The sequence below is a fragment of the Notechis scutatus genome, chromosome Z (genome assembly GCF_049901735.1).
Source record: "Notechis scutatus isolate UNSWTSFEM ecotype Mainland chromosome Z, rNotScu1.2, whole genome shotgun sequence".
NCBI lineage: Eukaryota > Metazoa > Chordata > Lepidosauria > Squamata > Elapidae > Notechis > Notechis scutatus.
In genome coordinates this window covers 92,141,036-92,285,214 of record NC_142025.1, presented here as the reverse complement: position 1 = coordinate 92,285,214, position 144,179 = coordinate 92,141,036, and the positions used below count along the sequence as shown (strand labels likewise).

Genomic DNA, 144,179 nt, shown 5'->3' with positions numbered 1-144,179 from the left:
GCTCTTCATCAGAGAGTCAGGAGCATGTGTATGAATACACACACACACACACACACACAGAGATCCTCTAAAATAATTAGACTAAATGGAATAGCAAGAATAAAGTACTGAAATGCTACACCATTTTTAAAAAATGAAACATAACATGCTTTTCTTCCCTTCAAACTTGAGTCTCATCTTAGCATAGCTTTCTCTAATGTCTCTTCCCTTCCCAGATGTACGGAGCCACATCTCCCATCATCCACATTCTGCAAACCATAATGCTGGAAGTAGAGGTGATAGTCCCACGTGTGATGCAAGGTTGAAGAGAAATGATGCATTTGTAAATCACATGATGCAAACCTGATTCAAATTTTTACCATGCATGAGTGCCAGACTTTCCCCATACACATACATTACAGCATTAGCTTGCTGTCCCAGAAGACGGGCCATTCTAATACTCATCCATCCATCCTGCTTAAGAGCAATATTGCTCTAGATCTTTTTTTAAGAAAAAGACCTCCTTATTTTATTGCAGAAGACTTCCTTTCTGCAGATTAAATCTACCAAGAAAAATGACATCAGAATAGCAGCATCAAAAAAATAGAAGAAAGGGGTGTGTAAGAGATGGTTTTGTTCTGCTATACCAAAATCTGCAGTTCAATGTCTTCTGAAGTTAGCCTTAAAAAAAAAAACAAATCAGCAAAGGTGTGCATGCTGCAGTCTTTAGAAGTATGGAAATGTCAAACACTCCAGGAGATATGGATACTTTCCATATTGGCTCCTCTGGAGCTGTGAACACAATGGCTACTTTGTGTAAAAAGAACATCCTTGTACTGGGTCAGCTTCTTGACAATACTTGCACAAATAATGTTTTGCATATTGTGTACATTAAGCAAAGTTCATGTTGTTGCTCGGGGGCTTATTAAACAGCTGGTTCAGACAGTAAGAATTTAGGGAAATTCTAAATGTTCAGTGCAGTCTATCTAAAACATTTTAATTGCCTCCCATTTGTTCAAAAAGCTCCCAAGGCAATTTTCAACACTCATAAAGATACCAGGGCTGGCACTGGGAGATACAAATGAAGTACTTAGGTTTCAATGCTTCTCCTCTTCCTTGGCATCCTTTAGATCTGTTGGGACTACAGTTCCCACAATCCCAACTAGCATAGCCATGTTGATTAGGGAATTCTAGGATTGTAGTCATACAACATCTAGAAGGTACTTGATTGGGAAACAGTGGGATTTATTTCTGAATGGAGTTGCTTTTGCTGTTATCACTTTGTTAAACCATCAATTCAGATGTATCTTAGATGGAATCCCAGAAAAGGCTTGGAAGAGACAAGGGCTGACAGTGAAAGGACGTTAATGTAACAGACAAAGCTTTCTTGCAAAAGAATTCCACATAAATTCCAGCTCTAAAGGACCTTGCCTATCAGACCTCCTATACTTTTGGAAAAAGAATGCCCTCATATTATTTGAGCAGCATCACATGAGAAAAACTGGCCCTGTAAACATCAGGATCCTGGTCATCTCATGTGATTTAGGCTCATGAGCAGTTGAAATTACTTGGCACTCTACCTTGTGCCCATAATTTTCAGGCTTCTGATTTGGTTTCCTTAAAATGTTATGGTCCACTTATCATTCCTAGAGGCCCAGGCTGAGAGGGACAGTCTGAGTGTATAATCCAGACAGAGGATATTCCAGAGGGGTGAGTCCCAATATGTGTCAGTATACAGACATTGATCTCCCTCATTCCTTATCCCTCTTCCTCTCAGTAGAGGGAAATTTAAGCAGAATTCCGAGAGAAAGGAACAAAGCAATAAAATTGCTTCTTCTGTAAACCCAGCTTGCACATTGAAGTTTCCCATGATGAAAAGTCAAGAACTACTGTAGATCTACTAGGAAGTGCCCACTGCCTTTAGTAGGAATAAGGTATTAACTTCTTCCTCTGTGTTCCTAAGAAGAGAGTGGAGTGAGGCATGGTATCATTGACATTATCACCTATTAATAGATAACAGAGGTGTTACTGAGGAAACTCCACATGATGACATCAAGTAGGACACCAGTAGCTACTTGGACAGTTCTGCCCTGCTTTTTAACCTACCGTTCTTCCCTTTTCATACGTAGTGCTCTGCCTTATTAGTTTTGTATTGCTCAATTAGGATGCTTGCCAGATTTGTATATGTTCTGACTCTACTGCTGCTGTCTTCAGGGATTCTGGGCTCCCGCCTTCTCAGTGATGACCTTCCTCCTTTGGGACAGCTTACTCCTGCATATCTGGACCAACCCCTCCTACCTGTAAAAACATGGCTCTTCAGGAAGGCAGTTGGAGATGAGTAAGATCATGCTACACCCCCCCCCATATGATGGCACATTGGATTATAATTGTACTAATTGCATTTTGCTCTTAATCTTATTCTTTTGATATGGAAAGCCACTCAGGAAATGCAGTGACATACCATTTGTTACAATAAGCATTATAAATTAATCTAGTTAAATGTTTAGAACTAAATTAGTAGAGGGTGTATAATATTAATAGTGGCTTCAAAGAGATAATATCAGCTGCCGAGAGGCTTAATACCCGAGTCACTGATATTTGTCCTGAATCCCAGAAAAAAAAACCTGTTTTGCTTGAATGTCTGTTCACCTGACACTACAAAATGTAAATTAAAACCTAAAAATCCGGCAGCTTCAATGTTACTTAAATGTTTGAATAAGTACATACAAGCAATTTGCTGATTTTCTGCCTTCCCAAAGTTTGTGGCACACTAAGGGTCTGAAAAGCTTTAAAAAAATGAGCCAAATCCAGACCTGGCCTGTCTCATTTAATTAATATTACCTGAGTGCTTGAAAGCCATTTTGTCTCATCACTACTAATCAGAAAAGGGATACCAAATACAAGCTGCAAAAATTCAGATGATCCCAAAAGGGCAGCCAAGGTAACTATGTGGTAACCCTCTTGATCAGCAGGAGTTTAGTAGCTCAGATTTGGTAGGCTTAGTTACTAGAAATTTTTCTACTTTTCCTATTTATGCAAGCCAAAACTAAAGGGCCAGGCTAATGCGCTCTCTTTCTATTATAGCTGAAATGTTGTTTTCAAAAACAGAAGAAAAATGATTTTAATGAAGATTTTTCATTTGGCTAATAGTCTTCCATCAAAATGAGTAGAATCGACAGAAGTGTTTCTTAACCTGAGCAATTCTGAAATGTTTCATAACCTGAGCAATTTTCAAATGTGTGGACTTCAGTTCCCAGAATTCTCCAGGCAGCATGCTGATTTGGGAATTCTGGCAGCTAAAATCCACACATCTGAAGATTGCTGAAGTTAAGAAACACTGATCCACTGAATGCTCACAGTTTCTCCTTCGACACTGGCAGCCACTTTAGCTCCCACCTCAATTCTAGCTCCTGTGCTCTTTTCTTGATACAAGGCTGTGATCCAACTTCCTTATTCTGTTAGTAGTTTTAGTTCCTTTAGTTCCTGAATTATATCAGAGCTCTGCTGCAAATGGTTGCCCTAACTGGCTAAGGTCTCTTTAGCTACTGTCTTGAAAACAAGTATAATATGCTTTATGTGTGAAAGCTGTAATTTCTTAGACCTAAAGCCCCTTAATGTATATTAATTTCAAAGGGGCTTGCTCCAAGCATTCTTGGTAATCAGAGTGGTTAATTGGCCAGTCTATCTTAGGCAGGGATTTCCTCATCATTCTGGGTGCTTTTAAGCACAACAATCCATCATTTATAAGGACTAAAACTGAATCTTTTTCATCATTTAATGGGATTGCCTTTTTGGCAAAAATTCCATTTTCATGAAAGGGAGGAAAGACCCAAACAACTTTGCTTGGCTCCTTTGATGGAATTCTACACTCTTAACCTTTTATAGTTCTGCTGTAAGATATATGTATATATATATATATATACTGGGCAAAGATCCATTGAGTATATCTGGGAAAGCCACCAGGCCAGTGGTGGGATTCAAATTTTTTACTACCGGTTTTGTGGGTGTGGCTTGGAGGGCGTGGCAGGGGAAGGTTACTGCAAAATCCCCATTCCCTCCCCACCCCACTAACTTGCTTTCAGCTCCGTTCTCCTGTGCAGGGCAACCAAAGAAGACTCAGCTGATCAGCTGGGACTCGGGAAGCAGAGAATAGATGGGGGGGGGGCAGTCAGAGGTGGTATTTGCCTGTTCTCTGAACTACTCAAAACTTCCGCTACCGGTTCAGAACCTGCTGAATACCACCTCTGCACTAGGCTGTCCCACTGATTGCATAGTGTTCATTAAAAAAGTACAGTATGTACATTTTGCTTCCTGACTATGATGTACACACTTTCTTTCCTTCCTTTTTTAGAAGAAAAGTTACAAATATTCTCGGCATCCTTAGAGGTAAAGATATAAAGATATATAAGCAGAAGCTAGTATTCAATGAGGTGCATTGAGAGTGACCTTTAGCCACTGATTCCTAATTACAAAGAAAATTTGCAGCATTAACCCTTGAGTTTAATTTATTTGGTTTGTGTGTCATGTATTATATGGAAACAAATACAGGTAGTCCTCAACTTATAATAGTTTGTTTAGTGACCATTTGAATTTACAAAGCCTCCGGAAAAAAATATATAACCATTTTTCCCACTTAGGACCACTGCAACATCCCCATAGTAATGTGATCAACATTCAGACACTTGACAACTGATTCATATTTATGATGGTTACAGTGTCCCAGGGCCATGTGGTCACCTTTTGTGACAAGCAAAGTCAAGGAAGATTCCCTTAACAACTATGTTATTAATTTAACAACTGATGTGATTCACTTAACAAATGTGGCAGGAAAATTTATCATATGGGGCAAAACTTACTTAACAAATTAGCAAAAAAATATTTGGGCTCAATTGTCATAAATCAATGCCTGCCTCTATTTGTAGTTGATGAATCATACTTTCATACTTTATATGATATAAAAATATAAACCAAAATATGTGGCATATTCAACTAACTATATAATAAATCATGGTTTAGCATGTGATTTGCAACAAGTACAGTGGTACTTTGGTACTCAACTACTTTGAAATCCATCAGAGTTGATATTCAATGCATTTTGATGCAAATTTTTTGTCCTGGTACTCATTGTTTGTTTGGTACTCAATGCACTAGCTAGAACTTGCCGATGTTGGCTGCCTTGTGACTTACTACATTAATCCTTATGGGGAAAAATGGTTTGGTACTCATTGTTTTTGCACCACCCAGAACCAATTAACAATGATCACGGAGGTACCACTGTATTAGATAATTCAATCAGATACACAAGATTCCCCCTTTTAAATCTTCCCTTTCCAAGGCTAAAACTTGTGCATTTTGGGATGAAGTTGGATCAGTAGATATTACTTTCCACATTTAAAAAAAAAATAGGGGAAGGAAACAACTTCTGAGATGGGTATGGTGATTTTTCTGTTTATTATACTTATTATTTTATTTATTTTCTAATTGTAAAAAAAAATTCTGAATGATGCTCACGTGGCAGATGTTTCAATCTATTTACAGTTGTGGGTAGGAGATTGTTTTGGACATATTAGTGAATTATTCATATTCAGAACTGGATAGCAAACACATGTCTCTGTTGGTTCTGTTGTTCTATTTTATCTCCAGGAAATTTAACATATAGGTGAAACCACTTGGAGAGTTTGCAAGCTATATGGTAAATGACACACCCAATTATTTTTTCTCTTTCCCACTGAAATCCAATGAAGTTATTTCAACTGATACCTGAACTGAACTGAACTGATATCTGGTGTTTAAAATAGCTGAAAAGAGAGTAAACACATTAAAGCTTAATCCAGACACTAGAGATTCTCTTGGTTACTTGATAGGCAGTGACATTTCTGTGCAGGACAAAGGTTGAAACTGCTACATGGGTATATTTCACAAACAGCTGATTTGATGCCAATGGAACTGGGTCTACCTCTGAGCAGGTTTCCTTTCTTTCTTTCTCTCTCTCTTTTTTTTTTTGCTAATGGTTAGCTTCCCCAACTCCACCGCAAACTCATCTGATTGATTTTTTCCCCCCTCTTTTAGAATTTATTTGGGAATTTACAAAATATAGTATGGAGCATCTAAACTTTTCAAGTCTATATGTGTCTCTCTTAACGAACTTTTTTCAAACTACAGTCTTTCTTGTTCAGACATAGTTGGATTGTGTTACTTGGAATGAGGGAGCCTTATCCCATATTTCTTTGTTTAAAATACATTGGACTGAGACAAGGAAGTAATTCAGAAGCAATGGTCCAATCATTATTTTCTTATATAACATATCATCTGTAAGCTCCCCAAATAAGGGACATGTCTTTTCAGCAGATCTGTCTGTTTTAAATACAAAGCCTACTCCAGAAGTGATGCTTATAAACATATTCCTCACCAGGCTCTCATGCAACTAATTTTTTTAAAAAAATATTATTTTACACCAATAGAAGTTAAATGGGAATCTGACTTGTTGCAAAGCAAAGTGACAGGTTCAAACCTCATTTTATTTGCAAGAATGGAATTTTTTTTAAAAAAAATAAAAGTGATAAGTGACTGTCACCTACTCAGAAAAAAAAGATGGTGCTAAATTGTAGTGATAAACATTGTGCAGGACCAGAGATGATGGTGTGAAAAACATAACCTTCTGTTTCGTGACTGATGTGATCCATCATGGCAACCAGCTTGTGAAGTGTACCCATGACAGATCTTTGAAAAAAAAACCGCTCACAAACTGCTTTCAGAATCCCAGGTTAATTTCCCTCCAAACTCTTAAAAAGTCTTTTGTTTCCTCTCAGAATGATACTTATGAGTATGCCCAGTGGGGTGCTGATAACAGCCCCTTGTACCCCCAGTTGGAGAGTGGAATGGATAATTGAAGCTTCTCAACAAAATATGTTCTGGATATCATAGGGAAAATCTTAGTACCATAGTAAATGTGCAATGCTTTACATCCTGGTCATTACTATAATGGATTTGTGTTGCAGTTACATTGTGCTAATCTTTGGCTGTTCTAACAGGCTACCGACACTATACTTTCTTCAGATCAACTAATTCTGTCAAAAAAGAATTGAGATCTCTATAGTCTGAAAAAACAGTTAATGGTTGATTTGCATCATGTTCTCAATTCCTGGTCTAGCCACCTGAGCTGATGTATGTTTCATCTGCAACCAGGACTAGGTGGTTGAATTCAATACTCCGGTGTGGAATTTAGGAGTCGGTGACCTTGCCAGAAGCTTGCTTTTTATAATGTGGCATTGTTAAAAGAATTATAGTCTCATCTCTACCTATCTGTTTATCATCTACCTAATTTCCCTCCTCCCTCCCTCCCTCTATCATCTCCCATCTTTTGAACAGGAATTGGCATGCATCGTATTCTTTCCTTTGTTATTCCCCACAACAGCAACCCTGTGAGGTAGGTTGGAATGGGAGAAAGTGATTGGGTCCAAAGTCATCCAGTGAACCTCCATGGGCTAATATGGATAAGAAAAAGGAGGCTATCTTAATATGTATATGGGAACTTCACAGGTTCTCAAGTTAAGTTGCAACATTTTCATTAGATATATTAAAAAAATAAGTAGCTAATATCTACATCTATAGTCGCTTTGGGTGTGTTTTGCTGGAAAAGTGTAACAGACAGATAAATTGTCTGCAAATTAACATGAGTACGTGGAGGTGCCTCTCATCCACCTGCAGATATATTTTATTTATTTTACCTACTGAGTGCATATTACACTAAATCACCGAAGTGGACAGTGCTATCCCTCAATACCTTAGTCCTTCCTCATCAAAGTCCTAAGCTTGCCTAAAACTTCATGTGTCTGTCAAATTGGGAACAGCCACTCCCCCTGGTTAGCAGAATTTAGAATGTGAACCCATATTTGAAATTGTAGTTAAAACTTCTGTTAATAGAAAATGGCAGTCTGGGTTCACATAACAAGTTCAGTCTTGGGTAAACCATGATTAAAGGGCCATATGGAATGGGATGAGTATGCATGATCACAGCTCAAACTACCCAATTAATTATGGAAGGTGACCTTAGCCTTTGTGTGAATGTAATGAGATACATTCCAGTTGATGAGATACACTCTTGCACTTCAGTTTTGCCCAATGTGAATAAATTCTGCATTAATATAGAATATATACCCAGACCAGGTACCTTTTGTTTGGATAGTGGAAATTCTAAAGTGTTGGTTCATACCTAGCTTTCCCCCGCCTGTTCTGTCTTCCACAGATAGCACTCCCTAAGTCATATTCTCCAAGACTTCCTAAGAAACACAGAAAGTACTGGAAGGAACAGATGACAGAGTGGATACACAGTTACCTGATGCCCCAATATGCCTTTTCTGGACTGGTTCCTCTACCACTCAGTTGCCATGTGGCTGCTCCTCCAGAGTTTTGTTCTGATGGCCTTTTGTTTCCACTCAGCCACCACTTTTCCCAAGGGGTGTTACCCCTCCACTGAAGATGGCTTCAAAACTTTCCGCTGCAGTAAAGCTCAACTTACGGTTATCCCAAAAGATATACCCAATGATACCAACAAGTTATATTTGGATTATAACCAGATTTCTTTCCTGCCCAATGACGCCTTCCAACATTTGCCACTTCTAGTAGAACTAGACTTGTCCCACAATGTCATAAATCGCATGGAAGTTGGAGTCTTTAGGGGCTTGTCAGAGAACCTGCATTCACTGGACTTGTCTTCTAACAAGCTAGTGTCAGTCAATAAAGATGTCTTCAGTGCACTAAAAGCCAAAGCCAACTTATCCAACAATCCTTGGCTCTGTGACTGCACACTCCAGCAGCTCGTTGAGAGAGTAGAGCTGGTTGCTGGTACTTCTGATGGGATTGTCTGTGATGCCTCTGCACGGAAAGAGCACATTGGGAAGCCTTTTCTGCAGTTGATTGGAGACATAGATTTCTGCAACATCTATAAAAAGACCACAGACATCGCCATGTTGGTTACCATGTTCGGCTGGTTCGCCATGGTGATCTCATATTTAATCTACTATGTCCGGCAGAATCAAGAGGATGCCCGACGACACCTAGAGTATCTCAAATCCTTGCCCAGCAAGCAGAAGAAATCAGAAGAGTCATCTACAATTAGCACTGTAGTGTGACCAAAATTAATAATCCTTTCACCCTCACAAATCCCTAGGAAACTATTGTCCATTTGAGTAGATAGGTTTTACATCTACTTCAGGTGGATCATGTCTGCTAGATGCTTAAATGCACAATGGCTGAAGAGACTGTTATTAAACAAAGAATGAAATTTTTAAAAGACTTAAGGAGGTAAGGCCTTGCTTATATAAAAGGCTTCTCTTACTTTCATTCCTAAGCAATGAAAATACACAAGTAATCATAAATCATAGCCATGGTTGAATTCACCGGCACAATTCAATGTATGGAATTGTGCCATGTTATATATCAGTTATTTCTCAGTCCTGCAATGGAGGCACCATCACACTCAGACTTTGCAAAACCTCCCAGCTCTCAACTTGTACTATTCCATGGAAGAAGTTCCCATCATATAATGTTCTAGAGATGCAAAGAATTGGGAGTGAGATGATTTCTGTTGTTTTCTCTTGTTGTCACAAGGATTTTGCTGCAGCCCTAACTTACTGGCGTTAAGAGCAAAAGTCCCCAACCTGGCTCCCACTAATTGTGTTGGGCTTTTAGGACTTGTCCTACACAACGGTAGTATTCTAGGTTTTGGGAAGACATAATAATAATAATAATAGTAATAATTAAGTACTAGAAGACATGCAAGCCTGTTATTCATGTGCAAATAACCCCAAATTCAAATGCTGATCCTTTTCTTTGAACACACACGTTGATAACCACTGCTGAGTTCCCTCTCCAATGCTTCATATAAAAATGTTTTTTTTAAAAAAATAAATATTTTTCTTATTTGAGGAATCTATTAGTATATTAAGTATAGAGGGAGGGACAGAAAGAAGGGTCAAAAGAATATTTTAAGCCATTGTCATTTTTTTCTGCTCTTGTAAGATTCTATTTAAAAATTTTATCCTATTTAGGGGCCTATTTAGAAATGGAAAATCCCAACTGAAGTGATGCAGCAAAAATTCAGAAAAGGACACAAAGAAAACATTCATAATCACCTTGATTCAGAGAACAACAGGAACAGCAGAAGCTGCAGACAAGGTATCTGTTTTTGCAGCCAGGTCAGTTAGCTTTGAAGGTATGTACACAGTTACTTTGTGCGTAGGGGAAGAGGCAGCACGTGATTTCACTTGCTTCAAAACTTCTCTGTCCAGCACATGGCTTGGTGAAGTGTGGTCCTAGGTAAGCAGCCTTGCCTGCAGCTCTTCTGTTCTAAAAAAAATTGGAATCTGCTGTGCCATGACTTCACTTGATCAATGTGTGATTATGCTTTTCATTCATTTTCTTCTCGTTACAAATGGTTGCATCATGACACTAGTGATACAGGACTTCTAAAAGTTGAGAGCGTTGTTCATTCTGATGAAATAGCTTAGAAAAATAATTATTATTACACAGAATTCATCCACCAATAGCCAACATTATTTAGCTGGGCACCTATAAGCAACATGTGTCACATGGCCAAGAAATGTATAGCAGTTGTCATTTTTTCTTCTTCTCTTAAGGGGAGCACTGCACACTTTCTTTGGCTAAATTTTCTGGACTTAAAAAAAGTGAAAATTCAAACATGTCAGTAGTTTTTAAAATGGGTCAATTTTTAAATATAATCTGTAGCAATAGCTGGATATCCATTTTGCTGGAATGCTTCACTTCTACTCATGAATATGGACTTATGGATCACTTATATAAATATTTGGATAAGTACTCAAACATGTACTGGAATACATCTACAGCATATGTAAGGTATAGAATAGAATAATGAGGGTTATGTTCTTCAATACCTTTTTTAAAAACAAAAACAGTTCTAGAATCAAATATGAAAATAACTTAACTGGATTCTAAAAGACATTGCTTTCTTCCCATTTGTCAGAACCAGAAATATGAACCTGTGAAACAGAGGAAAGAAGGGGGTGGGGGAGCCATGCGCACCTTGCATTCCTGGAAATTGTGTGAATAAGAATTGTGTGAATAAGAATCCAACACTTGAGCAATGATAAAAAAAAAGTTTTTGTAACAGCTTCCCTCAAGCCAGCATTTTCCAGATATGTCAGATACAACCCCCAGCAGTCTCAATATGTAGCAGGATGGGGGATATTAAGAAATGCAGTCTTACATACTTGGTGCCTGTCAGGACTGTAGCTCATACTGGAACGCTGATAAAATTCATCCTCTCTGGTCAGCATGGTTAAAATTGGGCCACTAGCAGTATGGCTGGCCCTTGAATGCCTATCTATTCTTCCTACCTATCTTCATGAATGTAAGCCAGATATTCTCACACCTTAGCTGTGATATCCTCCATATCTCCAGTTATCTGAAATGTGACAGGAATTGACATGGTTGTGATCCCCACATTGTGCTACTCACATAAGTAGATTCTTTTAAGGGAAACAACATTATCCAGATGTAACACTTGCAGTGGCTCCAACTAAGACACAATGTCGGTAGAAAATGTAATCAATTTCTGATGTCTTCTGCTACCCAACCTTGCACCACCTTTATATATACCAACGTGCCATTTTCAAGGGTTGCTTTGTCAAGATTTCCCTAAATACTGGAAAAAGCAAATGTGGAGAACTTTAGGGAAGTATGCTAGGCTTGGAGACTGTTTTTACTTAATCTGGATATTGAGGTTCTTAATATTGGAGATGGAGTTGTAGGCAATGAAACCATCTGTGTGGCATATCATTCAAAACTACCATTATGACCTGGAGGTCCACCTTATTCCTCATGTGCCTACCTGGTTTGTACTTGAGGGAATTCTGCCCTGCCAGGTTACTAGACCATCTTACACTCTGCTCTGGCCCATGAGGGTAAGAGGTAGAGATTGCATCGACCTGCCATACTCTCAAGTGCCCTTTATTGAGAGGTTGCCTCCTCAAGAGCTTTATGGTCTAGTTTTTCAGGGCAGAGCTTTTTGTGGGTGGACAATTTTTTTTTTGCAAGTCCTACCTACTTTGTAACAAAATTCTTCCCTTGATTTTCAAGAGGTTCCGTCTTCTGTATCCTTACCAATAAAAGCCAAAACGCCTTCATTGGAAGAAAGAGATTATGCTGCTGTTGTGTACCATCAAACAGAAAGGGCACTGGTCACCAAATGTTGGTGTGTGAGGACCCAGATGAGACCTGACCTGCTACTGTGACCAAGTATTGAGGAAACACAGGATGAGAAGAACGTACATGCTCTCTTTCTCCGTTGATAAGCAGCCTTACGTCTTGAGCTTTTCAAACTTAGTACCTCTTCTCTACATTCCCAGTATGCAGTTGGACTCCTCTAATGGGATGCTGGTAGTTTACAAAGAGCTGCGCACAAAGAAAATCTTGAGAATCAGAATGCTCACTGAAAACCTTTACACATGCACAAAAGGGAGAAACAAAGAAGTTATGTAATAATCAAAATATTTCCTGTTTTCCCTTCCCCAACAATGTTATTTATTTAATTTTCTTTTCCCATGAAAAAAAGATAAATAAACAATAATTAAGCAGGATGTATTGGATGGTGGCATGATGTTCTTGTGTTTCTGGAAAGAGGTCCTTGTTTTCACAGCTGAACTGATGGGAAGGACCAAGATATGTGGGTTCCTGCAGTGGGCAAAATAGATGGATGGATGGATGGATGGATAGATATAGATTTTGTAGTGCACTTAGATATAACCACATACCAAATAAAAATACTACTAAATATTAATGTAAATGTCTCCTGTTATTGCTACAAAATTAACTCAGTTTGAATTTGAGAATGAAACATGCTGTTGGAAAGGTATGGATCTTCGGATTGCTTCCAAAAATTCTGCAATGAGAAGTGCATTTTAATTTGATAAATATGAAAATCAACTATTTTGTGTTGGCATTATGAAACTGATTAAGTTAATATGAATTGGTCAAATTAATAGTTCCCCAAAAATCATCTTAGAAAATTGGCTAATGTACATGATGGATGAGGTAGGTGAGTGGAAAAATATCCTGATCTTTGTTCCCGCTAAAGAACAGATAGACAGGAAAGGATTCATTTAAAATAAAATTGCTGAGAAATAAAAGAAAAAGGGTGTAAAGTTGCACACTTTCCAGAACAAAAATGAAAGAACACTCTATAACACAGATGACAGCAACATCTGAAACTTAAAATGCACAGTCTTCTTGGCACTTCCTATCTCTCCTATGATTACAAGTGATATGCCTTGTACTGTACTCAATTACTATACATATATATAATCATATTTTCATGTGTATACAAAATACCAGTTGCATTTTGGAAAACTACTGCCATTACTAACATCCCACACATAATAGTGTAGAGCTTGACAGAGGCTCAGATTCTACTTGATGTAGTAGTATCGGACAAGAAAATTACTTTGCTACAAAAAATAAAGGTCTCCAAGTCTCTTTCTGGAGTTGCTGCCTTAGGATTGGGATAGAATATGCCTGCTGCTTCAACTTCTTTCTGGAGATGTTCAGGAATCATTCATGGAGCTTGTTTCATTGTTCTCTTTCTGAGTAGTGCAGGAGATGGGTGGTTTCAGATAACTAGTTGTAACTGAATATGACCCCTCATAATCACAACTCCTGGGGCTTTATAACTGACTTGTGCAGAAATGAGAACCCAGTCAGGGCAACAGAATCCCTAAGACATACCTTATATTTAGCTGGGCCTTAGCAAAAATGTATGACTGATTTGGTCCTCAATTTTAGAAATAGTCAGGCAAGAGTAACTACTTTACTGAGCTCTTTTTGGATTAAAATATACTATAGCTAAATTCCAACTCTTGGTGGGTCTGCAAAGATATTCTTCTGAGTTACTAAATGCCTTCCCAATTTCCTTTTTATACTGCTCAAGGTTTAGAAACAAGATATTACTACCCTACTTTCAGTCAAGAATGTGTAATGCTATCTTATACTTGAATGAATAAAACAAGCCCCTGGGGATTTGTGAATTGGAGAACAAGGTCATTATCAGAGCCTTTGTGATAAAGTTACCATCTTCTTCCTCATTTCTTGGGCATGAACCAGCAGAATTCCCAATCAACACAGTGCAAGTGATGCTGCCTTGAAAATCTGGGAACTGTAATTTCAACATATTTGGAGAGCAGCAGCCAAGGAAATCAATATTATGTCTTGGCTATCAGATTAATCGTTTGCTATCAATGCAATAAATGGGACAAATGTATAAGGATCTAGAAAAAAAGCTTTATTTTATTTATTATTTGGCAGGAACTGTTTGCACAATCCAACTTTGTTTCTTAAGGGTTTGAAAAATAATTATTTTCCAGAACAAACTGATGTGGAAAGGAATGGAATTTGTATTCTATATATTTGAAATAACCAAGGTGTGTCTTTCAGGATTAGCTTGTCTTTAAAAACCCACTGTAGTTATAGTTGTTGGAGATCTTTGCACTTTCTTTCTCTACCTCTTGGCATGTTCAAGTATCTTCTGGGTCATGTGTATCCTCTGGACCAAGAGGCTGGAAGCAAACTGATATTCTGAAAGCTGAAAGAGACCTGCTTGACTGTTTTATTAATTGATTGTGTACTTTGTTTTCTCCATGATGATCTGTCACTAAGCTTCATGTCTTACAAGGTTATATCCATCTGTCTTCTGCTGGCCATCCTGTTCTCTTTCTCCATTTTCCCCAACATTAAAGCCTTTTCCAGACAGCTAGATTTTCACATATTGTGTCTGAAGTAGGATAATTTGGTTATTTTATATACATGCACACACATACATTCATACATACATACAAACATCCAACCTCAGCCCTTTTTTGAAGAATGAGTGACTAATACAGGAAGTTGATACTCTATAAGAATTGGGCTGTTACAATAGGAGAAATTTGTGCACCAAATTGTTACAGAACAATATTTCATTTCAACTGTGCAAACTCAGAGCAAGTTCAACTGAATTTTAACTCACTATTTTAAGGATTATTTAAGGTCAACCGAAACCACAGGTATCTATTAGATATAATTTAAAATATTATGTTTAAATCCTTGGGCATTGAGATTTTGGGGAACATTCTTATCACTGGAAATAGTCTTGGTGGTGCAGTGATTAAAGTGCAGTACTGCAAGCTACTCCTACTGCAATTTGGCAGATTGAATCCCACCAAGCTCAAGGTTGACTCAGCCTTCATCCTTCTAAGGTGGGTAAAATGAGGATCCAAATTTTGGGGGCAATATGCTGACTCTGTAAACCGCTTAGAGAGGGCTGTAAAGCACTGTGAAGCAGTATATAAGCCTAAGTGCTATTGCTATTACCACAATTTCCTCATAAATGAAGGATAATTGGGTAACTGAATGGAAGTCAAGAAACAATTACTTCAACTTTTTTCCTCAAGAACTTTTATTTTTATTTTTAGGAAAGATACCATTTCTGAACTGCTACGAGTGTAAATGTATTTTACATACAGACATTTGATGAATTAATTGTCAGTACTTTTTTAAGGCTATAATTCTTAAGATAGACACTATGATCACTGCTTCTATAAGGAGTAACTATAGAAACTATAGAAATAAAATTGTATTCTCTATACATACAATCTAAGGAAAGAACAATAGTCCCCAAATTACACTGCCTGGGATTCTCTTCTATTGGACGGGCTTATATTGAGTGTTTTGGCATTAAATAGCCTTCTCCAGCTTCATCCCTTCAAAATACTGGCTGCGGGTAAAAGGATTTTAGGCCAAATATTTGGAAGCACCTAGGATGGGTTGTCTCAAGCTAGATTCTAGACAACTATTGATCATGTAATTAATGTGTCTGTACTGCTAAGGAATCCCGAAACAGTAAGTGTAAAAGAATATAAAACCAAGAAAATAGGGGAAAGAACAAAATAGCCTTTAAAAATACAGCTATTAGGAAGAGCTAATAGCTAATGGAAAGCCAGCATAAGAGATTGGGTTGTACGGATACTGTACATAAAATGAATCAGCACTGGAGTCTGCCTTATCACCATGGGTGATATGCTGAACTAAATGTATAACATACTAAGTGGTTTTCACAATACACAAAACTAATAATTATGGTTTAAGGTTATGTTTAAGAAGACCACTAAATTATTGTATAGATCTTGGTTTCAGCATATCTTAGCTTTGCATTATAAGTGCATACATACATTTATATCCTATTTTATAATTATTCTATCTGACTGTTAAGGATTTTCTAATACATTGATTGTAGTATATTCCAGATACTGGCTGTAACTGTATCTGATTTAGGAGATCTGTTTCACAATATGTCGAGATCAGATACCTTCAGAAAAATGTTCCCCCCACAGAAACAGGCAGCCATTTTCTGAAGAGAAGTTCTGTTTAATACAATAAAAGTTCAATGAAGAGTGTTTTTTTTTAAATTAGAAAATCACAACACTGCATTTGACAAATGGCTCCCCAGTAGAGGACCAATCATAACAATTCCTGCCTTGGATCATTCTGTGTCTCAACATTGCCCAACTTTCAGGTATTAGCATTTCAACTCCCCAATCACTATGGCCACTTCTAAGAATTCTGCGTGTTAGTCCACACACCTGGAGAGCATTCAGACAGAAGAAGGCACCTCTTCATGGCATTCTCTTGACAATATCAGCCATTTCATCAAGGTCCTCTGTTTCTCTAAGGATAGATTACTGACTCTGATGACTGTCACTATAAAACAAGTATGCAACTTTTATTAATACACGAGTTCGCTGATTTCCTTCGTTCCATCTCTTCCCTTTTATCTTTTTGTGTCATTGTTTAGACTTCAAGCCTGGGGACAGGAATTGCCTTACTTTTCTTATCTGTAGTTTAGCTGGTTATAGGAGCCTTTTGTGCTGAAGAATAAAGTGTCAACTTTATTATGATATAAAATATTTATAGCCCATCCACAACCCAGTGGATTTTGTAAGAGTTGAAAGTGCCTAAAGAAATAACACACATTAATCAATTATAAACATGCACTCCACATTAATTAGATGCACTAAAATTCTCAAAAATAATGAATCCTGGGGTTTGACAAGTATGACTAGTAACCCAGGAAGCCAATTGTGAGAGTTGCAAAACAGGCAGTGTTGCATCACGGAAAGGAAAGCCCGCTTTTAATTACATGACTCCTTCCTGTAGGAGAGGTGACCCAGTCAAATCATCACTGCAGACTTTGCACGATTTCTTTGACAATTTGGAAAAGGCTTTTCCAAAGTAGGCTGGGGTTATTGAGGGTACATTGAATAAAAATAGAAAACAATAGGACAACAAAAGGGAAGCAAAACAAACAGAGCACCAAAGGGGTTATTTTCATACTGAGGTAGAGGGGTTCCCCACTCCACATTTTCAGGACTTCAGAAAGGAGAGAGAGCGAAGGGCTGGATTCTTGTCTGGGATTGTACTCATTCATTTGTTTAGCACTCTAGAGCTACACCTGGTTGTAGTTATCATTTATTTTATTTCATTTTTATTTACTTCTTCATAGTTATATGACTGCCTACCTCACAAAATGTGACTCTGGGTGATATACAATTAAAACTATAATATAATAATATGAAAAAGGAGCACAATATTAAGGCTACCCAGAAATGGAAAACATTGTACTGTATGACATCAAAACCTGAGCTCTAAGTTGCTGCACTAAAAAAAGGCAGGATATCTAAGAAGAGAATTCTTTTTCATTTCCACCTTGCAAATCTGGATAATTTATATCAGGAGTGTCAAACTCACACCATCACGGCGGCATCACATGATGTATTGGGACTTTTTTCCTCTTCGCTAAACTGGGCATGGGCGTGGCCAGCACATGACACATCCAACCTACAGGCTGGGAGTTTGACCCCCCTAATTTAGATAATCAACCCCCAATTCAGCATCATTTGGGACTTTGGGAGAAAGGACTAGAAAATCCAGAAACTGGGAATGGAATGGAATATCCTGGAGATGGGGATACTTGACAACTTATAATAATCTACAACCTCCTTGGCACTTTCCTTGGTCCCTGTATCCTTTTAAAAATCTGCCACCAAACTTAGGCAGCAAATCATCAATTTACACAAGGAGGCAATTGTCATCCCTTCCCTCTAATATGCCAGAAAATGAAAGATTAGTAAATGTTTCTTTGTTTTAATATGACCATTTTACTTAATCCCCCAAACTGATATACCCCCAAAGGGCCAAGAATACTGGGCTTGCTACTTCCACTCATTGATGTCACCACATCAATCATTCCTCAGGCAGAAGCTAAACAAATCAGTTTTTGATCATATAAAGTTGTGGACCAGCTGATGGAAACATGACAGAAATTTCAGTTTTTTGAGCCTGTGCAGTTTTTAATGTCACCACAGCAGGCTTCATCCTCTGCCCATTTGGTTAGCATGATTGTCGGGGAAAATCAGGTTTAGGTCAAGAAGAATGATTTCGAGGTCAGCTTGGACCTTGGCACTTTTGAACTCCCTCACCCTAAGATGAACAAATCATATTCATCCCCTCTTGTAATCTCTTACACAGATGAATACTAGCATTTTCTGTGAGTCATAAGGGAAGGGGAAGAAACTGACTATGGGTGTCAGAAGTTTAACTTCCTCCTCTTACTATAAAATAAGAGGCCAGCATTTCATTTCATAATTCATTTCAACCTGCATTGCACCTGAAAGATTGACCCTGCACAGATTCTGCTAAATTCAACATCAGATTTATTCCTGTTAAACAAAGAGCACTGTTAAATCTAAGAAGAAACCTAAAGGCATTAGAGTTTGGGTAAGTCAACAATTATTCTTTAAGGGCAATCAAAGAAGGCTGCTTCTGTGCTCTCCATGATCTAAGACTGAAAAGAGTGACTGAGAATATACATTGCTCTAAGTCCTGATTAGGTTAATCACATCTTCTTCCATAAACTATAATTGGTTCAATTTGCACAAACTGCCAAAGTAAACTGTGATGCATATGCCTCCAACATATTTCGAGCAAAGGCAGACCAAGGAGCATTTGGGGGGACATGTTGGACAACAGTACAAACATGATCCTTGTTGGTGAAAACATCCAATAAGGAAAATGTTTGAATGTATTAATAAGAGGGAACCTGCACAGGGCATAGTGCCTATTTCTGGAATTATCTTCAGTGTATTTCTTAATTGCCTTTGATGATCTTGTAGCTGAATCAGAGTGGTAATACAATAGCATGATGTTACTCAATGGTGGGATTCAAATAATTTAACAACTGGTTCTCCGCCCTAATAATTTCTTCCAACGATCAGTTCACCAAACTGCTCAGAAGGTTAAAAACTGGTTCTCCTGAACTGGTGTGAACTGGCTGAATCCCACCACTGAAGTTACTGCATTGACTGTGTGTTCTTTAGGGACAATTCTATGAACCTGTTCAAAAGAGCATCAAAGTACTAGTAAAAAAGGAAACAAGAGACCAGTTTCAACGATGAGATCTCCAACAACCACTTTTTTTGCACCAAACAAATTAAGTGGTGATCATTAGTGAAGTTGTTCATGTGCTATTTTCATCAGCATAAACTTTTGTTTTCACCACCATACCATACATGTAAGTACCCATGAAAACTTAAGAATATATATATTTATTTATTTATTTATTTATTTATTTATAATTATTTATTAGCCAAAATTTTTCTCTCCCAATTAATTGGTAGCTAATATCCAACATTGTCATGACGACAATGTTTATATTCCTTCAGGTATTGCTGGATGATGCTATGAAAATGCTTATAAGTAACAAATGGAGAGATAGCAAGTCCCATTAGACATTATTTGAATACTGGAGACAAAAGGAATCCTCACTATATTCAAAGCAGTTAGTCTTCATATTACTTGTGTACAGGACTGTACACATTATCCTAGTCAATTTCCTAGTCAATTTCAAAACAAGTTTTCTATTCATTCCATCATTTGTAAGTTCTTCACAAATGATGTTTGCGACAATATTTCTGTTTTAATTTTTCGTACCAATAAAATGAATGGAAAACTTGTTTTGAAATTGACTAGGAAATTGACTAGGATAATGTGTACAGTCCTGTACACAAGTAGTATGAAGGCTAAATGCTTTGAATATAGTGAGGATTCCTTTTGTCTCCAGTATTCAAATAATGTCTAATGGGACTTGCTATCTCTCTATTTGTTACTTATAAGCATTTTCATAGCAACATCCAGCAATAGCTGAAGGAATATAAACATTGTCTTTATGACAATGTTGGATATTAGCTACCAATTAATTGGGAGAGAAAATTTTTGGCTAATAAATAATATATATATATATATATATATATATATATATATATATATATATATATATATATATAGTTTTTGTGGGTACTTACATGTATGGTATTCAGCTTTGTTCGGGTATTTTCCCACGTCATTATAATTGTGCTTTTAAAGTTGTAGCAACGTTTCAGCAGAATCTCATCTGCCATCATCAGGCTTCTGCCATGTGTTCGTCTGTGAGTCAGACTTTCACAGCCGTTTATGTTTTAAATTTGTTGCTAGCCTACTGCTGTGCCAGAATGGTTTTTTCTTCACCCTGATTGGTTGGGAGTCTTGGTCTGTGTTTATTGGCCTTGGAGTTTGCTGTGTTCTGCTTGATTGGTGTTTCTAATATCTTCTGTCTGTTTTGTAGCTTTTTTTTGGTCTTGATTGGCTGGCAACATTGTGTTTCCTGTATTGGGGGCTTTTAGTGCGGCTTGGCTTAGGGTAAATGGATGGTCATCATTTATTAGGAAGCTAGGTTTCATCTGGGTGCCTGGTTGGGGTGTGTTTGAGCTGGAGGTATCGGGGGGCTGTTTGTGCCCAGGTGTTTGCCTGGCTTGTGGTGTGGAGATTTTTTTGTTTGTGAGTACAGGCTTCCAAATAATTGACAATCTAGTGGAGTCATCTCTTCTATTCATGCTTTCAGGTCTTTTTTCAATCTCTATGGCTTCTCTGATAATTCTGTAGCTGGGGTTTTCTATAGTGGCTAGGGTTTTGGTGCCATTGAAGTCGATGCTATGACCTGTGGCTTTCATGTGTTGGACTAGTGAGGAAGTGTGTTCCAGTTTTTTTACTGCATTTTTGTGTTCATCCAGGCGGGTACTTATTCTTCTATTGGTCTGTCCAATGTATGTGGCAGGGCATGATGCACAGGGGACTTCATATATATGCCTTGGTTTTCCAGGTCAATTTTATCTTTGGGGTTTCTTAGGATGGCTGCTATTTTTCTGTCTGTTTTGAAGGCAGTCTTGATGTGATGTCTGTGTAATATCTTACCGATTTTGTCTGTAGTACCTCTTGTCTGTAGCTGTTCCATAGGTCTATTCATCTTCTAGGTCTCCATTATGTCTCAGTGTGTTTTTGTGGGTCAGGCCAGTGATTTTGCTTTTGTGGAAGCTGTTGGCTGTCAGTACTTTAGTCAGGGTGCATAGTTCAGTCTTTATGTGTGTCTTGTCTGCCAGGCGTTTGGTTCTGGCAATTAGTGTTTTGGCCACAGAGTTTATCTGTGCTGGGTGGTGGTGGGATTGGGCATTGAGGTAGCAGTTGGTGTGTGTTTTCTTCTGGTATATGGTGTGTCCTAGTGTGCCATCTGTTTTTTTGTAGATTAGTACATCTAGGAATGGTAGTTGTTTGTTTGTTTCCATTTCCATGGTGAACTTGATTTTGGGGTGTGTGCTGTTTAGGTGTGTTAGGGAATTATTTAATCAAGCATGTGGGATCCAGATTTAGTCATATTTAGATTCATCTGTTGATATCATGACCATCTTCAGTCGAACTAATTTCAAGAATCTCCTTCTACATATGGTTAATTCCAGATCCAACCCATATGAGTTGTAATTATTGCTATTAACTGGAGCTGACATTTGATTAATTACATTTGAATAATTATTAATTATTAATGATGCTCCTTTGCTTTTCATCTTACTTTTAAGACAATGATAAGAAATGCACTTGACTAAGAAATATTTTTAAATAACTTCCTCAAATATTCTGTCTATCTCTCAAAGATAGGGAATATAACCATTTTGAGAGGATTAATGGGATGAACTTAGCTTGGGGGAACTTTCAAAAGCCTGGAAACTCTTCGGCCCAATACCAGTCCAATAGCAACCAATATCAGATTACTAGAAACCTAGCAAGGAAACTGAACAAATCAATTTCATTTATGGCCCAAAGGCAAGTCATACATATATCTGAATTTGGTATTAAATAAAACAACCTGAATAAAATATTTAATAACTATTGCATACAAAATTGAATCTAAGGCTAACACATATTTATCTTTGACAGATAGCCTTGTTCTTTCCCAGCCAACAGGAAAATATTTTTTCTAAAGTCTAGTAAGACTGAATATTACAGGAACAATCTCAAACAATGATCTAAGAGTACTTCAAGTTCATTTTCTCCACATTTCAAGAGCTTGGCAAAATCACATCCATGGTGGGATACAAATTTGATAGATGATAGGTAGGTAGCTAGACAGACAGATAGACAGTAGATAGATAGAGCACTATATGGAGATTTTAAAACCTAGATTCCAGAATATATGCATAGCCAACATATCTTATTTTCATTGTATACATTTTGCTATAATACTGTATCTTGCACCAAATAATCCAAGGGAGTGTATTTGGTGACAACTTTCAAAACTGAGAATTTCCTATAGAGACATAACTACAACAACCTTTCAACTGTGTTGCAACAATAATTCTGAGCCATTGTGAATAATGGTTTATTAGTTTAATTCGATGGTGTAAATTCTTCATTCTCAAACGTGACATTCAGAACAGCTTTATATTTGAAACAAGCTCCTATCTGATGAGCCCCCAGATTAGTTAGTGCAAATCAGCAAATTTTACTACTGGCAGCAGACTTCTGGGAAGTGACAGAAGAGTCATCTGCTGTAAAATGCTTGTCATTTAAAAATTCCCAGAATGCCCTGAAATAGCTTCAATCATATGCTTATGGAGATTCTCTAAATTCTAGATCCTTTAGATCTCGGACATGGTTGTCTCAAAAGTACTTTTTTTCTTCTTCAAAAGACAGCTGGGTTTTTTTTCCCCCTTCAGCTGAAGAAGCTTCTTGGATGAGAAGCAAAACATCTTCAAAGAAAAGACAAAGTCCAGTTGCCTTCTGAAAAAAGCATTTTTGGGATACCTTCAGTCAGGCATCATGGAAAAGAGAAGTTTAAAATTTTTAAGTTCACTTAATTTAAAGATAAAAGTATCGCAATTTTGTGATACCTTTAAATCATGGATTGTACAACAATGCATAAGACGTATTTGTTTATTTTATTTTAATAAATGGAATTTATGGATTAACAATGATTAATGCCATTAGCAGTAGATTCTTGTTGATTTCAGCTAGAAAAGTCTGAAACTAGAAAAAATAGATTACAGGAAATGGGATGGTTAGGGCAAGCCATGGCCAGAAGGATCATGTCGGAATAGTTTTTTGAAGATGAGTGTGCTTGCAGGTATGTGGGAGATGACTGTCCTGACAAAACTAGAGTTTTCACTATCTGTCCACAGCCAAGAAGAGAGGTGTGGTTTCCCTCCCTCAGGGGTGGGATTCTACAGGTTCGCACCTATTCACTAGAACCGGTTGTTAACATTCTAAGCAGTTTGGAGAACTGGTTGTTAGAAGAAATTACTGGCCTAACCCTGTAAGGAAGGCAGGAAGGAAACATTCTGGTGTTGCTTACAGAAACTGCCTCTCCTTTAACCCTTATTACATTCTTGGCAGGACTAGACTTCCTGTCTCTGGAACTTCTCTGGAGTTTTTTTTCCTTCCTTTGCTGACTTTGCTTGTGTGGAGTGACCATTCAAAGTTACAATGGCACTGAAAAAAGTGACTTATGGCCATTTTTCACACTTACGACTCTTGCAGCATCCCCACTGTCATAAGAGGCCAGGCGAGGAGATGCATGCCTCAATGTGAATGATGTTGACTTGGCCATGCCCAGATAGTCACATGACCACCAAGCCATGCCCACCAACTAAGCCACACCCACAGAACTGGTTGTTAAAAAAATTGAGTCCCACCCCTGTCCTCCCTCCTTTAGAATTGACTTGTTCACAGCTATATTGGAGTTTTCCCGTGCATTCTTTTAATTGTGAAGCAATCACCTCCTCCTGAACTCTACTAATATGGTTTGAAAACTTGTGTGGGTGTATCAGAAGTTAGTTGGGTGACTTTGGGCTAACTCTTCTGATTCAGCCTTACAATGGGAAATAAATCTATCAATTTGTACTAGACGAGGGTGGTAGATTATGATCTACTCAATGAAGGTGACTTCATCCTGCTATGCATTGATTCGGGTTGTTGTTGGTGGTGGTGATAATTTCTTTTGTCCCTTCTTTCAGGTTGTTTGAGAGCTCCTTGCCAATACCATTTCTGCCCCATTTGTCCATTGGTGGGGGGAAATGTTTAAAAAACTGGCCAAGCAACTTACCCAAGAAATGGATTCTGATGGGAAACTGATTCCTGTGAGCAGCCTGGCACAAAATGATGGCTTTCAACTTCTCTCTTTGGTGACTAAAAAGCCATCTAGATGGCCTTGGAACAGTAGGAAATATTCCCCAGTCTCTTTCAAACTGACAGACATACTCCAAGAAGAAGCAATAACGGAAATAGGTATTTCTTGTTCAAGTTAATTCATAGAGATCATTCTGGATAAACTCTGCCTGGACAGTTTTCTGGGAGCCCTAGGGCCAAAGGAGAAACATAAAGGTCTCTCACACCCAAATTGTGCATCAGGCTCACAGATTTTGTATAGTCTGTGTAGATTCCTCTTTTGATGTGAAGACAAATCCTTTGCAGTAATTTCCCTGATTCAGATTTAATCCTACATGAAAATATTGTGCTAAAACATAAATCTGGATTTACAAATCACAGTGGCAAGATTCAGTGCAATTTGCATGAACTAAAATCAGTTTATATATATGAATTCAGTGAATTGGGGTTATTTCTTATTTGGAAGGAATCCGAGCATACAAAAAAGAGGAAAAATGTATTAGCTTTGCTCCAGTGGGTTTCACCATGTTAAAACAATTAGACTGCATTTTGAGCATTGTATTTTGCTTGCTTTCATTTTTTTTAGAGCTGAAACATTCTGAGCCACTTTTGTTTTCTGCTAATACATGCCACAAATCTGGAGGACAGCTGAACTTTAAGATGCGGTCTACAGAAGTAGATGTTGGTGGATTGGCCTTAGCTTGCTTGAATGCCTCTCCAGTACATCTCCAAAAAACCTATGTGGACTCAGGAGAGTTGTGGTGAATATGGCTTTGCTTATTATTACCCAAGGATGTGACAAGAATGGAATAATAGGAGCTAATTACTGACTAGGTAGCTTTCCTGAGAATTGTACATGAAAAAAAATGTCTCAAAAACATTCATAATCCAACCATGAAGCACAAAGGGGCAACTGAATTTAGGTATTATTAAAAGCTGAAGAAAGGGATAAATAAATGGCTTTGACCCGTCTGCTGCAATGCATTTGAAGACTGTATGGATTGCAGTGAAATGAGTGGTGCTCTGGCAGAACTCTCTTAAATCTCTTGAGGCTCATTCAGGTGAAAGTACTGGTGTATAACGTTCATGCTAACTTGTGGGAGGGCTTCATCATCTGGATTTTCATTTGAATAGCCTGTCTAAAAAACACATCAAAGCCCCCATTGTATATAGAAGAAACTCAGTGAAGATCAGTCAAGGCTATTTCCCACAGTATCTCTGTGGACGCAGGTGATGGGAAGATTCAGAAAAGAAAATGGGAAGTTTTGACAATTCTCTCAGATTTAAGGTCCTAGCTTCCAGGACTTAATAATGCAGCTTGTTGAAAATAGGGTGCAGGGGGTGGGTGCAGGGGTGGGATTCTACCAGTTCGCACCTATCCTCTAGAACTGGTTGTTAACATTCTAAGCAGTTCAGAGAACTGGTTGTTAGAAAAAATTACTGGCTAATCCTGTAAGGAAGGCAGGAAGGAAACATTCTGGTGTTGCTTACAGAAACTGCTTCTCCTTTAACCCTTATTACATTCTTGGCAGGACTAGACTTTCTGTCTCTGGAATGTCTCCGGAGTTTTCCCCCCTCCTTTGCTGGTACTTTGCTTGTGTGGAGTGACCATTCAAAGTTACAATGGCACTGAAAAAAGTGACTTATGACCATTTTTCACACTTAGGACTGTTGCAGCATCCCCACAGTCATGAGAGGCCAGGTGAGGAGATGCGTGACTCGATGTGAGTGATATTGAGTTGGCCACACCCAGCCAATAACATGACCACCAAGCCATGTCCATCCAGTCACATGACCACCAAGCCATGCCCACCACCTAAGCCACGCCCACGAACTTATTGTTAAAAATTGGAATCCCACCCCTGGTGGGGGAGAAAGGATTCTGTTATGTAGAGCAATAAGTCTTTAAAAGTCTTTCTACTTAGGGAAGGGAATGGCAGAGAAATTGTGCTTTGATCTTAATTTAGAGCCCTGCTGTGTCCCTTTTTAAATTTTCTCTCTGCTTAAGGCAGAGGGTTCTCACCTCTCACCCTTCCGAGTCACCTTCTTTCTGGCAGTTCAAGCATTTCTGTACTGATCTCAATCTGCTGAAAACTGTTTCTGCTGTCCAGTAATGCCATTCCTCTTAGATAAAGGAATTGGGAAATGGAAGGAATAGAGGACAGGGTTAAACATGGAGCTGGCCTTCAACTCCAGCTTGTTTCTTTTAGGGAATCATCTAAAATGGGGTGGTTCATTGTAGAAAGAATTGGGCAAAACCAGGCTTAATAGCAGTAACTGTGAGAGGGATCTTGGAGTCTTAGTGGACAACTAAATATGAACCGGCAGTGTGCAGTGGCAGCCAAAAAACCCAATGCAGTCCTAAATTGCATTAACAGAGGGATACAATCAAGATCAAGTGAGGTACTAATACCACTCTACAAAGCCTTAGTAAGACCACACCTAGAGTACTGCATCCAGTTTTGGTCACCAGACTATAAAAAAGATGTTGAGGCTCTAGAAAAACTGCAGAGAAGAGCAACCAGGATGATTAGGGGATTAGAGACTAAAACATATGAAGAACGGTTACAGGAACTGGGCTTGGCTAGTCTAGTGAAGAGAAGGACCAGGAGAGACATCATAGTAGTCTTCCAATATTTGAGGGGCTGCCACAGAGAGGAAGGGGTCAAGCTATTTTCTAAAGCACCTGTAGGCCAGGCAAGAAATAATGGATGGAAACTGAACAAGGAGAGATTTAACTTGGAAATAAGGAGAAATTTTCTGACAGTGAGAACAATCAACCTATGGAACAGCTTGCCCTCGGAAGTTGTGGGAGTGTCATCACTTGAGACTTTCAAGAAGAGATTGGACTGCCATTTGTCAGAAATGGTGTAGGATGTCCTGCTTGGGCAGGGGGTTGAACTAGATGACCTACAAGGTCCCTTCCAACTCTGTTAATCTAATCTAATCTAATCTAATCTAATCTACTACACCCATTACTGCAAATAGTAAAATGCTTGAGGCCAGTTCTAGCCTAGGTGGAAGGATTTCTTTTGAAGCCTTGGGTTTTCCCCAGTATAGAATAGTTTTCAGGAATATCATGAGAAGTTCCAGAAATCTAACTTCATTGTAAGAACTGCAGCTGTAACCTTCTTGCATTTTGTTTCTAGGAAGAGAGATTTCTCTCCCAGCGTTGTTCAGCAAATCTACCCTAAACTCCATTTGTACATTGTGACAGAGGTTTTGGAAATAACGGAGCCCTTTCTCATTGAAGAGTCTGTCCAGGCAGGTGGCAAGGGGAAAGTTTCTGCAGTGAACATACTTAAAATCCAGGTATGGTTATCATTTTTGGCTTCATCTCTTTGCTGTTTCTTGCTCTTTAAACAAATGGGTTAATGGCTAAAAGCATCACAGAATCGTTCCTTAAGGAGGAGTTGATTGCCGACCAACAGTAGTGGGTTTGCTGATTAAGTATTTTATCTTTTTCATAGGAATAAGCACAAACTAAACCTCTCTGATCAAAACATGAGCTCAGCCTGTAGGGCCTCTATGACTGCCACCAAACTTAATTTTAAATGTGAGATTAGGAGGAAAATGGTTTATTTAAGATGTAACAGTTTAACAGGTTGATCTTGAAAATCTAAGGAAGGTTAATAGATTAGATTAGTAGTTGGACAGGAGATCAGCAGGAATTTCAAGGACTGTAAAAAAAGTTTTTAAAAAAAATCAAGTGAAAGGCTTTAGCAAGCCACTTCCACCCAGTGGCCAAAGCAAAGCAATATATAACCTATTCCTATATAGATGAATATTAAGCTTCATTTGAGCAAAACTTTTAGAATAGCATATGACTTGTTTTTAAAAAACTTGGCTTTTCTGTTTTTAGGAGCATGGTCTTGACATGCTATTGAAAATCAAAAGTGGCTTCTGGTACTACATGTGTGTGTGTGTGTGTGTGTGTGTGTGTGTGTGTGTGTGTGTGTGTAGATAGATAGATAGATAGATAGATAGATAGATAGATAGATAGATAGATAGATCTTTGGTTATTTGGGTTTTCTCCCGCATAAGATTGGAAGTATCTAGGCAATGTTTGATGAAGTCTCATTCATCATCTTCAGGCTTGTGTCTTCGGCTCTGTGCTCTCAGAGTAAGCTCTGAGAAGCACAGAGCCAAAACACAAGCCTGAAGATGATGAATGAGACTTCACCAGAAACGTTGCTCAGATACTCTCCAATCTTACGCTGAGAAAACCCAAATAACCAAAGATCGATCTATCTATCTATCTATCTATCTATCTATCTATCTATCTATCTATCTATCTATCTATCATCTATCTATCTATCTATCTATCTATCTATCTATTATCTATCTATCTATCTATCTATCTATCTATCTATCTATCTATCTATCTATCTATCTATCTATCATCTATCTATCTATCTATCTATCTATACACACACACACACACACATGTAGTACCAGAAGCCATTTTTGGATTTTCAATAGCATGTCAAGACCATGCTCCTAAAAACAGAAAAGCCAAGTTTTTTTAAAAAAACAAGTCATATGCTATTCTAAAAGTTTTGCTCAAATGAAGCTTAATATTCATCTATATAGGAATAGGTTATATATTGCTTTGCTTTGGCCACTGGGTGGAAGTGGCTTGCTAAAGCCTTTCACTTGATTTTTTTTAAAAACTTTTTTTACAGTCCTTGAAATTCCTGCTGATCTCCTGTCCAACTACTAATCTAGGCTTAACCTTCCTTAGATTTTCAAGATCAACCTGTTAAACTGTTACATCTTAAATAAACCATTTTCCTCCTAATCTCACATTTAAAATTAAATTTGGTGGCAGTCATAGAGGCCCTACAGGCTGAGCTCATGTTTTGATCAGAGATGTTTAGTTTGTGCTTATTCCTATGAAAAAGATAAAATACTTAATCACTCAGAAGCACAGAGCTGAAGACAGAAGCCTGAAGATGATGAATGAGACTTCATTGAAACGTTGCCTAGATACTTCCAATCTTACGCGGGAGAATCTTACGCGGGATCTTACGTGGGAGAAAACCCGAATAACCAAAGATCCACATACAAATACCCGCGAGAACCTCAGAAAACATATATATATATATGTGTGTGTGTGTGTGTGTGTGTTTTCTGAGGTTCTCGCGGGTATTTGTATGTGGATCTTTGGTTATTCGGGTTTTCTCTCCAGCGTAAGAATGGAAGTATTTAGGCAACGTTTCGATGAAGTCTCATTCATCATCTTCAGGCTTCTGTCTTCAGCTCTGTGCTTCTCAGAGTGATGTGAGCTTGCAGCTGCTTCTTCCTTTTAACTGCTAGTGGGGGTGTGACTTGATTGGGTGGGGGCTTGGCTGTGTTCTGATTGGGTGGGGGGTGTTCTCATTGGTTGGGGGTTTGGTTGTGTTCTGATTGGTTGGGGGTTGGCCATGTTCTGATTGGCTGGAGGTGTGTTCTGTTCAGGTGGGGGCTTGGTTGTGCTCAGGTTGGTCTTAGTTACTGGGGGATTTGAGCTGGTGAGCTGTGATCTTGCTGTTTGGCTTTCGAGTTCGTGGTCGTGCTGCATCTTCATGGTGGGGGTCAGTTCACTTCATGTATGGCTCAGATGGGTTTGAAGTGGGTAGTGATGCAGCTGCAGTGCGGCTTCTGGTCTGTGGTCATGTCTCATCTTCTGTGTGGGTGTGAGTCTGCTTTTTACGTGGAAGTGTGGTGGTGGCATCTTGTGTGGCCCTCGTGGGTGTGGGTCTGGTGTCATTCATCATGTTAGGTACTCGTCTGTTCATGAGGGCGGGTTTCCAAATGGCTGGTAAGTGGGAGGTGTCATCTCTTTTATTCATGCTGTGTGGGCGTTTTTCTATCTCTATGGCTTCTCTGATTATTCTGTTGTTGAAGTGTTCGGTTTTGGCGATAGTTCTGGTATTTTTAAAGTCAATCTCATGTCCTGTGGCTTTGAGGTGTTGGACCAGGGAAGAGGTCGGTTCTTCTTTTTGATTGAGTTCTTATGTTCTTCAACGCGTGCACTTATTCTTTTGTTAGTTTGTCCAATGTATGTGGTGGGGCAGGCGGTGCAAGGGATTTCGTATACTCCTTGGTTTTCTAACTCGATTTTGTCTTTAGGGTTTCTTAGGATGGTGGATATTTTTCTGTTTGTGCAGAATGCTGTTTTAATGTTGTGTTTTTGGAGGATCTTACTGATTTTGTCTGTAGTGCCTTTTATATATGGGAGGAGGGCTTTGCCATTCTCTTGTTCTCTGTCTTGGATTTTGGTTGGGGTTTCTTTTTGGATTAGGTGGGTAATCTTCTTTCTTTGGAATCCATTGGCTGTTAGTACGTTGGTGAGAGTATTTAGTTCGGTTTTTAGGTGTTGTTCATCAGCTAAGCATTTTGTTCTGGAGATGAGTGTCTCAGCTACGGAATTGATCTGTGCTGGGTGGTGGTGTGAGAGTGCATGTAGATAGCGGTTTGTATGCGTTTTCTTCTGGTAGATGGTGTGTCCTAGGGAGCCATTGGGTTTTTTGTATACCAAGACATCTAGGAAGGGAAGTTGATTGTTAGCTTCTGTTTCCATGGTGAATTGTATTTTGGGGTGTAGGCTGTTGAGGTGTGTGAGGAAGTTGTTCAGTTTTTTTTTCCCGTGTGGCCAGATTATGAAGGTGTCATCTACGTATCTGAGCCAGAGTTTGGGTTTGTGATCATATTTTTCTAGAGCTTGTGTTTCAAAGTGTTCCATGTAGAGGTTTGCGATGACAGGTGAGAGGGGTGATCCCATGGGTGCTCCTTCTATTTGTTTGTATTTTTGTCCGTTGTAGGTGAAGTGTGTATTGGATAGACAGTGGTTGGTCAGATCTAGGATGTGCTGGGGGGTGGGTTGTATTTGTTTTGGATGGCTGTCAAGGCTTCTTTTATTTGCACTTGGGTGAAGAGGGATATGACATCGAAGCTCACTAGTAAGTCGCTGGGTTGTAAGTTTTGTTTCCTTATGATCTCGATGAACTGGAATGAGTTTCTTACATGTGAGTTGATGGATTCTGCATAGGGCTGTAGTTGTTTGGCGAGAAATTTGGCTAGGTTTTGTAGAGGTGAGCCTGTGGAGCTGACTATTGGTCTAAGTGGAGTTCCTTCTTTGTGTATCTTGGGGAGATCATAGAGCTTAGGGCATCTGGATGATATCTCTCTGGGTATGATTCTTTGCTGGATTTCTTCACTGATGGGGGAGGCTTTTATTTTGGATCTGGTGGTTTTTTCTAGGTAGGTGGTGGGGTCTGTCTTTAGGGGTTTGTATGTGGGGTCTAGGAGTAGGTTGGTTAACTTGGTTTGGTAGTCAGATGTGTTCATAACCACTGTCGCGTTGCCCTTGTCTGCTGGTAGGATTATTATGCTGGTGTCTTCTTTCAGGTTACGTAGTGCAGTTTGTTCTTCTTTGGATAAGTTGCTTTTGGGTGGTTTGCTAGTGCAGAGGATGTTGGTGATTTCGAGTCTGATTCTATTAGCATCATCAGGGTTGGTTTTGGTCAGGCTGGTTTCAACTCCGCATATGATGGTTTCTGTGGGGATGTGTTTGGGAGCGACAGCAAAGTTGAATCCTTTTGAAAGGACCTTGGTTTAGGCTTCGGTGAGGATCTTGTCTGAGATGTTGTGCACTGTTTGTTTCATGTGTGGCTGTGAGGGGGGAGGAGTTGGTTTCTGGCGTTGTTGTAGTTTTCTGAGTTTGTTGGTGTGTGTGTCTGTCTTGAGGGTGGTCTGTGTTTCGGCTCTCCAGACAGCGAGTTGTTTGGATTTGTCCCAAAGTAAGGGGTGAATCTTGTTGCTGAGTCTGAGGTGAAGTGTGAGGAGATCTTTGTTGTTTTGGTCTAGGAGAAATCTTTTTGTGTGAAGTTCATTTCTAATATTCATTTCTACCAATCAGAACACAGCCAAACCCCCAACCAATGAGAACACCCCCCCACCTAAATACTTCCATTCTTACGCGGGAGAAAACCCGAATAACCAAAGATCCATATATATATGGATTTCTTGGGCAAAGCCCGAGGAGCGCCGGCCGGGAGGATCGCTGAGCGAGAGCGCTCCAACTGTGGCTTTTCCCTCGACTTCGAGAGTTTTCCCCTCGACTGCTGAGTGAGAATCTGACCTTTCCCAGGAGTGACCCAGCCCAGAGAACGATAATCTTTGGAGTCGGTGAGAGCCCAGAGAACGATCATCTTTGGAGTCGGTGAGATTCATCCCATCCTTGCAGGGAGGTGAGCACTGGGAGCTGTGAGACTGTCTCCAGAAGTTTGCAGCTAGGGTGTGAAGCAGACTGCCTCCTCCCTGCCGCCCCCATTTCCCTCTTCCCTCTTTCCTCCTCTCCAAATTGCTAATCCGGACTCCAGGAGTGATAGAAGCAGAGGTATATTAAAGCCAGGAGTGAATGCTCAATACAAATCTGAGTCTACACAGTAAAAATATAAACTGTTTGAATTTACCAGTGCAAGACGTGCCTCTTTCTCTTAAAAGCAACAAACTTTGAAAGTGTATTCAGTTAACTAGGAGGGGCCCAGAAATCTCATTCATCAAGGGAAAACAAAAACAAATAGTTTCCTGTGAGCTGTTCAATCTTTCCTTCACTCGGATAAAAATCCTTGGAACATTGTGTTACAACTTCCTGTTTACAGAGTAATAGCGATCTGCTATTCAAAGAGCAATAAATTCCTCTCATCCAGCTGCCAGTAAAACAACCCGTTCCTTGCAGACTCTTAATACTACCTCATTACCTCAAAACTTACAACTTTTCTACCTCATCACCTATATCAACGATTAGAAAATCAATTTCTATAAAATATTTTATTAATGGTTTAATTGATTTATTGTTTTTAATTGATTAATGTGATTAGAGTGTTTAGTGCAAATAGTGTGATTACTGACTAGTTTAAAAGATCAAAATTCATGTAATTTAATTGAATAGCAAAATCATTGATTTAGTGAATTTAAATGAACAGTGTGATTAATGATTAATGTAATTAATTGATTAGTGATTAGAGTAATTAATTGATCAGGCTGATTGTTGCTCAGGAATATTATCTGACCTGAGAGATTACTGCAATTGATTGTTTGATGTAATATTGGCTATATAGATTACCCAAAATTGTTCCTTTAATTAATTCAATCAACGTACTATTTTAACAATCCTACCATGCCAAAAAGAAAATCCTATGCCAAACCACAACCTAAAGAAAAGATAATCCCCATCAATGAACCACAAGACTCCTGCACATGCCTTAAATGCTACAAAAATCTAAAGGATAATGAAAACTCCATCAAATGTTCTCTGTAAAAAATACGCTCATCATGACTGCTTGGGATTACCTGAGCAAATGATTCAATACCTAGAATCATCCAATGAGTTTCCATATTTCTGCAAATTATGCAGACCCAAAGTGGATCTGTCTGAAAAAGATGATACCATCGAAACCATTGAAACATCCCCTACCATCGAAACCATTAAAACATCCCTCAACACCATAGTAGCATCCCTGGACGCCGTAAAAGAAAGAATATCCAACCTTGAAAAAAAAAGACACAACGCAAAAACCTGAACATCCAATAGCTACAAACCACATCTCTACCCAACAACCACAATCCAATCCAAAACCCAATCCACAAATAAACACAACCCAGACAAATATTGATATCCCAATCCTCATCAGAGAAGCCGTTGAGCGTGAACGGAAACGTCCAAACGCCATCTTATTTGGTCTAGAAGACATCAATGTCAATGATGACATCACAACTGTCCGAAACATCATCAGAGATTATCAAGCATCAACCATCTCCGCTGATGAAATACTTGACATTTCCGCATCGACCGAGAGCTCAAAAATAGAGACGGCTCTGTGGCCCCACGCTTGTGCAGGGTCATTTGCAAAATGAATCAAGCAAACGTAAATTCATTTATACTATAAACTCACTTGCCAAAACCAACACCAACCATAAGAACCTCCGTTGCCGCCCTGACCTAACCATACAGCAACGTGCCCGCTCCCGTGTACTCCGTGATCGAACTCAAAAACCGTCTAGACAATGGAGAGAACGACCTATACATTGACTACCATGCTGACTGTATCAAAAGTAAGCCACGCAACCCAATACTCAGCTATTACCCTCAACCACAACCCTACCTCAACCCATCCACCATCACCCAAGACTAGGCACGCACGCCCCCAACTACCTCAATTCCAACTACTGCTGGCCTTAAATGCAAACTACTCAATGCAAGAAGCCTCGTGAATAAAATACCTAAATTTCTCATCCTCCTAAATATGGCTAACTTCGACATTATATTTGTCTGTGAAACATGGCTCAATGCATCTCTCCCCGACTCCATTACCACAGTAAGAGACTATCATGTTTACCGATCAGATTGTGAAAATCGTCAAGGAGGTGGTGTTGCTATATTCTATAAAAAATCCTTACATCTAAAAAATATCCAAGTTACCCAGGAGCTTGCCCTTCCTGAAACCATCATCTGTGAACTATCCTTAAATATCACAATTCGATTCTTACTATGTTACAGAGCACCTGATTATGACATCGAACATGTAAATAAGCTAAATACATTACTAACATGGGCTGCATCCTGCCCATACCCTTTTATCCTTGGTGATTTCAATCTGCCTCATATTGACTGGACCCTAAATGATTGTACAACTGAAATCATACACACAACCTTCTACAATGCTATTACAAATCTGGGACTGGAACAACTAGTAACCAACAATACTAGACTAAACAACTGCCTCGATCTCATCTTCTGCAATAGTTTGAATTTAATTTACGGAATACAAACTAAAGAACCCTTTTCCAGTAGTGACCACAATATGATTGACTTTTGTCTCAACATACGTCCACACAAAAATCACCACAATGATGTAATCCCCAATTATAACTTCAAAAAGGCAACTATGATCTTATAGACAACGATCTCTCATCCCTTGATTGGCAATCTCTATTCACTAGATGCAATACCGTTGAAGACCATTACAACATATTTTTTACTTGAAGTCAAAGAGTCATCAAACTATATGTTCCAACAACAACTCCCAAAACAAAACAAAAAGCAGATTACCCATATCAATAAGGAAACTTCAATCCAAAAAGAGATCACTCTGGCGGAAAAACAAATCTGGTCACGTTGCCAATTTCAAAAACCGATACAAAAATTTATGCCACCAGATAAAGACCGAATGCACCAATTATCACATTAAACAAGAGGAAAACCTTCTAAGCACCAATTCCACCTGCTTTTTACAATTTTGTAAACAACAAACTAAAAGACTCAAGGTCCATCCCTCCTTGATAGGACCTGATGGTAAAGACTGCAACGATGACACCATTAAAGCCAACCTCTTTAACACATTCTTCGGCTCAGTATTTGTAAACAGCAATGGATCATGCCCAGTATTTCCTAGCCGTACCACAGATAACAACAATGATCTAATACATATCGATTTCACAGAAGACAATGTTAAAAAATCACTACGCAATCTAAAACCATCTCTATCTATTGGACCAGATGGAATATGTGCCTACTTCTTAAGAAAGCTATCCACTGCCATAGCCAAACCTCTAAGCATAATCTTTGAAAAATCTTTCAGGACCAGCTCCTTGCCTAACCTATGGTCACAAGCCACAGTCATCCCCATCTTCAAAAAGGGAGACCCAAGCCTAGTTGAAAATTACAGGCCAATCTCCTTATGCTGCGTCACCTGTAAAGTCATGGAATCAATTATTAACCAATCCATCATCCTCCACTTAGAGACAAACAACCTACTCTCCAATAAACAATTTGGTTTCAGAAAAAACTATCCTGTAATCTGCAACTCTTACACTGCAAAAACATATGGACGACACAACTCGACCAAGGCAAAGCAATAGACGCAATCTACATAGACTTCTGTAAAGCCCTTGATTCAGTGGTACACGACAAACTACTCCTAAAAATAAAATCCTATGGTATCTCTGGACAACTGAATAACTGGATAGAAGCATTCCTGTCAAACAGACAAAAAATGGTCAAAATGGGAGCGTCCTATCAAATCCAGTACCTGTCAATAGTGGTGTCCCCCAGGGCAGTGTTCTAGGACCAACTCTCTTCATACTCTATATAAACGACCTCTGTGATCATATTAAGAGCAATTGCGTTCTCTTCGCTGATGATGTAAAGCTGTTCAATACCACAGACAATACTGCTACCCTACAAAAAGATCTTGACTATGTATCTGAATGGTCAAACAAATGGCAACTTCAAATCTCAACAAATAAATGCTCTGTCCTACATATTGGCAAAAAAAATCAGAAAATAAAATACAAGCTGAATAGCCAAGATCTTGTTGATGACCCAAGCTCTGTAAAGGACCTTGGAATACTCACCTCTAATGATCTAAGTGCTAGAGCCCACTGCAACTACATAGCCAAAAAGGCATTAAGAGTTGTTAACCTAATCCTACGTAGCTTTTTCTCTGGTAATATCACACTACTAACCAGAGCATACAAAACATTTGCTAGACCAATACTCGAATACAGTTCATCAGTCTGGAACCCTCATTACGTATCTGATATTAACACAATTGAGAAAGTCCAGAAATATTTCACAAGAAGAGTTCTCCACTCTTCTACTCGTTGTAGAATACCTTATGCCACCAGACTTGAAATTCTAGAACTAGAAAACCTTGAATTACGCCGTCTTCGGTCTGACTTAAGCATGGTATATAAAATCATACATTGCAATGTCCTACCTGTCAATGAATACTTCAGCTTCAACCATAACAACACAAGAGCACACAATAGATACAAACTCAAAGTAAACCGCACCAAACTTGATTGCAGGAAATACGACTTCAGCAATAGAGTGGTCAATGTCTGGAATACTCTACCCGACTCTGTAGTCTCTTCCCCAAACCCCAAAAACTTTAACCTTAGACTGTCTACTATTGACCTCACCCCTTTCCTAAGAGGTCTGTAGGGGCGTGCATAAAGCGCACCAACGTGCCTACCGTCCCTGTCCTATTGTTTCTCTTATTCTTTTATTTTTCTTATATGTACCCATTTCATGTATTCACAACTATGTATACACTTATACTTATTATCTTGTAAACAATTGGCAAATCAAATAAATAAATAAATAAATAAATAAATATAATGCCCCACCTTATAGCATAGAGGGAAGCCCTTAATTGAAAGCTGTTGGGAGTGTGTAATGGTATTGTATCACTAAAGCACAATCAATAATGTGGCAGACTGAAATGTAAGGAGTAGGCAAAGGGAAAGCATAAAAATTCACAGCAGAAAGATTACTGTGCTTGTATAACAGTATATTGTAGCTTTATTTTTCATGTATGTACACAGAGTAGACTTGCAGGAAAGAAGATTTTGGAAAAGTACATATCATAAGCAGGTGCACTGAATAAAGTAAATGGAATTTATTTTCATTTATTTCATTGTATTTCAAAGTGAACATGATGAGGTCTGCTGGAAGAGGACTAGTGTTTACTCCTTACGTTTAGATCAGCGGTTCTCAACCTATGGGTTGTGACCCCTTTGGGGGTCAATCGACCCTTTCACAGGGGTTGCCTAAGACCATCGGAAAACACATATTTTCAATGGTCTTAGGAACCGAGTCACCGCTCTTCTATCCGTCTCCAGGCGGGTCCGCCCACATGCAGATACGCCCACATATGAGTACCCGGCATCAGGCCAACCCCATCACATACACCTCGTACAAATACAGGTGTATGTGGCAGGGTTGGCATCATAATGTACTTATGCGGACCAGCCATACATGTGTAGAGAGCAGCTATTGTGTAGAAAGCAGCTGCTGTGTTGAAAGCAGCAGTATTGGAGGCAAAACGACACTTCATGAATTATAATTACTGGGTAAATGTAAAATCATGTACTGTAAAATCATCAACTACTGCAAAAAAATATCTGTACCATGGGAACTTAATCTGGATACTGATCGGTCTTTTTACGTTCAGCTGTGGTTGATGTGAATAGCTTGTGATAGTAACAGATATGTAAAAAAACAACACAGAATGGTAAATCATAGGAAACTTTTATGAACTGTATTGACTGAACTATGCCATGTATCATCTTTTGTATTATTAAAGCTATTGTTATATATTATTTACATTACGATTCATAACAGTAGCAAAATTACAGTTATGAAGTAGCAACGAAAATAATTTTATGGTTGGGGGTCACCACAACATGAGGAACTGTATTAAAGGGTTGCGGCATTAGGAAGGTTGAGAACCACTGGTTTAGATGAAAGGGGTTTGTGACTGGCCATAGCTGAAAAACTAGGTGCGTGGGTTGCATTCCCATGATCTTTGGCAGAACCCTTTTGTCTCAATTTGGTAAACTTAGGGCTATGAGTTTCCAATTAGACAACTTATGACTGATCACTAGAGTGGGGAATCATCACTGCCTGTTTTCTGTGAGATGATGACAATGCCAGTGGATTGCTAGCTTGCTTCCTTCACAATCTGTGACTTGGTCTAGGATGAGATGATTCTTAACCTCCTGTGCTCAACTCTCCAGGGCCTGCACAAGACAATGAAAAATAAGTCCATGCTAATTCCTTTTGGTACAGTGATGGCATATGGAGTTGAGAAACTCCAAATCTGTGAAGAAGACTCTGGTGAGTGAAAAATCTTGGGCTGATTTGTTTGCCAATTCTAAGAGTCAGGCATCTTTCTGTTCTTTCTAATTTCTTTGCATTTTTGTTTTCCGGTAGTTTATCTCAACCAGAGGTTTCAAACAATGTTGGATCCCTCACTCACTTATGACGGTATGTTTAATATCTATGCTTTCAAAAAAAAATGTGTATATGAAAATTAGAAAAAGCATAGTTGTTTGTAGAACAACTTAAGCAAATAAATAAATAAACAAGATAGACAAGCAAATAAATATCAATAAACAAACAGGATAGACAAGATAGAAGTATGGCACTACAGCTTCATAATTGCTCAGCAGTGCCCAGTTAAAGAGAGACAATGTATTTTAAGAATAAGAAAACTATGGCCTTCTACATAGGTATCTGTAGCTAGCCTAATTAATTAAACTGTGAAGTAATGTCAAAAGGCTTATACTTGTGTCATCACAAGTATATAAGAGATGAACTTTATATTGAACATTATATTTTATTTTTCTTTCTTTCATCTTGAGACATTAACGTCCCTCCAAATGTTGCTAAACTATAATTCCTAGCACTTCCAATTATGGACCATGCTATAAGGAATTTCTGGGAGTTGTAGTTTACCAGCATATGGAAAATCACAGGTTCACTATCTAATTTATGTCTCTTTGTACAGGATAACTACAGGTATTTTATATGTATCTGTTGAATTTCCAAATGGTATGCAATACTATATCAATGAACCTTCTCCATACATGGGTTGAAGCTTGGAGATTTTTAATCTTTTGGACCTGAGTCAATAAAAAAATAACATTGAGTAAACTATGTCTCCTAATGTTCCTCTTCCTTCACCTCTTCCAAAGAAAGAATACTTCTGTTTCTTCTTCTGCTTCATTTCAATCTAATATATATTTTCCTCTTTTCATTTTAGCGTTCCAGAGTGAACTGGGATCTTCACTCACAGGCAAGTTATGACTGAGTTTTGATTCACTCTTGGGTTTGATCTCTTCCATAAGATCAGTAGTGATTCTCCATCAGATGTGCCAATTAGGTAGTACACAGACATCCAACAATATGGATCACAGCAGTTGTACAAAATGTTCTGTTTTTTTAAAAACTAAAAATTCAATTGAAATGATGCTGCTCATAATCTTAACCAAACCAATAATCTTTAGATGTCCAGCAAGTGCAAGATGCAGTTAAGGAAGCATAGGAGCCACTGTTGCGCCAGACCCAGCCTTTGAAGAAGAATCTTTTGGAATCCTTTGAGATTTTTGTGCAGAACAGAAATGTTTCCACTGTATGATCCATGGTAGGTTCCTTCTTTTGGTTTGACGGCTTAGAACTTTTCACTTGTGCTGTATCATCCTCTGCAAATATGGATTTATTTATTAGACTTGTACCTTGCCTTTATCATTATTATAAATAACTCAATCAGGTGAATATTTTGTAATAATCCCTCCTCCTCCTACTTTTCCTACAACAACTACTCTCATCCTTTTGTTTCTGCATCCCTTCTCCTTATGTAAGTCATCCCTTCCACCTCTTTCCTAACATTGAAGCAGATTGCTACAACCACATGTCTTTCAGATGTGTTGAGAGTAGAGATGTCACAATTCTTAGGTAGTCTGCAAAATCTAATTCCTGCACATTTGGAAGACTGTTTAGGTCATTTTGCCATGAGCATCTTCCATTCATCCAGCCATTGGGTTAAAATAACAATAATGAGAAGGAGCTTTACATCAGTTACAGATGGCTGGATGATGCTCTGAAAATACTTAACATATTTGGGGGAAGTTACCCAAGGAGGGCAATATCCCAAGAGCTGTACACACAGCAGAATGATGTGGTCATATTTGAAACAAGTATGTGGTCTGTACCGTTTTTGGACATGGGTAGGAGATACAATTTCATCCTTCTGTTGTTATAAATCAGCCTCCCTCTAAGGTCAGAAAGACGTCTCCACAAATAGACATTTTTTCATGAATTTTTATTGCTAGTTGTAGTTGCTGATGTCAAGTAACCTAAATGCAAGCCAGAAAGTAGACTTTCCCCTAGATTGTAGATTGTGCTCCCCCAGTCTGGCTCTTCCAAAATATCCTAAAAACTCCTTTTTAAGCGAATTGATGGTAACTGAAGAATCATGTTTAATTATATTATTCTGTTTTGAAAAAGGTGGGTTTTCATGTATGGAATATATATGATATATATTCATAATATATACAGTGTAAAAGTCTGACTCACAGATGAACACAATACAGAAGCCTGATGATGGCAGATGAGATTCTGCCGAAACGTTGCTACAACTTTAAAAGCACAACTATAATGACGTGGGAAAATACCTGAACAAAGCTGAATACCATACATACACACACACACACACACACACACACACACACACACACACACACATATATATATATATATATATATATATATATATATATATATATATATATATATATATATATATATATATATATATATTGCTTACACACAGTTGATTGATTAGGATGTTATTAAGATAAGATACATAAATAAATAAATCCATCAATATGATTATGAATTGGAAAATCAGATACATAAATAAATCCTGCATATCACTACTAATTGTGAAACAGGGAGAAAGGATGTAGATAAAAACTCTCCCTGCTAAGTTTATTCTTTTTTTTTTTTTTAAATTTGTGGGACCATTTTTACACAGGGAAGGACAGGATCCCTCATCATGCCATATGAAGTGGCACAGTCCATTCCATTATTTCAGGTCTTCTCAAGGTTTTTTTTTTTTTTTTTTACTGATTCTGTAGATTATTGTGTGTGAAATCCTGTCCAGTTTAATTTCTGCTTGAATGTTTAGTCTAAGACCAGTGCTATCCCTTTGCTCCAACTTCCTGTTTAGCTGCATATCGTTTTCTTGTTTACTCCAAGACTACTTCTACCCAAATGTATTTTCTTAGCTCCTAAGAAAATATGTTTTAAGAACCCCTTGAATGCTACATAGCAGGAAATAATTATTCCCAACATTTGTGAATGTACTCATTTCTTTATTAGATTTATATCCTTTTTTTCTCTTGGAGCTCAAGGTGACATACAATGTATGCTTCCCTCCCTCTAATTCTTTTCCTACAACATCCTTATGAGCAGGCCTGGACTAAGACATAGTCACTGGTCCCAAATTAACTATCAAAAATTCATGGCTGAGGTCAGGTCTGAATCACTACACCTGGGCATAACCATACTGTGTTTTTATATAGCAAGTCTCTATTTCACCTCTAACTAACTGACTGACTGCTTTACATTTTTTTCCACCAGCTGGAGCTTTCCATGGCACGTGACAATGCTGATCGCTCCATTTTGGAGTCATTGAATGAAGAATTCCAAGTTCCAATGGAAATGCTGCTATCTTACTTAGGGATTTTCCAAGATGCTAAAAGAGGAGAAACCAAGATCTCTGGGGACCAGTGCACTTTCTTTGCTCTTCTATAGATGGTACAAGAAACTATCATTTGGATGTTGTAGTTACATAGTGCTCTTTGTTTTCTCAAGCTTGGATGGTATGTGTGCTGGTTAAACAGTATATAGTTAATTGGGAATTGGGAGCTGCCCCCTTAAGGGAATGCCTCAAGGGAAATGTAGTTAATGCCTCATGGGAAATGTAGTTCATGTCATGTGAACACATCTGTAATCCTGATTGGTCACTGAATTGACCTCTAGTTGGGTTGGGGGAAGTCTTTGTGCTATTCCTTGCCTGGACCCAGCAGCATGCTGGAATTCCTTGCTGCATCATTATGGGATGAAGATAATCATATTTTCACATTATGAAGACAACTATGCAAAGATTGGACATTAGATGAATCTCAACATAACTGTGAGTTATACCTCGAGGATGCCTTGTGATCCAATAAAGAAACTTTGTATGGAAGCCTTTTTAGTGTTTAACTCCTAATCTCAAATTTTTGAGAAGATAAATCTTGCTTGGGACAAGACAGTATGCCTGTGCCTGGGTCAGAATTTAGCAGTTCATTTCCCACTTTACACAATGAGCAGAATTTTTTGTGGAAAGAGATTGTGACTAAAGTGAAAAAAAAAGTTGAGAACAACCCTGGGGAAAGTAGTATGAGTCAGGCCAAAAAAGAAATATGGGTACTGTGGACCCAAACAAGGCAAACAATCTAGTTGCCAAAATTCTAAAACAATGGTTTGTATAAAGAAATAAATCATGGTTTGATGAGGCATTTGAATGTTGCTGCTGTATTATTTCTGTAGCCCTTCAGGCACAATTTATAGTAATTTGTTTTAATGTAATATATAAGAACTTGAATCTATAAATTGTAATTCAGTAGAATGTGTATCTTTTAAATGAGAAGTCTGAAGCTGGAAGAAAGGGATTTTTAACAATTAAATTAAATATGGAAGAAACAGCCATACTTTTTTCTCCCCCCAAACTGCCTCTGCCAGCCTGAATTTCAACAAAATCCTTTCAGCCTGGTTCAAAGAGTTGTGCTGTTTCTTTGCCACATAACCACTGCCATTAGCTAAATATATTTATAAAATAGGCAACAATTTTTAACACGATCTGGACACTTATACAGATAAACACCGTTCTATTTGTATTGGCTCTCAAGACAATGCTATGGATGGATGGGTGGATGGATGAATGGATGGAGGCAGGCAGGCAGGCAGGTAGATGGTACTGCCAGCGACTTTGGAATCGCTCTAGGTTGATTCCATATTGAAGCCTCCTACCGTATTTGCCGGCGTATAAGACGACTTTTTTCCCCTGAAAAACATGCCTCCAATTGGGGGGGTCGTCTTATACGCCGGGTCATCTTATACGCCGGCAAATAGTAATTGGGAAGCATTGCGGCTGCCATGAGGCTGAGGCACTTTTGCGCACCGTGGAAAGCGAATCCCGTGAAGCCGAAAGGAGCAGCCAGCCTTCTCCCAGCTCCCAAGGAAGCGAGGCTCGCAGACCGCCCGAGCTCCGCTGAGGTATCCGGCTGGGGCTGTCAGGAGTTGTTACCGCTGGCGCGGCTCGCAGCAGCTCCAGTCCCGCATTGCCTCGGGAAGGAAAGGCAAAACCAGGAGCCGCTGCTGCCATTGCAAAGCGCCGCGGCTCTTCCTTTTGCCTTTCCCTTCCCGAGGCAACGCGGACTGGAGCCGCGCGGAGCTGCGCCAGCGGTAATAACTCCTGACAGCCCCAGCCGGATACCTCAGCGGAGCTCGGGCGGTGCGAGCCTCGCTTCCTTGGGAGCTGGGAGAAGGCTGGCTGCTCCTTTCGGCTTCACGGGATTCGCTTTCCACGGTGCACAAAAGTGCCTCAAAAAAAAAAAAAAAGTGCAAAAGTGGAAGGCGTAAGGAAGAGGGGCGAGTATATAACAAACTATATTTTGAGTGGAAATGTTGGGGGTCGTCTTATACGCCGGGTCGCCTTATACGCCGGCATATACGGTAATTGCCAAGGCACAGTTGTACCACTGATTTTTGTGGTTCACGGCACATACTGATCTATGATTATTTTAATAAATACAGTACCAAGTTTTCAAACTATGCACTTATGTGAATGCCCACTGAAAAATAAGACTTTTCACTCATCCGAAAGTCTGACTTACTATTTTTGTTAATAAACAAGAGGAACGGAGCACATTCATAAATTACTTGCCCACAAATGCTTTCCCTCATCCCAAGTCTAAAGTGAAGAAAGAGGAATGCTACAATATTTTGCAACAGAAACTACAATCAGTAACAAAGAAGTAATAAAAGAGGCCTTGGGGAAAAATTATATTCCGGAGAGAACAAAAAACTGTAAGGGGAGTGGAGAAAATGTATCAGGAAAAAGAAAAATGAACTTAGATAAGTTTCACATATGATAACATCATGGTATGAATGATATCTGTCTCTGTTTTTACATTAATAGATTTAGACTATGAGACGATGCCCCTCTTACATAAAGTATTGGAAAAGAAACAATGGTCAAACCAATGGAGATGGTGAGCTCTTATTATCTTAATTTTTTGCTGTAATCTTTTTCAAACTTGCTGTGATATATAATGCTTTTTCAAACCCCTACCAAACATGCATCCCTAAAAGAAGCAGGTAGCCAAAACTGATGTTCTTCCTCAGAACTCCATTGAGGTTTTACAAAGGGATGCCTTTAGGCAGAAATGTGCCAATCCCTTGGAAGATATTGATTCTCAGTTAAAAGAGAAATGCTCTGTTTGTGAACTAGGCATCCTAGAGGCCTTGTGGTCACTAGAAGCCCTTCTGCCGTATGCTGGAATCCCTTTTCAGAACATTGTTTTCATTTATTGTGTTTCTAAAGGACCGTAGCTCCTGCTGAGAGAGCAATGAGTCAAAAGTGTGGCTGGAAATTGTCAGTTCTGATGAAGAAGCAAAAAATGGTGGGCAAAAGAAGCTGGTTTACCCAGGCTCCAGTTTGTTGCATGGAATTCCAAGTAGCAGATTCTGATCCAGTCATAGGTTATTATTTGCCCTTAGCTCAAGCTCAAAGGAAGCATGAAATGTAGGTCACCCATTCCCTCCCTCACTCACCCATTCATTCATTCATTCATTCATTTGCTCACTCATTTACTCACTCACTCACTCATTCACTGAATTTAGAAACTGCTCATTTCCCTCACAGAAGAACCCTGCAGGTATAGAGACAAAATATAAAGACATAAAACTGTGAATAAATATTATATTAGGATAAAAGGTTAAAATTCAAAGTTAAAAAGGCAGGAGGAGGCCTTCAATATATTAACTAGTTTCATGGCTGTAGTCACCTCTGTGAGCTTGGAGGGAGACATCAGCCAAATTCCCAAATATTTCTGAGGCCAGGAGGGTGGGAGCCTGCCTCATGTCTGAAGGAAGAATGTTCCACAGGGCAGGAGCAATGGCAAGAAAGTTTTCTTTCTGGAACCTGCAAATCAGGAAATACGACTTCAGCAATAGAGTGGTCAATGTCTGGAATACTCTACCCAACTCTGTAGTCTCTTCCCCAAACCCCAAAAACTTTAACCTTATACTGTCTACTATTGACCTCACCCCTTTCCTAAGAGGTCTGTAGGGGGCGTGCATAAGCGCACCATCGTGCCTACCGTCCCTGTCCTATTGTTTCTCTTATTCTTCTTTTATTTTTCTTATATGTACCCATTTCATGTATTCACAACTATGTATATACTTATACTTATTATCTTGTAAACAATTGGCAAATCAAATAAATATAAATAAATAAATAAATCAAAATGCTTTAACTGTTGGGGTTCGCAACAAACTTTCCCTGCCTGACCCAGTGGGTAAGGTGGACTGATCTAATGGGGCAAAGTTAATTCTTGGCCCTATGCCATGTAGGGCTGCAATGGTTTAAACTGGTTTTAACACTTTAAATTGGGTCACTCAAAATTGCCCATGTGGCCACAGTATATACAGGGGTGGAATTCAAAAATCCCAGCAGCCAGTTTGCTGCCTGGTTGCTGGGTGGGCCTGGCCATGGTGGGCGTGGCCTACTGGAACTTCTGGGAGGCAGTTTTTCACCTTCCCAAGGATCCAGAGGCTTCCCCCAGGCCTCTGGGAGGGCGAAAACAGCCTCCACAGGCTCTGGAGGCCCACCGGAAGCCAGAAACAGGCATATTTCCAGACTTCTCGTATTTCCGGGAAGGCTGTTTTTCACCTTCCCAAGGGTCCAGAGGAAGGGGCCTCTGGGAGGGCGAAAATGGCCTCCCAGGTTCTGGAGGCTCTCCGGAAGCCAGGAACAGGTCCATTTCTGGACTTCCAGAAGCCCCATTTTTCCTCCTCCCAGAGCTTCTGTGCAGACCCTGCATTTACCTGCCTCGAAAATGGGCTGCATGGAGACTCCTGGGAGGGGAAGGCCGGGGTGGGTGGGACCAGCCGGTCAGTTGAAATACCGGTTTGGTGAACCAGATGAAAACTTACCATCTGGTTCTCCTGAACCGGTCCAAACTGGTAGAATCCCACTCCTGAATATATATCAGTTCAAGCTTCTGGATACTTTTCAAGGATAGCCCCATATAGTTTGCATTGCAATAGTCCAAATGGGAGATGACAAGGGTGTGAGTGACTGACAGGAGTACCTCCCTGTCCAGGAAAGGGAATAACTGGTGCACAGCATGACGTTGAGCAAAAGCTCTCCTAGGTATGATTGCCAGCTATTCTTTGGGTAGGAGTTGTAAGTCAAGAACCCTCCGGTTATATACTGGGTTTGTCTGGGATAGTGCAATCTCGTCCAATAATTATAATGCGCCTCCTTTGTTTTTAAATTATGTTTTAAAAGATCATTATGTTGCCAGTTGCAATCCAAAACATTTATTTGGAAAAGTCTGTTGTACAAGAGATCCAAACAGGATCTCAGCATTTCTCCTCAGTCACAGCGTTTCTGAGTTGGAATTCTGGACTATAATCATGACTGCAATGGGTGATAATGAGCTGCCCGATCCAAAATTTAAAACTAGGAGCAGATCTCACTACTCTTGCTGCAGTTTCTATTGACTCTGTCTCTGACTAGCCAGCTGTTTGTAAATTGGTTTTTTTATTATCTCTGTCTCCCACCCCCTATTTTCCTTTTCTCTCTCAATTCTTCTCTTGCTTCACTTCAAAAGGTGGAAGTTACTTCAGAAAGGATTCTTTCTGGTGAAGAAGGTGGCAGTTTCACTCCCCATTCCCTGATGGAGGAGGAAGTTGATCTCAACCTTGATATGCTGCAAATCTGCGGGATGGGTTTAGAAGTTGGGGAAAATTCCATCACTTGCCAGAGGAATAATGATGCCTGCTCAGAACTGGCTGCTCTTTACTCCAGCTTGTATGCACTGCAGATTCTAAGTGGATGAAGGAAGAACTAAAACAGATTCTAAAAAAGGCAATGTTTTTGAGACTGCAAAAGGTCAACCAGACTGTGAACTAAAACTAATATTTCAAAAAAGTTCTTAGCGGTTCAAAACATCTCTTCAGTTTTAGATAGGCTGATGTTTCCCATTTCCTTATAGGAAAATAATGAGAAGTAAGAAATTGTGGATATTAGCTTACGGAGTTTTCCACCTGATTGCCTACAATTCTCAGTCCTATACTATACTATGCTGAATCTATGTGAGTTGTAACCTCATGGCCAAGAGGCTTGACCAGGTTCAAAGTTAGATTCTAAATTAATTGTATTTTTGTTATTGCAAAAGTCTTGGGAAAAACTGAGGAACAACTATCTGTATTTCTGTATTTCCTTTTTGTAAGTGCATAGAAACATTGATATTTATTCATATGTTGATTGAACTATAATTTATACTTGAAAGTTGTTATTTTTACTTTAACAAGGAATTTTGAGGAACTATGGAATACAAAGTTTGGCTTCTCATTGCAATGTAATATATGTATATGCTCAATGATATTTTTCTAAATGGGAAGATTAATTTGTCCTTGTCTCAGATGAATGAGGCTTCAATATGTCCCCTCTGCTTTCTTCTTTGAATCATGAAATTTATAAATAACCATAATTCATGATTGTTATCAAGGCATCCCATTCCCTACTTCAATGTGACAGTGGGGTTAGGAGGATCTTTGCATAATTTCACAACTGTGCAGTACTTGTGCCAGTTCCTAGATTAGGGAGACCTATTTATGGCCACGCATGCTCTAGTCATTTCCTAGTTACACTAGTGCAATGCACTCTATATAGGGCTACCATTGAAAAGAATCTGCAAACTTTGGGCTGGTGTAAAATACAACAGTGTGAGCACTTATGTGTGTTTCTGGTGGTACATATGCTATACCTTTGCTTTGCAACTGCATTGGTTACCAGTTTGTTTTCAGATCCACTTCAAGGTGCTGGAGTTGGCCTTTAAAGCCCTTCATGATATGGGACAGGGTTATTTAAGGGACTGCCTCTTCCTGATTTTATCTGCCTATTCTATCAAGATCCAAGGGTATATTACAGGTTCCATTGGCTAGGGACCTGCATTTGGTGGTGGTGGTGGCGGCGGGGCTTGGGTGACAACTTTATTTTATTTATTTGTTTATTTGTTTATTTATTTATTTTTATTTATTTATTTGTCAATCGCTTACAAGATAATAGGTATAAGGATAAACAGTTGTAAATACAAGAAATGAATACATATAAGAGAAATAAAAGAAACAATAGAACAGGGACGGTAGGCACATTGGTGCACTTATGCACGCTTCTTTCTACTATGGAGTCTTCTGTACACTGAGGTAATATTTACCTTGTTCTATGGAGTTTCTGGAGGTCCCTCAAGACCTGGTTATGCCAGCAGGCCAGGATACCAGCAGTAGATGGACCAGTGAGGTGGCTCTGTTATTTTTAACATCCCTTCATCTATTATTCTTCGTTTTGGTTTGGCTTTTATATTTTAATGTATTTATTAACTGTTTTAGCAATATTGTATGCTGCCAGAAGTGCTGTCCTGTGAAAGGGATAGCTATTTAAATTGATTAAACAAATGTTTCAAACTATTGTATTTGATTAGTCATTTCACTAAAATTATGTAATTAGGCATTTCATTTATTTTATGTGATACAAGCTTGTGATATTCACTGAGTAGATTTTCAATCATAGCAGGATGTGGTGGTGATGAGAAGAGTAAGTAAAATTGTTCACTTTACAATTGGTTGAAGGGATGGCCGTAAAACAGAGATTTTTGTTTCTCTGAGGCTAAAGCCAAATGAAGGTGATTCAGCTGAAAAGTGTTTTCCATCAGAAAATGCAAGAAAATGGTGAAAACTTTTCCATGAAAGAGGTATCCTATTAGGTTCAATTTGTCCACTTTGGGAATGGCCTTTCCCATCTTCCAGGCGTTTCTATTCCTCTCTTTCTCTTTCTCCCCTCCCTCCCTCCCTCCCCCCCTCTCTCTCGGATTTGTCTTAGGAGAGAGCAGAAACTAACCAGGAAATCTCTCTTTCAGTCAAAGAAATAATGATCTCATGGGGAGTATTATGACTGTCAAATGCCAGAGATAAAGTTTAGGCAGGAAGAAAAATATTGATGGCTGCCCTAATGAGCAGAAGAAAATGTGATTCCTGTTAACTGCTTGGGCCTGATCACTCAACCAGGAGGACTCTGCTGAGTTATTGAAACATGGACTTGGTGCAGCTAGACTTTCACATAACCTGAAAGGATATTTCTTTGGAAGGTGAGCGGCTGTCCTTGTATGTATGCAGTGACTTTACCTGTCTCATTATTGAGGCGTAGTAATACAAATGCTGTAAAGACAGTCGTTCTTCAAGGAGACATACTTTGCTTCCATCTCAAAGAAGATGGGAAGCACATCAATGGAGTCTTCTGTGGGTGTGAGGATGTGTAGATGGCCCTCAACTCTATGTGATCGCTGCAAACTTTAATACAGGATATTTAATGTTACTGATACAAAGTGTTTTCCCAGAGTAACCACTAGCTAATATATGGACAAAGGCTTCTGAATTATCATTTTGGGGAATAGAACATTATTCCTTGATCATAATTAAGGCATCCAGATTATGAGCTGCTATAATCTGCATATCGCCTGGATGTTAGCAAAGCGATACAGACAATTCCAATTCTTTGCTTCTATCTGACAGTCAATCAGGTTTTTTTCAGATGATAAATTCTAATTCAATTGACCCAAGTTAATTTTCCAAAAATATGGTAAAACATCTGTCCTGAATATTGCTAGAGGCAATATTTTTGCCTGAAAATAAAATAACCCCCCCCCACCCAAAAAAATATATGACATCACACTTGGTCTTCAAATTGATTATTCAGGTATGTTCTGCCTTTCCCACCAGTACTGGACCTCAACTTTTCCTTTCAGAATTGTTTTCCTCTGTACTTCCCATACTATTTACATACTATTTTACAAAATCCAGATTTAACGTTAGTCAAAAATCAATGAAAAACCCACACACTTGTATATTTTTATTTATGAAACAAAAATATATGATCATCTAACTCATCTAATGACTCTGGGCAGCAAACAATAATAAAAAGCTACAATTTAAAACTTCAGTTGAAACTCACCACCCTTCTTTTTCTCTGCAGCAGCAACAAACACAACTATTTTATTAAACAAATTCATATGGCTGCCCAACCATATAAATATTGTCTAATGTGTGCCAATGTTTTAGACCAGCATTTTCTTGTAATTTTTAAAATCTATGTAACAATCTCTCTCCCTCCCTCTCTCACCACTTTAGTTGCAACATCTCATATGGAAACTTTCTATGCATTTTACCACTGATAATAAAAATGTATTTACATTTTAAATCCTTGCATTCTTTGACAAATTTCCCAAATAAAAGGTTTTAAAATTTAAATTACCCAAATTTAACACTTTTGCAAATAAAATTCAATAGTATCCTTTCTTTTTTCAAAGATTGGCACAAGACTAATGCTACTGGTTCTTGATTATTAGAGCCTGATTGCAAAGTATGATAGGTTGGAAAAATCAAAATCTTTTTCAGCATATTTTGGAGGATGATTCCTCTTCTCTATGGAATCCTTCCATGGGCAGTGGACAGATAAGGAAAAATTATCTGTTTCCTCTTTATTTCTTATTCTACCTGTTCTTTGTTTACAGGATTTCTAATCTTAGCATCTTCCATGTCGCCTCTGTTCTCTCCAACATAGACTTCCTCTTTATAGATGCTAGGCCTATCTTCTGAATTCCTGCTAAATAAACCTTTCTCTTCAGTCATCATACCATAATTTTGATTTGATTTTCACTGTCTAGGAACATGCATTCAAACTGATTCCTCCAATTTTTGCTTACCTAGGATTATTTTGCAGATCTTTCAAAAATTATTCCAGTGCAAAACTGATAACATTCAGATACTTGCTTAAGACAATAGAATTACTGAATAGTGCACAGAGAATTAGATTGCAGAGTTAAATTACATACCGCATGAAGGACATGAATAATTAGCCGTTAGCCATGAAAAACAACTATTTCACTTCTTGTTCAGTGATCATAGCAACTGATATAATGTATGTGGTTTAGATATTATGAAGTTTGGAATTTTTTATACTGCATTATCAGTTGCTAATAACATGGGATATAAATTCTACTACATAACAGATTAAGTGCATAACTGCTGTTTTTCAACTGGAATCTTGAATTTAGCATAAACATGACACAGATGTAAATGATGAGATAACAAGATGCTTTGCAGCAATTCTCCTTTTCTTATTTTGATTTTATTTAGCAGGATTTTGCTCCGTAGTATTTAATCCGGATGCTTGTACAAGGCTGGCAGGTTATGTCATTGTTTGGGCTGTAACTCCCAGGGTCACAGGCAACTGCAAACAAAATAAATTAACATTATTTCAGTTAGAGAAAGGAAGACATCAACCCATTGTTGACATTTTTGCAATACTTGAATCTCATGGGACACATAAGATGCAATATGCATGGGTTTGAATTATATAAAATGAATTAATAATATGAATATTAATAAATAACATGAGAAAGATAATATTGTGTCTCAATGAAACTTGAAGAGAAGGGAAAGATGCAACAGATATGAATGAAGGCTATGTGATCTTGTGGAGTAGAGTTATCCATACATGCAGGTGAAGATTTAATTTTGAATGAAAGGGATGAAAAGTATATCAGAAGGTATGAACTGGTGTGATCTAGATCATTATAAGTGAAAATGAAAGTAGAAAACTATGAGAGAGTGATAACTGAAGAACCAAGGATATGCTAGGAAGAAAATTATGCAACATTTTAAATCAATGTGATTTACAGGGGAAAATTTTCTGCTGGGTGACAGTGCTGAATAGTAGAGATGACACAAGAAGTACAAAATAAGTGATAAGGCTTCTCTCTCTCTCTCTCTCTCTCTCCCTCCCCCCTGCTTTTATTTTATTCTTGACACTTGATGACTGCCTGGACAAAACTCCATGGTTTTCTTGGCAAAGTTCTTAGAAGTGGTTTACCATTGCTTTTTTCTTCCTAGGGCTGAGAGGAAGTAATTGTCCCAAAGTCACCTAGCTGGCTTTGTGCCTATGGTGGGACTAAAACTCAGAGTCTCCGGGTTTTTAGCAGATACCTGAACCACTACACCAAATGAGCTTTCCTGCCTTATTAGTAACACTATAATTTTATTTACAAAATTTAGAACTAAAATATTTTATATGTTACTGCCATAATAATGTAAACCCACAGTTTCTGTGATTCTCTTTAGTTTTATGTCTACATCTTAAAATAAAAGGCTGCAGATGAGGAAAACTACATAGAGTAGAACCTCTGGTCATGACCATAATTCATTTCATAACTTTGGCAATTTCTTCATCTTCTAATGTTTCATCTTCAGGAATTTCTGGATCAGGGGTCATGTTTGATTGCCACCTGAGTATGTGTTCATGACCAGATTCAAACATTTTGTGGATTTTTTTGGTCGGAACCCAATTTGGTCATGGTTCTACTGCATGTGAAAATGATGGCTACTAAAGTGAAGATGAGAGAATGAGTGTATACATAGAATAGGTAGGTGCAAATGCAATAGAGGTGATGAAGGAACAGATAAAATTAAAAGACAGAGTACAAAATGATTTGATAAAAATAAGGAATTCTTCTGAAATTGAGTAGAGAGGGCTAAACAAAGAGAATCCCTCAATCAAGAGAAACACCAGAGATTGGAACTTGACAAAATAATGATACCCAAAGTTTTTGATGCTATAATTGAGCTCCACTACCATCACCACCGCTTCCTCCTCCTCCTCCCTTTAGCAGTACTGGAAGTACAATTGCACACAATTTCAATAAGAAAAAAAAATAAAGATGGTGGTGGGAAAAGAGCTCAGGAAGCCATCTGGGATATATGGAGAACTTTCAAAGGACACTCACAGGACACAGAAACTGGGTATAATCACAAAGGAAAACTACTAGGAGGTAGCTGATATTGGCAGGAAAATAGAAAGGCTAAAATACACAGTGAGTTGAGCTCACAAAGGAAGGTAACAAAAGGAAGAAAAAGTGACAACTGGACTAGATAGTAAGATCTGGAGGTCAGAACTTTTCAAGTCATACTTTTCTGTCTCCACAAAGAGTTCAAATGGAAATAAGCAGCTTGACTGACACAAGGGTGGTGGTGATGAGGGAGCAGAAAAAGCATGTAGCCTAGAGCCAATAATAAGATTTAAAAGGCTCTTGATACAGTGGAATAATCTTCTTAGTGATAAAACTGAACAAAATTGCAGAAAACCTTTGATAACCCAGAACAATATTTGAAAACACCTGTAATTTATATTTAATATAATTATTTTGGTTTTGTGCAGCTTTTAGCAGATGGCAGTAATCTGAAAAGAAAACCTGAACTCTAAATCAAATTCAGTAAAAATATTTTTTTCCTAAAAGGGTTTTTTCAAAATAAATGAATGTCCTTGCTTTATTTAATCAACAAGCTAAGAGGATTTAAACACTGCAATGTAAACTATGGCCAATCACAAATGGTAAGTTGGTTGTAAGGATAAATCAAATCAGAGTCCTTGAGAAAATAAGCACATGAATAAAATAAATACCACAGCAATTTGCACAGTCATTATGGATAAAGTCATTTTTCCCAAACCCTGGACGACAGCTGTCTAGCCGAGTGACTTGGAAACTGTGATCTATGTAATGGATTGCAGGGATGTTCACAAACTCATGTTTCAAGATGTACCATTGTTCACGGAAAAACTTTTCAATGAGCCCTCGAGCCTAAAACATCAAAACAAGAACATTAATAAATGAAATCATAGGAATAAAACTTGATGCCCAGAGCCCTGAAATCTTGCTCACGAAATGCAAGGCCAATCAAAGGGTAAGCTGCCTGGGAATCTTCTAGGCCCCATTGTAGGTAAATTAAATGGAAGAGTTCATGTGGCGAATCCCACCCTTCCCAGATTTCCATGAGGAAAGGCTGTTTCTTATGCAGCCCACTTTATAACCTTTATTTATTTAAATTTATTGGGCACCCTATTCCAATGGACTCTAGTTGTAAGGATACATCAGAAACACACTCTCAAGAAAATAACCAGGTGGATAAAATAAATGCCGTAAGAATTTGTATTGATGTTTCTGTAAGTTCTTAGGTCAATCCTGTCTGGTCTTTGTTCTCTCTGTTTATGAGGGAATGCTGCCAGGGTACATAATGCTTTTGCTGCAGTTTTGTATTTGATAAAATCCCTACATTGATTTCAGATAGATTTTGAGGTATTTTTGTGATTCAAGGTGCTAGATGTCTTGGCCCCCAGCTACTCTCAGGTACCATTTCAAAATGGAATTGAATAATCTGATATATATTTTATGAGAGAAATTATGAGTTTCCTCTCAGTTTAGAGGGCAGGGGCCCAGTGGCATTTCTTTTATGCCAAGGTGGCATTAAATCCTGATAGTATTCTAAAAGCTGATTAAAACAACCAATGAAAGGGAGGGTGGAGCTGGCGTCGCAACGATATGGCATGCGATCTTGGAGGTCTGAGATCGCTGCCGATATCTTTGCTCCTGGATGATCCAATTGGATCTAAACCATCCCGAAGAGATGGTGAAAGTGAAGAACGCATCCTGTCAATCCCAGGGATACCGCAAAGTCCCTGGTAGATCCAGGAGAAGCTCTTCTTGCCAGCGGCAAAGAGGCAGCCATTAAAGTTGCTGAAGTTGGGACAGCTCCGAAACGGAAGAGAGCAAAAAGAGAAAGTGTGCCAGTTTGGTGAGAACTTTTTTTTTTTACTCTAAGATCTGAAAGGACACCCTAAGGGAAAGAAAGAATCTGTAAAAGTTTTGACAGAAGTGATTAAGCGGCGATTTTAAACAGGACTGTCAAAGTAATGTTTTGCTTTGTTTTTCTCATTGCTGGATTTTTTATATACAATCTTGTATTTTGAAACTGGACTGTTTTTTTCATTCATATCTATCTATTTTTCTTCTTCTCCTTTTTGATTTTGTAATATTTTAGGCTAGAGGCTCCCTTTAGTTAATTCATTTTTTTAAAATAGCTTTTTTTTCTTTTTATCAACTCTCATTATATTCTGCTCGGAAAAGGAGGGGGAAAGTGAGAGCAAAGAAACTTTGTAACACTGCCAACTAGAGGCTTGAAAATATTCTTTTCCCTGTGACCAGACAAAGTTGAGAAAGAAAGAACTGAGACTTTTTTTCAAGGACATTGCTATTTGATAAGATAGAGGGAAGAGCGTAAGAGAGTATTATTGCAGGTGCTCTTCTGGGTTTCTATCAACAGCTGGAGTCTGGTGTTGAAATGCAGGGGGGAAAAGGTGATAAGTTTTTGGAGAAGAGAGCTATAATAAGAGCCTTGGATAATTAAATAAAGTGCAGTGTGCCCTTTTTACTTTTCCTAAGTTGTGCTATCCCTCCTCACCAGCTTTATTGCATTTTTTTTCTATCTCCTTTTTTGTAACAACTGTTTGGGTTTTTGGCTTTGTTGGAGCTTGCCTTTGTTTTTCTCTCTTTTTTTTTTGGAAGTCCAACCTCTATGTTTGCTTTTTATTTTAAAGGGAAAGCCTTAAAAACCTTTTTTCCCCCTTTCCTGGTATTTTTGTTTTTTCATCTACTTTTTTGGTTTATTTTTATGCACTTTTTTCTATTTGAGACCTTTCAATTGGATTAAGGTGTTGAAGAACCTGAAGAATTTTTCCTTTTTCTCTTTTTTCTTTTTTTCTTTTTTTTTTAAGCTCTTTTTTTAATCTTACTTTTGACTGGATTAAGGTATACAAGAACCTGAAGAACCTGAACCTATCTTTTTTTCTTTTCTTTTTCCTTTTTTTATTATTATTACTGGACTTTTTTTTTTACTATTTTTATTTTGAACTACAATTGGCTATTTCACAATTGGATTAAGGTTTAGAAGAACCTGAAGATTTTGAATTGCCTAAAATGCGTAGGAAATGTACAGCCCCTGGCTCTTCAACTTCTACTTCTTCCTCTCCACCATCTGGAGGACAATGTTCAATACAGACAATGTTAAAGCAAGAAAAAGAACAAGAAAAACTGACTCTGCAGATGATTATGCAAGGAATTCAAAATATCTAAGCAAGATCAGAGAATATTGAAAAGAGAATAGAAAATATTGAACAAAGAACAGAGAACATTGAACAAAGAACTGAGAGCATTGAACAAAGAATAGGGAAAACCAATGAAAAAGTGGAGAACATCCAACAAATGATGTTGAAGTATGACGAGAGATTCCAAAAAATTGAAGAAGAAGATAAACAAAGAGACAAGAAGATTGGAGATATTGATAATAGATTAACGGTGGTTGAACAAGATAAAAGTGGTATGTTGAGATGGGAGATGGATAGATCAGAATTCTATCTTAGATTTCAAAATGTAGAGGAAGAAAAAGGACAAAACCTAGCTGAGATAATGATAGAAATACTGGCTGAAGCTTTGGAAATAACTCAAGAGAAGATGATGGATGGAATAGATGAGGTTTATCGAGTCTTCACAAGATATGCGATGAGAAATAGCTTACCAAGAGAAGTTCACATTAGATTTACAAAGAAAGCCATTAAGATGCAAATATTGCAAGTGGCAAAAGAGAAAACATTGAAATACAAAGACAAGGAGATTGTGGTCTTGAAACAAATACCCAGAAGAGTGAGAGAGATGAGAATAGAATACCAATTCCTGACTAAAATGCTACTTTAAAAAGAGGTGAATTATAGATGGCTGATTCCAGAAGGTTTAATGTTCACATGGCAAGAACAGATACACAGAATTGACTCAATTGAGAAAGCTGAATTATTTTATACAGAATTTTTTGGAAGGAAAAAAGAAGAGGCAGAAAAAGAGATCTCATTAATTGAATTCCAAGAGGACTGCCTAATGGTGACTGAAAAAGAAGAAGGCACAGTAGGTGGAAAGGTGGAAGCCAAAGAACAACATGAATTAAGATCTATGAGAGCTGTTAAACCTAATTATAAAATATAACTATGGAAGAGAAAAAATGATTACAATTAATATAAATGGACTTAACTCAGCCATTAAAAGAAGGAAAACCTTTCATAAATTGGAGAAATTAAAATTTGATATAATCTGTCTACAATAAGTACATATTAAAAAACAATATGAACAATTGTTGGTACAGCCAAAATTAGGGAAAATATTTACTTCCTTGACCCAATGTAAGAAAAGAGGAGTGGTTTTATATATCAAAGAGACCACCCCAGCAAAATTGATTTATACTGATGATGATGGAAGAATACTAATGGTGGAAATAATGGACAATAATATGAAAACACTCCTGATTGCAATATATGCTCCGAATGATAAACAAGAAGAATTCTACAAAAAACTACATATGAAAATAATTGAACTGGACTATGCTAATATAGTTATGATGGGAGATTTTAATGGAATTGTAGACAACAAACTGGATTATACAGCACAGAAAACAACAAAGCAAAACAGAAAGACTCTCCCTAAATCTTTTTTTTAAAATGGTAGATGAAATAAACTTAAAAGATACACGGAGAGAAAGAAATGCTAAAACTAAACAATATACTTTCTATTCAAATAGACACTTATCATGGTCCAGAATAGATATGATATGGATGTCAACATAATTAATACCTAACATTCAAGAAATAAATATTGAAACAAGTACTTGGGCAGATCACAATCCAATGACAATTAAATGGAAAGGGCAAAAAAGAAGATCTAGATGGATGTTAAATAATACTATTTTAAAGGAAAAAGACTTCACACAGTGGATGGAGAAAGAATTGGCCTTTTTCTTTAGAGAAAATAAAAAAGAAGATACATCAATTCAGAATGTATGGGATACAATGAAGGCATATGCTCGAGACTTGATAATAGACTATACAAGGAAAAGGAATACTATGAAAAGGCTAGCCTCTAAGGCCCTAGAGGATGAGCATAAAAGACTTGAAAAAGAGCTACAGAAAATGCCACAGAAAAAGGACATCAAGTTAAAAATGGATAAATTAAACACAAAATGGGTCAAATAGAAAAAGAAGAATTAGCACAGAAAATTAGAGGTGCTAAACAGAACTACTTTGAAGACGCAAACAAACCAGGTAGATGGTTAGCATATAAATTGAGAAAAGAGAAAGAATCAAGGAAAATATTGCAATTAATAGATGACCAAGGCCAAGTTTGCCATGGTAGCAAAGAGAAGAAGGAAATCATTCGAGATTTCTATGGGAAATTATATATGCAAGAGAATATTGATGAAGAAAGAATTAAGCAGTACTTACAGAATGCTAATTTACCTCAGATACCTAAAGAGATTGAAAAAATGTTAGAAAGCAACATAACGATGATGGAGTTAACTGAAGCACTCAAGAAGCAAAATAATGGAAAGGCACCAAGCCCAGATGGACTTCCGGCAGAATTTTATAAAACATTACAAGAATCGTTGAATCTTCCTTTGCTAGAAGTTATGAATGAAGTTATGATAAAGAAGAAGATACCTAAATCATGGTCAGAAGCCTATATTACACTTATTCCTAAAGAGGAGGCCAACCCATTACAAATTAAGAACTATAGACCCATTTCTTTACTAAATGCAGATTACAAAATCTTTGCTTCAATTTTGGCAGAAAGACTAAAAAAATATTTAAATAATTTTATCCATCCTGATCAAAATGGATTTCTGCCAAAGAGACAAATTAAAGACAATATGAGAGTAATCTTGGACACCTTGGAATACTACGAGGCACATCCTGAAAAACAAATGGCTTTGATATTTCTAGATGCACAGAAGGCATTTGACAATGTGAATTGGCGATTCATGTTATTACTGTTGGAACAGATGGGTTTTGCTAGAAAATTCATCCAAGCAATAGAAGCTATATACTATAAGCAAACGGCAAAGGTAATGATAGAGGGAGAGCTGACAGACTCTATTAATATAAGAAAAGGAACAAGACAAGGGTGCCCACTATCACCTTTGTTGTTTGTGTTAACTCTGGAAGTGTTAAACAGAAATATTTGAGATGAAAAGAATATAAAAGGAATGAAAAGCAAAAAGGAAGAATTTAAGCTGCAAGCATTTGCGAATGATCTGGTTTTCATCTTAGAAGACCCTTTAGAAACAGCATCAAAATTGATAGAAAAGATAGAGACATATGGAAAGGTGGCTGGTTTGAAAATAAATAAAGATAAGACAAAGATTTTGACAAAGAATATGCTATTAAGACAAAAGGAAGAACTGGCAGATCTATTGAAAATTCAAGTCACGAATAAGATCAAGTACTTGGGGATATATTTGACAGCAAGATGTAGTACATTAAAAGAGAATGGTTATATTAAACCTAAACAGCAGATAGCGCTAGATTTGGTGAAATGGGAAAACTTACAACTCTCACTAATAGGGAGAATCTCAACAATCAAGATGAATATATTACCCAGAATTTTATATTTGTTTCAAACAATTTCAATTAGGCTTGGAAAAGACTACTTTGAAGATTTAAATAAAATTGTGTTGAAATATATATGGCAAGGTAAGAAAGCGAGAATAAAGTTAAAACTTTTGCAAGATGCTAGAATTAGAGGAGGATTTGGTTTGCCTAATTGGGAAATGTACTACCAAGCTACAAATCTGATGTGGGTTAAGGAATGGATAACACTAAGAAATGCTAGATTGTTGACATTAGAAGGACATGATCTGTTGTTGGGGTGGCATGCTATTTTATGGTACAAAGGAACTAAAACACAGGGGTATTTTAAAAGACATTATATACGAGAGTCTCTGTGGTTAAACTGGGAGAAGGTTAAAAGACAATGTTATTTGAAAATTCCAGTTTGGTTATCGACTATTGAAGCATTCTCGTATCCTATAATATACAAAAAGGAACAAACAGTTAGATATGGTGAAATACTGAATGAAAAGGGTGAACTTAAATCTATGCAAAAACTAGAGGAACAAGGTATAAAGATGAATTGGTTTTCATATGCGCAAATACATTCAAGGTATGATAAAGATTCTAAAACAAAAGATTTCTATGATAAATTGACTGACTTAGATAAGATTTTGACAGATACTGATGAAAAGGTGATTTAAAAATTGTATGGATATCTATTAGAAATTAAACTAGAAGAAGAACAAGTTAAAGAAACTATGATTGCTTGGGGAAGAATTTTGGATATGGGATTGATTTAGAGAAATGGCAAAAATTGTGGTCTCAAAATTATAAAATGACAATGTCAACAGCATATAAAGAAAATTTGTATAAGATGTTTTACAGGTGGCATTTCCCCGACAAGAATAGCAAGAATGTTCAAGAATAAATCTGAAAAATGTTGGAAATGTCATCAGACACCTGGTTCATTTTACCATATGTGGTGGACTCGTGCGGATGCTAAAAAATACTGGACTAAAATCCACATGTGGTTGGAAAAAATGACGAAAAAACATATAGACTTGAAACCAGAGATATTTTTATTGGGAATTTTACCTGAAATATATAGTAAAGACTTGAAATACCTGATTGTAAATGTATTAACAGCGGCTAGGATTGTATTTGCTAAAAACTGGAAAAATGAAAAGATACCATCACAGGAGGAAATCATTAAGAAAATATTGGAATGTGCTGAAATGAGTAGATTGACATTTGAAATTAGAGAACAAGAGGATAAACAATTTTATAAAATTTGGGATCTTTTCTATCAATGGTTAGATAACAAAGTACAGTAACGAAATATGTAGATTTCTAGAAAATAATAAATATATAAAGATGTACTTCTTTCTTATTATAACTACAAAATGATTTCAGGATAGATTTGGGATGATAATATGAACTGTTATAAAATAAATTAAGTAAATTATGGTTATCTTGTAAAACATGAATGAATAAAAGTATAGTCAAATGATTGATTAATAATGATACTAAGGTATTTAATTTTTGATTGACAATATGAGATTATATGTAATGTAATTGTAATTGAAGACATATGAAATGGAAGCACAAAACAATTTGTAAACCAACCGCACACTGTATGTACACCTCATGGAAGATAGCTTGATGTTTTTATGTTTTGTTTGTTTATGTTTGTTTTTAAAAACCAATAAAAAATTTAATTAAAAAAAAGAAAACAACCAATGAAAGAATGGACTTTCTGATCTTGGGTTGGGTTTTCTTGTAGAAAAATGACCTACAATCTGATCCTCAATCTAATTTAGTAACATTGAAGAAAGTGATTGTGACATTTCATTGTGTATATACTTTTTAATTATCTATCTATTTTGGCAGGAACACAGCTTATCTGATTCAGGATGACTTAATTTTATTTTAATTGTGAGACTCTAAGGGATGCAGGGCAATTGTGTTGATGCATCAGTGTCACTGAATGGGATAGGCTTAATTTTTTTCTCTTTTTAATTGGTGGGAGTTGATATTTACCTATCTTTATTGTTGAGGTTTCAAAGGTGTCTATGCTTTGATACCCTACTTTCTACTCCCACCACTGAATTCTTTCTGCCTTTTGCTTCTAAAGTTAAATTGTTAAATCTGCAGGGAAATTCCAGGGCCCCTGTGATAGGTTCTTGCAATCACAACCTGCAATTTACACCTTCTAAACTATTTGGTACTTTTAGTATCCAGAAACATGCCAGTTTGAAAAAAACTGGAAAAAAAAATCTCTAACCTTATATACATGGCTGTTGGTAATATCTTCACAGTCAGTGGTAATGTGACGGCAACTAACCTCCCAGCCAGGGGCAAATGGATTTACTAAGTAACAAAAAGAAACAAACATTTGCAGGTAAAAATATTGTTCTCTATGAATTGTGCCACCCTGGGAGTTGCAATGGGACTCACAGTTGTATGAATTTATGATTTCAGCCGCAAAGGCTATTTCTTCCTGGGCTATAACAACTGCGCCTTATGTAGATCTGTTCCCAGGAAGAACAATTAATTCAAAAGAGACATAACTTGTAATCCAGCTCCATCTTTGAGTTACCCAGGCCAAAATATCTAAAACCAATTGTTACAGTGAAAGCAGGTGGAAGTGGGAAAAGAACAGCTGTCTGAATCCCGCTTTATCTGACTAAACAGCTGAAGGAAGTATTTTCATACTGGCTGTCAAAGTTTCCTGAGGAAATATTTCCCAATTTTTCTATGCCCCCCAAATTGCAATTAATTTAAGATATATACTCCACTCAGGGTGAAGATTAGTCATACCATCACTTCATCTCAGCAGTGCAACAGATTCCATCTTTCAGCTGAACTTTCAATAGATGTATAGATGATTTTGCTGATTAAAAATATTTAGCCTGTGACAGCGCTCCTCTCTCAAAATACAGCAGAAGTTCTGATGATAATAATTAGCCTGCAATATTTTTTTGGACAGAGTTTTCTATGGATTACCCATAGCAAACCTCTTGTGACCGAATTCAGGAGAATATATTTTGGAGTGACACAGTCTTGGAACTAACACTTCGGAAACAAAATGAGAGCAGCTATGCCTGTATCAAATGGATAAAATCTGATGTTTGCAAGAACGCTGATCCAAATTAAAGGGACTATGATTTGATGAAATTATACCATCAACAAGAAAAGCACTGAAAACATAGTTATATTGAATGGGACTCTTTTTCCACAATCCAGCTCCACGTAGGTTGTCCAGGTACAATAAAAACTATGATGGCGAAAAAGTATCACTTTTACATTACCTTGAAAAACAATGAATAGTTCATCTACTAATCCATGTTTGGGTCGCTTAACAGAAAAACATCTGTATGATGAATCAACAATGTGGCATTTCAGATTATCAACCAGATTATTCAAGATTTTCTGCAGTTCTTCAAAGAATCGTTTATTAGCTGCTAGTTTGCATTCTTTGGTTGTAAAGTGAACAGATATACGATAAGTATAGTCTGGTTCTCGATATGCTTCAAAAAATGGGAAAAGGAAAAAATAGAATGTAAGTGGCAGGGAAAGTAATATATTGTTGCTCTTCATAATTCTTAGTTTATTATCTATCTGCATTAGAAATTCAATATGGAATAAAAATCTGGAGCATTCTCCTTAAGAAAGTGTCCTTTTGAAGTATCTACCATCTAGACAAACTGATGAGATAAAGTCCACAAATATGCTACTTTGGGATAGTCATTTCAATAGTGTGGTTTATTTTCTTTTTCTTATAGTTTCTCAAGAAGGATGGAAAAAATAATATCTTCATAATGTCTGTGTATATGTATGTAGTTCTGCCTGCTTCTTAAATATGCATGAACCAGAGGATACTCAGGCTAGCATATAGATGTCACAATAAAGAAATCTAAAATCTAAATCTAACAGGCATGTCAGGAAAGATGTAATTATGGGTGGAGAATTCTGAGGGTTGAAGTCCAATATCTTAAAACTGATGAGGTTGAGAAACACTAATTTAGCCTAAAGTTCTAGCTCTGGCTTTTGATTGATTGATATAGACACAATGTAACGTAACGTAATATAACATAACATCTCTCTCTCTCTCTCTCTCTCTCTCTCTCTCTCTCTCTCTCTCTCTCTCTCTCTCTCTCTCTCTCTCTTTTCTCTCTCTCTCTGTATCCCAGTATGAACTAAAAAAACCTGTCTTGTGTGATCTGCAGCTCAAGCTGCTTTAAAAGGCAAAGATGCAGGGATCAACTAAAAATCTGCAGAAGGTTTGAGTTAATGGAGGTCTATCAGTATGGAACAACTGAAGAGATTAACATGTCTTTAATACATAATATATAATCGCTTATGTGTTTTTAGTACCACATAAAGTAGCATAAACTGCTTGGAATCAGACAAAATGCGATACTTGATGAAAATGGGATTGATATATTTTTTGGAAAACCACAGTACATAGAGTTTCATTTTCTTAGCATTGTGCTAATCAGGCTATCATATTTAATGGGATCTTACATGCTATGGGATTACGGGAATTGGGTTCTGTTAACCATTTAAGAAATTTAGGTTATCATGTAAATATAGGATATCATGTAAATACAGGCAACATTATAATGGATTCATAATGTTTTATCAAAGAAGTATCTCATGTTCATACACAATTTTTAAATTTAAAAATTAAGAAACCCAAAATAGTAATTTCACACGAAAAAATATTGTAAGATTTGGCTGTTCAAATCTGGGGCATTTTTATTTGGAGGGTAGTGGGTGCCATCTAGTGGCATGACGGTTCTATGTTGTCCATCTCCCCTTCTGTGCAGACTGCCGTATGCATTTGAAGGGTAAACAAGACGTCCTAAAATAGTTTTTGACCTTGGAAAAGAAACAGAAGAGGAAGATTTTTTTTTAAAAAAAATTAGATCAGAACAATTATGAAAAGGTTAGATAGAGGAAAAGAACTTTTCAATATTGTGGAACATTTGTTCTGTTATTTGTTCTTTAGCTATTTACACATTATAATGGAAAAAATGCATAGGCATTTGAAAAAATATTTACAGGGAAGGGATTCTTTTGATTAGACGAGTGGCCCACAGGGAAAAAATTAAGCACCTCTTTCTCTGATACAATTGTTCCAATCAAATTCAGACTCTTATATGGACATAATATGGTTAAAAAACAAGAATAAGAAAAAACACTGGGAGATATTTCCATCATGTTGAGTTGGCCCTGAAACTTTGTGAGTGGGCTGGAGGAAGTACTTCCTACTAATTTTTTTGCCTGAAGTCTATATTTTCATAGCAACCAATCTCTTAATTTGCCCGCAAACTATTTTCCAACTCATAATAGAAATAAATATTGCCCGCACATCTTTTCTAGTGCAGAAAAGAAGATGGCAAATGATAACACATTTATTAGTGTATTTGTGCAATTAATTATATTTTCATGTGAATCTTTTATTTTCCAACAAAGTTTATTTATTTTCATACAATTAAAATTCTACAATATGTTTGATGGAATATTTTGTTTTAAATTGTTTCTTTAGGAAATTTGAGGTGAAAAATGGATTGGATGTTTTGAAAATCCAAACTTTAAAAAAAATTTTTTTAAAAAAAATTTGGATCTAAAGCTGAGTTCCTAACTTAATGAGGAGCAACTCGGCATAGCCTAGAATAGGGCTTACCATAAATCATAAATTTATAGGTCTTGAATCTTTCTTCTTCTGCTTGCATGTCATTTCGAAAAACTCTGTAAGAAAGTGTGCACATATAAGATCCAGACATGTGCTCCTTAAAACCAACCAACATCAGCTTTCCAGTTTCTGTGAGGTTCACATACTGTTTTCCTGCAACAGAAATGAGAAGCCAGGTCAACATAATTCAAGCTTGGGTCTGTCCCAGCTTTTGGTTTGTCTGGGCTACTTTAAGTGAAGAAGAATTGTCTTGGGCTACATATACAATATATAATACAGTAAGTATTGCTTAAAATCATACAATGTTAAAAGTTTACAATCTTGTGGGGCTGCATCACTGTGTGTCTAGGACTGCATGCAGCTTGCAGGCTACAGGTTGGACACACTTGATCTTAACTTTGGCTTTTAAAATAGCAGCCCTTGGAAAGTAAAGGTTGAATATTACATTTTTAGGAGGGATCTCAATTTTCTTTCCTGTTTAACAGTGGCATTCAGTGGTATTAGTTTTCCCTAATATTAAAATGTGTCTTCTCAAGTATATAACTGTTTGGATATTATAATTTGTGTGTGTGTGCGTGTGCTACCCTTTTCCTGGAGGTGAAGCAGAACTTTTGCTTCATTTCAATTGGTTTTTGTGAATTGTTACCAGCCAAAAGAAATTCTACTTAGTGGTTGGGCTAGAAATGTTTTCAACAAAATACAGGCAGGGTTCACTTAACAATGGTGGCTGAGCCTGGAATTTCCATTGCTAAGTGATGCAGCTATAAAGCATGATATCGTGTGACTACAATGGAAATTCTGGCAGTTCTGGTTGCCATCATTAAGTGAATCACTGTTGGTCTTTAAATAAGAAAGGCTTGCAATTTGTGATCTCCTGCCAGTTTCCCCTTTGACTGTGATTGTAGGAAGCAGGCAAAGAAGCCTCACGAATGATGATCACGTGACCGTGAGATGCTGCAACATTAATTAATTGCAAGCCAGATGCCGAGTACCTGGTGTTAGATGGGTCTGCGGGAATAAGAGGCAGGACACAGCAGGGACAGGTAAAGGTTTCTTTATTTGAGTGTAAGTGAAAAAAAGCTGCTCAGCTGTGGCAGGGGCCTGCTTTTGTAGCCGGCGCTGTCCAAAGCTTCAGCCACTGGCAGGGCTTTATTTCTCCCGCCAGTGGCTGGACCAATGAGTGGAGTCTGTTAGCTGACTCCACTCTCTGGCCATATTTGGTAATACATAACACCTCTCCCCTCCTAGTTAATGTTTTTCCAATCAGCACTAGCCTACCGTATGTAGTCACGTAGGTAGGTGGGACTTCGATAGGTGTGACCAGACCTGCGCATCTCACTGGTTCCTGGGACAGTGACCCGAGTGGACAGGTCCACCACTGCTCTGGTCCCTGCCTGCAGAACAGTCTTGAAGTCCACTTGTGGTGGTGCAGGGACTGTTGAGCCGGAGGCCTCAGAAGTACACTGCAGGACCTCCTCTTCACAAGGTAAGTGTTCCCACATTCTGTCCGGGTTTGAGGCTAAGTGGTCAGTTTTCTTTCTGAGTTCTGTGGGTAGGGCCTGCGTCAAGGGCTGTTCTGCTGGAGCCTGTTGGGTGTCTGGCTGGTTTTCTGTGTAAGGGACCCGGCCTCTGATCTGATCGATGTGTCTTTCCCACAGTCTTCCTTTTTTGGTTTCTACCCTGTATGATCAGGGTCCTGTAATCCTGGTTACCCTGGCTGGTACCCATGTGGATTCCCCTGTATAATTGTGGGCGTAGACTGGGTCCCCTATGGTGAATTGCCTGCATTTCCCCATGGAATCGAGGGGTGTCTCTATGCTGTAGTTGGGATAGACTCGGTCAAGTGTTGATCGTAGCCTTCGGCCCATTAGCAGTTCTGCAGGGCTACGGTGTGTTGTTGTGTGAGGTGTGATGTGTTGGGCCAAAAGCATTTTGTCAATCCTTTCCTGCCAGTCCCCTCGGCCCATCTGCTTGAGTGTTTCTTTGGTCGTCTGGACCATTCTCTCCGCTTGCCCATTCATCGCCGGATGCACAGGTGCGGATAGTGCGTGTCTGATCCCCAATCTGGGCAAGAATGCTTTGAACGGCTGCAAGGTGAACTGCAGCCTGTTGTCGGAGATGAGGATATCCGGCAACCTGTGGGTGAAGAATAGTCGTTGGAGGGCTCTTATGGTAGCCTCTGATGTGGTGGATTTCATTAATATTACTTCCAACCACTTAGAGTATGCGTCAACGATTATGAGGAAGGCTTTCCCCTGACAGGGCCCTGCGAAGTCAATGTGTACAGGCCCAAGGGGCTGTGGGCGTCTCCCATTTTCTGGGGCTCGCTGCCGGGGGTGGGGGGCTGGGGTGGTTTCTTGCCAGGGAGAGCAGGTAGCGACCCAGGTTTCTATCTCTTTGTCCAGCCCTGGCCACCACATGCAGCTTCTGGGCAGGGCTTTCATCCGGACTATTTCTGAGTGGCCCTCACTAGCAGTGACAGTATTCTGTTCCTGAGTGGGGGGGGATACTGTATGTATCCCACAGTATGTAGCCCTTTAGTACTGACAGCTCAGCCTGTCTGTTTCTATATCATGTGTATTCCTCCCCTTTTACTGCTTCTGGCCATCCCCTCCACACCCAGTTTGAAATCTGTGCCATGATTTTGTCGCAGGCTGTGAGCCTCGTGATTTCTGTGGACGTCATCAGTCCAGGCAGTATCTCCTCCATGAGTAGTACTGTGATGGATGGCACTGGGTCTTCGCTAGGTCTGGAAGGGGACAACAGCTCAGGGCGTCGGCATGGGAGATGTCTTTTCCTGGCTTGTGGATTATGCGGTAGCTGTATGCGGCCAGGAACCTTAACACTAACCCTGGGTGATAAGATGTTTGGTGTGGGTTTGTCACTGGCGAGGATACCCAGCAAGGGTTTGTGGTTGGTGATTAGGTCGAATTGTCTCCCGTACAGGTATTCATGGAAACGCTTGATTCCTGCAACTGTGGCAAGCACCTCCTTGTCGATTTGGCTATAGTTACTTTGTGTTTTGGATAGTGTCTTTGAGTAATATGCTATGGGGGCTTCTGTCCCGTTGGGTAGTCAGTGGCTGAGGACTGCTCCAATTCCATAGGGGGAGGTGTCTCATGTGAGTAACAATGGCAGCATCTCACTGTATTGTATGAGGACGCTGTTGGATGTCAGGAGGCTTTTAATCTTTTTGAAGGCATTGGTCTTGTGTTGCCCCCAGGCCCAGGTGGATGTTTTGTCTAGTAGTCTATAGAGTGGTTCTGCGATGGTTGCCTTCTGTGGTAAGAAAACATTGTAGAAGTTGAGTAACCCCAGGAAGGCATGCAGTTCCATTTTGTTTTGTGGGGTGGGGGCCCCCTGTATTGCCTTCAATTTCCCAGTCATGGGTTGGATGCCAGTTGTGTCTATCAGGAAGCCCAGGAATTCCACCTGGGGAATGGCTAGGTGGCACTTATTTCTTTTTAATTTGAGTCCAGCTTCCTGGAATCTGCCCAATACTGCCCTTAGTCTCTTTATCAATTGTCCCCTGCTTTTGGCTGATATGATTACATCGTCAAAATATGGGATCACCCCTGGAATATTGTGCAGTAGCCATTCCATAATGCTCTGGAACAGGCCGGGGATGATACTGACTCCGAACTGCAACTGCGTGCATTTAAAAGCGCCTCGGTGTGTGACAATGGTTTGTGCTTCTCCGGTTGACTCGTTGATGGGCAGTTGCTGATAGGCCTGGGCCAGATCTAATTTAGCGAATATAGTCCCCCGGCCCAGGGAGTGCAGGAGGTGCTGTACTACGGGCACGGGGTAGGCACTTTGCTGGTGGGCCTTGTTCAGGGTTGTCTTGTAGTCAGCACAAATCCTGATTGACCCATCTGGCTTGACTGGGGTGACGATTGGGGTCTCCCATTTGGCTCGAGGAACCAATTGGGGTGATGATTAGGGTCTCCCATTTGGGTCCACCAGCTTGAGGAACCCTTGGGCAATTAATTTATCTAGTTGCTCTTTGAACTTGGGCCAGAGAGCAAACAGGACACACCATGGCTTGAGTCAGACTGGGGCAATGTTGGGGTCTAAATTAAATGATATTGGGGTCCCCGTGTACTTGCCCAGTTTGTCATCGAAGACCTCGCTGAATTTCCATTCCAGTTCTGCGATGTCTGCTGCCGGGCCCAGTGGGGTGGTCTTTGCTGCGTGCATACCAATGATGTTGATCTGTAGCGGCTGGAACCATTCTCTTCCTAGTAGGCTTGGCAGGTTCCAGTCTACTATGGTGAGTGTCAGGCTTCCTTGAAATTTTCCGTATTCTATGTAAGCTGTTTTCCTGCCCAGGACAGGTAGGTGGCAGCCCTGATTGTCCCTTACGATGATAGTCTGCAGTTCCAATTGGTTGTGACGCAGCTTGGGTTGGAGTCTTTTGAGGGTGTCCCATGAGATCATGGATATGTAGGTTCCCGAGTCAACTTTCATGCGGCAGGGCTTGTCCTCGATGGAGACTGTAGCCATTACCTTGTTGGCCTTGTAGGCATCAGCGTGTCTCACCTGGGTCTGTGCATAGCCAATGAAGGTGAAGTGGGCTTCTTCTTCCCTGGCATCATCTCTCCATTTGAATTTCCCACCAGGGGGCTTCCACCCTCCCCCTTGGTGGCCATGTTGCCTTGTGGGTGATGATGCCTGCCTGCCTTGTTTGCTGCTTGGCATACCTCCGCGACGTGGCCTCTGTGCTCACATCTTTGCAGATAGTGTCTTTAAATTGGCATGCCGAGTGGAGGTGGTTTCTTCCGCAACCCCGCATTCTATTTCCTGGTTTCCCGCCTGGTTTACTGGACTTCAGCTTGTGCATGTCTCCGTCGTCATCCTTGCTTGCTTCAGAGGTGGAGTTGCTTCGGTTGGGGTGGCGATCAGTCGCAGTTGCATGGATCCTCCCTATCCCTCTAATTCACGCTTCTGAGTTATCGGAGGACTCTGCGGCTCATGCCACATCGATGGCCTCTTTGAAGAAGACATCCTCTTGGGACCAGAGTTTCTTTTGGAGTGCTGGATCCTTCGTTCCCAGGATGATTTGATCTCTGATCATCCCTTTGGTGTCCAGGAACTTTCAGTTTTTTGCTGTCTTCTGCAAATAAATGAATGCATTTATCGTTTCCCCCTCTCTCTGGCTCCACATGTAGAGGTCATATTTGCTTGCCAGGTAGGAGGGAGATGGGTCGTAGTGTCCCTTGAGGGCCTGTTGGAATGCGTCCCAGGACACATTCTGCAGGTCATCCGCTACCAGGGCATCTGCCATCTCGTATATCTCGGTGTCACAGTAGGTCAGGAACAATGCTTTTTTCTGCACGTTGGGGGCTGCTTGGAGTACATTGACTTCCAGAGGCAAGTTGAATTGGCCCATGTATGAGGACCATTTCTCCTTTGCCAGGTCATAGGGAATCGCCATCAGGCAGTGTGCCAGGCTGGTCGAGTGTTGTGCCATGTCAGTCGGTTGGGTTGTGATCGTTGTGACGGTCGGTAAAATGGCATCCATGACCCACGAGGTGTCCTTTGTTCTCTCCGCAGTTCAGGATCCCACCCTCATCGCCAGTGTTAAATGGATCCATGGGAATAAGAGGCAGGACATGGCAGGAACAGGTAAAGGTTTCTTTATTTGAGTGTAAGTGAAAAAAAGCCGCTCAGCAGCGGCAGGCGCTGGCTTTTGTAACCGGCACTGTCCAAAGCTTCAGCCACTAATGGGGCTTTATTTCTCCCACCAGTGGCTGGGCCAATGAGTGGAGTCTGTTAGCTGACTCCACTCTCTGGCCATATTTGGTAATACATAACACCTGGATTGTGATCGATGACTGTAGGGACAGTGCAACTGACATAAGTTTGAGGACTAGTCGTAAATACCACTGTTGTAAGTTAGAGTGGCCTCTGAATGAGTTTTGTTCTAAACTACTTTTCTTTCCTTAAGACTCTTCTCGATTTTTATTTTCACAGGCACTTTGGAAATTTATGGGATTTACATTCCTGCAATTCTATCCATTGCTTGTGTTTGCTTTGGAATTGACCAGTCTGCTGGAGATTCTCCTGCCCCCACTTCCTGATTCACACCTCTATCAACTGAATTTGAGGAAAAAAACATATTTTCCCAAACACCATGTTTACAGCTTTTGTACATCGTTGTTATTATTACTGATATTGTTCATGTATCTTGTATGCCATACAGAACTATAACATTTTCAGAACAAATAGAGCTTGCAGGACCATTTTGATAGTGTAAGTTTTCAAAACAAATAAATATTTTGATCTCTTGATAAAAATGTAACTTACTTTTTAGGTTCTGTCCATTTGGTCCAATCCAGAGATAGTTAGGGTCTATAACTTCACTTTGTGAAAGAGACAAATCCATGCAGACAAGATAGGGGCTGTTTCTGTGCACTCTGACATAAACATTGACTGCAGAAGAAGATGAAACAGGCATCTTCCATAGCTATTGTGCAAAATGACAACACAAAGAAAATTAAAGCTTCCCTTAACTTCCCCCTGAGCACACATCCAGTGAAGTAGAACTTACATCTCTCTGAATAAGAGCAATCCAACGATGTAATCAATTGCTCAGAGAAATGATCACTCACTTCACTGAAAATGTTTATGAGGACTAGTCAGCCATCTGTCAGGGATTCTTTAATTTGGATTTGTATTCTGAGATAGTGGTAGGACTCAGTGGCCTAAATCAGTATTTCTCAACCTCAGCAATTTTAACATAACTGATCGCTGGGGAATTTTAAGAATATATGCCGGCTGGGAAATTCTGGGAGTTGATGTCCACATATCTTTAAGTTCCTGATGCCGAGAAACATTGTCCTTAAAGTTTTCCATCAGGAATAAATATTCTCAGCCTATTTACCTCCCCCTCCTATTGTTAAAACGATTTTCTTTACACAATCTCCTATTCTTTGTGTGAAACTGCTGATTTGATTGTGAAATTGATTGCTTTGGGCAAGTGTTTTGAACACAGAATTGCTTCGCATTCAGAATAATTGCTTTGAACACAAAACAATTCCACGATACTCAAAGCCTATTGTCAAGAATTTTCTGCTTGAAATCGTTGGGAAAGATTGATCCACATACCCACACTTTATGGCAACAAAGATTTTTGTGTGGGGGAAAAGGCAAAACTTTTGGTTTCTTCTATGGTCTGTAGTAATACATCTCAGATATAGATTTACTATTTTAGGGAACAATAATCTAAGAGACTAGATGTTGATATTTTGTCAGTAGGAATTTGCCTATTTTTCTAAACTCTAATTTCTGTTGATTTCAGGATCCAAATTCCTGCTTTATATTCTATATTTTGCTTTATACTCTAAAAATTTACACACACACACACACACACACACACACACACACACACACACACATATATATATATATATATATATATATATATATATATATATATATATTTGTTTTCTTAAGTTTTCGGGTACTTACATGTATGGCATTCGGCTTTGTTCGGGTATTTTCCACGTCATTAGTTGTTCTTTTAAAGTTGTAGCAACGTTTCAGCAGAATCTCATCTGCTGAAACGTTGCTACAACTTTAAAAGAGCAAACTACAATGATGTGGGAAAAATACCCAACAAAGCCGAATGCCATATATATATATAGATAGCCAATCTTACGCTGGAGAAAACCAATAACCAAAGATCACGTGCAAATACTGCGAGAACCTCAGAAAACAAATATATATATATATATATACATATATACATATATACATATATACATATATATATATATATATATATATATATATATATATATATATATATATATATATATATATATGTTTTCTGAGGTTCTCGCGGGTATTTGTATGTGGATCTTTGGTTATTGGGTTCTATCCCGCGTAAGATTCAAAGTATCTAGGCAACGTTCGGCGCGAGGTCCCACTCGCCATCTTCAGGCTGGTGCTTTCGGCTTAGTGCCAGTGCAAGCAGTGTGTGACCGGAGCTGCCATCTCTCTCTATATACAAGTGGTGGGGGATGGTGTGCTGGGCTGGTTGGCTGTGCTGCAGCCTCTTGATTGGTTGATGGAGTTGATGTTGGTATAATGGGCTGTGTAATGGCCTTTTGTTGTGGAGATATCCTGGATCTTGTGCTGTCATCTCCTGGGTCGTTAGCCTCTTGTGTTTTAACGGCTTGGGTAATGGGTTGTGTGATGGGCTTGTGAGTTCTTTTGTTGTGGTATCCTGGGTCTTGCGTTGTAATCTCCTGGGTCGTTTGTGTTTTGATCTCTTTTCCATTAGCCTCCTGTGTAGTAACAGCTTGGGTAATGGGTTGTGTGATGACCTTGTGAGATTTATTGCTGTGGTATCCTTGGTCTTGTGCTGTGATATCCTGGGTCATTTGCTGTGTTGTGACTTCTTGAGTTCTTGAGGTGTAATTTCTTGAGTTTTCTGATGTGATGTCCTGAGCAGGTGGCTGTGATGTAGCATTTTGGGTTTTAATATGGCTTTGAGTTTGGGGTCTGGGTCTGTGTTCGTTTGGCTTCGAGTTCGTGGTCGTGCCACATCTTCATGGTGGGGGTCAGTTCGCTTCATGTATGGTTCAGAGGAGTTTGAAGTGGGTAGTGATGCAGCTGCAGTGCGGCTTCTGGTCTGTGGTCGTGTCTCATCTTCTGTGTGGGTGTGAGTCTGATTTTTACGTGGAAGTGTGGTGGTGGCATCTTGTGTGGCCCTCATGGGTGTGGGTCTGGTGTCATTTATCATGTTGGGTACTCGTCTGTTCATGAGGGCGGGTTTCCAAATGGCTGGTAAGCGGGAGGTGTCATCTCTTTTATTCATGCTGTGTGGGCGTTTTTCTATCTCTATGGCTTCTCTGATTATTCTGCTGCTGTGGTGTTCAGTTTTGGCGATAGTTCTGGTATTTTTAAGGTCGATCTCATGTCCTGTGGCTTTGAGGTGTTGGACCAGCCTGACCAAAACCAACCCTGATGAGGCTAATAGAATCAGACTCGAAATCACCAACATCCTCTGCACTAGCAAACCACCCAAAAGCAACTTATCCAAAGAAGAACAAACTGCACTACGTAACCTGAAAGAAGACACCAGCATAATAATCCTACCAGCAGACAAGGGCAACGCAACAGTGGTTATGAACACATCTGACTACCAAACCAAGTTAACCAACCTACTCCTAGACCCCACATACAAACCCCTAAAGACAGACCCCACCACCTACCTGGAAAAAACCACCAGATCCAAAATAAAAGCCTCCCCATCAGTGAAGAAATCCAGCAAAGAATCATACCCAGAGAGAAATCATCCAGATGCCCTAAGCTTTATGGTCTCCCCAAGATACACAAAGAAGGAACTCCACTTAGACCAATAGTCAGCTCCATAGGCTCACCTCTACAAAACCTAGCCAAATTTCTCGCCAAACAACTACAGCCCTATGCAGAATCCATCAACTCACATGTAAGAAACTCATTCCAGTTCATCGAGATCATAAAGAAACAAAACCTACAACCCAGCGACCTACTAGTTAGCTTCGATGTCATATCCCTCTTCACCCAAGTGCCAATAAAAGAAGCCTTGACAGCCATCCAAAACAAATACAACCCCCCCAAGCACATCCTAGATCTGACCAACCACTGTCTATCCAATACATACTTCACCTACAATGGACAAAAATACAAACAAATAGAAGGAGCACCCATGGGATCACCCCTCTCACCTGTCATCGCAAACCTCTACATGGAACACTTTGAAACACAAGCTCTAGAAAAATATGATCACAAACCCAAACTCTGGCTCAGATACGTAGATGACACCTTCATAATCTGGCCACACGGGAAAGAAAAACTGAACAACTTCCTCTCACACACCTCAACAGCCTACACCCCAAAATACAATTCACCATGGAAACAGAAGCTAACAATCAACTTCCCTTTCTAGATGTCTTGGTATACAAAAACCCAATGGCTCCCTAGGACACACCATCTACCAAAAGAAAACACATACAAACCGCTATCTACACGCACTCTCACACCACCACCCAGCACAGATCAATTCCGTAGCTGAGACACTCATCTCCAGAACAAAATGCTTAGCTGATGAACAACACCTAAAAACCGAACTAAACACTCTCACCAACGTACTAACAGCCAATGGATTTCAAAGAAAGAAGATCACCCACCTAATCCAAAAAGAAACCCCAACCAAAATCCAAGACAGAGAACAAGAGAACGGCAAAGCCCTCCTCCCATATATAAAAGGCACTACAGACAAAATCAGCAAGATCCTCCAAAAACACAACATTAAAACAGCATTCTGCACAAACAGAAAAATATCCACCATCCTAAGAAACCCTAAAGACAAAATCGAGTTAGAAAACCAAGGAGTATATGAAATCCCTGCACTGCCTGCCTCACCACATACATTGGACAAACTAACAGAAGAATAAGTGCACGCGTTGAAGAACATAAGAACTCAATCAAAAAGAAGAACCAACCTCTTCCTGGTCCAACACCTCAAAGCCACAGGACATGAGATCGACCTTAAAAATACCAGAACTATCGCCAAAACTGAACACCACAGCAGCAGAATAATCAGAGAAGCCATAGAGATAGAAAAACGCCCACACAGCATGAATAAAAGAGATGACACCTCCCGCTTACCAGCCATTTGGAAACCCGCCCTCATGAACAGACGAGTACCCAACATGATAAATGACACCAGACCCACACCCATGAGGGCCACACAAGATGCCACCACCACACTTCCACGTAAAAATCAGACTCACACCCACACAGAAGATGAGACACGACCACAGACCAGAAGCCGCACTGCAGCTGCATCACTACCCACTTCAAACTCCTCTGAACCATACATGAAGCGAACTGACCCCCACCATGAAGATGTGGCACGACCACGAACTCAAGCCAAACGAACACAGACCCAGACCCCAAACTCAAAGCCATATTAAAAAACCCAAAATGCTACATCACAGCCACCTGCTCAGGACATCACATCAGAAAACTCAAGAAATTACACCTCAAGAACTCAAGAAGTCACAACACAGCAAATGACCCAGGATATCACAGCACAAGACCAAGGATACCACAGCAATAAATCTCACAAGGTCATCACACAACCCATTACCCAAGCTGTTACTACACAGGAGGCTAATGGAAAAGAGATCAAAACACAAACGACCCAGGAGATTACAACGCAAGACCCAGGATACCACAACAAAAGAACTCACAAGCCCATCACACAACCCATTACCCAAGCCGTTAAAACACAAGAGGCTAACGACCCAGGAGATGACAGCACAAGATCCAGGATATCTCCACAACAAAAGGCCATTACACAGCCCATTATACCAACATCAACTCCATCAACCAATCAAGAGGCTGCAGCACAGCCAACCAGCCCAGCACACCATCCCCCACCACTTGTATATAGAGAGAGATGGCAGCTCCGGTCACACACTGCTTGCACTGGCACTAAGCCAAAGCACCAGCCTGAAGATGGCGAGTGGGACCTCGCCGAAACGTTGCCTAGATACTTTGAATCTTACGCGGGATAGAACCCGAATAACCAAAGATCATATATATATATATATATATATATATATATATATATATATATATATATATATATATATATATATATATATATATATATATATATATATATATATATATATATCTGCAGTTTGGGGGTGATATGGGACAGAGCTTTCTCTGCTGTGGCATCCCAACTGTGTGCTGCCCTGTTCCTGGAGGTGAACCAACACCTTTGATTCATTTCAATTGGTTTTTGTGGGTTGTTACCAACCAAAAGAACCTAGTGGCTGCTCTAGAAATGTTTTCAACAAATATAGAAAGTGTTCTGCAGTGGTGGGATTCAATTTTTTTTACTACCGGTTCTGTGGGCATGGCTTGATGGGCGTGGCAGGGGAAGGATACTGTAAAATCTCCAGTCAGAGGTGGTATTTGCCAGTTCTCTGAACTACTCAAAATTTCCGCTAGTGGTTCTCCAGAACAGGTCAGAACCTGCTGAATGCCACCTCTGGTGTTCTGTTAACAATGATGATTGGCCTGGAATATGAAGGATTTCAGATCTTTAAACAAGTAACCCTTGGGGTCTACCTCAGTTATAGAATATAGAATGTCATTCTTGGTTTTAGTTGCCCTAAAGAAATTTGCTTTTTATGGGTCAATAATTTGAGCTTATTTCCTTGATTTTCCAAGAAATTCCTGTTTCCAGAATACATATTCATACCTTGCATCATCTTAGTTTTTCATTAAAAACATATGTTACCTTTATGATTAATGTTGCCATATATATAATTCTTTCTAATTAACTTAACAGAATACTGTGTTCCGTCCACTCCATTTCCTATTGCAGAAAAATAAAAGTATTAAATGTTTATCATTCAGAGTAGACCTGGGAGATAATGTGTAAATGCTTGCTTTCAAGAACTTTGCCACTTCAAAATATATTTCTAGCATGTTTTTAAACAATAAAAGTTTTAGTTACCACTTCCCCTAATGTACCCAGTTAAATATACATTTCTCAAAGACTTCACTATGCAAATTGTCTTGATATTGCTTTTTATTACATCAATTTCCCTGATGCAAATGTTTTCATTTTTACCAAAATAATTTTTACCCATTGTGGGTGGTGTTAAGCATTAAACCACTGCTTCTCAGTGACCACGATGTCTTCATAGAGGTTCTGTGAATGCTTGAAGAAATGTTATGATTTAAATATTGAATTAAGTCTTGAGGTTTTGTGGTCAAGGTCCAGTGCCACAAATGAGGTCCTTGGTAAGGAAAAGGTTGAGAACTACTGGATTAAATAATTTTCATAAATATTTTTCAATTCATTCTTAAGTAGTTATTTTAATCCTCCATTAGTTGTGGGACCATAGACTTTGCCTTGTGAGTCAAGCTACCACTATACCTTCACTTTTGACCTCTATTTGTTGCTATTGGACAAACCCAGTTTAAGCAAATGATATGCTTCTAGGCTTTTCATATATTATCTGACAGCCATTGTCCTGGAGTTAATAGGAAAGATTTTGCTTACTTCTAAAAAAGTTAATTATTAAAGAACAGGTATTACTACTTGAAATATTTTATTGCTCCATATAAATATTTTACAAATAAGGTTTTTGGATAATAAATAGCATTTTTTTCAGAGATGGTAGCTAACTATGTAGTAATCATATGGAACCAAAAAATCCACCTATTTGCACTTTTAATAGTTATTTCTGCTGCATCATATAATCATATACTTTTCCAAACCTGGAATTTTTCATACATACTTGATAGTTACTGCTTGATTACTAACCCATAGGTCAGTATAGATAAACTTGCAGGGTCCCCCCCCTCAACACACTTAGTTGGCAAATTATTATTTCTAAAGTATTAAACTTTAAATATAGCTCAAAGATTACCCAGCTGTAAAAAAAAAGAAAGAAAATTTCCTTTGATGCTTTTGGTTGTAGGTAGCTTATTTTGGGAATGAGGGATGGTATTTAAGGATCTGCTCTGGGGAGTTAATATGCACATTAACGTATTGAACGTTAGTATAGGAGCTTCAAAACTTTCCATTGTCAATAAATACTTGAGCTAGTTTGGTGTAGTGGTTAAGGTGCTGACCTGGAAACTAGGAGGTTGTGAGTTATATTGCCACTTTAAGCATGAAAGCCTGCTGGATAATTTGGTTCAATCACTGTCTTTCAGCCCAACTCAACCCAATGCAAAGGATTGCTGTGGAGAAAATAGGAGCCATATTGCACATATTGGCTGACTTGAGTATAATAAATGTGGGATAAAAAATCTAAATAATAACTAGATACAATGGCTGAACATTTGTATTAAGAATTCCTTTCCCACAAAATTGCTGGATGTTGCAGGTTAATTCTAGGATTCTAAAAATATGTATCTAGGATACATCTAGGATGTACCAGGGGCATTGCACAGGTTATTTGTGTCTCACCATTGCTTTATTCAAGTTGAGGAAGCAAATACCTACACTAAGCAACTGCAGGCTGGGTCAGAGACTTCACACTGATGAACAAACTCTATGGAAAATAACCATTAGGAATCTTTTAACTGAGAAACTACTGTTAAGCCTCCAAGGAGAATCATGTTTCTTAAAGAAAAAAAACCTATACCCAAAAATCACTCCAAGGTTAAAGAAAACTGAATGTACTTCAGGAAATAAAGATCTAGTCTTTAATCTTTTGCATTCCTTTCTCAGAATGCTTTTTAAATTCCACATGTTGACTTTAAGCAGAAAAACTTAATCAGGATAAATCAGAGAATAATTAAACAAACAGAGGCATCATAAAGAATTTCTGTCGTGTGCAATGTATCCTGGAAATCTACAATAATAAATTATAAACCCAAAAGGAATTAAGATAAAAGATAAAAATAAAACAAATTATTATTTCAAAAAAGTAGAATCTTAATCATGGGCTGTAAATTTATAAAAAAGCACATTTGTAAATACAAAAACATGATACTGAAAAAAGACCTGAAAGCATGAATAGAAGAGATGACTCCATCAGACTGTCAATTATCTGGAAGCCTGCACTCACAAACAAACAAATCTCCACACCACAAGCCAGGCAAACACCTGGGCACAAACAGACCCCCGCCTGATACCTCTAGCCCAAACACACCCCAACCAGCCACCCAGATGAAACCTAGTTTCCTAATAAACAATAGACGGCCATTCACCCAAAGCCAAGCCACGCTAAAAGCCCCCAATACACAAAACGCAATGTTGCCAGCCAATCAAAACAAAACAATGCTACAAAACAGACAGAAGATATTAGAAACACCAATTAAGCAGAACACAGCAAACTCCAAGACCAATAAACACAGACCAAGACTCCCAACCAATCAGGATGAAGGAAAAAAAAAACCATTCTAACAAAGCACGAGGCTAGCATCAAATTTAAAAGAGAAACGGCTGCAAAGCCTGATATACAGACAAACCCAATACACAAGCCTGATGATGTCAGATGAGATTCTGCTGGAACGTCGTTACAACTTTTAAAGCACAACTATAATGACGTAGGAAAATACCTGAACAAAGCTGAATACCATACATTCATACATACATAATATATTCAGTGCTTAAAGAGCATATCTTTTGCATTAAAAGCATGCAGCTTTTAGACCATGTTATAATTCAACACCTCTCATTTTCCAAATTAAATATAATCTTGGAATGTTTAATGTACATATGCTACTAAATCCACAGCATTTTTCATTATTTCTTCATTGTGCATATTGATCTGTTGCTTATGGGAAATGTTTAAAGTGGGAACTATAATGATTTGCTCTCTTCTGTTGGGAAAAAAAAGACTCTCCCACCCACCACTCCCAAATTAGCTATGTTCCTTCTAGTGCTCTCACCGTTTTTAGAGGAATATGGAGGCCTTCTGCAGAGAAGTCCTCCACCTTTGCTTTATACACACAATTTATAAGATGCCATATACCTTGCTCTGGGGCCATGAAACCATTCAGCACAAACCTTGCAGGGAAGAGCAGGTTCAGGACAATGCAGAGAGAAAGAGTTAACCAAGTGTTGCCACCTTGCATAGTGCAAGAGAGGGCCCATCCTTCCTCCTACTCGGACAGCCTTCTGTCCATACAGAAGAAAAAAGAACAAGATGTTCCCTTCCATACTCACATGACATTCCAACTGTCAACCAACTGTAACCATGACAACCTTTCTCCTTTACTGGTTTTCAGCTAGGTTCCAGAGAATGTTGGGATTCTTTGTGGACATATTAACTTCAGCTCTGGTGGCCTGATGCCTATCTGTTTACTGCAAAATGCCCCATATAATACTCAGTTTTCAGGAGGAGAACATAATATAGCTTCTAAAGCCCTCAGTTAATTGCTGGACTCAATAGATTCAGCCAATGCTTCGTGTTTCTGGTGTGTGGCCCTTTAGGGCTGATTCTCTCCTTTTGCAAGATGGGATTGTTGCCACAACCAGAGATTGTTGTTAGCAGAGAGTGGTGATGAATATTGGATGGCAGAACTGTATGCGATGTAACTATAAATGGAAAAACAGGCCGATCTTAAATAACAAAAACTTGTGGCAAATCTAAGATGAATAACAACCTGAGGAACCTTTTTTGGTTTTTTTTACCAAACCCTAAGACAGAGAGAAAGAAAAGAAAAAGAAAGAAAGAAAGAAATTTATTTTTATTCTGTCTGACAAAATAGAAGGCTTTCTGATTAGGAGGTAGTGTTTTCTGACTGAATTAAGCCCTATCAGATTCCCCCTTTTTAAAAGCATCACAAAAAAGTACTTTTAGTGCTAGAGGAATTATGTTTCCTTTAACAGTAGTTTGGAAAACAATTGTAGCCTGGAATGAATAATAACAACAACTTTACAATTATCATGGTTCGGGAATATGATTTACACGCACTGGACCACCTTCCTCACAGCTTGAGGGCGCCCTGTTTCTACACAACTTCTAACCATTTCCGGTCCTTGTCATCTCATTATTGCAATGCCACCCAGCTCCTTTTTTTTTTTTTTAATCTGAAACCTGCCTATTTGGGAATCTTCCTTCCTTTCTGAAGTTCAGTGGAATCCCTGGACCCTGGAGAGAAGCTTTCTGACTAGGTGCTGCTGCCAAAAAAATAAAATAAATGGAAGGTGAGAGATTTACTGGAATTCTGCTGATTTTATTTTAGCAAAACTCAAGTTTCTTTTATTTTTCAGCAAACATTGTAATTTGAGTTATCCATTTCTAAAAAGTATTTTTGCTTTAAAATTTAATTCCTTTTCATCACCCACTTAAGCAACAACCTCCCCACTTTCCAGATTTTAACTTTTACCAACACGCTGTCAGAATGATAATTTTTCTCTCCAATTTCTTACTTACTTTTCTCAATTTACATAGTTTTGCTTTCTATGCCTCTGTTCCTATGCCTCTGTTATTAGGAGTTTTATTTTTCTTAAATTCTGGTTCTTATATTGAACCAACCAATATATTTCTAGCAGAATGATAAGATTTACAAAGATATTACCAAGAGACATATCCCCCACCCTCCCCAAAATAACGGCTGTATTTCTAAATCTGCAAAGAACATCCTAAAATGTAAAAACTAGAAGATAAAGCTTACCTTTTTTTCTGGTTCTCATAGCTTCTCAAAACATGAATTATATATTTGCAGTACATGCTTTTTGTTGAGTAGTATATTAGGAATTATTTTAATAGAAAATATTTATCATAGGTTAGAACCTTTAGAAGGGATTTAGTTAAACTATTATCAAAATCCTTCCACAAGTAAGTCTATACTGAATAGGATCTGGCTGCTCTCACCAGGACTATACAATTTCCATTTTCCTCTTTATTTGTTACATCAGGATATAATTTCAGAAACAAAATTGTAAAAATATTGCATATTTCAAACATTTTAATTTGAAAGTTTACAATTGCTGTTGCAATCAAGATAATAAAATCAGTTACCTGTAATAAATGTTACCTGGTAATGTTAAGAGTTCTGGATTCCAAGATAAAAACAAACAAACAGGTAAATTGTGAATTTCTATATCCAGCATAACAGGTTGAATTCATCACTATAATTCCATAAGTGATATAAAGAGATCCTATCTGTCAAGTGAATTTGGCTCTCAAAAATTTATGTGTCACAAAAGTGAAATTTCATGTGCTTATTTAAAAGAAAGCTTCTTTGAAAACAGTGGGGAATTCCTCTCAGTCAACATGATTTGGTTCTGGCAACAATGTTTGCATGATGCCAAAACAGTTTTTAAAGTGTGCTACACCTTTAAAAAGTCTCTGCATCTAGTGAATTGGTACTAACACATCAAAACAAATATACTTTTTATGTCTGTGTGTTCAATTTGTGAGAGGAATATGCAAACCTATGAACTGAACAGTAGGATTTAATATGTATGTTTTTATGCCTGTGTATAAATGTAAAACACCACTACACTGCTTTTTCAGATTGTATTTAGTCTAAAATATACTTTTTGGATCAACATAATCAAAAAAAAGGCAGATGTCTTTGATTTTCTTTCTAGTGTCAGAAACAAAATAATTTATTTTCCAGTTGCATTCTTTCCATTTTATTTAGTCCAGCATGGAGTATATTTTTTCCTTGAAATTGAAGATTTAGATTTTCTCAAAAATGTGGTCCAATATTTTTTAATGTTGCTTTGTTGTCCTATCCCAAAGCATTATATTTTAGACTAGCCAAAAATTCAGCTTATTATTGCAGAGCAAGAAAATAGGCAAGTATAATGCAAAATATTAATGCAAAGACTAAGATTTCTTTGCTTCAAAAGAAGAAAGAGGAAAAAAAGAGGAAAAAATATGAAAAACAAAGATTTCTGAGCGTGCAAACTTTTGACTTGTTGTTAGGTACTGATAATATATATATTAAAATATAATGTTCTAGGGAAAGGGAGAGAGCTAAAAAAAATTTAATAAGCTTTTAAGTCTTTCTGTCAAACTCTTCCCTATTTCTTTTTTACAGGGAGATTATATATATAATCCAAAAATTATATTATATATATATGGATCTAATCTTTACAGGAGAGATATATATATATATATATATATATATATATATATATATATATATATATATATATATATATATATATATATATATATATATATATATATATATATATCCCTGTAAAAGATTAGATCCATATATATAATATAATTATATATATAATTATATATATATCCCAGTAAAAGATTAGATCCATTTTTATTTTCCGGAAAAAAAGAAATTAAAATACGAAGTTAAAATATTCTGCTATACAAATGTAAATAACAAAAACATCACCTGGCATACCATTATTTTTTTTTAATAGAAAATGTTGGGAATGATAGCATGAAGAAGGAGCAGTACTTAATGATATCCTTAGTGAGGGCTTTCCAGATTCTAAATCTGATTCCTTTTGGTTCTCCAACCACAGTTGCTTTCTTCTCCCTATGAATGAAGAGTTACCATCCATGGGTCTGTTTTTGTCCTTGTGGTTTTCTTGGCCTCTGCAGATTGGGGTAGGTTTAGGTGTATGATTTGGCCCTTCCTCATTTTAAATACTGTACTAGACTTTTAGTTATTCTTTAGAGACTATTGAAATAGCCAAATTGAAGATTTGGCTATTTCTTATATAAAGCTAATTTATAGTTTTTGAAGGTCTGCCTCAGGTCTTAAAGGTGGAAATAAAGGAGTTAATTGACATTGGAAATGTGTTTGCAAAGGGAAGGTCCACATTATTGGTGAATGCATGCCTTCTATGGACATCTAGACATGAACATCTACATCATTAAAATGTTATCTTGTACAACCTACAAATGTGAGGCCTTAGGACTAAGTGTTTTTCTTCATATCAGATGAATTAGCAGACATTAGTAAAAAACCTAAATGTTGTCCTTTAGTTTGCTTATTTCTTGGGCAAATCCCTCTAATTATTTTTTCTTATTGGGAATAAAACTTACTATGATGTCTCCCTGAAATTTATGTCTATTTCTCTCCCCACCCCCACCCTTCTTTTCTTTTTGTCCCAGAGAAAGTTTGAGGTCACCATTTAAAAACTCTGTGAGTGAAAGTTGCTATCGCTGACAGTTTTCAGCCTTCATTTTAGCTTCTCTCTATAATTTAAACCTCTGAAGTGAGTCGATGGAGCAGCTATGCATACTGATCATTGGGTACATACATCCAAAAACTGTTGACCTAAAATTCAGGGAAGTTTTTCCTTTCCCTTCTATGACAACCCTCTCTCAATATGTTCTCTCTCAATACAGTCTCAGTTCTCAGATAACTGAGTTTGTTACATGTTACTGAGTTTGTTACATCCTTAAGCTGCAGCTGTTCTATAATAAGTACAATCACTTTCATTTTTGATATCAAACATTATTAGCTTTTTTCCGCTTTACTTGTAAAAAAAGAAAGCTGTTGTGGTCAATTTGCAAGCATTCTTTGCTTCAGAAGTCCTCACAGGGCAGATGGTTGAAGTAGGATCTGCACCTGCTGTTTTTATTTATTGTGCAGGAATGTAGAATCCTCTCAAACATCAAACCGGGAGAAAGTATATACATGGTTTTTTTAAAATATGAAAAACCGAAAGATACGTACTGTTTTGGTGGCAATGGATCAACATGTTCCTAAACTTGATGATTATTAGCTAAATTCTGCAAATATCAAAGAAAAGGAGAGAAATAAATAAAAAATTGCTTTGTTTAATTTCAGAAAAGATTCTGGCTGTCCTTGAAAGCGTTGTTTTGAAACGCCTTATTTTCTCACATGGGATGAGAGCGCCTCAATCCATAGTTACAAGAAAAAAAGAAACAATTACATGTGTAGAGATATTCCCCTTCTTTTTTTTTGTTATGCTGCTGTCCTGCACATTGCTTTCAACAGTGCTTCTGCAAAGAAGTTCTCTGGGTTTCACATTCAAATAAGGCTCCATATGATGCCATCTATCCCTAGTTTACATGTGAGAAACAATTGTTGAGGAAGGTAACAATGAGTGGCCATCAGTTTCTGACTTATTGCTCAAGACCTGGTTGGCTTTACTTGATCTTAGAGTTATGTAAAAACAATTTTTCCAATGCATTTCTGTTATTGTTATTTGGCAAATATTGTGTGTCTTGGTATATATATCCTATTTGGAGTGATATGGAGAGGAACAAAATCACTATCATAGTGGGTTTTTTTCTCGAATTCCACAGTATTAGGTACCTATTTTTTAAAGTGGTATCTGACGAATATTGTACAGATTTACCAGCTACCTATTTTCAAGTGATATCTAATGAATACAGATTTTAAAAATAATCTGGAAACAGGAACAATTAAAATGTTACAGTTTAGGCTACAGTCCACTTTTCTCGCAAGGGGTGAAGACATGTGGGGGAAGAAATTGGGTTAAATTCCCCTCACTCAAACTATTCCATGTTAACATTGTATTCCTAATTCTGGAACCCCCCTACCCGCCCACCCAAAATTACTTAGTTTTCTTAGGGAAATAAAAGCAGTGTTTTGATAATGGTTTGGAAAGGTCTTCAGTTATCAAAGTTTGTATACTCAGAGGTTGCAGAGGCCTCATGTATGTTCCATAAACCTTAGTGGTAATGCAAGGGAAGCGGTTAACACTTTCCTGCTGCTTCAAGTGAACTAAATTTCACAGTTATGTAACAGCCAGGATCAAGATTTTAAGATTTTTCAGATTCTTTGATAAGGTGATAAAAAGTGGAGTGAAAGGAAGAAATTAACTTAAAAAGGGAGACTGTAATATAACCTTTAAAAGAGGAAAATTTGATTAATCTTCTTCAAAGGCAGTGGTAGATCATACATGACTGGTCTGTTAAAAACACCAGGCCATGTTACTGGCCTATGTCATGGATGGGAAGTGGCTGAGCAATTGAGGAGCGCTGGATGGAGTAAAAGCTTCTCTTTTGTGCCTGGGTTGATTCATGCCTGGGATGGAAATGGTGGACCTCTCAGAGGTCTTTCATTTCCATTCCTATCTTCTTATTTTTTTTAAAAAAAGAAAAAGTGGCAATTGAGTAATTTGCCCCAAAACTTCAAAATGATCTTGTACTGGGGTGCATACGTGGCATGGGGATACAGATTGTCCAACCTTGTCCTAAGTAAATTACAGGAACATCCACAGAGGAGGTCAAAGAAGTCACAATGTAGCCACGACCATGCAATAAAAATGCAAATCTGCACTAAGCTCAGCTTGCAGAGACATTAATTAAATTTTGCATCAGAATCTACCCAGAAATTACATGCATAACTTTAGGAGTGAATTTTCTGTGTTCTCTTCTGATAATTTATTTGCACTTGGAAGTCTGGGACCATATTTAGTTTATTACATGAATTCCACTGCAGGTATTACAAGACATATTGCTCTATGAAAGGTTAGTTTTCAAAATAATAATACAGTTTTTTTAAAAAAAAATCATTAAACATAACATTTAAAAAACATTGAACGTGGTGGAATCGCGTTGACATAATTTTTGTTCATCATTCTAGTGTAATATAATAGAATATAGATCTTATATACATTTGTACACATATGTACACATATATACATTTATACATCCTTGTATCTTCCAACATTCTTGCTATTATTTAGGTCTCATGATCACAGATGTCCTCTTAACAACTTTTTTCAATCTTAAACCCTTCCTTTCTGTCCCCACCAATAGTAAAATCTATTCCAAATTATATTCTGATTCATCCTTATTTTTTTCCCCCCACAAATTTTATTAGTTTTACAAAAACAATACACAAACAATCAAGGCATAATAACATAAAAAATCATTTCTAAGAAAACCAATAGAACGTACAAAATAGTTCCAATTGTAGTATAGATATTTACGTTATCTATTCAACTTCGTATCTTATCCCAGCTTCTCCTTTTCATTCTATTATCCAAATTATATTTCTTGCTAATTAAAGTTTTATTGCCTTTCATAAACAATACACAAACATACAAAACATAAAAAAAAAAAAACATAAAACATCTTTTCTGAAGGCTGTTTGATCCGGGCTAAAACTCTTCGCACAGACACAAGTTCAAAATCATATTCACTTTATATATCATTCCATATCTTATTACCATTTTCAATTTACTATATAGCTTCTTCCCTCTTTTATCTTTCTTAATTTTGTTTTATTTATCTTATCTCAATTCAGTTCATAATACTTATCATTCTTTGTCTGTTCTATTTCCATCTATCCATTCATCTTTTCTCTTTTAATATACTTCTCCTGTACACTGATTGGAGTGACACCTTTGACTCATTCCCCTAGCTTAAAATTACTTAATATAACACTTAGTTTATATTGGGATTCTGTTTAGTACATTCTAAAGTTACACAATAAATTTTATGAAAAGGGTAAAAACATAACAATAACTAAATAAAATCATATATAACCACTATCCATATCATTAAAAAGCTAATCATATATATTGATACTCATTTATATCTTAAGCATTTTACTCTAAATACACATATAAAAACACAATCTTAGGTACCTTCCAGAATCCCTTTTTCAATTAGATTTACCCATTGTCTCTAAATAAACTTTGTTTCTTTAAGTCTTGCTTCCCACCATTAAGGCTTCTCATCCCCCTCCTTTCTCTCTTGCTTATTCTTCTCCTTGCCCTTTTTACCCCTTTGTCTCTCCTCCTCCTTTTCTTACTCCCCTTCTGTTGTTTTCTAACCTTGTATCCACCTTTCATCTCATTTTTCTCTTTTTGGTTGTTTTTCAAACTTTAAAATCCCCTTTTCTTTTCCTCTTTCTCCTCCTCCCAAAAAGAACCCATTGTTCATCAAAGATGGCTTCTTCTTCTTCTTTGTCCCAGTCGTCCTGCTGCGTAGTCAACTTTTCATAAGTGCTTACCGCCATTTCTAGAAATTGAAATAGAGTGCCCAAAGTATCTTTTCCATCTTGGTTTCTTTTTATATTTTTATATTCAATTTTTAGTTCATCCACAAGCGATGCCATCGTGAAGAAAAACTTTTTCCAAAACAACCACCCAAGTATTTTTAATCAAAAATAATTGCAAAAAATCCAAAGTTACCAAAGTTCTTTCTTCTCTTTCTCTTTCTGGGGTTACTGTTTAATCAAAGAGATCCAATTACAATATATCTTTCTTTAAAGTTCTAGGCAATCTCCTCCTTTTTCAACTTCTGCTCCAATTTTTTTTCCTCTCCCTTCCCACTTACAACAACAATTTTCTTTTAAGTGTTCAGAAATCCATACCTCCAATAAGGGTTTTCCGATTTCTTAAGTTATTAAATCCAATGTCCAGGAATCCTTTATCCCTTGGCTTTAACTTTCAAAATAATTTACCTTCAGTGCCCAAATAAATTTTCCAAATCTTCGTCTGCTGTTTCTATGGGGTGGGAGAGTGAAGAAAAAAAACGTTTTTCCCTTGACAGCTTTCTCCGCCACTTTCCGATCTTCTTAGGGATACAATGTATCTTCCAGCAATTCAAACGATTCAGTTTCCAGGGTGTTTAAAAGTTGTTGATTGACCCGGCTCAGCCAGCACTTTCACTTTTCCTGCTTCCTCCAGCACAATCTTACCTGGCTGCAGGCTTCTTTGTGGTGGCCATTACAACCGCCGCTCCACCACCTCGGGAAAAAGGGTTTTCCGGACGAGGAGGGTCTGCGACACCCCAACCCCTGTCCGGCTCCCCTCTCTCTTGGCTGCCTCTACAGGGCAGCCATATCCCCTGACCCATTTGGATCGGGGGCACCTTGGCGACAAGCGCAACAGGAATCGCGGACAGTCGCGAATTCCTGCTGCCACTGAAGCCACGCGAAACCGCCTGATTCATCCTTATTTTTTCATCCTTATCCCCACCAATAGTAAAATCTATTCCAAATTATATTCTGATTCATCCTTATTTTTCATCTCTATTGTTAACCTATCCATTTCAGCACAAATCAAAATTTTATTTATTACTTCATCTTCACTAGGCATTTCTTTCTCTTTCCACTTCTGGAAAAATACCATTCTTGCTGCAGTGATGACGTGTATTATCAAATATAACTCTTCCTTCTTATATTTTTTGGTATAATTTCCAATAAGAAATATTCTGGTCTATGGTCTATTTTAAATCCTATCATTTCTTCCAACCACTTCCCAATCCCGTGCCAAAACTCTTGTGCTTTTTTATAGTTTCACCATGCATGATAGTATGTGCCTTGTTCTGTCAAACATTTCCAACATTTTGGGGATTGATTTTTATACATCTTAGCCAGCCTAGCTGCCAGGAGGTGCCATCGGTAAAACATTTTAAATAAATTCTCCTTATATATTGTGGCAAGCATAATATTTTTGTTCCTCTCCCATAATATTTGCCATTGATCTAATTTTATATTATATCCAAAATCTCTAGCCCATGCCACCATTGTCTCTTTTTTTATCTGTTCTTCCAATTTATATGCCAATAAAAATTTATAGGTTTTCCTTATTAACTTATCGTCTTGCCCCAAGAGAATTTTGTCTAATGCTGTTTCTTGCCCATTAATGTGAAAGGCCAGCTTTCAAAATAATAGTACAGTTCTGAGCCCATGTAATCCATACCCACTTGCACTACTGAAGTGATACAGTACAGAGTTTACAAAGATTGAATTCTTTCTTTGTGTTTGCCTGTTCTAGATTCCCCAGCTGGCCTGGACCTCAGCCGTTGTCAAGAACAGACAGAACATGCAGGTTTGGGTCAATAAACTCTCCTCATTTCCTTCCTTAAGAAAGCTTCTTACCTGCTTGCGACAGGGCCCTTTTGGGTAATGGTACAGACCTTCCCTGTGGGAAGCTTTATACATATGCATATGCATATGCATACACACACACACACACACACAGAGAGAGAGACATAGACATAGACACACACATACACATGCATACACACACACATTATATATATGTTTTATATATACAGTATATAAAGCAATGTATTTATTTATCTTCCTACCTTACCACTTACTACTAAGTCTATGTTATATTATTCAATACTCAAAGTAAAGTAAAGGTAAAGGTTCCCCTCGCACATATATGCTAATCATTCCCGACTCTAGGGTGGGGTGCTCATCTCCGTTTCAAAGCTGAAGAGCCAGTGCTGTCCAAAGACATCTCCGTGGCTGGCATGACTAAATGCCAAAGGTGCAGGTGCTACCAAAGTGGTCCCTATTGTTCTACCTGCATTTTTAATGCGCTTTCAAAATGCTAGGTTGGCAGAAGCTGGGACAAGTAACGGGAGCTTACCCCATTACGCGGCACTAGGGATTCAAACTGCTGAACTGCCATTTTCAATCAACAAGCTCAGCATCTTAGCCACTGAGCCACCACGTCCCTTCTGAGCCACCGCATCTCATTCATTCTTTCATTTAATACTCAAACTACCCAGTACCTAAAGAATAGCCTAAATGTCTCAAACCTCATTAAAATTCCTGCTACAGTGATTCATCATCTTCCTCATCATTTATCTTTGTCTTCTTTTCATTAAAACTGTACCAGGTTTACGGGACATTTTGAATGAAGGGGGTCCTAACACATACCATGAAACAGAAAACATACAGAACAGTGAAGATGAGAAAGAATATAATTCAACTAATGGAAGAGACAGAGAAGGTAAAGTAGAAGTTGTACAACTAAAATTTATAATTTGGTAAACAGATTATGACATAAATATATGTACTTTAACTAAATAAATGAAGTACCAGAATTCTATTTTTTATACAGGTAGTCCTTAACTTACAACCACAACTGAGCCCATCATTTCTGTTGCTCAGTGAAACATTTGTTAAGTGACATTTGCCTCATTTTACAACTTTTCTTTTCATATTTGTTAAGTGAATTACTGCAGTTGATAAGTTAGTAACATGGTTAAATGAATCTGGCTTCCCGTTGATTTTGTTAGCAAAAGAGGATCATGTGACCTTCAGACATGGCAATACTCATAAGTATGAGTCAGTTGCCAAGCATTTGAAGTTTGATCAGGTGATCATGGGGATGCTACCAAGGTCATAAGTGTGAAAAATTGTTCTAAGTCACTTTTTTCAGTGCCATTGTAACTTTTTTATGGCCACTAAATGAACTGCTGTAAGTTGAGGACTACCTGTAACAGCATCATCATGAAGACATCAATATAGCAATGTCTTCCATAATCCGAACGGGTCTGCTGGGCAGACACATAGAACAATGTTTGTGGGAAATTGGGGGTGGGGGTGAGGATTAAAAACAGACTGTGAAGTAACAGACACAGGATGAAGATTGGTTGATGGGAGGCAGGAAGTACATGGTGGCAAAAGCAGAAGATGGTAAAATCTTGACTCCTGGGTTACAATCTAACTTGTTCTTGCAAAATTGCCATTAACTGGAGCTTTAGATTGAAATTGGTAGTGATAGCCTGAATCTTAACAGAGAAAAAACAACCCTCTCCAGGTAAAAAAAGCTACAAGTTTGGACGGATTCAGAGTGCAAACCAACTCATTTTTTTTTCACCAAGAGAATTTAGCTCGGAAACGTTGTCTTTATCTTTTGTAGAGTTAGCAGAACAGTAACTGTCTATGCATCAAAAAAAGTGATAAGCAACAAGGCAGATAAAAAGGAAAAGGTCGTGAACTTCCTCTTTATTTCCCTGCACTGCAGAGACATCAAAGTTTAAGCCAAAAAAAAAGGGAGGGGAGGGAGGGAGGGAGGGAGAAGGACCAATTTTATGTGTTTAATATATTCTATTTTGCACACTTCACACTGAAGAGAAGTAGCCTATTAAAACAAAAAGAAGAAGACAGCCAGGTTTGAACTTATCATGTTTCTGGCACAGCCACTGCTTTTTCCAGAGAAGATAAATTCCTGGCTATTATTATTGGAATTTCTCCCTTTCCCATTATAACCACTTAAACACCACTTAAAGGTCTCTAAGTCACTCTAACATTTCTCTGTTCCACTGCTAACTGCTGTTGTGTGTTTGTATAACATATGAAATATCATGGCTTACAATGTGTTATATAGCATTAAATGGCAATATCTGGGTTCTTACAATACGTCGAAGCACACACTACCGAAGCTCATTGTTGTCTTGCTTAGCATGTTGTGTGAACCAAGGGGATCATTTTCAAATATGTATTTTTTCAATTGCCACTAATGGTCTCTCCCCCATTACAACCATATTTATTTTATTTACTTTTCAACTTAATCAAAACTGATTCTGGAGGTCCCAACATCCAAATTCCCTTCCCCTCTAGTCCTTTGTATCCTGGCCAGCCAAACTTCAAGAATTTAGTAAGACTAGCAAAAATATGTCATTTTTTTTCCAAAGATGATATATTTTTGCTACTTTTCCTAGACTCTTGAAGTCTAGGTTTTCACATCAGTCCTAAGTTTTCCATATCAGCATTGTTCATAGCCATTCCTTTGAGCAACCAACAGATTTAAGCTTAATTTTGTGCTGCTAATTCAAGATTAAAAATTTTGGTCAGAGTCTTCTGAAACCTCCTTAGCAGTGCATAAGGTGAAGAATGAAAAATAAAAACAAAACAGGTCATTGCTATTCACCAACAGGTCAACAAATTGGTCATTGCTATTGTTGGCACTGATCAATACAGATTTTCAACAAGGCCATTTCTAGCATGTGCCCATTCCGATAAAATGCTGTCCTTAGAAAAGTGCTGTCCATCCAGCTGGAGTAAGAGATTTTGTTTTGTCTTTCTCAAGCAAATAAATATCCTACATGCACAATCCTCTTTGAGTTTGCACCATGATCACACTACATTCAAAATAACAGAATAACAGAGTTGGAAGGGACCTTAGATGTCTACTATTCCAACCTCTGCTCAAGCAGGAAGCCCTGTAGCAGTTCAGACAAATTGTTGTCTAATCTCTTCTTAAAATGTCTTAATCATTTGCACAGAAGTTGCAACTGAGAATCTTGAATGCAAATCCTCCTCATATTCACATCTGCTTGTACAAATAGACTGCATTTGTACCTACTGCCTGTCAGAGAAATAAGGACAGCTCCATGTTTGTGTGAACCCCACTCCAGAAGTAAGAGATTCATGGGGATATCTTGCCTGTGCATAGAAATACATTTCTTTCTCCAATATTACTACACACTTGCTCCCCCTAGTAATAAGTGACATTGAAACTTCTAGCTTCTCGGCCTTTTGGTTAAGATCAAGCATAGTATCTGTTCCTATCAGTGACATTGAAACCATGCCAAAGTTTGTGTCAAGGAGTATTGCAAGCATTATTTCATATTATATAGGACTCCTACAGGTCTTTGAAGGTAGCATGGCGATAAGATAAAGAAAGCCTGAGCATGTGAAATGGCTTTTGTTTTAAAAGAAAAAAAAGAATAGAGAAAGCTATGTGGAAGAGACAAACAACAATGGGCACAGAAGTCACTTATTCTCATAAAGAAAAATGAAGAAGACAATTTTTGTGTCTTCATTAAAAATGGTCCAAATACCTCTGTGGACGTTTCAAACAACTTCTTTAAAGATATGCCTTTTCTACATGGGAATTTGAAATCATCTATTTGGTGCATGCAAAAAAGGAAAAAATAAGTGCAGCATAAGTGTTCCTACTTCAGGCTTTTAAATTAACTGGTGTGGTGATAGTGGTGTTTTATGGGCAGGAAAGAGGAGCAAAGAAGGTGGGAAAATAAGCCCAAAATACATTTAGGCTTGTAGCTGAGGTTCCAGCCACCCTTGCCTTAGAAGACGTGTGGTTGTGCTAGGAAAGGAAATGCCGTGTTTTTCTAGTCAGAAAATTAGATCTGGTGTACCGTCCTGTTGAGATAGAAAGTGGGGTGCAGCTGAAAAAAATTAATAAAATGTATTTTTTAAAAAAATGAAAGTAGGGTATAAATATGGGGTGATGTAGCAAATTCAACTGATATTTTTCTGCAGAGTTTCAATCAAGCAATTATAGAAATTATAGAAAGGATTAAAAACTTCAAAAAAAATCATGGAACCTGATTCACTACAGTGGCATGGCCTTCCTTTGATTGTGGCCATGATTTGAAACTCATAGTCAGGTTTTATCATTTCTTTTTTAAAATTTTAGTAAAATATAATTCTATACCTAAGAAATCAAAGGATGTGAAGTGTTTCTTCTTTCAATATACATAATACTTAACACAAGCCTTGGTGCACCCTAAAGGCAAGTCTTCCTTTCTAAAGATATTTAATTGTTAAGCATATATGTTTAGCCATAGGAGAGGAAAAGAAAGAGATAGACACAGAGCCAGGGATAACATACAAAGATACATACAGAGAGCAGCATGCATACATGAACAAACATGGTGCAAAAATCATATATATGAGCACCTAACTACTGTATATGATTTTGCACAGCTGTCCTTGTATAAGTAGATTACAGGTAGTCTTCATTTAATGAAGACTAAACTAAGCCACTAAGTGTCTGAGCTGAAATTCTACAATCCCCAAACCCCCTTCACTATTCCAGAATTTGTTATGAAACTAGTTTATCTAGAATGGGCTCTTTAAAAAAGAAAAATAACAACACCAACCACCATCAATGTAATATTTATTATGCTTTATAAAGTTGCTTCAAATACCTGGATGGAAGCTCCAGTATTTAAAAATCTTAATAGTTTTCCATGTCTTTGTTTCATAAAAATGGCCCTTCCCTTCCCTTCCCTTTTTAGAGGTGAACCAATTTGCACTCTGCATTCATGCTTGGTAGGGAATTCAGAAAGTTTTGTGCTATTTTTAGCTTGTGAAATTTCCACCAGGTGTTTACTGTCTGTTTGAGTTCATTGAGGCATCACCCTAAAACTGAATTATTTAAATGAAAAACAAGACAAGTTCAAAACTAATCCCTCCCTTACCCCAGCATTTCAGTGGACTGAAAAGAAGAGCACCCCCACCCCCAAAAAAAACAAAACCAAAAATCCACAGTTAGATCCACAAGGCCTATGTAAATCTCTCTCATGAAATTAAAAACAATATTTCTGCAATTTCTTCCCCCTCACTTCAGTGAGGTTTGGAATGATAGATATTAAAAGTGGAATGGTGTAAAAGAAATCATGGATAAATGGCTCCTCCTTCCTGTGAACTATCCAGAGAAGCTAAACTGCACGTTACCCTCCTAAGCTAACAAGTTTCAAAGTTAGCTTTTATGTCTATAAATTCTTCAGACAAACAAGATACTGAGATCAACATCAATATTCTTTCTCCATTCTTTTGTTATCAATTTTTCTCTATGATAAATGCTTACATTCTTCAAGTGTCTCAGATGTTGATAGACATTTTCCATCATTACCATTCATCTTTTAAAATAGATTTTGTGATAAGAGATGAACTTTTCTAATTCAGGTTTTTTTTTTTTTTGGCTTGCTTTGAAGGATCAGGTCTAGTGCCTAATTTTAGGTCAGGATAGAGTCCAGTCACATAGACATTTGACCCTGTGATAGACTGCATATGGCTTCATTTCTTCCTTTGTTTATATACAGAGCAAAATCCAGCCATTATTGGATTGTGTAATTATACAATTTAAGACCATTTTTTGTGTCTATAATGCAGGGTGGGAAAGCCTTTGTAGTAGCAATTTGGTGAAATATTTTATATCTGCAAAAAAGTATGAAGAATGAAGGATGCATTGCAATTTATCATCACAGAAGTAAAAGTGGAAATTACCTTAGTTATCCAGTCCATCCCTCAGTAAATAAAAGATTCACTGGTTTATCTGTTTGTAGACCTCCAGAGAAAGAGAATAAACAAGATCCAGCGACTGATAACTCATTTAGTCTGGAAGGTCCTCTTGTATGTGACTTAAGGGTTTTTTGTTTTGTTTTGTTGTTGTTGTTAGATAGAATAGAATAGAATACCTTTATTGTCATTGCATTCTACAAATACAATGAAATTTGAAAGCTACTCCAGCACAATGTCCCAAACACCACATCACAATCACACTACAGAGTATTTAAAAATTAAAATAATTAAAATAATAATTAAAAACCTAGTCTAAAACCTATCTAAAACATATAGTAAGTTAGATAGTTTAAAAATGCCACTATATACATAGGGCTAAATCACATATGCATTGTTTGATTCAAGACAATTATTGCTTTGGAAAAGAAACTGTTTCTCAGTCTATTAGTCCTCATTTTAAGACACTTATAATGCCTCCCTGATGGTAACAGTTCAAAATATGAATGTCCAGGATGAGAATGGTCTGTGGAGATTTTTAGTGCTCTAGAGAGGAGTCTGGTCTTCGCAATCTCTTCCAAAGAAGAAAGAGAGCAACCAATGATTTTTTTGTGCTGTGTTTATAACTCTCTGGAGCATCTTCTTATCCACTGCAGAGCATCCAGCATACCACACCGTTACACAGTATGCCAAAATGCTCTCGATGGTAGAACGGTAAAAAGTAACCAGCAACTTCTCACCCAGACCACTCTTTTTTAGCAACCTCAGAAAGTGCAGGCACTGTTTGGCCTTCTTTGCAGTGGCCATAGTGTGGACTGACCAAGTAAGTTTGTCAGAAATGAGTTCCTAGAAATTTAAAACTATGAACTCTTTCCACATAGTCTCCATTGATATATAGTGGGAGAGTCTCTGCTTTGCATCTTCTGAAGTCTATAATCAATTTCTTTGGTCTTTTTGATGTTCAGGGTGAGGTTATGACTCTTGCACCACAAGACCAGTCTGAGAACCTCTGACCTATAGGGCGTCTCGTCTCCTCTTGATATGAGTCCCACCAAAGCGGTGGGTAGGGAGGTGAAATAGCCATGATACTGTTTTAGCTGTCACATTAGCTATTCTGACAGTTAGTGAAAAGCCAATGGTCTGGGAAAATTAACCAGTTAAAAACCCTAATGTTGAAGAAATATGAATATAAAATAGAATTATTTTGCTCACTTTGTAATCCTGATTCATACTTAATAAAACAGCACAAAGTAGCCATCCTTTCATTTTTGCAATTCTCTGTGTTTTATGATAGTTTAATACAACATAAAATGAGTGCAAAAGTATATTAATTAGAAGGAAAAACTAAGAAAAATATATTTTGAGTTAGTTTTAGTTAGTACTTAATTATTTAAAACATACCTCTTTTTCTTTCATCTATCTATCTACCCATCCACCCACCCACCCACCCACCCACCCACCCACCCATCCATCCATCCATCCATCCATCCATCCATCCATCCATCCATCCATCTTGAGTTCTAAAAGAAGGAAGAGATTGAGTCAGGCAGGAACAATTGTGTAACTGAGTGGACAACTGTTTTTTTATGGCGCTTTGGAGGGATTTGCAACCTAACTGGTGATCCTTCTCTACAGTTTCAGTAGCCTTAAAACGCTGTGGTTAAGAGGACCTGACTATTTGCAATACCCAAAAGAATTTAAGTAATTTTTGTGCTCTTCGATGAAAATGTCAGGTAAAAATGTGATAATTTTAGGACTATCTCCAGAAGCAAGTACTGAGATAATCCTTGTGTTGGCCTACCCAATAAATTTTCAGGTAGCACTCAAACATTCTTCATATAGATTGTTAGAGAGCCACCTGCTCTCAAGTATTCAGATTCAAATTTCCTCTGGTACTTTAATTTGATTTTTGCTACCATCTCCATCATGGGTTTCTGGGAATGGCCCGAAAGAATCTCAGTGTGCTTTTATTGTAATGTGGATGCAACCTAAATATTAAATAGTTTTACCATTTTTGCCTAGAGGCAATGTAATTTAATTTGTTACAGCTATGTAAGAGGTTTGATGGGAGTGTGTATGGTGGGCTGCAATTATGTTTTGCTGCATCAAACTCTTAAAGCTAATTGACTGCTGGCAACACATTTTTAGGACATTTTAAACAGGATATTTAGAAAAGGATGGCCTACACATTACTGTTATATAACTTATATATTGGTGCAGGTGGGCTGTATGCCATGCATCTATAAGCAAGAGGTATCTTTATCTTTGAATTATTATAATAAATCAGGTATGACATTAATTTGTCCCATTATGATGACCGAATTCCTACTATCTGGGGGCATCCTTATTATTATCTAAGTATAAAAACTTGAAAGTTGCAACTTGAAAGTTGTTTCAAAGATTACAAATCTTTGGACCCAATTTACTAGTGTGGGTAAGGTAAGGTTTCTTTAGACACGAGAACAAAAAATTCCTTTTCAAATGAACAAAAAAGAAAATATTCCTAGGTGGAACAAAATGGTTGAATTCAGTGTGATTTCAGATTCTCAAAAGTAATACTTCAGTAAATAATGTTCACCTGACATACCTTCAGAAATTGCCTGTTTCCTAATCTACAATGTACTGATTTTCACTGTCTTAAAACAGTATAGTGATAATTGCTGGGATAGATAGGCAAAATAAATTTGAATTTTTGGAGAAGTTGAATTTAGCTTCTAGAATGTTGCTTTTCTTTCATATTATATTGGCTGTCCTGTGAAACCCATTTCACAATATGGATAATGATTCTAGCTCTCAGGAAACTCACGTAATTTTATCCCTATTATATTTTATTTTAAAGTTTCTGCTTCTATACTGGAAAGAAGTTTTAGTTGTATTTATGAGGTGAAGTGACAGAGAAAGCCACATTCCCCCCCAGAGAGTCATTTGTATGGAAGGGAAGGTGAGAAGAAATAATAGTTTATAGATAAGAATTGATAGATTTTTAAAAGGCAGCCAATAGCTCCTTCTTCATTGTCAGTATAAATATGATAATTTCAGAGTAACATCCTGAAATTTCAGTAGTAGTTTTTGTCAGCTAAATATATATAGAATGGGAAACTAAACTACAACATCCTCTGTAGGTTTGGTCAGATGTTTTACTGAATTCAGTGAGATGTATCCAAACTTATTAGGAGACCGACCATACAATACATTTTCAGTCCAAATATATAAATTCTGATATTTCCAGTTTTCATCAACTGGAACAACACTGGACATTTTTAATAAGAGATTGATATTGTATAGGGTTTCCTGCCTGAGCAGGGGGTTGGACTAGAAGACCTCACAGGTACCTTCCAACTCTGTTATTCTTGATGAGTTTTTGCTATTTTCAATAGGCAGTAAGAAAGCCACTAAAGTGTCATAGTTATTAGTTAAGGCATTGGACAGTATTGGGAGGGTTGTGGTTTTGGTCCATCCTCAGCCCTGGAAATTCCAAGGTCATCTTGCCTCCCTTCTCCCTGCCTTTCAGGTAAATAATTACAAGAGGGTTGTGATGAGGGAGGGAAAGGGGAGATAAGACTGACTACCATGATACAAAAAGCAAAGTAAAAATCTAATAAACTGTAATGGTTTGGAAGTAGTAGGGTTTAAGGAAAGCTTCCAGATCAGACTTAAAAAAACAACAACAAGCAAACATACTGCCACAAGCATGTTTTTTTTTATCCTCTAGAAGTAAACTGTCAATGCAATGTTCTCATTGGTGCCTATTTTTTGCTAGTCAGACTATTTATTTATTTATTGACTATGCACAGGGTAACTCTTACAACATTATTTGAACTGTGTTGCTTGTGATCAAAGTTATTTTCTCTGTTTGGTTTTCTGCCAGCCAGCACACATTTTCCATTGACTTTTTAAATAAAGTACATTGAAAAGCTCAAGGTTTTATGTGGGTTAGCTTTCCACAGCTGGAGCATGATAAAAAAAAATCAGGAGGAAGATTCAGGTGCATCCTTTCAGTTTCCTACCAGAAGCTATCAAAGGCTGAGATGCTTATACCAAAGCAGGTGATTTAGAAGAAAGGCAAACAAGCTGATATTTTTACCATGGAGGAACCTCAAAAAAAGAGAAAAATATATCATAATGAGTTATATATACCCAGTGGAGTTCCCAGAAAAAAAACCCTCCCCAAATAGAGGACTGGTTTTCTTTTGTGCAACAACAAAAAACTCCTGACTTTCTGGAACAGTTGTAGAATTGGCACGATTTGTAGTATCTTATTGTTTGCAGAATTCAGCATTGAGAAGTATGTAAACACCTTTGCAGGCAAGGTTAATAAATCAGGCAACATGAGATAGTTCTCTAAAAGACATTCCCTTTTTCTGAATCCCTCTTTCTCTTCTCCTTAGTACTGAACTACAAAAATGGAAGGGCTCTTTTTCTGCTTAACTGCTTATGTCTAACTGCCGGATATTCCTTTGTTGCCTGACCTGAGGAAATGTTCTTCAGCAATGCTTCTTTCTCACTTAGAATCTGCAATACAAAAGTTGTGAGAAACATTGTAGTTCATATCCTCTTAGGATGGTTGAAACTGTAAGGCAGATTCACAGTTATCATTTTAAGAGTTTTAGAATATTGACATTTTCTTGTTTTGGGGATTTTCATATACCATTATTAATCCAGTAAGAGAATACATTTTAGTAATGCTTCTGAAAGGTCTCAAATAAGATGTTGTTTATCTGGTACCTCATGGTGCTTCTGAAAACACAGAATACTCAACTTTTTTCTTTGAATTAGGATATATCAGCTTATTTCAAGAAGCTTTCACAATCTATATGGACAGTTCTAAGCCAACAACTGCAGTTGTACTGCTTATCCCTCCCATCCTTCAATCTCCTATTATCTAATCCAGGGATCTCCAACTTGAAACTTTAAGACTTGTGGACTCCAACTCCCAGAATTCCTCAGCCAGCCATGTCTTAAAGTTGTTAAGTTGGACCCCTAATACCTGGATTTTCCAATGTCTAGGCTTACTTTCTATCCTCTCACTCCACAACATCCAATTGACCCAGATACATGTTGGCATGATTGATTGATTGATTGATTTCTTGGTTTATGGCCCAGACCAGTAAATAATGGTATAGTCATAGGAAAAGAACGTTGCTGAAATACCAATGTTACAATTTAGGTTGCAACAAAAGTCCTGGTGACTGGAAACTTTTTGTTTATGTACAGTATATTTATAATTAACTCTCGCTCCTATTACTTCTCTTCAAACTGCATAGAATTTACTAATGTGCATATATCCATAAATAGATGAAGCATGTTGGTGAAGACTATGAGTATGAACAATTCCTTTTCTTTTGAGACACTGTTATTCATGAGTTAAAAAGAGAATGAACATTGATTTCTAAACTGAAAATTCAATCATATCCAAACTATTTTAGTGATTTGCCACAAATGCTTCCAAAGTAGTGGTCATCATGTCTTTAAAAAAGGAACTCTTAATGGAAGTTAGTATTTGAGCTGATATTACATCTTCCAAATTCCAACCTATTTTGAATATGATTTGTGATATAAGTGATGTCAAGAGGAATGAGTACTCAGAATGAAGTCCTGTTACTTGAAATCCATTATTACAATGCTTATGCTGGAGGTAGACAGTTTTTAGGAAACTGAAAATAAAGATCCCCTTCATTCAGAATCAATTTACTACATTTATATTTGCTAAATGGCATGTCAGTCTATATTGCTGAACAATGAAAATATGCAAAGAGAATAACATCTGCAGGTAAGGTTCATTAAACAAGTTAAATGAATGTTTTCTAAATCAGAACATAAAAGAAGATTTCTGTATCAAACTGAATGTTCACTTTAAAATTCTATTCAGTTTTGACATCAGAACTGAGAGAGCCAGGCAAATGTACTGGATAAGGCATCACGCTAGAAATGGAGAGATGGTAAGCTCTAGCTTAAGCACAAAGCCAGCTGGCTGACTTTGGGCCAGTCAGTTTCTCTCAGCCCTAGGAAGGAGGTAATGGCTCTTCTCTCCCCTTCCCTCCCCTCCCCTCTCCTCTCCTGGAAAATATTGAATGTAACGGTAGGATTTTATTGATCTGTAGTACATTTCATTGTGCATATGACTGATTAATTTTATCAAAGAAGCTGAAAAATATGGAGGAAGGAAATAAGAAAATGTAAAAATACTATTAAACATCACTTTAAATAATAATAATAATAATAATAATAATAATAATAATAATAATAATAATAATAATAATAATAATAATAATAATAATAATAATAATAATAATAATAATAATAATAATAATAATAATAATAATAATAATTTGCCTGTAGCAAAGAACTGGTGGGATCATAAGCCTGAAAAAGTGGTCGAAAATGAGCATGCAAAACTACTGTGGGACTTCCGAATACAGACTGACAAAGTTTTGGAACACAATACCCCGGATATCACAATTGTGGAGAAGAAAAAAGTGTGGATCGTCGACATTACCATACCTGGTGACAACAGAATCGACAAGAAACAACTTGAAAAAAATCACCAGATATCAGGACTTGAAAATCAAACTGCAGAGACTCTGGAATAAACTAGTGCAGGTGGTTCCAGTGGTACCTGGCACACTGGGTGCTGTGCCTAAAGACCTCGGCAAGCACTTAAAAACAATTGGCGCTGACAAAATCACCATTGGTGAGCTGCAGAAGGCCACCTTACTGGGATCTGCCTGCATAATCCATTGATACATCATGCAGTCCTAAACACTTGAGAGGTGTTTGACTAGTGATTTGTGATACGAAACCCAGCATAGTTATCTCGTTTGCTGTGTTGTTTTGGATACATATTTTGTTGTGAATATAATAATAATAATAATAATAATAATAATAATAATAATAATAATAATAATAATAATAATAATAATAATAATAAACAACCAATGTCCTTGGTTAGGACTCGCGCTGTTGAGCTACCAACCAGCCCCAAAGGCTGTGAATCTCACTAAATGTTAAATAACAATAACAACAACAACAATAATAATAATACTAATAATAATAATAATTCTCTTCATTCTGTTAAGATTTATATTGATATTTTATTTTGGGACCATGTTGATGTTATTTCCAGAAGACAGCATGCTTAAGACCAAATGTGACTATGATGAAAAACAAGATGGAATTTTGAAGTCTGAGCTGGTAGAAATTGGAGAAGAACCCAGGATCCTTTATAACTGCAGGCCAGAGTATGGAGACTATGATCCTATGGAACTGGAGAGGCATTCTGATCCATGTGACCTTGTCAAATCAAGTACTGCAAAACTGAAGTGTGACATCTGTGGATTGGGCTGTGTCAGCCTCAACGTTCTCGTGGTTCACAAACGCAGCCATACTGGTAATTATCATTCATTCAGAAGAAAGATCTCATTTGAAAATATTTCATCTGAGGTTGTTCCATTAGCCACTGAAATGCATTAAATTGAGCAGAACCCAGATCAAGCAACATAGAGTGGCACAACTTAGGGGGCATGCATATGTATATATGTTGGGGAGGAGGGTACTATGAATATGTTGTTACTCTTATGCACTCTAAAAGGAAATTGTTTTGATAAAGAAAGCTATTGGCAACTGAGGGAAACTGCAATACAATCAGAAACAGCTCAGGTTAGTAGAAGGCTTAATGGAATAAATCAACCCCATGGTTGTTATGGCAGAATAATTTGGATTTATCTTTAGCTAAGACCATAGTGCTGTAATAATCACTCCACTGCTCATGCTGTTTTTAAGGTGAGCGCCCTTTCCATTGTAATCAGTGTGGAGCCTCATTTACTCAGAAAGGAAATCTTCTCCGCCATGTTAAACTTCACACTGGGGAAAAGCCATTCAAATGTCATCTTTGTAGCTATGCTTGTCAAAGAAGAGACGCGCTCACAGGTCACTTAAGGACACATTCTGGTAAGTGTATATTTCTCTTAAGATTCATTGCCTTAGTTCCTTTATTTCTGTTTTTATCAGCTGTATTTCAATTCTTTATTATTATTATTGCCTGTTTTAAAACCATAAATGAAAAAGTAAGTCTTTATATAATCTACATCATTATCATATATATCCAATTTCATGATAGCTCTATCCAATTCCTGCATAATTTTGTAATTTTTCATGCATAAAATTTCATTTATTTTCTTCTTTTGTTATTGGAGGTAATTTTCCCTTGCCATGTTTTTGTCTCTCTCTGTGTGGGCATATTCTGCAATTCTATACATGTATTTGTTTACCCTTCTCAGATTACAACATGGATCAGAAAATTATGTTATTTGAGATAATATATTTCTCCATATAGACTTGCAAGTCCATATTGTAAGCTGAGAAGTGGAAATTAGTTCAGTTTCCTTAACAATGATCAAATTCTCTTTCATATTAACCATGAAAAATCATTTTACAAGCACAGCCTCTATAAGAATTCATTAATTACATCGGAATGATCAATGTGATAAAACCAATCTAATTTTGTTATTGCAGCAAGTAAGGAACAACAATTCTGAGGGAAATGGACAGTTAAGAAATAGGAAAAATACAGTAAATAAATAAACAAACAGTATAAAACAGGGCTGTCAAACTCCTGGCCCATGGGCCATATACATCGCGCGCTGGCCATGCCCATGCTCAGTTGAGCAAAGGGGGGAAAAGTCCCAATATGTCACATGATGCCACCGTGACAACATGAGCTTGACACCCCTGGTATAAAAGATCCAGGGAGAGAAGACTTTATTTTATATTAAGAGCTAAGAAATAAAGAATTACAAAGAAAACTAGTCAATACCCCGAAGAAAGGTTGAGAATACTGGTGGCACTACTTCAATGCTGCTGTTTTTTTCTTGTCAAATTCTCAGAGGTAGTCTAAAGATAATTTATTATTGTTGTTGTTGTTATTGTTGTTGTTGTTGTTTTTATTATTTCAGGATTTGTGGCTCGCAATACTAAAAAGAAATGAAAATCAGAACAATAGTTTGTGCTGCAACAGCTCCTCTAGCTACTGAGGCCTTTGCAGCCCTCTCCCACAAGGAAGGGAGGAAGGAGGAAGAGAGGGAGGGAGGGAAGGAAGGAAGGAAGGAAGGAAGGAATATTAGTAGCCCCTCTCACTGCTAGTTTATCCAACATGGAGGCATACAGGACACTGACAAAACAATCTAATGCTCTGCACTTTATATCTGGACAGCTGAGATATAGCTGCAGAGGAGTCATTCTGGTATCTCCTTAATGGGACCTAAAGTTCAGGAACCATGAGGAGGCATTAAGCAACAGGTCTTATTAGCATGGAAACAGAGTTGCAGTTCATCCAAAAGTAAAGCAAAGCAAAGCAAAGCAAAGCAAAGCAAATCTCTAGCTTTGCAGTGGTTTCCAGTACCTCACTGATGAATCATATATTGTATAAATGAGCTAAGGTTTCCATTGCTGACAGCATGGAAATACAAAGGTTCAGAAAGAGCCAACTTCTTCAAGTCAAAATGAGGTCTTATGCGTCATGATGTCATTGTACAAATGTTGTCAATTAAGTAATTGCCTGTGATATCATTACTCTCTCTCACACGCACCCAATTCCTCCACATACATTCATGAGACCATGGCTTTTATAGACTAAAATACCTTTCTTGTGCAGCATTATCCAGAGAAAAGCAAAAAAGCTTCTTCCTTCTGTTAATCAGATATATTTAGATTAGGAAATCAAACATTCCCAGTTTAGGGCACCTTTCATTATTTCAGTCTTAAGCCTATTAGTTATTTAACCTGGCAGGGCTGTTCTGGGGATTAACAGGTCATGATTTGAAGTACTTGATATGTTAAAATGATATCATATTTATTACATAACATCTATAAACCAAATACTCATTTCCAGTGGAGAAACCATTCAAGTGTGAATTCTGTGGACGGAGTTATAAGCAGAGAAGTTCATTAGAGGAACACAAAGAAAGATGTCGGACATACCTGCAGAATGCTAGCCTCAGTGAAGCTGGTGAGCAGTTGGGAATTCTTAATTGCTGTGTTGGAACAGTCTTGTTGGGAATCTTATTTCCCTTTTGCTGTAAGGAAGAGTGATGGAACTATGTGATTAAATGAATATAATATGGGAATTTAAATATCATAGAGGTAGTCCTCACTTAATGACCACAATCAACCCGAAAGCAATACTATTGCTAAATGATGAGGTTGTTAAGTAAATTATCGTGTCACTGCAATGGACTGCAAATCTCATTTTCTCCACGGTTATTAAGTGAATTACCCAAGGTCATTAAGCGAGGCATCACATGATTGCAACTTGTGATTTTATTGCCGGTTTCTCTCAATTGTATCACTGAAGGAATGGCATTTAAAAAACAACTGTGTCTGTCTTAAGGCATAGACTGCTCCAAAATGGCAACCCAGTTCAAATGGCTTTTATTGTGGTCTGCTACCACTACAGTGAGAATTTTTGGCAAAGGATATAGTCATTTTATATTTGTTTGTTTATTTATTTATCAATCTTCTTAACCATCTTTCTCCTTCATGCACGTTTTTTCCTTACTGGACTAAAAATAATGGTTGATGTACAATTGCATTTAGCATTTGTTAATATTTTATAGTTTTCTAGTTTATGATAAAAAATTGATTAAAAAATTGCAGAAATATGGATTAAAAAATCACAGGCCTTTGTTCAATGCAGTACTTCAAAATTCATATTTGAAATTTGGCAAATAGGGTATTTTGAGGTAGTATCAATTATTTATCAATATTTCAAGTAGTAAAGAAATCTCTGATCATAATATTGTATCAAAAATAACACAACAGTTGGAATTATTAATATTATTGAAAAGAAACCTACTCATTTTTTAAATCATAAATGACAGATTAAAAAAAATGTTGCCCAAATTCAGGGTAGCTATGTGGCTATATCAAACTTGTCTATATCAAATTTAACTGGTCTATTGGAAGAGAGAATATGGGGATTTTCCATATTACTTACATACTAAGATGTTTAATTACCTAACACTAACCTTTGTTTGACTGCTCCTATGGAATTCGTCACTCATTTTAACATTTGTGACCACAGGGCTGAGAACACTGGGGGAAGATAGGGAGGTGCATGTAGCATTGAATTCAAATGTGGCTCCCATGCTTGATTGGAGATTCATATCAGACCATTAGCAGGTTCTCTTTTTCCGTCTTCCATTCCTTTGGTGACCACATCATTTGGTGTTACAGGAAACAGTGTCGTTCATTCAGGTCACGCTTAATATTTCTGAGGTTTTTGTTAACCAGCTCTCTTGCTCTGAAAAAATGTGAAACTATAGGTCTGGAATGACAAATGTCACATGTTGGAACAGTGTGAACTGCTTCTCCAAAAGACTCACCACTGTAATAATAATGAAATAGAGAATCAAGGGATATAGAGAGAAATGGGATAAAGATAAATATTACAGGTAGGATTAGTTAGTTATAACTTATGATGATGCTTTTAGTTATTCTTATTATTCCTTGATAGTTTTTCCCATTCTATAATTTAAGTTGGAATATCATTTAACATCACCACAGTGGTTCAATAGATGACATTTAAGTTAATGTCATATGTACATAAGTATTAGAGATACTAGCTTTAATTGGGTTGATTGGTTAAATTACATTTAAATGTATTAAGGTTTGAAAAAAATGGTTCACAAATATATTTTTATTTATTTTTTATAATATATCAGAAATATATTTTGTTGCAACCAGTTAACCAATTTATTTTTATCAATTAATTTAAAATACATTTTTTATTCACTTGAAATATTTATTCTATAGTTGCAGCATTATTTTGCATTTTGAAGCAACACCTGATTTGAAAAATTGCTTTGAATTTTTTACTTTTTTAGTGTAGTATTTCAAATTAAAATACATCTATTAGCAAAACACATTTGTATATAGTTGGGCAAAATACATGCAAAATGCATCTATTAGAAAAATACACACAAAATATTTATCATGTTTATCATGTACAATCTAAAAATATTAAATATTCCATGTACAATTTTATAATGACCTGTTGATTATGTGATAAATTTTATATTGTATGTGAAATAGAAGCATGAACATTTTAGTTGGAAAAATGAGAAACCAAGAATCCATAAGTGACAGATTTACCCATCTCTAGTTAAAAGTCAAGAAGTATTTTTTTTTTGTCTAGTTGCATTTACATTAAGTCAGCTTAAACAGACCAGATTCCTATTAGTGGAACTTGTATACTATATATTCTTTAGTATGGAGCTTATTGAAACTATACAATATGGAGACAAACCCCATAAATTAATATTTTCCATGTGATCTGAGCGTTCCCCCCCTAGTATGCAAGCCACATGGAAAGAAATATGGTGAGATTATACATTATTTAGAAATAAGTATTTAGAAAATTAGAAAATTTATTTATATAATTATTTTAAAATGTTATTTAATTAATTATTTAGAAAAATATTTTATTTAGAAATAATTATGTGATCACTCCAACCAATTAACTTCTTGAACTGTTTGTATGCTGTACAATAGAGAACACTTGTGAACTGAAACTGAAATAGCATCCCATACAAAAACTCTATGCATATTAAAAACTAAAAGACCTTTAGACATTGCAATGCACTGCAGTAAAAAAAAACTATATACAAAATATGCATGAGATGAAAAATGGGCACAAAATATATAAATATTTGAAAAGTGTATCTCCTATTTTGGGGGACTGGAAACATACACAGAAAAAAATCACAATTAGGGATATCTAGATTTTGATGTGGGTTTTTGAATATTTTGAAATTTTAAAATTACAGAAATAAGCAGAAATAAACATTAAATTCCATACTATTCTAACTGATGCAACTGTTTCAAGAGATACTCCACTTTTACTACATTTCAATCCATTTGGAATCTTCCATTCCAACCAATGTTCCAAAATTTGAAAAGAATTCCAAGATTGCCTTAAATTGGAAAATTAACACTGATTGTTGGCTTTGGCTTTTTTGGTGCTCTCAAGTCAGGATTGGAACTCACATTCTTACAGTGCCTAGGCTGTTGCCTTAACTGCTACAACAAAGACGCTGATATATAGTGGGACTCTGTCTTTTTTTTGTTTTTGGTCAAGATAATGTCCTCAGAAAGAAACAAAAAGTCACAGCAGTGGTTAATCATACTCTTCCTCCTCACCAGTTTTGACTAATTTCCAGAGCACGATTTAGGAAATACGTGTTTTGATGGCCCTATGCCTTCAGTAGCATTTGCTGTGTAAAGTGCAAGTTGGCAAATTAAGTAATCTGCCTTGGTCCCATTTTTATGACTAATATCAGAGCCAATTCAAATAACTCTGAATTTAAAATTGTCAAAACATATCAAGGGAGAACTAACAGAGCAACAGGCTTTATATGTGTTACAATATTATATCTATATAATGCTTTTTAAGCACTTCTTTCTTTCATGACAAACCTCTTCCAGTAGGGCAGATCTTAGTTAGTCTCAGACATCAATTTGGTCCATGCAAAGAACAATGCCTCCTCCCAGTAGACTCTTCTAACTTGCTTAATCCAAGGAGCTGAAATTCAGAATGGATGCTATTTGGTTAAAAAAAGTTCCAAGTTTTTTTGTGTTTTAAAATTTATTTTTAGATACATATTAGAACAAAGTGATTTGTGTGAAATTGAATATGAAACTCTGGGTCTGCTTTTGCTGTGAATGAGTGACCTAGAGCAGTTGGTCTCCAGTGGGCTGGGGACCACTGGTGGTCCACAAGAAGATTGTGGTGGTCCGCAGAGAAATGTCACCCCCAAAGCAATTAATCCAGGGTGTGCGGATTAATTAGCAATTAAGCCACAAGGCTGCGCTGCTCACTTGGCCTGCGGGAACACAAGGCTTGCGTCACTTGCATTGCAAACAACACGAAGTAGTGAGGGGAGGCAGGAAAGGGTGGAGGGTGGGGAACTTGCCCCACTTGCCCACGCTCTTAGCCTGGCCACTGGGCTGCTTCTTTCCGCTTCTTTCTTCTTCTGCTTTTGGCTGCATGCAAGGAAAGCAGCAAAAGTCTTTCTTTCTCTCCCCCAAACTCTACCAGAAATGAGTCTTTGGGACCCTGCAAGGCATCCTGCTCCAAGAGGCTGCACTGGCAAAGACTCATTTCTGGTGGAGTTTGGGGGAGAGAAAGAAAGACTTCTGCTGCCTCTGCTGCTTTCCTTACATGAAGCCAAAAGTCTCTCTCTCTCTCTCTCTCTCTCTCTCTCTCTCTCTCTCCCTCCCACCTGAGAACAGAGCTGGAGACTGGTATCCTGCGATTCCAAATAACGAATGATCGATTGGTAAGAAAACAGGGTGGGGAATTTTCCTGCAGACTTTTTTTGGGATTTTCCCAGGGTCTCTGGTCTGGGATTTAAAATTATGAGTTTGATGGTCCCTGAGATCCAAAAGGTTGGCGACCCCTGACCTAGAGTATGTTTAGCATTTGTTCCTATCTTTCAAACAAAGGAAAAATATGTTAAGGACAAACTACTTTTTAGCAAGTTTGTCTGCTTTCATAAATCTTCTCATTAAGAAACTACTGATAAACTTGTTGCACTCAGAGGAACATATTTTGAAAACCACAATTCCAGACTATGTTAGTACTGCATTAAATATAATTGATAAGTGTTATTTCAGGTCTGCTGAAATAATGTTGAGAGTATCAACAGTCATTTAAATAATAAAAAAAAAAATCTCATCAGATTCTTTTCTGCATTATTCTTTTTTGCTTTTATTTGTGCTCCCATTTTGCAACCTGCACTCTTCTTGTTTTATTTCATTATTTTTAATATAAAAATAAGAGACACTGGATGATGATAGAGTTTGGGAACTAAGTGCAATCATCTACTGCAGGAGTGCAAATAAACTTCATATCCAAACAAATGGGAGATTTCCTATTCTCCCCATCTTCTGTGTAACACCTGCTTAGACTTTTAACAGTATTTTTTTTAGCCACACTCAGTTTTTATTTCTCAAGGCTAAATATTTCCAATTCTTTCAATCTCTCTGAACAGGAAGTAGTTTCTAATTCCCAAATTGTCCTTTTCAAAAAAATTCTCAACCTTTTTAAAGTGCAGGGACACATTCAAAACTGAATACAGATCTTAAAATGGGGGGTGCCCAATGTGGAATAAAGTGGAAATACTACTTTATAGATTTGGAAACTATGCTTTTGTTGATGTAGCCTAAAATTGGTCTTAATGTTTCTGCAGCCAGATCTATTGAGTCGTGTTTGGTTTCTAATGAACATAGATATATAATATTATTTCAGTCTTTGAAAGATTGAAATATTATTTCAGTCTTCTAGGAAGAGAATCTCAAATACGGTGATCTAGTATGATGAATGAATTTGCATAACCCACCACATGAATAAAACTAATGATTTCATGTGGGTTAGGACTGGGCAAAAATAAAAATACTATTTAAAAAATAACTCATGTATCAAAACAGTGCTAGAACCTCAGAACTTAGAAATATGTCTGATTGGAAATTTAAAACTGTTTTTTTTTTTTTAATGGCCAGGATAAATTTGCTTATCTTTGAAACCCAAAGCAAGCATATTGTCAAGTAAAATAACATATTTTGATATTATTTTTTCATGAGACAAAATGCAAATATAGGCAAAAACTTAATTTCCATACTGATTTTAGCTGGCATGTGGATCAGAATGAATATTGATTTTGTTATAACCTACTCTCTCCCCACTTTGTTATTTTTACTCAAGAAAGTCCAAAAAAAGAATAGAAATGAATGGGTTTTTTTTTCCCTGAGCTATTGCGATCATAAGAAAAATCCAACTTCCTTTAAATCACCTGCTGTTAAAAAACTAAAGCTTGCAAACAACTAAAGCCTTTAAATTGGGTTTGGCATTCTTTCCCCATGTAGTTCCACTGCCATAAAGCCATTGCCTGGTCATCTATTTCCTTTAGACTCTGATACTTGAAAATCTCATCCCCTGTTCTTGCATCTCCCTCTTCCCTGTAGTCTGATAGCTACCTCCCTTCCTCATTCATAATTCCATAATTCATAATTCGATAGACCTGCTGAAGGAATAATTATTCTTCCTTAAAAAGTCAAACGTGGTGGGGGTTGGGGGGTGGGAAAAGAAAAACCACAAACAAACAAAAACATATTAGTCTTTATACAGGCTCTGGAAATATAATATTGGTTTGTTTGTTTTGTTTTTTGCTTAGCAAAATTTTGCATTGAAGTGGTAAGCCGGCTCATAAAAAACTGCTGAGAAGGCATTCTCTCAGGAACCTTCCAAACTTGCAACTCCTCAAGGTTTTTGACAAATACTTTGAGACATTGTTCTAGAGCTTTATATCATCAGCAGATTTGATAAGCATTACCTCTTTCCTCAACCAAATGACTAACAAAAATCATTGAAACGCAGGATTGAATCTTGTTACACTTCACTCCTACCTGAGTTCAGTCGTTCATTTTCAAGCAGATTTTCTTATGTTAGAGCATGATCGTTGATTGAGCTATATATCTACTTATGACAGTTATACTTAAGTAGCTGCTAATCAGAACATCATGAGCTATTTTACGTACTCCATTGCTGAAATATATTACAAACTATGTTGCATATGCACCTTTGCTATAATCTACTAATGAAGAGTAGGATATAGTTAATCTGGCAAAAGCAATTATTAATAAACCCCATGTATTTGCCATATTTTTTTCAAGGTGCTCACATATATTGTCTGTTTTACAGAATTTTTTAATAAACTATTTCATAAAATTATACTCTGGTTAAAAAAAAGGTTAGGAAAATTCATTTAAGCTTTTTCTTCTCCAAGATGTATCTTTGTTTTTAGGGGACATTTTATTTAATTTATAAAGAATTGTAATATGGAGAGAGGAAGCTTTTTATTCAGAACTTTAAAAAAAACACCCTATTAGATAGATTAGAAGACCATAATGTAAGATTTTGCTTTAAAAAAGAGGCAATAGGAATATTTTGGGGAAATAAAAAGAAAGCCCACTTTGAAAAATCACATTACTGGGAAAATTATGTGCATCCAGACAAGATCAAAATTAGAACATTTCACTTAAACTGTATGCAAATTCTAGAATTTGACAAATTGTTTGGGAAAGAAGGCAATCTCAAGAGACTAGAAACGTGCTTGGACAACTGCTTTTCAAAATTATAATCAATTCAGATTAAGAAATTCTTACTAATGTTAGTGCACTATATCTCTCAGCTAAAATTATGTCCTGTTGAAGTTAATAAAGGAGCAAAACATCAAATCTTATGAGGTAAAGGTATGTATCTCTCTCTGTGTGTGTGTGGATAGGTAGCCTGGTACCTGTTTCCCAGGGTTTCTTAGAGAGGCCAACACCACCAGGCCAATTCCCCCATTCCATTGGACTGTCAGAATGATTAGTGCCATCAGACTCCTGAAAACACCAATTCTCTATGCAGGAAGACTAAACATGACTAAAAACACAATTTCAATTGTTTTACATTTTCATCTGCATCTAGAAGTCACTTCTTACATGACTGCAGCCTGCCCTGATGCCTACTGAAGCAAATTGACATGTTATCCTTGGGGGAAGTTACCATGTGATTCTACACTTATAGGAATTGGGATATAACTGCAATGAAACACTCAGTAAGACTCACAAAATATTAAGAAAATGGAAACAAGAGGCAGTTTTATTATGGCAATTATTCAATTTACAAGCCTACCTCCTTGGTTTGGCTGTGGGACAAATCATTGTAATAATATGTAATAAGAATATTTCCCAACCAAGAAACCCCCTACATTCTGTTGTTTTGTCTTCATGGTACTCTAAAAAATATGACCATAATAAAACAAAATATGACCATAATAATAAAACAAAATATGACCATACTGTACCATTCCATACAAATTAAGAGAAAAATGCAATGTAGATAGAATTTAGCATGTGGTATGAACCTAGCCACCATGAAATTTTGTTGTGCAAGTTTATTTCTTGCTAATATTACTACTATAGCCATCATTATTTCTATGATCTCTTATATGTGGAATAGTCTCATAGCAGTCTATTCTTATTGAGAAATTCTGCATATAACTTAGTGATAATATACTGCAATCATGAATATTACTGTCACTATTAAAAATAAGTAATGTTTCATAAGGTGGATATAGTAAGATTTAATTTCAGTGGATCAGCATTTCAAGGGTTTGAATATTCAACATGCGCCCTTGCGTTTACATCTTCAGAGGCCGTTCTGCAGGTGCCTGGCTATCTTTCTCAAAATCAGATGGAAATTTGGGCGGGACAAGATCTTCCTCTGTGTTTCATAAACTACCAGGTCAAGCTTGTTCATTAACAAGAGGAAGTGTATAATCAAGATGTTAATTCTGTGAGGCTTTGTGAATCTGAGAATTGCAAAATTTGGATGTTTCTTCTGTTTTGCTCCAGCTCTGCTGACCACATTAGTGAAACGGAGGTATGAGAATAAGAGAGAGGCAGAAGAAGAAGAAAAACAACCACACAGTTAATCCCATGCAGCTCTACTAAATGAACGGTTGTGGGCATGTGCATCTTCCTTTAAAATTTGCTTTTAAGGACTTTATTCTAATTTTTGTTTGCTTTTCCCAATCTAGAAAGTTCAGAGAGAAGGCACATCAGAACTGAAATGGGGACTGAGCGGGCCCTTGTCCTGGACCGCTTAGCAAGCAATGTTGCCAAACGAAAACGTTCCATGCCACAGAAATTTATTGGTAAGGATTTTTTTAATGGACTCTCTTTTGGGTATAGCCATTAAAAGTAATGGAAATATGACACTGTTCTTCTTATGAACGAATTCATAAACTTGCATTTGTTAGATACTATATTTCTTTCTTCCCTCTTTACCATTACATGAATGGATTTATGCTTATCCATGGCTTATATAGACCAGCCCCTGAAATATACAGTGTAGAGGTTTCTGTGTGATAGATGACTCTTTCAAACCACAAAGCCTCCAGGAGAATATTAGACTGAGAATTGTCACTGATTTCAAAGTATGTCAACCAATCAAGGCAGCCACAATACAAAAAGCTGTATAAACAGCAGACCCTGTTACCAAAGTATATGTAGATACTACAAAGCCAATAATTCTCTCTCCTTTCTCTTATATTGGGGAGGGGGAGGTAGAGAGGCAGTCTTTCTTCCTCCATGAAATAGGCCTTATAATAAATACTTTTAGCAAAAGTGGTTTTAGCTGACTACCTTTCATTGATAAATATTTATTCAACAGCTCAGCAATAAGTCTTTTGAAATATGGAATAAACTGCTACAAGAGTAAAACATCTCATTCCTTATCATTGTCAGAGAGCAAGATGAAGCAGTGTTAGAAGTAAATGCAGAGACATTCTGTTGTGTTGATTAAGAATCATTTTCTTCTATTTACTAATTAGATCAATTGAATATTGAATCAGTAGTGAATTTTTTAAAATAAATATTATGATTGTTAGATCAGATCGGTTGTTTGTACAATAGAATGGAAAGTTCAGGTGCCTACATGCACAATCATGTAATATTCCTTTTAATTCCTATCTTCTCATATACTATTTTTTAAAAATAATTTATTAATTAGAATGATTGTTTATAATAAAATAATATCACTGTCAATATTAATACTGGCTTTTAAAAAATTACATTTATTTTAATGCAGTTTATTTTAGGCATCTGATAATTATATTGAGAGAATTTTTTAAAAAGTATGATTTGTTGAATTGTAACTGAAAGAATTTATTAAAAAAGAAAAAACTAACTGAAGAAACAGATTTTTTTTAATTTCTAGGATTTATAGTATTTTCTAAGAATTTTATATTATAAATATGAAGTAAATTGAACATACAATTAATACTAACCAGACTATGAGAGAAAAATATTTTTAATTATGCAAATCAAATATATTTCTCAACTGGAAAAATTGGGTGGTTGTTACCCAACTTATAGGAGGCCTATTAAATTATCTCAGCATGGAATTCAGTACAATATTAAAGGGTTTGGCCATTTTTGGGGTAGTTTTTGGTAGCAATTTCATTTAAATTTTGAAGATTAATAAAAACTCACTGAATCGCAAGCATAAATCTTCTAGTGTTTGAAATTAATGCCTTAATGTAAATCTTTAAGCAATAGCCCTTAGAACTAGATCGATTTTTCTATCTTTAATCTCTGACTTTGTGTATCATTCTATTTCCATTCAGAATAGAAAGAAACATTGTTTTCTTAAGATACAAACATGTCTAAACCAATATGACATCTTTTTCTTCCATGCTTCCCTGCCCCCAAATTAAACCCACCACAATTGTATAAACAGATCTACAATACTATGTATTTATCTAAAGATCTTACAGCTTTCATTCCTTTTTACTGTTTCTGCCCTTGTCATTGAACAAAAATAAAGTTGAACTAATATTTTTCCTCTGACTTTGCAAAAGTGGAGGGGGAACACTTGTTCACTTTAACTGCAAAGACCTCCCTCAGTCATTTACATCAAAAGCCATGCAAAATTGTTTGGTAGTGCCATATATTAAACTCAAAAACTGGTTCTGTGTAAGAATTCGTTGATCAGAGTGTATTTGCAGTGACACAGATTTTCTGCTGTGTAAGCTTCATTGTCAATATTGGAGATGAATCCAAAATGTTAGGGTTGCAGAAAGAGCAGATTATTTTTGCTTGTGCTTGGAGAACTAAGAAAATTCAAAGTTTGATTCAACAATAATGGTAGTAATGCTCTATACTTAATAACTCTTCCTCCAGCAGTAGTCAATAAATCAAAGCATTTGGAGGTAGAATACTAAGCCAAGGGAAGGTAAAATCCTCGATCTGCTATGAACTTCATGTTGTGAGAATAAAATACAGAGCACCAATGCATCCCACCCTAATCTCCTTGAAGAACAATAGGTGCATGGAATGGGTGCAGGAATGCTGTATTTTAAACCAATGATAATGTGTATTCTACTGTGGCAGACTACAAGTATATAGCCTATAAAGTACTATAGATAATCTTCAGCTTACAAGAGTTCATTTAGTGACTATTTAAAGTTTCAATGATACTGAAAAAGGTGACTTATGAACATTTTTCACACTTAAGACCTTTGCAGCATCCCCATGATCATATGATCAAAATTCAGATGCTTAGCAACTGAAACATTGCAGTCATGTGATGCTAAATTTGCTGTCTTCTGACAAGCAAAGTCAATGGGGAAGCCAAATTTACTTAGCAACCATGTCACTAACTTATCAACTGCAGTGATTCACTTAACAACTGAGGCAAGAAAGATTGTAAAATGGAGCACAACTCACTTAACAAATGTCTCACTTAACAACATAAATTATGGGCTCAATTATGATTGTAAGTCAGGAACTACCTGTACTGTGTACCTCTCTAGCTGGCCTGTTGTCACCTGAATGCTAAAGCAACATGATTCCTGGCTTTTTATTGAATAAATTTTAATTTATATCTGATTGCATTATTTTTCTTTTATTGTATCATTTTCTTTCATATTTAATAACACAATTGTCATGCTGTTCAGATCCAGAAGATAAAGAAGAACATATACTGACCTAAACATTGTTAGTTATCTTCTTTATTGAGCAGAAGTATCAAAAATCTGTTTAATGGAATCTAATCTGGTGAATAACTATGAAAGGAAGATCATTTTAAACCTGTTCTCTATTTTTCCCCTGTGCCTATCAGCATATGCTGGTACTTACAAACATCAAACTTTTGATTCACAGTCAGGATGAAAACAAGATTAGATATCTGTAAAGATTATGGAGCCAACTTCCTTCTTGGTATAATTATGCTAGAGATTTTCATAAAATAAGATAAAGGCTAATATAAATTAATATAAAGTGAGAAAAAGAAAAGAAGAAAGAAATCAAGGACAAAGCTAAGAAAGGAAGAATAAAACAGAAAAGTCTGAAAATAAATCATACAAAGAAGTAGCTTCTGATTTACTTCACAGCAGTTATAAGTATAACAATATGAATTTACCACTTACTCTATGATTGCAACGTAGCTCTCTTCTTTCTGTAATTTATTCTGTCTAATCATCAAAACTATAAATCACAAATTTGTTTTTTTCTCTTTCATGCAAGAAAGTCTATAAGAGGTTTCCAGTTAGCAATAAACATAACTATTGTCTTTCCTCTGATCAAATAAATGAATTTGTTCATCCCAGCCACTTCCATCATCTTCTCCATCCATTCTTCCCTTGTGGCTGGTATCAAATGTTTTCATTTATGTGCATACAATAATATCGCTGCAATTCTAATGTATCAAACCAAAGTTCTATGACATTTTCCCCAAGGGTTTATCCATCAATCCTGAAAGAAAAATCCATTGTCTCAACTGTATATTAATGTTTAAAAATCATATGAATTAGTATATATATCTAAAGCCAGAATTTTCTAGCTTTTTTACAGGTCCACCAAAAATGTAAAAAATCTTTTCTTTTTGTTCACATTTCCAATATAGATTTGGAATACCTTTAAACATTCTAGACAATTTATCTGGTGATATATACTAATGGTACATCATTTTATAAAAATCTTCTTTAAGATTGTAACATAATGTTAATTTCAATTGTTTCAGCCATATATTTTCCATTGCTACAGTTGCATATTATAAGTTATAACCCAAAAATTAAGGCTACTTTATCAGGCATTTTTTCACTTGTTCTTCTGTTTCAAGTTTTAATAAAAAATTTATACATTTTAGCAATTACATATACACAATTCTATTTCAAACTTACAATGTTCAAAATCAAGAACATTTTTATTTACTTTAAATTTTTCTAAAAATTGCAAAGAAGGAAACTATTGAAATCTATATTCCTTTGCCACCAGCTCTTTTCTTGATTTTATATTATATTTCTCTTGTCTAGTTTCTAGTATCTTGTGATAAGTTAGCCATTTGGGTTTGCCTATTATTTCCTGCTTATAAAATGCCTCTTGTGCTGAAAGTCACAAAGGTGTTTTCAGGCGCAACCGGAATGTCCATATTCCATATTCTCAAAATTGTGTATCTAATATAATAGTTTTAAAAATCCCCATTAATCTTGACTTTATCATGTCACAAATATCCTTGATGCTCAAATCTTAAATTGTGTACTTCTGTTTTTTAACAACACCCACTCTTCATCCAGACCAAAAGCAAACTAAGAAATACAATCCCAAATCAGGTCTGCCCAATCCTCTTTCTTTTGCATCTTATAATACTTTATATTTAACTCTGGTTTTCCCCCCCCTTCCCACCCAAATGTAGACATATCCTTCTGACACTGTTTAAATGGTGCCTTAGTTATCAAAGTAGGTATTGTCTGACATGAAAACATCATTCTAAGCAAAACATTCATTTTTATCATAGTTTTTTTTCCAGAAACAATTTTAATTTCCCAAATCTTAACATATCTTTTTAATTTCATTTCATGTCTTAACATAATTATTTTGAAATAACATACAATCATATTTGATATAATGACACCCAGATATTTTGCCTTAAAACCTGCTAGTGCATCAAATAATTTTAATCTATCCGTTAATATTTCAGTTCTCTTTAAAGGATCTTTCAGAACCAGTATCAAATTACTACAAAAGCCCTTAACTTTTAAGTTTCTTTTAAAATCTTCATTTCCAGAATTCTCTCATCTTGTCTATTTAGTATTTCAAGAACCTAAATAAATAAGAGAAGAGACAGTGGGCATCCTTCTCTTGTTCTTTTTTGTATTTCACATGGTTTTGTTAGCTCTCCATTAACAATTATTTGTGCTTTCTGTGATGTATAAATAATATTATAAAGTTCTCCCCAGAATACATATCTTTTAAAACCTTGAACAAAGAAGCCCAATTCAAATTGTCAAAAACCTTCTCTACATCTATGAAAATCAATGCAGCTTTTTCTTTTGCATTATGTTGCTCTAAATATCCAGCACATTTATAACATTTAATTGTCTTTTAGATTTTAAAAAAATCTACACTGGTCTTCATAAATAAATCTTTACAAATTATTTTAGGTTTATTGCCTATAATGATTATGAACATCTTGTAGTAATTATTCAGTTATGATACTGGCATATAGTTTCTTGTTCAAATCAGATTTTTGTCCCTATTTAGCTATTAGTGTTATACTGGTTTCTTTCCCAGTTTCGAAGATTCTCCCTCCCAGTAAGATAAAATTCACAATGTTTTGTAAAGGTTATGAAAGTTCATCCTCAAAACATAAGAACCTGGCAATCCATTTGGTCTAGGCACCTTTTCTGGTTTGTTTGTTTGTTTGTTTAATTGGTATCTTAAGCACTTTCTCTTATTGTTATAGATTCATTCATAATTTGTTTCTGCTCCTCTGTAATCCCTGATAAATTTTATTTCTTTAGATATTCATCTCTTTTCTTTAGTAAGATATCACTTTTTTTGTATAAATTGGAATATTATTGATGGGGTGTTTTTTGTATGGCCACATTGTCCATTATAGTTGTATCTCCCTCTTACCATTTCATTCATTCGCTCATTCATTTAGTTTCTAACTCAACCAAGTGACTCATTTTCTTTTTCTTTTTTTTTTGTATTTTATATGCTAGCCATCTTCCTGCTTTACTTGCAAATTCAGTCCTATTTTGCTTTACGTAGTTAATTTTAATTTCCATTTTTCTTGCTGTTACTGTAACAGCTTAATTTGTTGAGAAATTCTTATCTTTAGAAATTTCTTTCATTTGTCTTTTCCCCATTCTTTCTTTCATCCAAAATAGCTTGTGTTTTTCTCTTGGCTCTTCTTTTTAAGTATACTATTGCGTTGTATAAAAGAATCTCTAAAAACAGTTTTACCTGAATGTCAAACCATATTTAAATGAGTGCCTTTACCTACATTATTTTTGAAAAACTTATTTTAATTTCTTTTCACAATCCTTTGCTAGTGTTTCATTCTGCAGCAACATTTCATTCAGTCTCCATCTAAAAGAATTGGATTTTCTTTTATAAACCAAATTCACAAGATTATAATCCTAAAAGATGTTTGCTAATAATTCTACATCATAAACCTCTGTAACCAAGTTCTTTGAAATCCAAATTAGGTCCATTCTTGAAACAGAATTTTTGAATTACTGTTCTTCTGTCTCCATATATCAACTCACCCTAAATTGTCCATCAAATCAAAGAAAACTTTGAAAAGTTCCACATAGGATTGATTATGTGCTACCAAGTTGGTATCAACTTCTTGGCTTTCTTCAAGACTGTCTCTATTCTGATTTTTCAAGTCTTCTGTCAGTGCATCAATTGTCCTGTAATTGAGTCAATCCATCTTGCTACTTGTACTCATCTTCTCTTTCATTTCTTTCTCTTTCTTTCCACTTTTCCAAGCACAATTGACTTCTCCAGAGATCTAGGCCTTTGTATAATGTTTCCAAAATATACTTGTTTGAGATTCGTAAGTTGTGCCTTGCATTAGAACAAGAGTTGATTTCTTCAGTGCATTGCTTTTTGTTTTATTTTGTTTTCTTGGCTATCCATGGTATTCTCAGAAATCTTGCCCAACACCATAGTTCAAAAGTATCAATACTTCTTCTATTCTGTTTAGTTAATGTCCAACCTTTACTTCCCTAGAATGTCACAGGAAAAACAATTTCCTGCTTCATTCTAATCTTTGTAAGCATTGTCACATCATCATGATTTTTTTCTAAGAACGTAACTATTCTGCTGATTCCATCTTCAGAAGTTAAAGCTGCAGTTTCATTTTCATTTCACTCCACTCTTTCTCTGACCTCTTGAGTGCCTAGATATATTGCTGTTTAGTAGGAGTACTATATTCATTTTGGCACTACTATTTTGCAACTTTTATTATTTGGGACTTAAATCATTTTGGGGGGGAGGGAGGGCTTTTCTTTGAGCTGGTCATATGTAGGTCTGTCAACCAATTTTCTGCAATAATTTGCTAAATGTACAAGCTGATTCTCTTGGAAAACAGTCAGACTGTCAGGTAATTCAAAACATACAAACTAATATCTGCATTGGGTAAGTTAGAAAAGATTATAAAGATATATGTCTCCGGGAATGTTAAAAAAATGCTGTTAATAGTTGGAGTCAGAATTGGTTTGTTAAGGAAAAATGTCAGTCTGACCATTTTTCATGACAGATTAATCCCTTAACTTGGTAGAAAATGCAATGTTAAAGGGAAAACTGATATTGTTAGGTGATACAGGCATTGAGCATTGTCTTTAGCAAAAGCAAAACCTCTCATTACATTCTTATGAACAAGATAGATAAACATGAGCTAGAGGTTCTGCAGTTCTGCAGTGCAGAAGATTTAGATGAAAAGCTCACACAAAGAATACTAATAAATGATTATTCATTGGAAGGAGCATACTGAGTGAGCTCTGACCTTGGATACTTGCTATGAAACATTATTATACATGGCCTATTGGATGGAATGGAAACTTTTTAAATTGATAGATGACATTAAGTAGTGATTGGCTAAACATTTTAGAAGGGGAAAAAAAACCACAAATAAAATAACACTGACAATCTTGAACATTTAACTGCATCTAACAGATGATGCATCAGAGGAAACATCAAATATATAGATCCATGACTGGGGAAATCATATTTCATCACCATGCCTATCAGAATGATCTAGGGTTCTTAATACATTACCAGCTAATTGGACTAATGCTATTTTGGATTGCATTGAAAAAAGCATTACACCTGTGTGATGGGAAATAATACACAGTTATTACCTTGCAGTTCTGTTCCAGAACTGGGCACCAGACATTAAATGGAATTCAGAGAAACGAAAATGTGTTCAGAAGGCAACACACATGATGATGGATCTAGAAACAGTAGCATATGAATTTTTTTTTAAAAAAAGAAACTGTACTTATAATTTGCAAAGAGAAGATTAAGGGAAAGAGAGGGAGAGAGGGAGGGAGGGAGGAGAGCGCACGCACACGTTATGTAAGAGGAGGTGAATTTATCAGGGTTTTAAAAATTATTTTCTTGCACCGTACAGCTAGGGTAGACTTTTTTGTATGTTCAATGTTAGTCCTATATTATGTGTGGGTTATTTTTCCCCCCCTCTTTTTTGTACACAATTTTTTGTTGTTGTTACTGTTGGGTGTATGTTTTTCTGTTTTCTTTGTTTTGCATTTTATTCCTGTTGATAAAACATCATCATCATCATCATCATCATCACGTAACCATTATCTATCCACTGTAGGATGAAGGCCTCTTCCTTATGTTTCCAACCAGTCCTGAGCTTTCTTTTGTCAATCAGGCCTGCAATACTTGCAGATGTCATCAATCCAGCCTGTTTATATATTTTTTTTAAAAAAGATAACAGGCTAGAAAGCAAGAGACTATAAGTTCAAGTCCTGCCTTTACCATGAAAGCCCGCCGAATGACTTTGGGCCAGTGATTCTCTCTCTGCCTAACTCATCTCACAGGGTTGTTGCAGTGAGGAAAATAGAAGGAAGAAGATGTGTCAAATACGTTTGCTGTCTTAGTTTATTTGTGAAAATAACAAATGTGGGATGTTTTTAAAATCAAAACCCTACTGTTTTTCCTTTAAATCACATTATTAATCATACATTAAAAATGATTGAATACATTAATCATGTACTTAGTCATTTTTAAGTACAAGAGAAAAAAATTGTTAAAAGAAAATGTTGATTTTCTATCTAGGTATTTGTTTAAGAAAGAGAGAATTAGATATAAAGATGTATACAAAATAGTCCAGAGAGTAAATTATCAATTTAGTAAAATGGTTCTGGTCTACTCTAGAATAATCTGCGGATTACATGATACATCTCTATTAGCAGCCAAAAATGATATATTTTAGAACTTCAAACAGAAGTTCAAACAGAACAGACTATCTTAAAAATCAGGATAGTGATTTTTTTTCTTTTTACTATGCTTATGCCTTTTATGTTACATCTCTGGAGAGCATTGAAAAATATTTCAAACTTTAGGATGACACCTGTTCCTGGGGCAAATAAGTAGGGTCCAGCTACTTATTTCTGCTGAGTCTTATTTGAGTGCAGTGGTATACCTATTTATTCCTTTTTAAACCCATGGCTAAAATCCTCACTGGCACAGTTTAATCATCAGACAAAACTTAGTTTCCCGAATAAACTAAGAAAACATTGACACAGATAGCTTCACCTGGGACAAACCATCTTCTTTGCCAATGCAGAATCCCACTGCAATATTACCAACTGTGATGTTGGTTTTGCTAGTACTGAGTTCTGACAGTGAAAAGCATAAAGAAAAGTATATCATAGACAATATTTCCCCTGCTTCTATGAGAGAAGAGACAATCTGAGATTTTGTCTAGTGACTAAGAATCTCCGGTTATTGTAGAGATACTGAATGATTCAATTTTATATCCTTTTTGATCTGCCCCATTTTCTGCCCCAGTGGTTTCATCACTCACTGTGCTACAACCTGCTTCCCACAGTGAGATTGAGCTGTGAGCTCCATGTCAGGGAGTGAAATTAAATATTGATCAGTATAAGCCTCTTCTCCCAAAAAGGTGGAAAATATCTTACCAATTCATCTTCTCTTGATTGGTTGTATTAAGAGATTGTATAAAGAGGTGGCAAATATGTTTTATTTGCCACCTCTTTATATATTTATCTCACCTTTATTTTAATTTGTATAAGTAACTCAGGAAGGTGAGCATACACAATACTTCCTCCACCTCCTATTTTCTCCTCAGCAGCCCTGTGAGATGAATTGGGCTGAGTGTGCATGCCCAAAGTCACAATATGGTTATCAAAATCAGATTTTTTTTTAGATTTTACTTTATTCAGTGTATTCTTATCTTAGCAGGAAACTTAAATGATTCCATTTATATGATTCCAAGTATTATTGATTCTGTTCAAACTACAAAAATAGTTGGAAAAATGAATTGTTTCAAAATCAACATTATTCTGCAGGATCATTATCATTATTAAGCTCAACGGAGCTGAACTCTACATAGCTCTCAGTAAAGACAGGACCATCATTCTTCTAATTAGATATGCAGGTTTCACCTATGTAATAAATAAGGAAATAGCTTTTCCACAAGCAAGGTACATCCATAATTTTAACGTGTTTGCTGTTACATCTACACTTGCAGTTTTTACCATTTTTTCAATATTCCCCCAGTTTTTATGAATTGCTTTTCATTCATATGCACAAATATTTAAAACATTCATTTCACTTCTACTTAAAATATAGCTGTTGTTTATATAAAAATATCTTAACATAGCCGAGCATACTTTTCTCATTTTAGCTTCAGTTCAAATAATTTCTCTGGTTTTATATTTAATCCCATTCCTTTCATTCTGCTGAAGATTCCTTGGTTAGCTCTGATCACTTAGAAGATTTTATCTTCATCAATGTCAGTTTCCCTTTTCATTTCAATTTTAATAATTCCTTATTCTTTTTGACTGATACCTTTTCCTAGCTGCCTTTTCCTCTTATCTACAGCGCTTGCTTGCTTTCATCCTCATTTCTGCAACATTCTGTAACTGTTACATGCATTTTCCCCTGATCCACTACTTTTTTCACTTCATCGTCCCACCCAACATTTTTTCCATAGTGATTGTTAGAATAAGTGTACATATTTCTGTGATCCTCTCTAACGTAATTCCTTTCATTCAGTTCTAGGCAGTATTCACATTTCCCCGCCTTGTTAACTTACGTTCATTCCATTGGGAGTTTAATCTATCTTCTTTTTTTTTCTTACATAATTTGCATTTTCTTTTCCCACAGGTTTTTTCTTCAGCTCTAGGATCTTTTGCTTCTTCCATTCCTATGTCTTTTTTTTCTTTGTTAAAAGAACCATTTATGAAACTAATAAAAAAATGGCCTGCACCTCATTTGGAGCCGGTCATTATTCTTGTATCCTTCACTGATTTTCTCAATTTCTCATTATAAAGAGTTAAATCAGTTATGATTTAAAGCTAATATAATATTTTTGACATAAGTATGTATGAATAAATTTATGTTTAATTATGTATTAGCAACAAACATAACTTCTTCTAAGCACATTTTAATTGTTCTCATTCATTCTTCGGTCTTCAAGAGTAGCCCAAAACTTTTTCTGTGTTCTTTCATCATCTTCTTTTCACCCATTCAATCGTGTCACCTCAGAGAGCGATATTTTCTCTGAATCACATTCATTCTTAAAGGTTGCACAATTGTCCCTACAACTCCTCTGCAGTTTTTCGGTTATCATCATTCAGTGGGGCATAAGGTATAATTATCACCAATCTATAAATTCCTGTTTTCATACACGTTCATAGCAACCAAAATGACTCTGGTTCAGATATTTCTGCACCCCTTTTATTCATAATTAAAGGCATATTTTTATTTCCCTGCAAATATTTACCAATTCTTCTCAGACCAGTTTTATATTATATATAAAATATTATATCGTTTCTCTTATTTAAAAAACATAACAATTTATTTTTCCTTTTTGATTTCATTTGTGTTTCTTGGCATTTACTTTTTCTACATTCTAAATTGGAATTTTCCATATACAGTTGATCCTCAACTTACAACAGTTAATTTAGTGTCTGTTCAAAGTTACAACAGCACTGAAAAAACTGACTTATGACCATTTCCCCCACTTTTGACTTTTTCACCATGGTGACATTATTTACATTTGGATGCTTGACAACTGACTCACATTTATGATGGTTGCAGTGTTCCAGGGTCATGCGATCACCTTTGGCAACCTTCTGACAATCAAAGTCAATGGTTTTACTTAACAATCATGTTGCTAATTTAACAACTATAATGATTCACTTAACAAATGTAGTGAGAAAAGTCATAAAATGGGGCAAAACTCACTTAACAAATTTTTCACTTAGCAACATAAATTTTGAACTCAATTGTGGTCATAAGTTGAGGACAACCTATACCATGTTCATCACAGATGGGCTGCTAAAAATTGACCTCCGCTGCCCAACATGAATTTGGTCATTCAAGAATTTTGCATAATGCCTTTTTTTGATAAGGGCAGGATACACTATAGGACCAGCCTTAGTATCTGTGTGCCATATGGGGTACTTCCCATTAATGGTAAAGATAAGAATGGTACATTCAGGGACATGTAGGCCAAAATTCAGCAAGTGCAACCAATTCTCAGTTTTACCACAGAAATGATCACCCTGTTTCAAGCAAGTTAATATATTAGCATACTTTTGCTCACATCCCAGCAACTTGGAGGGGTGGCAAACATATTGACATATATTCAGGATGCCCTTGAAAACCTAGCATTAGAATATTATTTGATTCATGTTATCTAGAACAGGTATTATGAGTCATAGTGAAATGTCATGTTGTGGGGATTTTTAAACATTCCTTTGAACTATCAGATGGGTCTTGAGATTGGCAATAAGCTGTCAGCACTCTCGAGCACATTATTAAAGAAACGTGAGTGTATGGTTTCACTCCTATCCACCGAACATTGGAGGTCCTTGACTCATAGTTCTGCCAGTGATAAATATCTCAAGATTTTGTTCTAGTTTCTATTATGTAGCTTAGAAAGTTTTAATATGAAAGTATTGTCTGCTGCAGGTGAAAAAGTTGGCTGTGTCAGCAGTTTTGATGAAAACTTCTCATCCTGATTCCATGCTTTTATTTTTCAAATTCTATATTGTGCAGTGTTTGCCTGCTGGTTTTTTTCCCCTCCCCTTTTTTTGTATTACTTTAAAGATAATTTTCTAGGATTTGAATCAGGCTAGAAAGTATGCAGATAATGTTTGTTTGTTTATGAAAAGTATGTGCTGCCCATCAAAGGTGTGACTTTCTTCATCCATCACAAATATTAGAAATTTGTTTTCTACCTCCTCAAGTATTATTTTCTTCTGCAGGTGAAAAACATCCCAACTTTGAAGTGAATTACAGCCATGGCTTTTTATATGAAAAGGAAAGAGGGGCTATGCTGCCAGGCATGGCAGAGCAAGCCTTCAGCAATGCCATTGGCTATCTTGGTGCAGAACCAGCTCGCTCACTCATGCAGACCTCAGCTGCTCCAACTTCAGAGATGGTGCCTGTTATCAGCAGCCTGTACCCTCTTACATTCACTCACACTGAAATGCCCAATAATAACCCGCTGAAAATGGAAAAGAGTGACACCCATCCGAGAGACAAGATACCTACTGAGCGAAGCCTTTCTCCAAACAATAGTGGTCAACATTCTACAGATTCAGATAACAATCAAGAAGAGAACCAGAATCATGCCTATCTTCAAAATCAAATGGTTCCTCCTCCTTTGCAGACCAGGAATGGACTCCTGACTTTCAAGGAACTCCCTAGAGCATACGACACGTTTAGACAACCAAACGTTTATCCTTATGATGCCTTGAAAGTCTTCAACAAAGAAGGTGAACCCATTGGATTCTTTCGATGTGATCATTGCCGTGTTCTTTTCTTGGATTATGTTATGTTCACTATCCATATGGGATGTCATGGTTTTCGTGACCCTTTTGAATGTAATATGTGTGGGCACAGGAGCCATGACAAATATGAGTTCTCCTCCCACATAATTAGGGGTGAGCACAGAATGGGTCTGATATAAGTGCAAAATTACTCTATTATTTTCCGAGACTCCATGTGCATCTGTATTGCAAAATCAGCCAGTTTTTGAAGTAGTCTTAAATATTGAGTTTTCTCAAAATAAATAAATAAATAAATCTGATCATGGATTTTTTATGAGATGGTATTTTTATGAAATTCACTTAAAGAACGAAAGTGTTCAGAATTCTTTGATCAGGAACTAAGAAGGTTAAACAGATTATAATTTCTAATACAGACAGCATAATAAGATCTCTTTAAAAACAAAGATCTCCTTAAATTCTAAACTTTTTTTAAAAAAACTGGTTCATTTTTTAGTGATTCTCTGCTTTTCAGCATTTTATTAGCAATGTATTAACATTTGACCCAGTCATCTTTTGTCTAGTTAAACATATTTTGCATGTATTTCGGCAAAGAGTTTACTGTATTATAGTGCTGCCTAACTCCAGCAAATGTTACTGCCTTATTTTGCCACATGTTTTTTAAGGAAAACAAAGTTTTCTTCCATATTAGATTTCTATTAAGCTGTCGAACTGCCTTATTCAGAATTCTACTAAATGTCCAAATGGCATCACCTTCTTGTCTCAGAATTGCAATAAAGAAAAGAAAAAACCTCACAAATCACTCCACATAATGATGATATATAGAAAGATATAATGACAAAACTAAAGGCATTTTCTTACAGGAAGAAATTACAATATAGCAAACATCTGGAATTCGTGTGGTTAAAACCTAAGGAATGCCAACAAGAAGGGAATTTTTTAAATATGGAAACCTGTGACTGAATTAGAATCTAAATCATTTTGAAGCCAAAGTGCTGAACATGTAACTCATTGCCATCTTAAGTATTAAAAGTAAGCTTATGAAATGAAAGTACATGATTATATGAACATTGAATAAAGATTTGTAGGGGAAGAATTTAATTATTTCTTATACATGCCAGTCCTTAATACATGCACTGTAATATTTACTAGTAGCCAATAGATATTTGAAGTCATGTGTCATACGGATATTTGTCAAATTTGCTGGGAATGCCTTCAGCTTTTGTTGAATATTGAGTACTGAACACAAGATGGGTAGCTGGGATTTGTTATTTTTCTAGGAATGAAGTTATCCTCCATAATAGTAGTGTTCCAATCCTAAAGATGCATCACATGGGACAGTAGTAGCCTGTTAGCTATAAAATTACACCAACCAGAAGACAATTTTGTTGTTTTCTGTCCTTCAAGATAAACTCCAGATTTGATAAACAGGAAAGATTGCGGGGGGAAATGGGACAAAGATATGCCACTGCATTTCAATGAAAGTCACATTTTTCAATGAAATGTCAAAGTTTCTTCTGAGCAAAATAGGGATATTGAAATATAATGAACAGCAAAATTTCTTAGCAGTGAAGGGGGGGAAATCCAATACATGCTAAGAAATTTTGCTCAGCATCAGCTTTGAAAATGTAGATTTTTTTTCCCTTCAAATAATTCTCAAGAAAAAAATATGAAGTTTCTATAAGGCTAGAGAAATTACTCAAGCCAGTGGGGGAAGATTTGCATTAAAGTGCTAGTAACTTTTTACTCAAATTTGCTTAGTCTCCATTCATTTTAATACTTCCGGAAGAACAAGCTTTTCTCTCACCTAGTAAACAAAAATATCTACCATTATTATCCAAATAGATTTAATATTATCACATAATAGATAGGTCTTTCTAATATATGGTAATATTGTGTATAAACACTGCTGCTTCAACTAATGGCTGCTCAGAACTCTTCTCTAGAAAAATTTGGTGGAATGTTTTGACTTTAAACATAAATCTGTACTGTGCTTAGTTATGTTGTTAATTGCTTATTTTAAAGTCTTTTTTTCAATGTAAATTAGTACCGGTATGTATAATTTTAATACAATATGACTTTCAATAAACATGGCTCGGATGATTTTATTTTATTATTACTTTTGGTTTAGATTAGAAATTATAAACCACCTTTGTAATCCAGTAGAAACAGTTTGTTAATACTTGAATCAAGGCATCTAAGTTGAGAACTAAGAAACCTACCAACAGTGGGATCAAAATGCACATTCTATTACAGTCAAGTCTCCCTGCACCTTACTCCACCCACAAAATCCTTTTAGGAACTAATAGCAATGTAGACAATAAAGACATAAGAGATTTTAATTTCAAAGGAAAAAGGAGGCCAAATTCTCTGTCTGGGGGATCTCCACTACCACATTCATTTTCCATGAAAAAAAATGCTATCCTTTCTTGATAATTGCTGATTCACTACTTTCAGTTTTATCATGCTAGTAATCAATCATTGCAATATTTTTAATGTATCTAAAGGATATCTTGCATTTGAAAAAAATCACTATATGGGAACAAAGTAGCAGCAAATTCAGAAAACCATTTCACAAGTCTTTCCTGTATAATCCTTGTTATAGGACACATTATACTTAAGCACACCATTTCTCAATATAGGAACTCTGTTGGGCCAATTTAGTCCAAGATGTGTTTCAAGTAGCATTAGTGGATTGCTTGAATTAGCAAAATGGGAAGCCGAAGGCTCAGATTTCCTCCACTAGAAGTCCTCAGGTTTTCAACTCTGGCTCAATTTCTGCTTTCTTCATTTCTGTTGCCACCATCTATCTTCTGGAGAGATATTTTATCTGTTGTTCATTTGATAACCAGCAGAAGAACTAGGTCATTTATGGTAATTAAGAGATAAAAACAATTTAAAATAATAATGCCCTCTATTGGAAGTGATAGACCAATCCCATAAGGAATGAACAAAATTAAACTTTATTTTAAAAAAGAAAACAGATAAAATCTATCAATCTCTTATTAACTTTAAATATTGAAATACAAACATTCTGGTCCAAAGTGACCAACTCAGGTCAGCCACTTCCTGAGGAATTAAAAAAGGAAAAAAAGATAATAGAATATCAGGCAAGTCACAAGATGGCACTGGTTTTCTAGAAATGGAAATTTTCATTACTCAAATACTGGAGTCATATTAAAACAATTTTACAGAAAAATTATGGCTATATAAACAATCCTGAAAATTGAATACAAAGTTAACATTTGGTCTAGTTGGTTAAGGCAGCAGGCTAAAAACCAAGAAACTGTAAGTTCTAATCCTGCCTTAGGCATAAAATTGGCTGGATGACTTGTGCCCAATTCACTTCAAAGGATTGTTGTGGGGAAAGTTAGAAGAGAAAGGAATATTAGGTATGTTTGGTGCCTTGAGTTATTTATAAAAAATAATAAAGGTGGGGTAACAAATCTAAAATAAAAATTTAAAAATAAAGTTCAATATATTGTCTTAAATTTTACAGAGAATTAAAAAAAAGTTAGATTTAGATTCCATTCCATAAATTGAAATTAAAAATTTTTTAGTGCTATTTCCTAGGTAGAGGTTTAACTATTTCCCTAAAAGTAAGATGTTTTTCTGAAGCAAAAGTACTCTGCTTTCTTTCTTGGACTTCTAGTTAATTTCAGGGGCTATTTAGAGTCACTGAGCAGGATGATGGGAATCTGTTTTTTTTCTCAGATTCTGTTCCCAGGCTTTTCCCCAACTTCAACTGCTTTTTATTATTTAAACAAACAAAACCCCTTTCTGATTTCCATAGAGCAGTGTTTCTCAATACTGGCAGCTTCAAGATATACAGTATGGACTTTAATCTTGCTGGCTGTGGAATTCTGGAAGTTGAAGTTCACATATCCTAAAATTGCCAAGGAAACATTAGCATAGAGGAAAGGGTAGAAATAATCTATCTCTGTGAGGGACAAGAACAATTAAGTGAATGTGCTTCTTTTATGGATGGAGTTTCCTCTTGCAACTCAGTTCTGATTCACTAAGCTTCCATGAATGCCACTAACCTCACTTGAGAGGATTCTAGTTAGCACATTAGGAAGGTATTTGATGGAGACAAACTGATCAAAGCTGGAACTCCTTTAAACCGATTACTATTGCATAATTTATGGTGTGGAAAATATAAAGTTAAAGGACTGGGTTAAGTCTGTCTTGAATCTATTGTCAACTCATTTTAAAAAAAACCTCAAATTCTAGTCTTATGACAGTGGCATATTAATGCTTTAAACCTTTTAATAGTAACCTAGGCCAGAGTTCGACAACCTTTCCAGTTTTGTGGACTAATGGACGGGGTGGGGGGGGAGAGGTAGAAGGGATGGTTCTGCATGAACGGCAGGCAAGTGCATACGTCTGTCCAGCTCAGTGATGGGATCTAAATATTTTCACTACCGGTTCTGTGTGTGTGGCTTGGTGGCCGTGGCAGGGGAAGGATTCTGTAAAATCTCCAGTCAGTGGTGGTATTTGCCGGTTCTCTGAAGTACTCAAAATTTCTGCTACTGGTTCTTCAGAACTGGTCAGAACCTGCTGAATACCACCTCTGGTCCAGTTCCATTTGAAGAAGCAGTGGGCATGTATGCTTATGTCACCCGCCTGCTACCTCCAAGGCCCAGTTCCAATAACTCAAGGCCTGGTAGGTGGTTGCAGTCTAGAGGTTGGTCTGATCTAGGCCACTTCCCCAAGTGTCCTACTTTGTGAGAAAATATTCCACATCGTCATTTGTGGGTTTTGGAAATTTCAGAGGCTGAAATAAGCATGCTGCTGAGAATTATCATGGACACTTTCAAAACCCCATTGAAATGAAATATTTTAAACCTAGCTTGAGTCTAATGTCTTCCATATAATTCACTAAATTCCATTCAAATCATTGTCTGTGTTGGCAGTATACTGAAGTCTCATCAAAACAGTGAAACATTTTACTAAAGAGAAATTTCAGCCAACTTATGAAAATGTGCCACTCTTCAGAGCATTGAACTAATTAAGACAGTAGAGCTTTGATTAGAAATGTCAAGAATCCAAGAATGGTTCCAGCTTAATTGCAGTGCAGTGGAGCAGTTGTCTCTTCTGGGGTAGCTGCTATATCTCAGAAGGATGATGCTCCTGCTGCGGGAAGCAACCAGCAACTCAGAAGAAAAAAGCTTGAAATCCTACAGCAAGGCTTATTCATGGGACAACTAAAAGCAGCAGACTTCTTTAGAAGACCATCAAGATGGTGTGATATGTGTGTAGTTTTTAGATGAGGCTCTCTCTGTTTGTCAGACTATGTTTAGAATAGTGATATTTATAATATTAGAAAAGTTGATTGATCAGTGTGTTCTTATATCTTTTTTTTTTTTAAAGAGGGAAGGATGCAAAAATAACACTTCAAATCTAGGAAAAACAGCAGTCAGAAAAAAGGAATGCTCTGAGCACAGAGAAAGAGAAAGATATGAGTACCATGTATAAAACATGTGTAATAAGGAACTTTAAACTACAAAAATATGAAATGAAATGTATTCTTATATCAAGATGGACAAATACAGATTAGATATAGTGATGTATGTTTCACTATCACCCCTTTTATTCTGCGGGATATCCATGAGTGGTTAGGAATTCAAGATGCTACAATCTTTACATGCCTGGTGGATAAAATTTAGGGAAGAACATTCATCTTAGTTGAAATATTATTGGACTGAAACAATGCACGACCCCCCACGCACACACACATTGTTGTTATAGAAATGACTAGTTCATATTATTATGAAAAGGTAAAAAGTTGAGGTTTGATGTTATTATCTTATGCTATTGCACCAAAGAAAGTCGGAAGTCAACACTTCTTTCTTTTTTCCCTTTGCCCCTTATTTCCCCCTTCCCTTTCCCCTTCCTTATTTTCCTACTATTTTTGTATTATATTATAAACTAATAAAGAAAGAAGGGGGGGAAAGAAACCCCAAAATGTGTTTTTTTTAATTGTTGGGCAAGGATTGTTTTTTTTTCACCAGATACTTGGCAGCAGATAACAGTGACAACTGACTTCTTGAAAGGCTGAAAGATACTGTTTGACACTTATGAGGAGAGCTCAATTAGCAAGTGTTTGTGGCACTTTGTTTCTCCCATGTTACCACGTTATCCATGAGAACTTACATTCTTTTTTCCCCCTCCCTTCTCATAAGCCTTGACCCAAACAAGGCTTCCAAACACCCACATATACTTTCCCATCTCGAATTAGCAAACAACCACTGCAAAGGTGAGAACTTTAAGATTGATTTTTATCTTCTAAAATTCTTTCAAGAGGTTTTCACAACCCTTAGAAAACATTTTCCTATTATTGGGAGGTGTGAGTGAGGAAGAGAAATGATTCAATGATTTGGTGTCACAATTTTTTTTGGTCTTCCTATAGCAGTTGAAGCCTCGATAAGTCTTACTTGAACAACAAATGAAATAACGTTTTAACTGGAAGGCCTATGTTTCTGCAGACATTTATTGTGTGTGTGTGAGAGAGAAAGATCTCCTGTATTCTTAGCTTCAAAGGTCTAGAGAAAATTCCATGTTTGATGTATTGAGAAGTCTCCAAGACTCTTTCCATATTGCCACACAGTTATGGTGCAGACACGCCATAGCGACTTCTTTCTTCTTCTTGTTCCCATAATAATATCTTCAGTTGGTCAATTTATGTTTTATAATGTTTTGAAAGTTAATAATAATAACCATAACATAACATCTACCTATCTCAGATCTTTGGGAAGGACTCAATGGATAAAGACAAATGTCAATCCAGTGTAAACATCTGGCTGATTGACTAATCATAATAATAATTGGCACAGCTTCTGACCAGCAATAAGATCTTTCACACCATCAAACAGCATCTGTCTATCCTTGCCTATTGCAAGTTTTTGGGAAGGACTTGATTAGTGAATAAAAATGCCAAATACAGGCTAAATATTTGGCAGACTGTGTGACCAATCATCATCATACTAATATAACCCCCATGGATAGAGTGGATGGAGTGGATGGGAACTGTGCTTTCATATACATCTAAGATATTCCAGGCTGGGAAAGCTGGTGTCTGCAATGATGATGGCAAATAGGTAATTTTAAATTTAATAGTGAAAATATCATCTCCCTGCCATCATAGTATCTCCCCACATAGACATTAAAACTGCATCTATATTTTAGTATGTTAGAATACATTTTAAAGATTATATGATAATTTTGATACAAAAATAGATATACTGAAAGCATATGCAGCTTGGATGGTCAAACTCATTTTAATTATAGCATCATCACAACAGGAATTTAAAAAGGAGTTTGTTTCTACTGCTTCCATGATGAACATTTTTATTGAGAACTAAAATATGTATTGTTTTAGAAAAGGACAATTTCAACTAAAAAAAATAAAAAGAACATTTGTATCCGCAAAATAGGCCCAGCTATCTACAGAATGTTTTTACAAATAAAAGAATGCTGTGAGGATCATATTGGAAATGGTTGGCCTTTTCAGTTCTCTACTATGCTCTGCTTCAATCATAAAGTGTGACTTTGGGGTTGTCAGATTTTCCTCACAAAAACAATTCTGTCAGCTGTGTTGAGCTGAAAGGGAGTAACTGGCCAAAGTCACCCATCTGGCTTTCATGCCTAACATGAGACTTAAACTCAGTTTTTTTGGTTTCTAGTATGGTACCTTAAATACTAGAAAAAGGTATTTTACCATCCCAATTAAACATGAAGGCAAATTTTCCTAATCTAGTATTCTCTGCTTGGTTGGAAAAAATGATTGATACTATGCCATCCCATTATCACAATGTCCACTCTTAGAGGCCATATGGGTAGATCTTCTCCAGGATGATCTGTCACCAGCCTGGCCCTTCAAATCTTCCAATCACTGCTGTTATTGAGACCATCCACCTAGTTCTTCTTTCTTTCCACTATTTCTAATAATGTAGTGTTATATTCTCAAGGGAGTTTATATCTTGCATAATGTATCCAAAATATGCCTTGAGTGAGAACTCTGGATTTATTCAGTGATTCATTTGTATTTTTCTTGGCTATCCATGGTATTTTCCAACACCAAAGTTCAAAGGCATCCACACTCTTTCTGTCCTGCTTTTTAAGAGCCCCTGATCTGACTATACTTTGTGCTGTTTAGGATTCAAGATTTAAATTCATTAAGGTATTGAAGAATATTGAACAGAAATGCTGAGGCCATTTCAACCCATCGCAGATTACTTCTTTGATGCAAAAGAGAATTAAGCATCTCTCTCTCTCTCTTTATTTTTTCCCCTTCTCTTTCTGTCAAAAATGATGTCTACTGCTTATTCCACATGAACTGAATGTTTACCACAGTAACAGTAATTAATAATATTCTCTAATTATTCTATGTAGACTTTTCACAATTTCTGAAGGTGAATTTTTCCACAGAATCCATTTGTTTCCTTCATTAGATTTGCACAAGAGAGGGTTTTTTTCCCCCTTGTTACAGATTGCTTGCTGAATTTCACTTGAAAAAATGAACCAAAAAATAAAAAAAATAGAGAACCAGAAGCCAGGGAGCTGCCAGCTTTGCAGCCAGCTGCCGCCTCCTCCGCTGCCGCAGTAACAGGAAGAGCACCTGCCGGATCCACAGTTCACATGTGTTCCCATCAAAGACCCCAAAAGATGCAGCCACCCCTGACTCTGTGGTTTCTGCAGATTTGAATAAAACTTTCCTTTGTTCAAAAATATAGGGAGCACAGGAAAAAAGATGTGTGAAAAAAGTTAAAACAGAAAAAAGGGGTGTGCAGGGGACAATCCCTGCTGATTTTAACCACTTCCAATTTCAGTGGAAAAGATTTAATAACATACTGAAATTTCCAGTTGAAACCAATACTTTCTTGGGTTGAATCCTATAGACAGATAAGCAAAGATCAGGTTCTTTGCTCTAACTGATGCCAACATTGGCCAAATATGCATGAATGCTTTTGACTCGGGACCACAGAATCAGGTGCAGAGAGCAAGTTTGCTCTCCCTACCACACCATTCCCCTGCAGTTTCCCTAGAGGATAAGCCAGATGGGCTGTAGTCTACCCAGAAAGGGCTAAGTAGGGTACTAGCTCTGCACTCAGGAAGTTCCACTCCCCTCTCCTCCTACATTCCTTCACCAATCTACTTGAAACAGGTTGAGAGGCCACCTTCCTTTCCCCTCAGCCACACTCTCACAGCTGCCAAACCCATCCCGTATCCTGCCCACAAGGGAGGCCTGGCCCTGACGAGCAAAGCGGGCAGGATGGTGATAGATGCTCTTAGGTGTCATTGCTAATCTGTTTCTTTCAAATGACTTCTTAGAGCCTTGCAGTCAAAACGGGATAAATCACACCCATGGTTTGTTTACTCAAAGTTTTTTATGTATTTATTTGATTTGTCAATCGCTTACAAAATAATAGGTATAAGTATAAACATGAGTAAGAATACAGAAACTAGGTACAATTAAATGAGGACAATAGGACAGGGACGGTAGGCATGATGGTGCACTTATGCACGCCCCTTACAGACCTCTTAGGAATGGAGTGAGGTCAATAGTGGATAGTTTGAGGTTAAAGGAGTGGGGGTTTCAGGATGTAACTACAGAGTCAAGTAGTGCATTCCAGGCATTGACCACTCTGTTGCTGAAGTTGTACTTTGTGCAATCAAGTTTGGAACGGTTAACATTGAGTTTGTATCTGTTGTGTGCTCTTGTATTTTTGCAGTTGAAGCTGAAGTAGTCATTGACTGGTAGGACATTGTAGCAGATAATTTTGTATACCATGCTTAAGTCCAACCGTAGGTGGAATAGTCCAACATTGTCCAAGCCCAAAATTTCAAGTCTGGTGATATAGGGTGTTCTGTTGTGAACAGAGTGTAGTACTCTTCTCATGAAATACTTCTGGACTCACTCAATTGTATTAACATCTGATGTACAGTGCAGATTCCAGACAGATGAGCTGTATTCGAGTATTGGTCTAGCAAAGGTTTTGTACGCCCTAGTTAGCAATTCAATATTTCCAGAGGAGAAGCTTCGTAAGATTAGATTAACAACTCTTAATGCCTTTTTGGCAATGCTGTTACAGTGAGCTCTGGCGCTTAGGTCATTAGATATGAGTACTCCTAGGTCCTTGACAGAGTGAGCGTCATCAACGAGGTCATATCTGCCTAGTTTGTATTTGGTGTACTGATTTTTTTTACCAATGTTAGGGACAGAGCATTTGTTGGTCAAGATTTGGAGTTGCTAATTGTTTGACCATTCAGACACATAATCAAGGTCACTTTGAAGAGCAGTAGCATTGTCGGTGGTGTTGAATAGTTTTACATCATCTGCGAAGAGGATGCAGTTGCCTATAAGGTGATCACAAAGGTCATTCATATCGAGTATAAAGAGTGTGGGTCCTAGAACACTGCCTTGGGGAACACCGCTGTTAACTGGAGCAGGGTTTGATATAGCGCTCCCTATTTTTACTATTTATTGCCTGTTTGACAGGAATGCAGTAATCCACTTATGAAGGGATCCGGAAATTCTGTAAGAGTTTTTAGTTTAACAGTAGTTTGTCATGTACCATTGAATCAAAGGCTTTGCAGAAGTCTATGTAAATTGCATCTATTGCTTTACCCTGGTCGAGTAGAGTAATCCTATGTTTTTGCAGTATAGGAGTTGTAGGTTGCAGGACTATTTTTTCCTGAAACCAAATTGTTTTTGGAGAGTAGGTTGTTTGACTCTAAGTGGAAGGTAATGGATTGGTTAATGATTGATTCCATGACTTTGCACGTGACACAACACAGTGAGATTGGTCTGTAGTTTTCAACCAGGCTGGGGTCACCTTTTTTGAAGATAGGGATGACCATAGCTAAGGACCATAGGTTCAGTGAGCTGGTTCTGAATGATACATAATATATAATGCTTAGGGGTTCTGCTATGGCAGATGAAAGATTTTTAAAGAAGTATGCACATAATCCATTGGGGCCAAAAGATAGGGATGGTTTTAGATTATGTAATGCCTTTTCTACGTTACCTTCTGTAAAGTCAATATGTAGTAGATCATTGCAGTTAGTTGTGGTACGACTAGGAAATGTGGGGCATGAGCTATTGCTGTTAACAAAGACTGAGCTGAAGAATGCATTGAAGAGGTTGGCCTTAACAGCTTCGTCGCTGCAGTCTTTCCCATTTGGTCCCTTTAGAGGTGGGATGGTTCTTGAGTCTTTAAGTTTGGTGTTTACAAAATTGTAGAAGGCACAGGTAGATTTTGTATGTAGGAGGTTTTCCTCCTGTTTGCAGTAATAATTTGTGCATTCTGCCTTTATCTGTTGGCATAAGGTGTTGTATCGGTTGTTAAAGTTTGCTACATAGCTAGTTTTGTTTTTACGCCATAGTGATTTTTTTTTTATTGGAGTTTTCTTATTGTTATGGATAATTTGTATTTTTTTTAGGGGTTACTAATGGTACATATATTTTAATGACTCTTTCAAGTTCAGGTAAGAATGCATTATAATGGTCGTCTGTAGTATTACAGTTAGAGAACAGAATGTGCCAATCAAGAGATTATAGGTCGGCATCTATGAGATCATAGTTGGCTTTTTTGAAATTGTATTTTGGAGATCCATCATAATGATCTTCTTTGTGAGGGCGTAAATTGAAACAAAAGTCAATCATACTGTGGTCACTGTTTGAAAAGTTTTCTTGTATTTGTAGGCCATAAATTGAGTTTGAACTGTTGCAGAAGATGAGATTGAGGCAGTTGTTGAGTCTAGTGTTGTTAGTTACTAATTGATCCAGTCCCAGTGTAGTAGTGGCATTGTACAGGGTTGCATGTATGGGTTCGGATGTACATTCATTTAGGGTCCAATCTATAAGAGGTAGATTGAGGTCACCAAGGAAAATAAGAGGGTATGGACAAGAAGCAGCCCATGTAAGCAGTGAAGTTAGTTTGTGTGTATGAACTATATCATAATCGGGGGCTCTGTAGCATAGTAAAAAGCGGATAGTGGTATTTAAGGACAGTTCACAAATGATGGTCTCTGGAAGAGCAAGCTCTTGTGTAATTTGAATCTTTCTTAGATGTAGGGATTTTTTATAGAAGATAGCAACTCCACCTCCTCTACAGATTTCGTGATCTGACCAATAAACGTGATATTCTCTGACATGCATTCAACCATGTCTCACAGAGAAATATAATATTGAATGGTTGAATAAATGGTTGAGTTGGTTGAATAAATTGTGATTAGCTGGATTCATTGGACATGTAAAATAAATTCCGATTTTATTTACATCCAATGTTTTCTGTCTTTGCACAGTACTCTAAGCCCAAATGAAATAAAACATAATAACGTAATGTCCTGTTTCATATAATACATTATGTTATCGGTGAGGGATTCTTCAAGAATACTTCATTTGCATATAGCTGGAGTTACTGTTGGCAACCTCACATGTCTTTCTTACCCCCTTACCCTTCCAGGTTTATTTATTTGACTTTTACCTCGTCCTTGCTTTTTTGTAAACTTAAGGCAGCATACAGATCTAATATTCCTGCCTCCTATTTTTCCAACAACAATCCCAAGAGTGGGTTAGTCTGAGAAAGAAGGACTGGCCTAAAGCCATTACAGAGATGGCTTTCATGGTTATGGAAGGATCAGAACTCAAAGGCTCCTGGTTATTAGCCCAGCACCAGACGTAGCTGGTCCAGGTTCATCCTCTCCCATCCCAAATGTTTTTAGGACCACAGCTTTTCCCCATGACTCACATCTTTATTCATAGACCAGCTGGCTTTAGCAGGTTGGAAGGTGGGCAGGCTCTGATATAGCACTTGGTTGTCATCAAAAAACTTGGAATGCAAGGAAGATCTCTAATGAGATGAATGGTGCTGCTTGGGTATCTGACAGAGTAAAATAGAAGCAGAGCTGGTAAAGAAGGACTGGTGCAATGGGTCCCAGAAGTGGGATTACTGAATTGTTTGATGCCTTATTATTAGCTTAAATGTAATTTATTTCCCCTAGCTTTACCTAATCCCTGTGCTATTGGATTTTCTGATGAGATGTTGAGCCCAAGAACAGGGCCTAGGAAGAAAAAGATTGCAATGTGAATACAAGTGAGAAGGTTATTCTCTGTGGGACTGAAATGACTCTGAGTTTCTTCCAACTCTAAGTCCTCAGATTTCCTTTGTCTTCTTGGTCAGTTTGCCCCTTCTTCTTAAACACATTTAAGCCTTCAGTATCCAGAGCAGTAAAGCATTCACACACATCCTGATATTTTTCCTTGGCTCCCCACTTACTTTTTCCTTCTATACTGGGCAGTATTGAACCACTGTCCCTAGAGGGACTAGGTTGACCCCCCTCTTCTCTGTGACAGTCCCTCAAATATTGGAAGACTGCTATCATGTCACCCCCCAGTCCTTCTCTTTGTTAGACTAGACATTCATTGTATGGTATATTTACCAGTTCCCCTAATCATCCTTATTGTTCTTCTCTGCACTCTTTCTAGAGTGTCAACATCTTTTTTGTATCATGGTGACCAAAACTGGATGCAGTATTCCAAGTGTGATCTTACTAGTACATATAAATCACTGTTGACTTTGATACTATTCATCTGTTGATGAACCCTAGGACTGTGTTGTTATTGTTGTTGTTGTTTAGCAGGTGCAGGACACTACTAGCTCATACTTAAGAGATTGTCCAGTAGGTCTCCTAGATCAGTGGTTGCCAATCTTTTGGACCTCAGGGACCACCAAACTCATAATTTTAAATCCTGGGGACCACTAATATGAATTTTGGCTTGCTGACATTGGTGGGAGAGAGAGAGAGAGAGAGAGAGATCTGATCTAACCTCTTTCCCTCCCTCCCTCCCTCCCTCCCCCCCTCACATACACACACACACACACAGAGGCAGGGGTGGGATTCACATTTCTTAACAACCGGTTCTGTGGGCATGGCCTAATTTGGGGTGTGGCTTGGTAGTCATGTGACTGGCTGGGCATGACTTGTATGTAAATATTATAAATATTTATGTAAATATTGAATTTTTTTTATAAAAAAGAGCAACTTTTACCCAAAATCAGGCAAAGCAGGCAGGCAGATTGAGTTGCTCACAGAATCACAGATTCACTCAGAGATCTATCTTTCTGCCATCAGCTACCTGAGTCTGCACTGAATAATAGAAGCTTCAGTCTTAAGGAAGATTCGGCTCTGCTTAAAAGCACAGCCGAAAATCTAAAGATTAGCTAGAAAGCAAGAAATCCAACGATTTCCTGCTTTTTAGCTAATCTAAATCTCTTGGCACAG

General features: G+C 37.1%; 3 protein-coding genes and 3 pseudogenes across 11 annotated transcripts in view; 4 read left to right on the top strand and 2 right to left on the bottom strand.

Annotated features, from left to right (window-relative positions):
* The window catches only part of LRRC3C (leucine rich repeat containing 3C), a 14,635-nt gene extending 1,839 nt beyond the window's left edge, over nt 1–12,796 (top strand). The window contains exons 1-3 of one of the 6 annotated variants that reach the window (XM_087947893.1): nt 1,971–2,317; nt 7,348–7,405; nt 8,225–12,796. In XM_087947893.1, coding sequence (XP_087804019.1) covers nt 8,328–9,110 — 783 coding nt within the window. In that variant the 5' untranslated portion in view covers nt 1,971–2,317; nt 7,348–7,405; nt 8,225–8,327 and the 3' untranslated portion in view covers nt 9,111–12,796. Of the gene's footprint in view, nt 1–1,970; nt 2,318–4,021 lie in introns of those variants that run through there. The other 5 variants (XR_015746066.1, XM_087947894.1, XM_087947890.1 and 2 more) reach the window with 5 other exon arrangements.
* An 11,307-nt stretch (nt 12,797–24,103) lies between these two features.
* Nucleotides 24,104–49,663, top strand: LOC113419981 (uncharacterized; annotated as a pseudogene). The gene is made up of 10 exons (XR_015745964.1): nt 24,104–24,690; nt 25,157–25,331; nt 27,720–27,882; nt 39,142–39,245; nt 39,354–39,391; nt 40,170–40,202; nt 40,414–40,550; nt 42,551–42,727; nt 43,203–43,381; nt 47,857–49,663. The product of XR_015745964.1 is annotated as an uncharacterized LOC113419981 (transcript).
* Nucleotides 49,664–51,179: 1,516 nt separating this feature from the next.
* ZPBP2 (zona pellucida binding protein 2) lies at nt 51,180–84,008 on the bottom strand. 3 transcript variants are annotated; one of them, XM_087948177.1, is made up of 8 exons: nt 83,785–84,008; nt 78,575–78,652; nt 72,571–72,696; nt 66,253–66,414; nt 63,872–64,090; nt 62,845–62,930; nt 54,759–54,936; nt 51,180–52,532 (listed from the first exon to the last, which is right to left on the bottom strand). In XM_087948177.1, the coding sequence occupies exons 1-8, from the start codon at nt 83,858–83,860 to the stop codon at nt 52,435–52,437; spliced, it is 1,023 nt and encodes a 340-aa protein (XP_087804303.1). In that variant the 5' UTR covers nt 83,861–84,008; the 3' UTR covers nt 51,180–52,434. The 3 variants fall into 3 exon arrangements, with proteins under 3 accessions (XP_087804303.1, XP_087804304.1, XP_087804306.1); XM_087948178.1 differs by having other exon boundaries at nt 52,402–52,532; nt 72,571–72,730; XM_087948180.1 differs by lacking the exon at nt 54,759–54,936 and having other exon boundaries at nt 52,421–52,532.
* Nucleotides 82,811–131,993, top strand: IKZF3 (IKAROS family zinc finger 3). The gene is made up of 8 exons (XM_087948176.1): nt 82,811–82,951; nt 91,466–91,519; nt 92,324–92,437; nt 104,606–104,869; nt 105,262–105,429; nt 107,369–107,485; nt 116,121–116,237; nt 129,366–131,993. Exons 1-8 carry the CDS (start codon nt 82,945–82,947, stop codon nt 130,070–130,072), a joined length of 1,548 nt encoding a protein of 515 aa, XP_087804302.1. The 5' UTR covers nt 82,811–82,944; the 3' UTR covers nt 130,073–131,993.
* On the top strand, nt 94,956–95,080 carry LOC113420043 (U2 spliceosomal RNA; annotated as a pseudogene).
* A 9,254-nt stretch (nt 131,994–141,247) lies between the features above and the next one.
* LOC148128999 (uncharacterized) lies at nt 141,248–142,053 on the bottom strand (annotated as a pseudogene).
* Nucleotides 142,054–144,179: the final 2,126 nt, after the last annotated feature.

Bases quoted from the DNA above. Each gene is read 5' to 3' on its own strand.
- ZPBP2 (XM_087948177.1), bottom strand. From the start codon at position 83,860: ATGCTGGATATAGAAATTCACAATTTACCTGTTTGTTTGTTTTTATCT. The intron at 72,697-78,574 runs GTAACATATGTT...CTTCTTCTGCAG, and splicing joins TGGCAACATTAATCATAAAG to TCAATGTTTATGTCAGAGTG. The intron at 62,931-63,871 runs GTAATGTAAAAG...TTTGTTACTTAG, and splicing joins ACTATTCATTGTTTTTCAAG to TAAATCCATTTGCCCCTGGC.
- IKZF3 (XM_087948176.1), top strand. The intron at 104,870-105,261 runs GTAATTATCATT...GCTGTTTTTAAG, and splicing joins TCACAAACGCAGCCATACTG to GTGAGCGCCCTTTCCATTGT. The intron at 107,486-116,120 runs GTGAGCAGTTGG...TTCCCAATCTAG, and splicing joins TGCTAGCCTCAGTGAAGCTG to AAAGTTCAGAGAGAAGGCAC.